The following is a 112,888-nucleotide window of genomic DNA, read 5'->3' as shown; positions in this document are numbered from 1 at the left end:
TGTAGAAAAATTTTAATTACTTCAAGGTTAAGGAGGAAACAATTATAGCATCCAGAGATGAGATGTCATCATTTAGATGTGCATATCTTCCAGCTTTCGTGTGTGTGTGTGTGTGTGTGTGTGTGTGTGTGTGTACATGGTCCCACATATGTACTCAGGGAAATTTAAAAGAAAACTGGGTTCATGTTGTGGAACCTCTTTTATTCAATTGATATATCCTGAGCATTTTCACATATATTTAGACACTATTAGAAAATAACATTTTTCAAATACTACCTAGTTTTCTTATATATTAATATAGCCCAATGAATACAACTAATCCATTAGTTTGATTCTAAAAGTTGAGTTTGTGTGTCTAGCATCAACTCAGCACGTGTGTGTGTGTGTGCAAGCGCACGCGCACGTGTGCATATAGTTCTGCACACACTTGTGTTCAGGGGTTTGAACTCATGGCCCCATGCTCCCATTCAGCCTTTTTGCTCATTACAAGGGCTTTCCTACTTCCATTACCCTTCAATTCTGGCTTTTTGCTAGTTAATTGGTGATAAGAGTCCTGAAGATTTGTCTGCCCAGGCTGGCTTTAACCACAGTTCTCAAATCTCAGCTTCCTTAGTAGTTAGGATTTTAGGCATGAGCCACCAGCACCCTGCTACCCTGTATGTATCCCTGTTTACTTCTTTAAGATAAATGCTTAACAGTAGAATGACTGCACCAAAGGCTAGACTCTGCTTTTGTTTTGTTCATGTTCACAGAATGGCTGAACCCTAATCTTTGGTTCATGACACACCCTCATAATTGGTATGTGAATGGTCTGGTTTTTGTTAATTTAGGTGGAAAATTCATTAATTTAATCATGTCATTATTACCCATGAACCAATTATCCAAAACAAAAGCTAGAACCATGACAATAACCAAACTCTAACCATAGCCCCCTCCTAGTTTTTGTAGTTCCCCAGGGAACCACCCTGAATCTTCTGCTCATTCCTTTGCCTTCTTTCCTGTTGTTTTATTTTATCTCTATTCCTAAAGAGTAATTAAAAAATTATGTCTGCTGTTACAGGTAATCTTTCAGCATGGCACCATACTTCACTGTAGTTAATTCATTTTGACTGCTACAGAATAATCTTAAGAGTTTATCATCCAAAATAATAATACACAGGCTTACCATCTACTCTTTCACTGAATGGGCAACTGCATTGTTTCCAAAATTTTTGTTCTTATGCACATTGCTATTCTGATATTATTACAGATGTCTCCTGTTGCACACACACAGGTATTTCTCTAGATAATTTATACTTCTAGAGTCAAAAAGAGAGCTCTTCTGGATCCTCATCTTTTGGTCCATGTTTCCATAGTTTAGGCTTCATGTCCTTAGATCAGTTTACTTCCCATCCAGTTGAAGGTGTTTATTCCCTGCCCCCAAAACTCCTTCCAGCAATGAGGATCCTTTAAATCATTAGTTTTGTGTGTGTGCTGGTCCTGGGGCTTGAATTCAGGGCCTAGGTGCTGTCCCTAAGCTTTTGTGCTTGAGACTAGCTCTCTACCATTTGAGCCACAGCTCCACTTTCAGCTTTTGTGATAGTTAATTGGAGCGCTCCAAGGACTTTCTTGTCTAGGCTGGCTTTGAACTGTGATCTTCAGATCCCAGTCTTCTGAGTAGCTCGGATTACAGGTGTGAGCCACTGGCACCTGGCTAAATCTTTTTGTCATTCAAGAGGAGAAAAGTCTGACTTCCTGCCACTCAGCTCTGTAGCAAGGTACTGACTCCTCCAAAAGCTTTTGACTCAGAGAATTGTTCCTTGTCTGATAATTGACATTTCTGGAGCAGATTCCCCAGTGGCTCAGCTGCTTTCCCATGTCCTGAAAGAGGTGACAGTGTTGGAAGGAGGCAGTGATGGGAGTCAGGATGGGAAACAAGCCCAGTTCACTACAGTGAAAGCTTGTCCCCTGGTTTTACGCCTGCCAGTGTCAGATCAATCCTTCTACTGAAACAGGCATTATCTCTCTCTATTCACTACCTAAGAAATGCCAGTATAATGTCACCCTTTGTTGTTTGCATTGATAAATTTAAACCTCCTTTCCTGCTCTGCAGTAAAAACAACTTTCTATTTTGGGCTTAGTGACATAGCCAAAACCAAGCAGAGAGCATCAGGCTGCAGTGTGAGCTAATAGTTTTTCTTTAAGGAAGAGAGAGGATCCACAAGCAAACACAAAGATCTTCCAAAAGACATCTGCATAGTAACACAGAGCCCATGACGTGCCTGCCTTTCTGCTGACAGATAGATTTCAAGGCTGAAAACTGAACACTACTTAACCTTCAGAGCAAGTGAATTCATCTGGAACTATCGGGTTTCTTAAAATCAATTTGCCAAGAATTTACTGATGCCCCCGTGCACCTAGCACCAGACTTTTAGCCAACCAGGAATTTATACTGATTTTAGGAGTGCCCTAAATATTTGCTTAAGAGTACAACTTCTTCTGCTAGTCTGTTTCTATGGGAGAATTCCTGCACATTTAGGGTAGGGTCCTGGGTCTTAGGAAAGCCTCAGACATACAGAGAGGGCATGTTCGTATCTGTTTTAACCACTGGTATGTGACCACAAATCCTGGCTTGGAAGAATGGGCCAAAGGAGAGTTAAGTCCTCCCACTCCTGTTAAAAACTCTCCTGTTTTCAAATATGCACAAAAGCAGAGCTCAGAATGTAATTAACTCCTGCCACCAGCACCTGGTTTCAATGGTTATCAACATGTAGCAATTTTGTTTAATTGATATCCCAGACCTCCCTCATCTCCATTGGCTTTTGTTACTGTGAATACTTTGTATGAATTATTTGGCTGTAGATGCTGAGGGTCAAACTCAGGCTAAGGTAAATCTCTGATCATGGAGCTACACCACCCAACCACAGTAAGCTTAATATTCTGTGTGTGTGTGTGTGTGTGTGTGTGTGTGTGTGTTTCAGTCAATAATTAAATCACTTTTTTATGACCTACTCTCAGAAAGGTCACTTCTGCTGTGCTCTGCTGGGTAAAAGTCAGAAACCCACTCATGTGGCTAATAAGAAATCAGTCTCACAGACTTTCCTGCCTGGGCTGACTTTAAACCACAATCCTCATATCTCAGCCTCCTGAGTAGCTAGGATAACAGGTGTGAGACACCAGCACCTTGCCAGACTCTACCTCTAGATTGGCAAGATTCCAGAAGAGTTTGGGGGAATTAGGATGACCATAGAGATTAGGATAGGGTGAGCCTGTCTTTCCTGAACCAATCAGAACAGATGTTGTTAACAATGGAAACCTGGTGGAAGAAAGCAGGGAGTTGATTGGCAAGGCCACATCCTTCAGTCCAATGTACCTCAACTGAGGAATTGAACTGAGATGAAACCCAGAGAGACTTGCTCAACCTGTGTCTTAGAGTGGGGCTGCACCTCCAGTAAGACAAAGAACCTTTTCTAATATACCACAAACTAGCACAGGGGCAAAGGTACCTACGGCACTGTAACAGGTGACACAGTCTAACTTATACGTACTAGGCATCTAGTGAATGTCTGCTGTTTGTGGGGAGAATATAAGGTTTTATTTTGATTAAGCTGCCACCCACAAGTTGGCCAAGAAACAGAGTACTAAAGCATAACACTTGATGACTCAAATACTGTCTTTAAATGGGTTATGTTTTTTAGCACATGGTACTTAAAAAAATACATTGGTCTAGACTCCTATAGACCTATCTTTAAAGAAGCTAAGACACTGTCCCCCAATATATGTAGGCCTAGCCTGATCCATCTGTTTCTACTCTTGGCTGGATGCAAAAAGTGGCCATGGAATTTCAAAGAAAATAAGGCCAAATAGAATTGAAGATCTTCTCTCCCCACCCCCCAAACCCTCCCCTCCTCACACTCTTCCCTTCTCTTTCCCCTTTTCCTTCCTTCCTCCCTCTCTCCCTTCCTTCTCTCTATCTCCCTCTCTCCTGTCCGTCCGTCCTTCCTTCCTTTCTCTTTCTTTCTTTCTTCCCTCCCTAAGCTCTTTCTGCACAAGGATAGTATTCTACTACTGTAAGCCACAGCACCACTTCTGGTTTCCTGATGGTTCACTAGAGATAAGAGTCTCACACCTTTCCTAGCAGGCTGGCTTTGAACTACAATCCTCAGATCTCAGCCTCTTGAGTAGCTAGGATTACAGTTATAAACCACCAGAGCTGGGCCATTATTTTTTCTTCTCTTTCCTGTTCCCTGAATATTTGTTTTCCTTTAGCTCTCATTCATCACTAACATAGCTTTTATACTTGGGTAAAATCCCAGGAAAGAAAATGCTTACATTATGGGTATCAGGAAAATAATATAAAGTGTGGTGATTCCCAAGTGTTATAAAGAACAGGATAGCGTTGTATGTCCCTGACTTTGATAAAAAGTAGGCTTGTTTTGAGATGTCGCATGGAATCCAGATTCATATATCTATCACTGACATTATTCAAATGCTATAATAGTGCTGTTAAAGCCATTGTGGTCATCAGAAGCTAAGTAGAGAAAAGCCTCAAATGGCATGGCTCAGGGCACTTATTTTTTTCATCAACTATAGCTATAATTAAGGAAATCACCCTTTTCACTTCATAGTCCCCCCCCCTTTTTTTTTTGTTGGTCATGGGGCTTGAGCTTCAGGCCTGGGCGCTGTCCCTGAGCTCTTCAGCTCAAGGCTAGCACTCTACCACTTGAGCCACAGCGCCACTTCCGGCCTTTTCTGTGTATGTGGTGCTGAGGGATCAAACCCAGGGCCTCATGCATGCAAGGCAAGCACTCTACCACTGAGCCACCTTCCCAGCTCCCTCATAGCCCTTTATACTTCAATTACTGAGAGCACACAGGCCTCTTTTTGTTTTCTCTGTGTACATACACTTACCCTTCCAAGTCTTCCCACTTGTTCTCCCACTATAGATAACCATTTTAATTATATAATTATGTTTCTTGGCTTTTATTTGTTCATAGGAAGTTTTGTTTAGTTCATATATGTTTTCACTTATCATTAGTATTGTATTACATATCTCATTCTATGTCTTCCTTTTTTTGTCTCTTCTTTATAGCAGCATTGAAGTTTTGAACTCAAGAACCTCATATTTTGAGGGCAAGTACTTTCCTACCTGAGCCACACCCCCAGCCTTTTTTTTTTGCCTCGGTTAATTTTCAGATAGTCTCACTCTTTTGCCTGAGCTGATGTCAGAGCAAGATACTTTTTATTTTTTGGGGGGGGTCCGATCGTAGAGCCTGAACTCTGGGCCTGGGTGCTGTCCCTCAGCTCCTCAGCTCAGGGCTAGCACTCTACCACTTGAGCCACAGTGCCACTTCCGGCTTTTTTCTTTTTGCTTATGTGGTGCTGAGAAATCGAACCCAAGGCCTCAGGCATGCAAGGCAAGCACTCTACCACTGAGCCACCTTCCCAGCCCCAGAGCAAGATACTTCTATACCTATCTCCCAAGTAGTTAAAATCATAGGCATGTGCCATTGCACTGAGACTGTGTCCTTTTTCATTCCCCATTTTTTTAAAAGACTTATCCATATTGTTACATGGACATTGAACCCATCATTCCGACTTCTAGAAAGTTCTTATTGTGCACCTACTACATTGGGCACCTCTGGCTACCCCAAGAGCCTCTAATTTCCCTCCTCAAAGCAATGCTGCCATGGGCAGCCTCATGGGTGTGGCCACACTAGACCAGTGAGAAAATCTTTTTAGATGACCTCTCACTTATATTCCTGGAGAATGCAGCCCATAGTGCAGCACAAGGTCTGGCAAAGTGGACCTCAGGCTGGATTCCAGCATCACTCCTGTCTCTAGTGGAGTTTTGTTTTGAGGTACAATCTGCACAACTGCAAACAAACATCTCCTTCTCACTCATACCACTTATGGTTTGCAGCTTCTCTTCTGTAGGTGTAGGAAAGAAAGGGTATCATTTGACCACAGAAATCAGTATAATGGGAAGGGATGGGAAGGGGAAACAAAGGAGGAGGCAACAATGCTTGATAAGAAATGTACTCATTACCTTGTCCATGTAATTGTAGCCCCTCTGTACGGCATTTTCACCATTTTTTTTTTTTTTTTTTTTGTCGGTCATGGGGCTTGAACTCTGGGCCTGGGCGCTGTCCCTCAGCTCTTCAGCTCAAGGCGAGCGCTCTACCACTTGAGCTACAGCGCCACTTCCGGTTTTCTGGTGGTTTATTGGAGATAGGAGTCTCACGATCTCTCCTGCCCGGGCTGGCTTTGAACCGCGATCCTCAGATCTCAGCCTCCTGAGTAGCTAGGATTACAGGCGTGAGCCACCAGCGCCCGGCTATTTTCATTTTTTTAAAAAAGAAATCACAGTATATATAGACTTACAGACATAGATATAGATTAAAAAAGTTTTTTTTTGTTGGTTATGGAGTTTGACCTCAGGGCCTGGGCACGGTCCCTAAGATCTTTTGCTCCAGGCTAGCTCCTACCACTTGAGCCATAGCTCCACTTCTGAGATTTTTTAGTAGTTTATTGGAGATCAGGGTCTCATGAACTTTCCTGCGTGGTCTGGCTTTGAACTGTGATCCTCAGATCTAGGTTTCCAGAGTAGCTAGTATTATAGGTGTGAGGCATAGCACCCAGCAGGCTAGCTTTTACAAACTATGCTCATAGTAAGGAAAGAAGGAGGAACTATAGCAGATTCATCATTAGCTAAGGAGCCTGGTTAGGGGAGCTAGTTTTCCCTAGCTGTTGGTAGAGGTGAAAGAAGCAAAACTTTCTAGTCAAGGGTTTGGGTCCTGGGAAAAGGGGAGGAACCACTGGGTGCTGGAATGAACTGTTCACCTGTACAGTCAGGAGCTCTGGGAACTGCAGTGATGTCATCGTTTGGCATTGTTTAGTATCTCCAGGAAGCGTTCTTTAGTAGCTTTCTTTTGTAGTAGTTCTGAATGGATATCAGAGATTTCCAGATATCAAAGTTTTTCCAACTTGGGAACATTTGCATAGATTTTACAGGTTTGCTCTCCCAAATCTGAAAATCCAAAATCTAAAATGTTGCAATTATGATCTGGAGGCTCAACCCCAGGAGCTGTGCAGTTACATGGGTTATTTCTAGCTTTGCTATTAGCATTGCTTAGGTGGGTGATCTGATCTCCCAGCAAATTTATTTATTTATTTATTTATTTATTGGCAGTACTAGGATTTGAACTTTTGTCCTAACCCTTGTTAGGTAGAAACTCTATCATCTGAGCCATACAACCAGCCCTCGTTTGCTTTGTTTTTTTCAGGTGATATCTTGCTTACCCAGGGTTAGCCTCACATCATGTTCCTCCTACCTGTGCTTTGCAATGGCTGAGATGGCAGGCACCTACCACTATGTCTGGCTTATTGGTTGAGATGAGTTCTCAAAAACTTTGTGCCAGGCTTGGCTTTAAACTGCAATCCTCCTAATTCCACCTCTACTGTGGCTGAGATTACAGGCATAAGCCACTTCACCTGGCTTAATCTGTGTGTGTGTGTGTGTGTGTGTGTGTGTGTGTGTGTGTGTGTGTGTGTGTCCTGTCCCTGAGATTTTGTGCCCAAGGCTAGCACTCTACCACTTGAGCCACAGCTTCACTTCTGGCTTTTTGGTGGTTAATTGAAGATAAGCGTTTCACAGACTTCTGCGTAGGATGAACCATGATCCTCAGATCGCAGCCTCCTGAGTTGCTAGGATTACAGGCGTGAGCCAATGGCACCCAGCAGCTGGCTTAATCATTTTTGTTTAATTTACACTAGGGCTAGGAAATCAGGAGGATAAGTTCCCCCATGAAAGGAAAATTAGACAACATACCTCAGGAGCAATTCGGACAAGTTGGAGACTCCATTGGTGAACCAATGTTGTAGTGTCACACATCTCAAACCAATGCACACAGCTCAGAAATGTGAACAAAACCAATGGGCAAGGGAAATATTTGCAGATCTAGAGTCACGAAGCAGTAATCTAAGAGTTTTCCAATGTCTAATTGTGTTGTTGTCTCTTTAGAACTCCTTTAGGAAGTTATTTTCTCTGTAATAACATATTTAGAAGCATTTAGAAGAGTTAGAAGAAAATATGGAGACATGCAAAAACAAAGAAGATATATATATAGATAGATAGATAGATCTATATCTATTTTTTTTTTTTTTTTTGGTTTGGTCATGTGGCTTGAACTCTGGGCCTAGGCACTGTCCTTCAGATCTTCAGCTCAAGTGCTAGCTCAAGGCTAGCACTCTACCACTTGAGCCCATGCCCCTGAGTTCAAGGCCCACAACCCATTAAAACACACACACACACACACACACACACACACACACACACACACACACACACACACACACACACACACACACACACACCAAAAAACGAGGTTGGACATGGTAGTACAAGCTTGTCATCTGAGAGGTATATGTAGAAGCATCTTAGTCCAAGGCTATCCTGAAAAATTTAAATACTCTATCTGAAAAATTAAAGCACTGCAGCTGTGGCTCATAGCATGTATGAAGTCCTGAGTTCAAAACTCCAGAACTGAAAGAAAAAAAAAAAAAAGAACCTTTAGAACTTATTTTGTAAGCTTAGTAATTATCTCCTAAAAAAAAAATCTCCTAACTTAAGTTCTTTGGAGTCTAGATTTTTTTCCCCCTTTTTCCTTTTTTTGTTGGTCATGGTGCTTGAACTCAGGGACTGGGTGCTGTTCCTGAACCCTTTTACTCAAGGCTACCACTTGGAGCCACACTGACACTTCCAGTTTTCTGGTGGTTAATTGGAGATAAGAATTTCAGGGAAGGGGGCTGGAAAGGTGGCTCAGTGGTAGAGTGCTTGCCTTGCATGCCTGAGGCCCTGGGTTCAAGTCCTCAGCACCATATAAGCAAAAAGAAAAAAGCCGGAAGTGGCACTGTAGCTCAAGTGGTAGAGCGCTAGCCTTGAGCTGAAGAGCTGAGGGACAGTGCCCAGGCCCAGAGTTCATGCCCCACGACTGGACCCAAAAAAAAAAAAAATTTTCAGGGAAGGCTGGGCACCCGTGGCTCACGCCTGTAATCCTAGCTACTCAGGAGGCTGAGATCTGAGGATCGCAGTTCAAAGCCAGGCCGGGGCAGAAAAGTCAGTGAGACTCTTATCTTCAATTAACCACTAGAAAACCGCAAGTGGTGCTGTGGCTCAAGTGGTAGATCGCTCGCCTTGAGCTTAAGAGCGCAGGGATAGTGTCCACGCCCAGAGTTCAAGCCCCACGACTGACCAAAAAAAAAAAAAAGAGTTTCAGGGATTTTCCTGCTGGGGCTGGCTTTGAACCTTGATCCTTAGATCTCAGCCTCCTAAATAGCTAGGATTACAGGTATGAGCCACCAGTGCCATTCTTTATTTCCTCTTAAAAGGAAACAATGCTATATAGGTTTACAGGAGGAAGTCACATGTTTTAGAAGCTTTGCGTAAAAGTCACCTAACTGGTTTTTATGCCTCCTTTCCCACACCTTCATAATGAATTGCCTTCCTGAAACACACATCTGGTCCTGCCACTTCACTAATAGTCATTTAAAGCTCCCTTCATCATCTTAGCACAGCATTCAAAGGTCTCTGTGGTTTGTCCCTGATTAATTGGAACAATATATATATATATATATATATATATATATATATATATATATATATATTTGGTGGTGGTGGTGGTGGTGGTGGTCGTGGGGCTTGAACTCTGGGCTTGAGCACTATCCCTTAGTTCTTCAGCTGAGCGCTCTACCACTTGAGCCACAGTGCCACATCTGGTTTTCTAGTGATTTATTGGAGATAAGCCTCTCAGGGACTTCCCTGCCTGGGCTGGCTTTGAACTGTGATCCTCAGATCTCAGCTTCCTGAATAGCTAGGATTACAGGCTTGAGCCACCAGTGCCCGGCTTATTGGAACAATTTGATTTCCCACTGCCCTCCATGCTCTGCAGTCTATTCTCCCACCCAAATCATTGCTGCATGTTTGCAGAATGTAGTTTGTTTTACCAAACATTGAACCACTGAAATCACTTCTAGAATAAGGAATAATGCAGTACAATGAATAAAAGCTACCCTTCATGTTATCTTTGTGACTTTGAGAAAATCAATCTGCCACAACTTCCTTCTACTCTAAAACGAGCATGTTTTTCATTGAGTTGTCTGTCATTAGAATTACTTACAGGCACCTTTCTGCTCAACTTTACTGAATCTCTGACATGTACTATGGACTTGGGCTGAGGGTGGGGGAGATAAAACATGAAGAAAAGTTATCTGCTATTGAAAATCTATTTAGCAATCAATTATGAGTAACTCAAATATAATTCACTAATTTGTTGACTAAAGCTACAGTTCATTCTCATTATTGTGATAGTTCATTTCCCTGGTAGAGGAAATATGTATTATAATTTATTTTATGTCAGTACTGGGGCTTGAACTCAGGGTCTGGGTACTGTCCCTGAGCCTTTTGCTCAAGGCTAGATAGAACTTTACCACTTGAGCCACAGTTCTACTTCCCGCATTTGGTGCCCGGCTTACTCAACTATTTTGTGTGTGTGTGTGTGTGTGTGTGTGTGAGTCATGGGCTTGAACTCTGGGCCTTGGGTGCTGTCCCTGAGTTCTTCAGCCCTAGGAGAGCACTCTACCACTTCAGCCACAGCACCATTTCCATTCTTCTGATAGTTAATTGGAGATAAGAGTCTCACAGACTTTCCTGCTGGGGCTGGCTTTCAATTGTGATCTTCAGATCTCAGCCTCCTGAGTAGCTAGGATTACAGGCATGAGCCATTGGCACCCAGCTTCCTCAACTATTAAGCAGAATTTATCTCTTGAGAAAAAATACAGTGGGGATAAGACTGAAAATAGTTTAGCTGGAAGGGTCTCAAAGGGAAAGTAGTATAGATGATGTCAAATACAAATGATATTATCGCCAAGCGCCTGGAATCCCAGCTCCTCAGGAGGCTGAGATCTGAGGATCACTGTTCAAAGCCAGCCTGGGCAGGAAAGTCCATGAGACTCTTATCTCCAATAAACCACCAGAAAACTGGAAGTGGTGCTGTGGCTCAAGTGGTAGAGTGCTAGCCTTGAGCTGAAGAGCTGAGGGACAATGACTGAAAAAAAAAAAAGATTATCAAATTATGATTTCCTCTATTCCCAAAGCCTTCACCAAAATGAAACCACAAACTGTTGGACCTAAAATCTGGTGGAGGGCTAAAAAATATCTCTTGGAGCCTTCTTTTTCTGGTGATACAATTGGGGTATGCATTCATGATGTGTTTGTGATACAGGCAAGATATATAGTGAATGCTAGGTAATTGAGCCAAATCCTCTCATATTGGCTACACTCAAGGCTGGGAGGTAAAGGAAGGACTGCATGGGACGTCAGTTACAGAAATCTGGCGACCCTGATGAAGTCATCTGTCTTGTACTAAATGATGCCTTAAGTCACTACCAACCTCTCAATGTCACCAAGACTTCAACCGCACCCAAATACCAGAAGATGACACCTCTAATCCCTACCCTAAAAAGAAACAATGCAGCTGAACAGCATATTTGGACCATGTGAACTAGACACAGTCATCAAGGAGGCTCCCCGTGGCATGATGGCCTTGGGGTGCTAGAATAAGAGAGGGACTATTCCCCTGGGCAGAGGCTGTCTGGACAAGGGCCAAGAGTTCAGATGAGGTGACAGATGATCTGTTCTCAGCACCTCCCAGGAACTCATCTGTCCTAACAGTATCACACTTATTTGTCCCCCAAGATACTACGGTCATTACCTGAGACCAACATTAGCAAGTCTGCACCATGGGCTGGTAAAGGACACCACACTGCAGTAGCCCATCTCTGATGGAAAAGAGCCTGAATAGAAGACAAGAAAGCGCAGGAGATCTTGACACACAGTGAGTATGAAATTAAAACCATGGAGATGAGGCCCTGAGTTCAAGTCCCAGTATCTCCAAGAAATATCCTTTCTTCTTTCTTCCTTTCATCTTCCTTCCTTTCCTTTTCCTCTCTCCCCTTCTTTTTTTTTTTTTTTGTCCATCATGGGACTTGAACTCTGGGCCTGGGTGCTGTCCCTGAGCTCTTCAGCTCAAGGAGAGCACTCTACCACTTGAGCCACAGCGCCACTTCTGGTTTTCTGGTGGTTTATTGGAGGTAAGAGTCTCATGGACTTTCCTGTCCTGGCTGCCTTTGAACCGTGATCCTCAGATCTCAGCCTCCTGAGTAGCTAGGATTACAGGCATGAGCCACCGGCACCTGTCTCTTTCTCTCTCTCTTTTTTTCTCTCTGTTCCATGCTAAGGACAAAGATAGAACCCAAGGCTTCACATGTTCTAATCAGGAGCAACTGATGATACCCCCAGATCCCTCCTTTTCTTTTTCTTCTAATATTCTGGATGTATTATATAATAACATAAAATTCAAACTAAAAAGTAAAGTAAGATGTGGATAATCACTTGTACCAATGTGGTAAGAGTCCAACATTTCTTGCATTGACATTTTTTTTTTTTTTTGGGTCTGGTCATGGGGCCTGAACTCTGGGCCTGGGCGCTGTCCCTCAGCTCTCAGCTCAAGGCTAGTGCTCTACCACTTGAGCCACAGTGCCACTTCTGGCTTTTTTTTTTTCCATTTTGCTTATGTGGTGCTGAGGAATCGAACCCAGGGCCTCAAGCATGCAAGGCAAGCGCTCTACCACTGAGCCACCTTCCCAGCCCTCTTGCATTGACATTTAAGAATTATGCCCATCTCTCCTTGCTTATAAAACACACCTTTATTTATTTTTTGGGGGGTCCGGTCGTGGGATCTGAACTCTGGGCCTGGGCACTGTCCCTCAGCTCTTCAGCTCAAGGCTACCGCTCTACCACTTGAGCCATAGCACCATCTCCGGCTTTTTTTTTTCTGCTTATGTGGTGCTAAGGAATCAAACCCAGGGCCTCATGCATGCAAGGCAAGTGCTCTACCACTGAGCCACCTTCTCAGCCCCAAAACACACCTTTTCTTTTTGAGCAAGATCTCACTATGTAGCCCGGGCTAACCTCAAACTCATGATCTTGATCACCTGAGTTCTGGTATTACAGGCATATACTACCAAATTTAACTTAAAATTTGATTTCATAAAAATATTTTTATTATAAAAATATATTAACAAAAATACAATTGACTTCTGTGAAGCATAATAGTGAAACAAACTTCCTTGAGCCATCAATTTAAGAAAAAGAGCATTAGAAGAACTATTTAAGGTCCACATTTGCTTTTAACATGTTCACAGCAGACACAAGCTATGAGGATTTTGTGCTTATTATTTCTTGTATTTGTTTATAATGTAATCATTGTATGTTTTGAAATATATTCAATTCTGCATATAGTCAGATAATATATTAGCATCACCATGTGATTCTTAAGTATGAGCCACTGGCTCCTGGCTAGTCCTAATTTTATTTTATTTTATTTTATTATAATTATTTTTTTTGCCAGTCCTGGAGCTTGAAATCAGGGCCTGGATACTGTCCCTGAGCCTCTTTTGCTCACTCTTCCACTTGAGCCACAGAACTACTTCTGGCTTTTTCTGTTTATGTGGTACTGAGGAATGGAACCCAGGGTTTCATGTATGCTAGGCAAGCACTCTACCACTAAGCCACATTCCCAGCCCTTTTATTTTAAATATAATTTTGTTGTTACTATGAAGGTGTTGTATAGAGGAGATACTATATCATAAGTCAGGTAATGAGTACATTTCTTTTGCTTGGACAATGCAACCTCTTCCTTTGCTTTCCCACTCTCAGCCCTGCCCTCAAGTTACATAGATAATTTTTCATATCGTGTCTATGAAATAGCATGATTATATTTGTTTACCCTTCCTCTCTCCCTTTCTGTGCTCCTCCTTTGACTCCTCCCTCCCCCCCTGAAAAACCCGAAGCAAAAACAAATACCTCCACCACCACTACCAACAACAACAAAATATGCTTCCATTTCCTGGAATTGCTAGTCTTGATTTTTCTTTTAATAAAAAATCCCCATTTCCATTTCTTGGAGTTCATTTTGATAAACAGCTAGGCCTAATTTTTCTGTTGTTAAAATAGTTCATTTTCTTCTTTTTACCTTAAGAAATATGTACCTACTCCAAAGTTTTCAAGATAGTCTAGAACAGGATGTGTGGCTCAATGGTTTAGTGTCTGGCAAGATCAAGGCTCTAAGTTCATACTCCAATAGAGCCCCATACCAAAAAAATAAATAAAAAGATATTCTAGAGTTCCTCCTAAAATCTTTCATCTTTCTCCATTTCCATTTATGTTACATTAGGAATTTCTGTGTTTGGTTTGAGGCAAGAATTTCCTTCTTCATTTTCTGTGTGGGTTACCAATTGTCCCAGTCCCCTTTATTAATAATCTAGCTTTTCCTAATCTACTTTAAATGCCACTTCTGTCAAATGTCAAATTTCTGTGCCTGGGTGGTTTTATTTTAGACTCTTTTATTCAGTTGCATTGGTTTATGCTGCAGGATTCCTTATCTTTTTACTGATTTTTAGAGTCACTCATTAAAATATGGCTATCTAGTTAGGGCTTCTGTATAGATTCCCTCTTTCAGATTCATCAAATTCTCTTCCACTTCTCGTTAAATTGATATTTCTTTCTTTCAACTAAGAGTAGATGTCAAGAAGACTGAAGCCAGGCATGGGTGGTTCACGCTTGTAATCCTAGCTACTCAGGAGGCTGAGATCTGAGGATTGTGGTCCAAAGCCAGCCAGAGCAGTAAAGCCCATGAGACTCTTATCTCCAATAAACCACTGGAAGTGGCGCTGTGGCTCTAGTGGTAGAGCACTCATCTTGAGCTGAAGAGCTGAGGGACAGTGCCCAGGCCCAGAGTTCAAGTCCCACTACCAATTAAAAAAAAAAAAAGAGGGCTGAGAAGGTGGCTCAGTGGTAGAGCGCTTGCCTTGCATGCCTGAAGCCCTGGGTTCGATTCCTCAGCACCACATAAGCAAAAATAAAAAAGCCGGAAGTGGCACTGTGGCTCAAGTGGTAGAGTGCTAGCCTTGAGCTGAAGAGCTGAGGGACAGCGCCCAGGCCCAGAGTTCAGGCCCCACGACCGGACCAAAAAAAAAAAAAAAAAAAGACTGAAAAAAAGGAACAAACAAAAAGAATGGCTAGTGATAAGCCAGATAAGAGTAGAACATGCCTTTAATCCTAGTGCTAGGAAGGCTGTGGTACAAAGATTGAAAATTTTATGCCAGCTTGGGCTATGTAACAAGTTCAAGAACAGCCTGGGCCGCATATTAAAATCTTGTCTCAGAGAAAAAAAAAAAAGACATTACTCAGATGCAGTAGTTCAATCATGTACTTCTAACTACTTGGGAGGGAAAAGATTGGTAGATCTGAGTTTGAGGCCAGCCTGGGCAAAAATATGTCCCCATCTGAAGAAGTCTCTATCTCAACCAATGATGAGGGAAAGCACAAGTGGGAAGATCAAAGTCCAAACTGGCTTCACCCCACTTCCTAACCCTAGTGCTTTCCCGTATGCCTCCTGTGGCATAGAAGACTCCTTTTTACCAGGAGCTGGTGGCTCACACCACAATCTGAGGATCATGGTTGAGTCAGCCCAGAAGGATAGTCCTTAAGACTCTAATGAACTATACAGAAAAAGCTGGAAGTGGCACCATGGGTCAAGTGGTAGAATGCTAGCCTTGAAAAAAAGAATCTCAGGGACAGTGCCCAGGCCCTGAGTTCAAGCCACAGACCAGCACAATAAATAAATAAATAAATAAATACTCCTTCTCTTGTGATCTATATTGTATACTCTGGATTTTAGCAAATTGAGTAATTTTTTTCTCTGTTTTTATTATTCTTTTGGAAGCTTATTGCCCTGTCCTGGGTAGAAGAATTTATACTTTTCTTTACATTTGACATTTCAGCTAATTTTATTTTGTCCTTTCCTCTATCTCCTTGGTTTCTGGGAAATTACATGTATGTTAGATTAAGATTGTTCTGATTTTACTTTCATTTCCATTTTATTCCAATCTTTCTCGATCCTCTAATTTGGACTGGTTATATTGCTACGTCTTAACGTTACTGATACTTTCTACTATAGTATTTAATCTCTGAACTCAGTTCAGTGACTTTTCATGTCAAACTATGTTTTTAACTCTAGAAGAAGTTCCATTTAAATCCTTCCTTTTCCTTTTCCAAGACCAAGATTTGAACTTGCTATCTGAAGCTTGCTTCCATTCATTGGCTGGTGCTCTATCATCTGAGCTAGACCTTCAAACACCCCCCTCCCCCATTGAAACCTTTTTAGTATTCTTTTGCTCATTATGTTCACTTATGTTGTCCTTTAAGTCCTTGTTCTGAAGTCCTTGCCTGCTAATTTCATCATCATTCATTTCTATTAAGTGGTTTTAAATATTCATCATGAATAATGTTTCTGTGTTGTTCTAAAGTATAGTATTTTTTGTTGTTAGATGGTGGGCATATACTGTTAAATAACTGTTTTTTGTGTGTGAAAATACTGAACAGAGGGGTTACAATTACATGGGCAAGATAATGAGTACATTTCTTATCAAGCATTGTAGCCTCCTTTGTTTCCCCTTCCCATCCCTTCCCATCCTCTACCTGCCCCCCCCCCCCAATCCTGTTAAATAATTGTTAAGATTTTTTTTCAAATTTCCTATAAAGTTTCTTTTGGCAGGAAATTGACTTGCCTTGGCCCATAAGTGGAATTTGTAAGCTTTGTAAAAGCAGATCTTAAATGGTCTGTATTCTAAGGTAGTTTACCTCTACCATTAAAGTATGGTCCTTTTGGGATCTCTACTGAATTCCTTTGCATCTGGGTGCTGGTAGCTCACGTGTGTGTGTGTGTGTGTGTGTGTGTGTGTGTGTGTGTGTGTGTGTGTGTGTGTGTGTGTGTGTTCTGGTCGTGGGGCCTGAACTCTGGGCCTGGGTGCTGTCCCTCAGCTCTTCAGCTCAAGGCTAGCGCTCTACCATTTGAGCCACGTGCCACTTCCAGCTTTTTCTGCTTATGTGGTGCTGAGAAATCGAACCCAGGGCCTCGTGCATGCAAGGCAAGCACTCTACCACTGAGCTACCTTCCCAGCCCCTCACGCCTCTAATTCTACCTACTCAGGAGGCTGTGATCCTGAGATCACAGTTCAAAGCCAGTCAGGACAGTAAAGTCTAAGAAACTCTTATCTTCTATTAACCATCAAAAAAGCCAGAAGTGGGGCTGTGGCTCAAGTGACAAAGCACCAGCCTTGAGTTAAAAAGCTAAGGGACGGGGCTGGGGGTTTAGCCCAGTGGAAGGGCGCCCGCCTGGCACGCGCAAGGCCCTAGGTTCGGTTCTCAGCCCTGGAAAAAAAAAAAAAAAAGCTAAGGGACATGCTGGATGCAAGTGGTTCACACCTGTAATCCTAGCTACTCAGGAGGCTGAGATCTGAGGATCATGATTTCCAGCCCAGGCAGGAAAGTCCATGAGACTCTTATCTCCAATTAACCACCAGAAAACTGGAAGTGGTGCTGTGGCTCAAGTGGTAAAGCACTTGCTTTGGGTTGAAGAGCTCAGAGACAACCTCCAGGCCCTGAGTTCAAGCCCCATGACTGCTCCCGTCTCCCTGCCACCCCCCAGAAAAAGAACAAACTTGGTTTTCTCCATGCACTGTGACATCTCTAAGAAGCATTTGGCTTACAGACCCTTGGAAGACTTTCTTTGGCTGGCCTTGTAAATTTCACACTAGGTACATTTTGTCAGTTTGGATACTCCAAAAGCAAGAGCCAAGGAGGGGATCTGCTAGATTTATTAAAGTAAATGCTGTAAGGAAAAATGAAAAGGGAGCCAGAGGATGCTAGAAATTTTACGATTGCAACACAGGTCTGACCCTTATGAGAAGAAAGAAAGGCTGAACAGAAGGAAGGCAGAGGGCATGCTGTATTTCTGAAGAACAAGACTTCCTTTTTAGGCCTCGGAAACTCAAGTCTTTAGCAGAGATTAACACATGAGAAATCCGGACCTTACTCAGATGTGATAATGAATTTCAAGAGTCCAGCAGCTGAGACCAGTCAATTAGGCTCTGCATCAAGATCTAAGTAGTATACATTTTGGAAGCCACCAAATATTATTCGTCTCTTGCAGCAAAGAGATTTACTTCTCAAATTTTGAAGAGGATTCCTCCATGATTCCTATTGTCTTTTCTTCCTAGGGGAAAATTCAGAAAAGAAGATCAATCAGACAAACTTACAACCCTTATTATAGGAGTTGATCTCAGAGTTGCAACTGGTCCTCATTCTCTCTTACCTCCACCACTCATTCATTCTGGATTCCATCCCTCACAGGTATCACTTTGGTAATCATGCCATTCTCAGTCTGAGGTTGCCATAGTTTTCTATTCCCAGTTACCAAGAGTACAAGGCAATATCAGGAGACACTTGGATAATTATGTTAAACACATATGCCACTCCATCCGCCTAATAGCAGTCTTACCTGCTCCTGTTCAATAGGCAAACTACCCCTACCAGTAAGGTGACTTCTCTCTTGCCTGCTACTGTCTATGCACAAGGAATCCAAAATGTCATGGTAATTGTAATTTAGTTAAATGTTATTCTTGCTTGTGGCCTCTAGCAAGAATGTAACTCTTTTTGGACATCAAGGACTCCCCAGTTCTTCAAAATCCAGGGATACAAGGATGTGAAATTTAAAAACTCCCTAGTTGGGACTAATGGTAAATGGAACTACTCCTGCTTCCTAGAGCCATATATTTTTCCATGTGTATCTGCCATATCCCCTCAGGTTCTTGTGAGGGTTAAAACCCACAATCTGAGAAAGTGGGTCAAAGTCAATTTATTATTTATATCTAGACCTTCATTCCAGTTTCTTTGATCAAATACTCGTGCCCCCCCCCAAAAAAATGTCAAATCTGAGAGTACTGCCTTGGCTTCTGCTGCTACATAGACGGCCACCTGCAAATTCTTTTGAGGATAGAGATCCATGCCAAGGTTTCTGATTTCAACGCGCATGCTATATACCTGAAGAAAGGCATGCCATCTGTTCCATATATTTCTTCTGAGCTGCCACTTAACTTGTGACTATAAAGACTGGGGGAGTGGGGGCGGCGGGACTAGGAAGGTGGCTCAGTGGTAGAGTGCTTGCCTTGCATTCATGAGGCCCTGGGTTAGATTCCTCAGCACCACATAAACAGAAAAAGCTGGAAGTGAGTGCTGTGGCTCAAGTGGTAGAGCGCTAGCCTTGAGCTGAAGAGCTGGGGGAACAGCACCTAGGCCCAGGGTTCAGGTTCCACAAATGACAAAAAAAAAAAAAAAGATTGGTTCAGTGTTCTTTGAGGCTGGTTCTTTAGGATCTTATTAATATTACCAGTAAATTCCATGGCACAAAAGGGGTTGGATGCTATGCTGTGTTTGATTCTGTCACTGGATTTTGGTTACTGGTTCCAGGGCCTGAAAGACAATAGTTTCATCAGAGAAAAGAATTCAAGGATGGACACTGGAGATTTAAGCAGGAGCCAGTTTATTAATTCAAAGCAAAATGCAGCAAGAAAGGCAAAAGTGCATTCTCCAAGAGACTGGACAGGTTCAAAAAGAAGTGCTATATTGGTGATCCTAAAATCTCCAACTTTCTTTTTTTTTGTCATTACTGGAGTTTAAACTTGGGGTCTTATAATTGCCAGGCAAGTGCTCTACAACTTAAGCCATGCTCCCAGCCCTTTGTGCTTTATGTTTTTCTTTTAATAGGATCTCATATTTATGCCTAAGATAGCCTGGACCACAATCCTAAAGCACATACTACTATGCTCAGCTTTTATTGATTGATGAAGATCTTCTGAACATTTTTGGGGGTCAGTTGTGGGGCTTGAATCAGGGTCTGGACACTGTCCCTGAGCTCTTTTGCTCAAGGCTAGAGTTCTACCACTTTGAGCCACAGCTCCACTTCTGGTTTTTAGTAGTCAATTGGAGATGAGTCTCATTGACTTTCCTGCCTGGTCTGGCTTTGAACCATGATCCTCAGAGCTCAGCCTCCTGAGTAGCTAGGATTACAGGTGTAAGCTGCCAGGATCTGGCGTCTTCTAAACCCTTTAGTCCAGGATTGACCTGCAACCATGAACCTCCTGATCTCCAACTCATGAATAGTTAGGATTATAGGTGTGAGACACAGGAGTAGGACTGGGCAGCTTCAAGCTTTTATTGTTGTCTTTTGGTATAGGGATGGCTGGTAATGAAAAATTAATGTTCCATTAACTCCTGGGGAGTGGGCTGTATGTCATCAACTCCCCTTTTTGCATTTCAGGTGGTGGGAGTTCATGGCTTTGGATGGCCAGGTTAGGACTGTTATGTTTCAGTTGGTGAGAGCTATGGATCAGCAAAACCCTGCTGTATGTCACAAGTCCTTTCATTAACATCAGCAGGTCAGGGTATTATCAACATCCAAGCCATAGACTTCATAACTCTCTGGCTAACCCCGTATATCACTCCTCATGTAAGGAGTGTGGACCCTTACAATCTTTTTTTTTTTTTTGGCCAGTTGTGGGGCTTGAACTTAGGGGCTGAGCACTGTCCCTGAGCTCTTTCACTCAAGGCTAGTGCCTTCAATTAACCAGTGGTTAATTGAAGAGTCTCACAGACTTTCCTGCCTGGGTTGGCTTTGATTTGTGATTCTCAGATCTCAGTCTCCTGAGTAGGTAGGATTATAGGCATTGGCTACCAGCATCTGGTCATTTATGATTTAAAGAGGGCTGTATATCTTTTTCAGAAACTACTTTCTGCTGAATGGTGGCACTGGCCCTACCAATGGGTGTATATTTTCTCTTTGCTATTTGCTAGTGGTTGATAACTGAAACTAAGGTAGGGGAAGGGAATGATGTGACAACCTGTTTTAGGGGTTCTTGTTAATGTTTATCTTCTGGAATATACCATTTTCAGGGGAAATTTTTGAAGCCCAGTAGTTGGATTTGCTGGGTTGCCACTGTGGTTGCTATAATTTTGTGAGAATGATCTCCCATCTCCTACTCATTAGGTGCAGTTGAATATCCTTTAATGCTTTTTAATGTCGTGGTCCTGAGCCATCATCCCATGGCAGATGATGGAACTTTGTATGTAGGAAACCTTGGAAAAGTACTCTGTCCACCCCAGGCAGATGTGATTTGGTTCTGAGACTCAGTGGTTAAAGGAATACTAAGGCAAGCATTAGCAAAATCCAACAGGGAATGATAAGATATCATTTAATACAACAATAGTAGTGGCTTCCTGACTCTTTTAGCCATAGATTTTGTCTTGGCATACAGGACCAAATATGGCTTTCCTTCTACGGGGCAGGCCTAAGGTCCAATTAGAAGAATGTGGGCGGTTGTACCCACACTAGTAAATGTTGCACCAGTGGACACATCCTACAGTGCATGATGATGATGGAGTAACACATGGGACCTCTGGGGACAATTTTCCCTGGTAGCCAGCTTAGTGCCCTCTGGCATATGAATACTAACCAATGACGAAGCAGCTTCCAGTTTGGTCCCAGCTTGATTTCTCTTTGTCATATAACCAGAGCATGTGAAGAAGTCTCTTCAGCAATAGGAAATTGCCATCCATTTCTGGTGTACAACCAACTTTAGTGGCAATAGCCATTATGGTGTACAAAAGGCCTTAGGGCCTCCCTGACTAAGAACTTATAGGGAGGGGGCCCACCTCCAACACTGCCATTTTATTCAACAGCCTTAGGATGGCTTTGGGAAATACCATGTGGGTATCTCATTTAAACTCTTCAGTTGTTGTTCTAAATATCTGAGGTCACACTTTTGTAGCCAGGATTTTGTTAGTAGCAGTAGTTGTGATTTCCTTTTCTATCTCTGCTCGCAGGCTATACTGCTAAGTATTTATTACCCTGTGTAGGGCAGACATTTTTTTAAATTGGTCTTTATTTTGACTAGTGAGGTGTTACAGTTTTTAACCTGTTGTACCCTTAGGTGGAATTTTGCAATTATACAGTGTGGGGTATGCCCTAGAAGCACATCTACCCTCTCCTTCCTGGAGATAGATCTAAACAGTGCATTCCCAGAGAAGACAACAGTTCATTCCCAGGGGAACCTGTACTCATCTCTCCATATCCATCTGCAGCTGTCCATTGCCCTCTATGTTTAGGGGGAATGGTCAAGAAATAGGTTGCATTCTGTACCAGTTTGCATTACTATAGTATATGTGGTCTGTATATTGGTAGGGATCAAAATATTTACAGTTTAATTTGGGAGTCACCAGTTCATCTTTCTGTGGATTTTACTATGTGGACGCAGGAGCATGATGGATTTTACATTTAAAAACAATTTAGTGCTCTGATATAATGCCACAAAAAGTTGCACACACATAGGATTTTAGACCTTTTTTCTGCCAAAAACAAAACAAAAACCAAAAAAAACTACTGGGTGCTGGTGGCTAACTCCTGTAATCCTAACTACTCAGGAGGCTGAGATCTGAGGATCAAAGTTCAATTAACCACCAAAAGACTGGAAGTGGCACTGTAACTCAAGATGTAAAGCACTAGCCTTGAACAAAAGAGCTCAGGGACAGCGCCCAGACCCTGAGTTCAAGCTCCACAACTGACCAAAAAAAGTCTAATGAAATTGTATTAAATTTCAGACTCCCAGTTATAGACCAGATCTATAGATCTCTTTTTTTTTTTTGGTTGTGGGGCTTGAACTCTGGGCCTGCACAGCTCTTCAGGATCAAGGCTAGTGCTCTACCACTTGCAGCACCATTTCTGGTTTTCTGGTGGTTTATTGGAAATAAGAGTCTCATGGACTTTCCTGCCTAGGCTGGCTTTGAACTGCGATCCTCAGATCTCAGCCACCTGAATAGCTAGGATGACAGGTATGAGCCACCAGCACCCAGCTTCAGATCTCTCTATTTTTATGATTAATATAGAGGCCACACCATACTGCAGAAAAAAAATTTCTAATCAAGTTTTTCAAAATTTCATCTCTTTACTATACATCCTAAAGGAGAATCATCAGAAATGCTAATAATACTACCTTCTTGTTTAGTCTCGCTCTGGGCCTTAGAGAAAAAAGAAAAAAAACAAAAATTGGTGAGCATAACTACTCTAATTCCCTGTACCTGTGAGTTCCCAGATCCAGTTCCTAGATTATACCCAGGAAATGCCTCTTTTGTTTCAGAATGCCGTCAATCTCACTAGAGTCTCTCACAATGGCAACCATTTCCAGGACCACTGAAAACTCCTTGACAGCTTGGATCCAGCACCTACGTTCATTGTGACCAAAAGTCAGATGAAGAAGGAGCAGGACCTGTAGGCCTTGCCCGGCATCAGTGGTTTAGGCCTATAATCTTAGCTACTCAAAAGACTGAGATTTGACACTTGTGATTTAAAGCTAGCCCAAGAAGGAAAGTCTGAGACTCTTATCTCTAATTAACCATCCAATAGCTGTAAGTGGTAGAGTGTTAGCTTTGAATGAAAAAAGCTAAGGTACAGTGCCTAGGCCCTGAATTTAAGTCCAGTATTGCACAAGTGAGAGAGAGACAGAGACAGAGACAGAGACAGACAGAAACAGACAGACAGACAGAGAGACAGAGAGAGAGAAACAGTATCACAATTATGACAGGTGGCCTCTTTGAATATCAAAACAGACATCTTTAAGAATTAATCTCTTATGAAATGGTAACCCCTTTGTATATAACCTTAATAATGACAATAAGTTAATATAAGCAAAAAAAAAAGAATTAATCTCTAAGCTGGTGGTGGCTCACACCTGTAATTCTAGCTACTCAGGAGGCTGAGATCTGAAGATAGAGGTTCAAAGCCAGCCTGGGCATGAAAGTCCAATTAACCACCATGAAATTGGAAGCAGAGCTATGACTCAGTGGTAGAGTGCTAGCCTTGAGCAAAAAGAGCTCAGGGGTAGCACCCATGCCCTGAGTTTAAGCCCTACAATTAACAACAACAACAGAAGATTCATCTCTAGAGGATTTTTAAAAAAATGTTTAGAATCCTCTTTAATAACAGTTGACTTTTGTGACAGCAACTTTCATTAGATAAATCTAAGAGTTTGGCCTCTGGGGAGTAGAGTCAGTATCTCATTTCCTCTTCTAAAAAAAAGAAAGAAAGAAAGGAGACAGAGTGTGGCCACCTTACACTGATACTCTTTGTTGAGTCTTAACTATGGTGGCAATGATGAATAAATGCATTAATTTTAAGATTAATTTTAAGGTGTTTCAACAGAAATTTTAATTTTTCTAAAAGCAGAATATAAAGCGTGGTTTAAGAAATATGTCATTAGTTTCAATCCATTCCTTTAACTTATAGTGGAGGTTAGGAGAGGGGATTCTATCTCATGATATACTCTACTTCTGGGGAGGAGGGAGAGGGTCACCAAACATAGAATATGCATATCTTCATCTCCCTTGACCTTCTACAGGTTTACCAAGACAGCACTGAGTAAATTTTCCAAGTTTCCTGTAACTTCCCTCTCATAAGCCCTTCCATATTCCTTTGTTTTTGTTCCTATCTGTCTATTTCTAGTTTTGTCCTTATCTGTCTATTTCCCTTTTGGAGCAAACCTTGCTTTAAGGCAAACCTTTATCTTACCATGTAAAAACCCTTCTTACCCAGAAAATGTCCTCTAACTTCTAACTTACTTTACTCCATCAAATATATCTTAGCACAAATCGTATCATAATCCTTCTGTGACATGTGTTTAGCCCTCTGATTTGCCCCTAACCTTCCCATTTCCATTTTGGAACTTCCTGTTTTTAGACAAGCTCTCATATTCATATATTTTATTTTAAAACACTCTTTTTTTAGCTCTATTCATATCTCCTCATCTTCTACTTACTGGTTCCTTTTTACCTTGTCTTCTTTTCCCTAACCCAACTATACTCATGACAGAATGAAACCAATTAAGATCACCTGTCTACATATGGCTATAGGTCTTATGTCATTTGCTGTCATTTAAATTTCTTCTTCTTCTTCTTTTTTTTTTTTTTTTGTCAGTCATGGGGCCTGAACTCTGGGCCTGAGCACTGTCCATCAGCTCTTCAGCTCAAGGCTTGTGCTCTACCACTTGAGCCATGGCACTACTTCTGGCTTTTTCTGCTTATGTGGTGCTGAGGAATCAAACCCAGGGCCTCGTGCATACAAGGCGCTGAGCCACTTCCCAGCCCCTTTTTCCTTTTTTCCTTCTTTTCTTCCTTCCCTTCCTTCCTTCCTTCCTTCCTCCCTCCCTTCCTTCCTTTTTCTTTCTTTTTTTTGCCTGTCCTAGGGCTTGAACTCAGGACCTAGATGCTGTCCCTGAGTCTCTTTGTGCTCAAGGCTACTGTTCTACTACTTGAGCCACAGCATCACTTTCAGCTTTTTTCTCAGTAGTTTATTGGAGCTAAGAGTCTTATACACTTTCCTGCGTGGGCTAGCTTCAAACCTCAATCCTCAGATCTCAGCCTCCTGAGTAGCTAGGATTACAGGAGTGAGCCACCAGCGCCCAGCTTTAGTTTTCTTTAAAGGTACCTCTATTTATTTCCCCTTTTGGTCTTACATGAGGCTATGAATTACAGAATGTTACCCTCCAGCCTGTGTATGCCTAGGCATGTCTAGACTGGGATCTTCCTATTTTAGGCTTTCTGTTATAACTCAGATGACAGGCATCCACTACCATGCCCCACTCCTTCTGTTTAGATAGAGTATTGTCAACTTTCTGCCTAGGCTGGCATGGAACCACAATCCTTCTGGTTTGAGCTGACCCTGAAGTGAGGGTATCAGGTGTATGTCCAGCCCCCAGCTCACCAGGACTTTGGTAATGGCCTTGGTGAATAAAGGTTGTCCTCTAGATCCATTTAGACATCTGGTTTAAACAGTACATCTATTCTACCATGTCTATTTCCCTCAACCTCCTTATTCTCTCCTCTATCATCTATAAGGGCAATCCAGGCATTTACAATATTCTGAGTACTGGCCCATATCTTTTGTCAGGCTTCTTAAAACCACCTTACTAGTGAATCTGCCATACTCCCCCTAAGACCCTTGCTAGGGTGTAAATTCCATGTCCTGAGAAAGTGTGCCAAAAATCAATGAATTTTTTAATATTTATTTTATTTGACTTTTTGGTTGTATTTTTTTTTTTTTTTTGAGTCTGGTTGTGAGGCCTGAACTCTGGGCCTGGGTGCTGTCCCTTAACTCTTCAGCTCAAGGCTAGCACTCTACCACTTGAGCCACACAGCCACTTCCGGCTTTTTTCTTATGTGTTGCTGAGGAATCGAACCCAGGGTCTCGAGCATGCAAGGCAAGTACTCTACCACTGAACTACCTTCCCAGCCCTGTATTTTTGTTTTGTCATTCCCAGAGCTTGAACTCAGGGCCTAGGCATTGTCCTTGAGCTTTTTTTTGCTCAAGGCTAGCGCTCCACCACTTGAGCCACAGCACCACTTCTGGCTTTTTCTGTGTATGTGGTACTCAGGAATGGAACCCAGGGCTTCATGCATGCTGGGCAAGCACTCTACCACTAAGCTACATTCCCACCCTTTTTTTTTTCTTTTGTCAGTCATGGGGCCTGAACTCCGGGCCTGAGCACTGTCCCTCAGCTCTTCTGCTCAAGGCTAGTGCTCCACACCACTTGAGCCACAGCGCCACTTTCAGCTTTTCCTACTTATGTGGTGCTGAGGAATCAAACCCAGGGTCTCATGCATGCAAGGCAAGCACTCTACCACTGAGCCACCACCTTCCCAGCCCCAATGGATTTTTTTTAGTAGCTTTGAATAGATCAATCCAGTCTCTGATCAAACACCCTAAAAATTGAATTCTAAGGCTTTTGCTGACATACAAACTATTCTTGTGAATCTTGGTTTCCCCCCCCTTTTTTTTTTCTTACTATGCCTAGAATGTTTTCAACTTAGAGTTTAACCTAAGTTACTGGACCTGGCAGTGGGGAAAAGTCAGAACAGTTATTGAGGTGAACCTGCAGCAGCATCCAAGAAAGTGGAAATGTTAGTTCTTATAAGTGAAACTGGGACACTTCTGTTAAGCCTAGAAGATTCAAAGGTTGCAGAGACAGCATTCTTGGCAGTATCCAACTAGATGCCCCTATTCTGCACTTTAGAGTTCTTTCTCCTACAAGAGTGGTTTGTATGATAGGCCTGCTGGGTATTCAGATGCTTCTGAAGTTCTATAAAACAATTAGATCTTCACCCTACTATTCAGCTGAGTCTGCTCTTCCACTGTAGGAGATAAATGCTTCTTTGTGAGACATCAAGGCCCTGCAGGACTCAGCTTTTAACTCCTTAAGTGTCTTATTATCCCTCTACAAGACACAGATACAAATCAGCAGTAACCAGCCAACCTCCATCTCCATATGTATTCTCTCTTCTCCAAAGTCTTTCATGTACCTATATCATCATACCTGATTCTGTCTTAAAGAGACCACAGCTATGAAAAACCATGCATGTTCAGGATGCATTGAGTTCAGTGCTGTACTGTAGATGCTTATTTTTCCCATAATGCCACACAACTTCTACTAAAGACATGCTGCCTTATAACAAATTTCTTTTTTTGGGGGGGGGGGGTCCGGTTGTGGGCCTGAACTCTGGGCCTGGGTGCTGTCCCTCAGCTCTTCAGCTCAAGGCTAGTGCTCTACCACTTGAGCCACAGCGCCACTTACGGCTTTTTTTTTTCCTGCTTATGTGGTGCTGAGGAATCGAACCCAGGGCCTCATGCATGCAATGCAAGCGCTCTACCACTGAGCTACCTTCCCAGCCCCTATAACAAATATTTTTTAAAAATTTACTTTATGGCCGGGCGCCAGTGGCTCACGCCTGTAATCCTAGCTACTCAGGAGGCTGAGATCTGAGGATCGTGGTTCAAAACCAGCCAGGCAAGAAAGTCCGTGAAACTGGTTTTTTTTTTTCCCCCTTTTAGCTTATGTAGTGCTGAGGAATCGAACCCAGGGCCTCATGCATGCCTCATGCATGCAAATGCAAGCACTCTACCATTGAGCCACCTTCCCAGCCCCCTCCCCCCCCCACCCCCCGGTGAAACTCATCTCCAATAAACCACCAGAAAACTGGAAGTGGCACTGTAGCTCAAGTGGTAGAGCGCTCACCTTGAGCTGAAGAGCTGAGGGCCAGTGCTTAGGCCCAGAGTTCAAGCCCCACGACTGCCAAAACAAAAAAAAAATTACTTTATCCTTTAAGCACACTAACTTTTACATTGTTTTCTGGGTATCTTTTTCTTTTTTTGTTTTTTTTTTTTTGCTCATGTGGTGCTGAGGAATCAAACCCAGGGCCTCATGCATGCAAGGCAAGCGCTGTACCACTGAGCCACCTTCCCAGCCCAGGGTATCTTTTTCTTTTTAGGAGGAGGATTTTCAGAAAATTGAAGGAGGAAATCACTCAGCAAACACATGATGATTTAAATACAACTGACCATAGTACAGGACTAACTGCATTAACTGAGCTCTGGAGTGCACACACAGGAATTAAAATGTTTTGCTTTTAAAATCTTATTTTTTTGCTGAGTGCCAGTGGTTTATACTTGTAATTCTAGCTACTCAGGAGGCGGAGATATGAGGATCACAGCTTGAAGCCAGCCTGAGCAGGAAAAATCTGTGAAACTCTTATCTCTAATTAGCCACAAAAAGCTGGAACTAGAGCTGTGGCTTAAGTGGTAAAGTGCTAACCTTCAGCAAAAGAAGCTCAAGGGAAGTGCCCAGGCTTTGAGTTCAAGCCCCAATAATGCAACAAAAAATCTTACTGGTTTTTACTATGCCTGTTCAAAACTACATGCAATGAACATGAATAAGGCAGACTTACTGTAGGTTGAATTCTATCAGCACCTTTGACTTGTCTGAGTTTAATACAAATAACTATGTTTTTTATTTCCCTGATAATGCTAAAATCTTAGAACATATAACTGTATTCACCTGCTCCTACTTCTTTTTTTTTTTTTTTTTTTTTGGTCATGGGGCCTGAACTCTGCGCCTGGGCACTATCTCCCAGCTTTTCAACTCAACGATAGTGCCCTACCACTTGAGCCACAAGCACCACTTCAGATTTTTCTGCTTATGTGGTGCTGAGGAATCGAACCCAGGGCCTCATGCATGCAAGGCAAGCGCTCTACCACTGAGCCACCTTCCCAGCCCTGCTCCTACTTCTTCTTTTAATGTGGTCAAGCACTGTAATTCTACATATTCATATATATATATCTATATATATATAATTTTTATTTTTTTGCAGTGCTGGGGATCAAACTCAGGGACGAAGTGGCAGAAATCCTATCAGCACAGGTAAATCTGCTGAGAAATTGCTACACACCCTCTCTTACAGGTTTTATTTAAGAATGTTTTAATAATAAAAAAATAACCTGGTGTTGGGAAGATAGCTCAGTGGTAGAGTGCTCCTCCTTTGTTTCCCCTTCCCATCCTTTTCCCCCCTCCCCCTCTTTGAGACTCTTTTTTTTTTTTTTTTGGTCCAGTCGTGGGGCTTGAACTCGGCCTGGGCACTGTCCCTCAGCTCTTCAGCTCAAGGCTAGCACTCTACCACTTGAGCCACAGCACCACTTCTGGCTTTTTTCTTTTTGCTTATGTGGTGCTAAGGAATCAAACCCAGGGCCTCAGGCATGCAAGGCAAGTGCTCTACCACTGAGCCACCTTCCCAGCCCCTCTTTGAGACTCTTATCTCCAATTAATCACCAGAAAATCGGAGTGGCACTATGGCTCAAGTGGTAGAGCAACTGCCTTGAGCTGAAGAGCTCTGGGACAGTACCCAGACCTAGAGTTCAAGCCCCATGACTAACCAAAAATAAAATGGAATATTCATTCAATAAACACTTCTTGGGGCTGGGAAGGTGGCTCAGTGGTAGAGCGCTTGCCTTGCATGCCTGAGGCCCTGGGTTTGATTCCTCAGCACCACATAAGCAAAAAGAAAAAAGCCGGAAGTGGCGCTGTGGCTCAAGCTCTAGCCTTGAGCTGAAGAGCTGAGGGACAGTGCTCAGGCCCAGAGTTCAGGCCCTATGACTGGGCCCCCCCCCCAAAAAAAAAACACTTATTAAAATAATCTCTAGGAATTTATATAGTTTCAAAAAATATTCTGATGCCACCAAATGGTCTTTGGAAAACAGAGAAAAACTAAAGGAAAATTTCAAACTAAATTACTAGCCAAAGAAGACTGCTAAGGGGAGGATTATTCTATAATAAATCTTGTTTTTCATGAGGCATCAGATGCTTTTAATATTTTAATAACATTGTTCAGTGTAATAATTAGTAGCCTCAAAGAAATTATTCAGAGGAGACAACCAAGAGTAAATGCTGCCTGGAACATGTATAAATATTCTAGGGCTTGGTTTGAAATATCCTAAGACTTTAGAGTCATGTGTCTGGAAGTCCAATTCCTACCTTGTATTTTTATTGCATCTCTCATCTAGAGGATTTGGAGAGGAAAGTGTGATATATTAGTATCCCATCCCCATAAACAAGTTTGGTCCAACAGAAAATGGCTTGTTATCTGTTAAACCAGGCAGGGGCTAGCTCCAGCTGGAACTCGGGCTCCCTCTAGAGGACACCTGGGCTATCTGACTTCAAAGAGAACTTCAGAAAGCAACTTTATACTCTTGTTCAAAAGGGGCCTATAGACCACATACTAGCTACTGTGTACGTATAACAAACGTGCTGTGATCCACAGTGGTACATGCCTGTAACTCAAGCTACTCAGGAGTTTGAAGCAGGAAGACTTTTTCAGGCCAGGAGTTCAGTGTCAGCCTGGGCTATAGCAAGACTTAAGTCTCAAAGAACAAAACAAAAACCCTAGCATGCTACAGAGACCATTCTAACCCACCAGTAAAATTATAACCATATGTTATTCTTTTCAGATTTTTTCAAGGAAGATGTTACTGTCAATATATGCTAGGCATTATTCTAAGCATGGAGAATACAACGGTGAGAAAACACTTAAATCCATGCCTTTATGGAATCATGTTAGTGAAAGAACACAATAAGCAAGATAAATGCAAGAAAATCCCATGTGAAAAAAATAAGGCAGGAAAGAGGAATAAGAATGAGGAGTTCTAATCTTTTTTTTTTTTTTTCGATTGTGGGACTTGAACTCTGGGCTTGGGTGCTGTCCTGTGCTCTTCAGCTCAAGGTGAGCACTCTACCACTTGAGCCACAGTGCCACTTCTGGTTTTTTAGTGTTTTTTTGAAGATAAGAGTCTCACAGACTTTCCTGCCCAGGCTGGCTTCCAACCGTGATCCTCAGATTTCAGCCTCCCAAATAGCTAAAAGTACAGGTGTGAGCCACCAGTGCCCAGCACTAGAGCTTTTTTTAAATAGTTGTTTTTCCTTTTATTAATTCTATCTATCTATCTATCTATCTATCTATCTATCTATCTATCTATCTATCTATCTATCTATCTATCTTATGTGTTACAGAGGAATTGAACCCAGGTCTCATGCATGCTAGGCAAACACTCTACCACTATGTCTGGGGCTTTTACTCTAGATAAAGTGGGAAATCACTAAGGGGACTGGAGGGCTGGGGCAGAGCAGTTTGGAACTACCCAGGCCATGTATTCTTAGGAAACTTGAAGGCGGGTGAAAGCAGAGAGATTAGTCTAGAGATTTCTGCAAAATCCATTGTTAGTGTGACTACCAATGGAGAGTTTAAAGTGGTTAGATACTGGAGATACTTAAAAAAATAAAACAGAATGTAAGGGAGAGGAGAAGAGAATCACCCTAAGATTCCTCTCCTGAGCACTTGAAGAATGGAATTGCCCTCAATGAAGATGTGGAAAGCATGGAAGGAGCAGGTAGAAGTGGAGAAGAAAGAGACCTTAATTTTGAGATACCTCTTACATCTTTTTTTCTCTTGTTTTAATGAAGCTGTTGAATGGACAATTGGAAATCAGAGTTTGGAGCCTGTGGGCCAAGTCTACATAAATTTCAGTTACCATTGTATAAACTGTGAGTTTAGATCAGACAGAAGAGAGATCTAAGAACCAAGTCCATATACTGATTACTTGAATTACAGACCTCCTATCTCTTGTTTTCCTGTTGTTTCCAGAGTTCACTCAATTATTAAAAGAAACTAGCCAGATAAAATAAAAAATTCATACTGATTGTTATCTACTGTTCTTCCAGATGGCTATAAATCAATTATCTGGGAATTCTAAGTCTTCAGGTTTCAAAATTAGAATGAATAAATCTATTCTCTTTTATATTGGAATAAGATGTTTGTAAGAATGGTGCTATTTGTTGGCCCTCTGAGATGTTTCTCAAATACAAATTCAAAGCTGATTAATAAGATATTTCTTGGGAAAAATACCAAGGCTGAGTTCAAGCCTCAGGAAAGACGTGCACACACACATACACATACTCTCTCTCTCTCTCTCTCTCTCTCTCTCTCTCTCTCTCTCTCTCTCTCTCTCTCACACACACACACACACACACACAGAGCAAAACTGATAAACCTCAATATAGACTTTCCAAGGAAAATAGAAAACAGATTATAATGGCTGGGCATCAGTGGTTTATGTCTGTAATCCTAGTTACTCAGAAGACTAGCATCTGAGGATCACAGTTCAAAGCTAGCCAGGGCAGGAAAGTCCATGACACTTTTATCACGAATAAACTACTCAGAAAAATCTGGAAGTGGCCCTGTGGCTCAAGTGGTAGCGCACTAGCCTTGAGCACAGAGAGGCTCAGGGACAGAGCCCAGGCCCTGAAGGTAATAAAATCAATCCTAAATATATATTCTATCAGGAAATAGAAGAAGGATGTACTAGTCAGATTTATGTTACTGTGTGAAAATACCTGAGACAATAACCTCAAAAAGAGGAAAAGCTTATTTTGGTTCATAGTTTGGAAGCTTCAGACCATGGTCAGTTGGCCTATGGCAAGGCAGTTCACCATAATAGGAACACATGACAGAGGAAGCCTGTTTTACCTTATGGAGAACAAAAAGAAAGAAGGGGGGCTGGGAAGGTGGCTCAGTGGTAGAGTGCTTGCCTTGCATGCATGAGGCCCTGGGTTCAATTCCTCAGCACCACATAAGCAGAAAAAGCCAGGAGTAGCGCTGTGGTTCAAGTGGTAGAGCATTAGCCTTGAACTGAAGAGCTGAGGAACAGCACCCAGGCCCAGAGTTCAGGCCCCACGACTGACAGAAAAAGACAGAGAGAGAGAGAGAGAGATAGGATAGGCCCAGGTGCTTAATATTGGCTTAAAGGCCATACAACCGATGACCTATCTTCCTTTCATTAGGCTCCTTCCTAAAGGTTCCATCACCATCCTTAGTGCCACAGACTTCCAACAGAACAAATCCTTTAACATATGGACTTTTGTGTGACCTTAACAAATTTAACTATAATGAAGCTAAAATATTTTTCAAGATATTTTACGTACCTCGTTAATAAAGATTATGAAAGGGCATGCAAGGACAGCAGAAAGAAAAAAAAGAACAGAAATCCTTCATTAACCTAATGTTTGTATCCTTAATTAAATACTAATTGTAAGGTCCATTCCTGGACTGCGAACAGACCTCGCCCAGTACCTGCGTTACCTAGGCAACTGGGACACCTGGAAGAGGTCACATCCACATCCGCTGAGGTCACATCTTAACCTGATGTGGCCACACCTTTCTCCCACCTGATCCCACTTCCCTTTACCTGGACACACCCTTCCCTACCCCCTACCCTATATAAGGCCTAATCTGGGGCCAGACGCTCTCTTTCTTTTGCCAGCCGCTTGGAGTGCCAACCTTGCCTGGCCCTAGCAGGTCTACTGAATAAACCTACCCCTTACCTGAATACCACGTGCGTGGTGCAGTTCTTACTTGGCTACCTCTTTTTAAAAACCTAACACTCATCAATTGACTCCAACAATACACAAAAAGGATCAAATTGCAGTGAAACTAAAGAAGGATAGATACTCTTAGGAGAAGAACACAAAGGTGCAATACCTATGTGCATCTGATCATATAAAATAATATCTATCAAAATGAACTCTAGGAAATGGAAATGAGGATTTTTTTCTTTGTTGCTATTTTGGTTTTCTTTTCTTCTTGTCTTGTTTGTTCACTTATCTGTCTGGATTGGTAAGCGGGGGCAAAGAAATGGAGGGAGAAAGGGTGAACAATGCAGTAGTGGTATTCACTGGACACTGTGGAAAATGAACTATATAACTTGTGGGTAGAGATGGGAGGGAAAAACTAGAAGGGAAAGAAGGAAAGGGTGACATTGTCCAAGAAGAAACGTACTCTTTACCAGACTTATGTAACTGTAACCCCTTTGTACATCACTTCTTTAATAACAATAAATTTATTAAAGTTGTTGTTTTTTTTTTGGTCGGTTGTGGGGCTTTGAACTCTAGGTTTGGGCACTGTATCTGCGCTCTTCAGCTCAAGGCAAGCACTCTACTGCTTGAGCCACAGCGCCACTTCTAGTTTTCTAGTGATTTATTGGATATAAGAGTTTCATGGACTTTCCTGCCCAGTCTGGCTTTGAACCGCGATCCTCAGATCTCAGCCTCCTGAGTAGCTAGGATTACAGATGTGAGCCACCAGTGCCCGGCTTATTAAAGATTTTTTACAAAATGGATCAAATGGAATTTAATTCTAGAAATGCAGGGTTGTTTTGACACTCAAATATCGATTGATGGAAAGGAAACAAATGTAAATATCATCCGATTTGGAAAAAAATAGTTGTACTGTCAAAGTTTGTAGAGTTCATAAGCTTTAGAGATCATGATCATGACAATTCACCTTGTGCAGGTTAAAATGTGTTTGACTTTAGCTAAGTATCACTATCCCACAATACTATGAAATTTATAGGATCACTTAATCACAATAAAGAAATTTTTTAAAAAAGAACTTGGGAGAGAAGGAATGATATTGTCCAAAAAGATATGTACACTTTACCTGAATTATGTAACTGTAACCCCTCTGTACATCACCTTTATAGTAACAATTAAGTTTTTTTAATTTAAAAAATAAATTTAGGGGCTGGGAAGGTGGCTCAGTGGTAGAGCACTTGCCTTGCATGCATGAGGCCCTGGGTTTGATTCCTCAGCACCACATAAGCAGAAAAAATAAAAAAGCCGGAAGTGGTGCTGTGGTTCAAATGGTAGAGTGCTAGCCTTGAGCTGAAGAGCTGAGGGACAGCGCCCAAGCCCAGAGTTCAGGCCCCACGACTGGACCCCCCCCAAAAAATATAAATAAATAAATAAATTTACAAAAAAAGGAAAAAAGTCAATTGATGAAATTCATATTACAGAACAAAGGAGGAATATTCTAAGAATTCAGTGGATATAGAAAAAAGTATTAGACAAAATTCAACACTCATTCAATGATAGGCTCCCACAAAATAGGAATAAAAAGAACATATCTCCATCTGATAAAAGTCTTTTACCTAAAAGCTACAATTAATAGCATGCTTCCTGAAAAAGTAATGAATAGTTGTCCTCTCATATTGAAAAAATAAAAAAAGGATTCTCCCTACTTTTACTCAACATGTCCTAGTTAGTACAATAAGAAAAGAAAAAGTGGGCTGAGGAGGTGGCTCAGTGGTAGAGTGTTGTTTGCCTTACACACATGAGGCCCTGGGTTCGATTCCTCAACACCACATAAACAGAAAAAGCTGGAAGTGGCACTGTGGCTTGAGCTGAAGAGGTGAAGGGTAGTGCCCAGGCCCAGAGTTCAGCCCCCATGACTGAAGGGGAAAAAAAAAAAAGAAAACAAGAAGTAACAAAAGGCACAAACACTAGGAAGGAAGAAGTAAAACTATTTGTGCAGATGTTATGGTGGCCTAAACAGGTTCTCATCCCTTATCCAAAAGGCTTGGAATTACAAGTGTTTTATATATGAGAGATTTACAGATTTTGTTTGCTCTATTTGCATACACGATGCTAGCTGAACATCCTTAGTCACAAACCCTGACATGTTTTAAATTCTAAAAGTTTTAGTATAGTGTAAGTGCTTGGGGAGTTTTGGAATATTTTGAATTTTGGATTAGGGATGCTCAACTTGTAGAGTAAATCAATATCAATATGTAATACACATAAGAAGCAGGGGAGGAAGAAAAGTAAGGTGAAGAAGAGGATGAAAGAAGGGAGGAAGGGGACAGAGTGGAAAGGAAGAATGCATGTAAAGAAGGAAGGAAGGAGGGAAAGAAACCCTACTACAACCTATAAATGAATTTAGCAAAGTCTCACGATACAAGACCAATATAGAAAACAAATTTTACTTTTGCACACTTGCAACAAACAATTGGAAGGTGTGATCAAAAAAGCAATGCCATCTGAGGACTGAGGTTTGAAACCTGCTCAGGCAGGAAAGTCCATGAGATTCATCTCCAATTAAGCACCAAAAAAGCTAGAAGTGGAGCTTGGCTCAAGTGGTGGAGTGCTAGCCTTCAGCACAAATCTCAGGGAAGCCGGGAGTTGGTGGCTCACGCCTGTAATCCTAGCTACTCAGGAGGCTGAGATCTGAGGATTGCAGTTCAAAGCCAGCCGGGGCAGGAGAGACCGTGAGACTCCTATCTCCAATAAACCACCAGAAAACCGGAAGTGGCGCTGTAGCTCAAGTGGTAGAGCGCTCGCCTTGAGCTGAAGAGCTGAGGGACAGCGCCCAGGCCCAGAGAGAGTTCAAGCCCCATGACCAACAACAACAACAAAAAATCTCAGGGAAAACACCCAGGCTTTGAGTTCAAGCTCTAGGACTGGCACCAACAAAAGCCATTTTCAATAGAATAGAAAATACATAGGAATTAATTTAGCAAACTGTGTATAAGATTGCTATATTGCACACAATAAAATATGAGAATTTTAAGATCTAAGAGAAATTTAAGATCTAAATAGGGTTTATATCAGGCTTTTAGATTGGAAGACTCAATATTGTTAGGATATCCATTCTCTTCTAATTGATATAAAGATTTAAAACAATTCCTATCAAATTCTAAAAGGCATTTTGGCAGATACTGGTGTAAGAATGGACAAATACAGAAATACAACAGGTATGGACAGACTTATAGCTATGGAACCACTCAATTTCTTTGAAAGAGAGTAGTTACTACAGCTAACAGTGAGTCTGTTAGAAAGGTATAATTTGTGTACTCAGCTATTAATTCTAATCAAACTTTTTTTGAGACTAAAAGGTACTACAATATTGTGATAGATTATGTTTTGCTTTTGGTTTTGTATTTAGTACATACAAAACCAGCTATAAGAACCAGTTTTAGTACACACCAAGACCAGCTTACTTGGTCTGGTAAGACACTACATAGACAAATTTTATTAATTTTGAGAGAGAGGAAAAACCAAGAAGTTAATTTAAATACAGTCCTTAGACGTTCATATGTCAGCTGAGGATAGAGGCAAGTGCAACAGCAACTGACTAGCCATTAGGTGTGACATGCTAGGTTCATTCACCAGCATCCAGGTATTTGGGAATGGAGACTTTGGAAGGTAGTTAGGATTAAAGGAAGTAATGAGGGTAGAACATTCGTGACGGCATTAATGGTTTTATTAGCCATGGAAGTGAGACTTAAACTAGCATATGAAGTACTTCACCATGGGTTTTTTTTTTTTATTTATTTCATTTATTTATCTATTTGCCAATCCTGGGCCTTGAACTCAGGGCCTGGGCACTGTCCCTGAGATTCTTTTGCTCAAGGCTAGCACTCTACCACTTGAGCCACAGTGGCTCTTCCGGCTTTTTCTGTTTATGTGGAACTGAGGAATTGAACCCAGGCTTCATGCATACCAGGCAAGCACTCTACCACTAAACTTATATTCTTATCCCCTTTGCCTTGTTTATATGCAGCAGGAGGCCTCCCCAGAACTAAGCAGATGCTTGGGCTTAAGTCTAGCTTCTAGAACTGTGAGCTGAATAAACATTTCTTCTTTATAAACTATCTAGTTTGTGTTATTCAGTTAGCAACAGAAAAATGGACAAGACAGATAGTAAAATCCTTTTTTGGAGCCAGGTGAAAGTGGCTCATGCTTGTAATCCTATCTACTCAGGAGGCTGAGATCTAAGGACTGTGGTTCAAAGCTAGCAAGGCCAGGAGAGTCCTGGAAACTCTTACCTCCAATCAACCACCAGAAAACCAGAAGTGGCCCTATGGCTCAAGCAGTAGAATGCTAGCCTTGAGCAAAAGAGCTCTGGGAACAGCGCCCAGGTCCTGAATTCAAGCCCCATGAAAAACAACAAATAATAAACAAACAAAAAAGAATTTACGTCAGGCTGGCATAGTGGCTTACACATGTTTATATATGATGAGGTGAAGATCAAGATTGCAGTTCAAGGCCAGCTCAGGAAAAATCTTTGTGACAACATCTCCGTAGAAAAGCTAGGCAGAGTGGTATGTGCCTATCGTTCCAGCTATCTATATGGGAGGGATAAGCAAAAGGATCAAAATCTAGGCTGAACAAAAAAAGGAAGACCTTTACCTAAAAAATAACTAAAGCAAAAAGGAGTGAGTATTGCCAGAAGTGGTGGAGTATTTCCTTAGCAAGCATGAAGCTCTGAGTTCAAACTCCAATATCAAAACATAACAAAACAAAACTCACACTGGAAAGCTTGAGCATTCTAGGAGAGAGCTAACTGTGACTCTCAGAGGTCAGTATAAGTACAGTGTATATCATGTGGCAGGATATGTTACCCACTCAGTAATTATGGCAAGTAAAGAAGCAGGCAGAGAGGAGATGACTTTATAATTCCAAATCAAAGAATCAGAACAACAGAGTTCTTAGGCAAGAGAAGAAAACAGACACTATTTTGTTGATGAAACAAAAAAGCTGTATGATATTAATTCAGATTGGATGGATAAATGGCTATCACAACAGCTATAGTTACATTTTTGTTGTGCATAAAATAAAAAGGGGAGAGTTATCAGTTTGTATTTTCAAGATTTAAAAGAAAAAAGAAGAAAAGATTTAAAACACTACCAGAAAAAAAATCAGTTCCTCTTCAAATTCCTCTCCTCACAATGGTCATCTCCACCCTAAAATTAGAAACCAAGCTAGTAAGAACCAGGGAGAAGAACGTAAACAAACACTTCTAAAACCATGGAGTTTATTAATGTTAAATTACATGTAATCTACTAAATGATAAACATGCTGGTCAAGCCAAAAGTTATGCTTCAACACTTCATTCAATTTGTACCTTTCAAACAATCATCATTCTGCTGCTCCAGAATGTTCAGTGTGGAACCAAACCAATAGTTCATGCTTATCAACTTTTTTTTTTAATGCCAGTCCTGGGTCTTGAACTCAGGGCCTGAGTCCTGTCCCTGAGCTCTTTTACTCAAACCTCATACTCTACCACTTGAGCCACAGCTCCACTTCCAGCTTTTTTTGGTTGTTAACTGGAGATAAGAGTCTCATAGACCTTATTTCCCTGGGCTGGCTTTGAACCATGATCCTCAGATCTCAGCCGCCTGAGTAGCTAGGATTATAGGCTTGAGCCACCAGCACCTGGCTTATTCTTGTTTGCCAGGAATGTTTAGTGCTCCCAGACATTGGGATCTTCCTTTATTATATCTTTAGAAAACCTTTCCTCCTGTAAATTGTAAAGTTCTGAACAAACCTAAGAATAAACATTAAGCATGACTGAAACAACAGAGGATCAAATAAAATTATATGACTTAATGTAAACTGCACTTTTATTAGGATGTATCAGTCAGGCAGTTTTTATAAATTAGTGCTCAAATTAAGAAAACATGAATAATTAAAGATTATAAGTTCTAAAACAAATTTAGGTGATTATACACATAACTATATAGGATTTGCAATACATCTGATTCTCTAAGTCAGCATTTCTGTGTACGTAACATTAATAAAGAGGATCTTTTTAAGGCCATACAGTGATTCTGGGATTCCCTGAATTTTCAGCTGCTGCATTTTCTACTCTACATCTTGCAGGTTCCTCTTCCTTTCAGTTTGTGCATTTCCTGTATTCTAAAAAGTAAATAGAAACAGGACCTTAATTGAGGAAATATTGAGTCTTTGGCTAAGGAAATACAGGCAGAGATAAAATACCTGTACTTTGCACCTGGGGATTATTTTGTAAGGTAGAAGGAAACTACTTAGCAAAAACAAACTAAAAGTGGACTTTGTTATATACTCTCTTCTTTCTTGCCTGTTATACATTCACAGTAATTTAGGATTTCTCCTAGTCATGAAAGTTGTCTGCACAATTTCTATGTACATACTTAAGATATATAAAGAGTTGAGTGTTCATCTAGAAAATACTTGGATCTACTTAAGTAATTGTAAAAACAAGCCAATGGCCGAGCTAACAACAGAAGAATAAGTTGTTATTCCCTATCATGTTTGATGTTTTGGCTAGTTCCAAACATCAATTCTTAGTTTTTAACCTCCTAAGTAGCTGGGATTTTAGCTATGAGCCACTAGTGCCTGGCATTTTGTTTTGTTGTTGTTGTTTTCTGTCTTGGTCCTGGAGCTTGAACTTAGGGACTGAGTGCTGTCCGTGAGCTTTTTTGCTCAAGCTTAGTGCTCTATAATTTAAACCATACCTACACTTCTGGTTTTCTGGTGTTTAATTGGAGTTAAGAGTCTTCAGAGTTTCCTGCCCAAGCTGGCTTTGAGCTGCAATACTCAGATCTCAGCCTCCTTGAGTAGCTAGGATTACAGGTGAGAACTACCAGCGCTCAGCTTCTGGTTATTTTGGAGATAATGGTTTTGGTTTTTGCCTAGGCAAGCCTGGACTATGCTTTCTTATTTATGGTTCCTGAGATAGCAAGCATATACCATCACATCCAGCGTTCTCTGCTGAAAAGGGGTCTAGTAAACTTTCTGTCTGTGCTCTGGGCTGATCTAGAAACTTGATCCTCCCAAAGTAACTCAGATTATGGATCACCTTTTGCATGCATGTGTGTGCATGCATGCTTGGGGCTGGTTGTTGTCTCTGAGCTGTGTGTGTGTGTGTGTGTGTGTGTGTGTGTGTGTGTGTGTGTGTGTGTGTGTGTGTGTGTGTTGATTGTAGGGCTTAAATTCTAGACCTTTGTGCTGTCCCTCAGCTATTTAACTCAAGGCTAGTGCTCTATCACTTGAGCCACTTCCAGTTTTCCAGTGGTTTATTGGAGATAAGAGTCTCACTAACTTTCCTGCATTGAATGGCTTTGAACTGTGATCCTCAGATCTCAGCCTCCTAGGTAGCGAGGATTACAGGCATTAGCCACCGGTGCCTGGCCTGGCACTGTTTCTCAGCTCTTCGGCTCAAGGCTCAGCTCTTCGGCTCAAGGCTAGCACTTGAGCTTTTTTGCTCAAGCCTAGTGCTCTATAACTTAAACCATACCTACACGTCTAGTTTTCTGGTGTTTAATTGGAGTTAAGAGTCTTCAGAGTTTCCTGCCCAAGCTGGCTTTGAGTTGCAATACTCAGATCTCAGCCTCCTTGAGTAGCTAGGATTACAGGTGAGAACTACCAGCGCTCAGTTTCTGGCTTGAGCCACAGCGCCATTTCTGGCTTTTTTTTTTTTTTTTCTGCTTATGTGGTGCTGAGGAATCGAACCCAGGGCCTCATGCATGCAAGGCAAGCGCTCTACCACCAAGCCACCTTCCCAGCCCCTACTTCTGGCTTTTTGATGGTTAAGCGGAGATATGAATTTCTTGGACTTTCCCACCCAGACTCACTTTGTACTATGATCCTCAAATCTCAGCCTTCTTAGTAACTAGGATTATTGGTGTGAGTCACCAAAGCCCACCTTTTTTTTTTTTTTTGGTTGTGGGGCCTGAACTCTGGGCCTGGGCACTGTCCCTTGAGCCACAGCACCACTTCTGGCTTTTTTTTTTCTGCTTATATAGTAATGAGGAATCGAACGCCAGGGCTTCATGCATGGGAGGCAAGCACTCTACCACTGAGCCACCTTCCCAGCCCAGTCCAACACTTTTTTTTTTTTTTTGGTCGTGGGGCTTGAACTCTGGGCCAGGGTGCTGTCCCTCAATTCTTCAGCTCAAAGCTAGCACACTACCACTTGAGCCACAGCACCACTTCCAGCTTTTCCTGCTTATGTGGTGCTGAGGAATTGAACCCAGGGTCTCATGCATGTAAGGCAAGCGCTCTACCACTGAGCCACCTTCCCAACCCAGTCCAACCCCTTTTTAAAGTCTTTTCAGGACAGGGCAAAGGAGTTTTTCTCTTCCTATTTACTTATCCTAAAAATGATAGATTTTAAGAATTCTTTTTTTTTTTTCAGTGTGCTGGATAACTTAGGTCTATAAACATTTGTTTTTCTTTTGGTGCTAGATGTGGGTCTTAAACTCCGAGTCTGGGTGCTATCTCTTTTGTGCTAGCTCTCTACTACTTGAGCCACGGCTGCACTTTTGACCTTTTGGTGATTAACTAGAGATAGAAGTCTCACAGATTTTCCTGCCAATGCTGGCTTTGAGTCACAATCTTCAGATCTCAGCCTCCTGAGTATCTATAGGAATACTGGATTAAGCCACTGTCACCTGGCCCAAAAATAACTTAGAAATTTTTAGCAGCTAATTGATTATTTTATGAAAAGTGACACAGTTCTAGAGTTCAGAGATTACAAAGTTTGAAATTTTATATAGCTTTTCAATAGTAACAACTAAATTTATAGAGTCAATGACCTTAAGTAACATTTAGTAAAAGTTATAAACAAAAAATTTTACCTTTTACTTTTCTTGACTTTGATCCATATTAAGTAAGGTTGGTATTTTAGGTGAATCTGTTTTCTTTGACTCCCTCTTGAGCATTTTTATCTGTTTAACTTTTGCAAAAAATATACAAACGATGAAAATTTGTTATCCTTGTCTTGAAAATTTATTTTCAAGAATTCAAATGGAAATTCTGATGTCCACAAAAGTCAGTTTCTTAGTTTTTTCCAAAGAATTAAATAAATTATGAATTGCAATAGTAAAATATGGTAAATATTTATTTTATAATTTAGAAAGTCAATCAAGTGTTAAAAGACATTTATTTCATTTTTGTTCTGAGTAAAACTGTTAAAGTGGACCAAATAAATTCTCTTCAGTTGTCCAAGTAGTAAATTCTTGCTATGATATCACATTTTCACAAGGTGTCACTATTCTTCAAAGAAAGATAAGAACATTTACTTAGCACAAAAATAAATGGGTCAGCAGGGTGCCAGTGGCTCATGCCTATAATCCTAGCTACTAAGCAGGCTGAGATCTGAGGATCATGGTTCAAAGCCAGCCTGGTCAGGAAAGTCCCTGAGACTCTTATTTCCAATAAATTACCGGAAAACCAGAAGTGGAGCTGTGGCTCAAGTGGTAGAGTGATTGCCTTGAGCTGAAGAACTGAGGGCCAGCACCCAGGCCCAAAGTTCAAGCCCCATGACTGACAAAAAAAAGGGGGGGGGGGCTGGGAAGGTGGCTCAGTGGTAGAGTGCTTGCCTTGCATGCATGAGGCCCTGAGTTCAATTCCTCAACACCACATACACAGAAAAAGCCAGAAGTGGCGCTGTGGCTCTAGTGGTAGAGTGCTAGCCTTGAGCAAAAAGATGCTCAGGGACAGAGGCTAGGCCTTGAGTTCAAGCCCCAGGACTGGCAAAAAAAAAAAAAATCAAAAAAAGGGGGAGTCTCATTCTAATTTAATATTAAGATAAATCTCAAATTTATAAATCCTTTTTGTTTTTGCTTTTTTTTTTGCCGGTTATGGGGCCTGAACTCTGGGTCTGGGCACTGTCCCTCAGCTCTTCAGCTCAAGGCTAGTGCTCTACCACTGGAGCCACAGCGCCACTTCTGGCTTTTCCTGTTTATGTAGTGCTGAGGAATCAAACCCAGGGCCTCATGCTTGCAAGGCATGCACTCTATTGCTGAGCTACCTTCCTAGCCCCTCAAATTTATAACTCTTAACCTACCAAATCCTGGAATGTCTAAAACACATGTAACACCCTTAGTTCAATATAGTGACAAATAATCACAGAGCAACAGAGGAAGTAACGTATTCCAGGTCACATTACTGAGTTAAAACCACTGTCCTCCAAATACTGTCCCAAAATTTCACCATTAAACTAATGAAACTCTATCCTTTTAGGCAGATGTGTATGTAAAACTATCTCCATTAAGATGTATGAGGATGCATTTTAGTGAAAACAGTTTGTTTGCATGTATGAAAATGGAAAAATGAAATTTGCTGAAATTGGGGAAGGGAGAGTGGGATAAGGAGGAAGTAATAGATGGGATTTGGTTGAAGCTGGGTGACGGTGGCTCACCTGTAATCCTAGCCAGCCCAGGCAGGAAAGTCCATGAGACTCTTATCTCTAATAAAAACCACTAGAAAACCAGAAGTGGCGCTGTGGTTCAAGCAGTAGAGCACTCACCTTGAGCTGAAGAGTGCAGGGTTAGCGCCCAAGCCCAGAGTTTAAGCCCCACAACCAAACAAACAAACAAAAAAAAAGAAGATGGGATTTGGTTGATTTGGTTAATTGTATGCATGAATGGAAATATCACAAAGGAACCCATCTTGTACAACTAATGTATGCTAGTGAAAAATATAATAAAGCTGGACACCAATGGCTCACATCTAGCTACTCAGATGGCTAAGATCTAATAACTGTGGTTTGAAGTTAGCCCAGGGAAATAAACCTTTGAGATTCTTATTTACAATTAACTAGCTAAAAGGTGGACTGAGCAGGCACTAGTGACTCATGCCTGTAATCCTAGCGACTCAGAAGGCTGAGGTTCAAGTTTGATGACAGCTGGGACCAACAAATCCAAGAGACTTAAGTTAACCAGTAAAAGCAGGAAGTGGAGGTGTGTCTCAAGTGACAGAGCAGCGTGAGGTCCTAAGTTCAAGCCTCTGTATTGGCACAAAAATGGACTGGAGTTGTGGCGCAAGTGGTAGAGTTGAAATGTTGATGGAGACACAAGGCTCTGAGTTTAGGCTCCAGTAATGGCACCACACTCATACACTCTCTTTCTCACACACACACATACACACTTAAGAAATAAAATGAGGGCTGGGAAGGTGGCTCAGTGGTAGAGCACTTGCCTTGCATGCCTGAGGCCCTGGGTTCCATTCCTCAGCACCATGTAAGCAAAAAGAAAAAAGCCGGAAGTGGCGCTGTGGCTCAAGTGGTAGAACGCTAGCCTTGAGCTGAAAAGGCCCAGAGTTCAGGCCCCACAGCCAGACCCCCAAAAAAAAAAATCAGAAAAAAAGAAATAAAATGATGGGGGCTGGGAAGGTGGCTCAGTGGTAGAGCGTTTACCTTGCATGCCTGAGGCCCTGGGTTCGATTCCTCAGCACCACATAAGCAAAAAAGAAAAGAGACGGAAGTGGCACTGTGGCTCAAGTGGTAGAGCGCTAGCCTTGAGCTGAAGAGCTGAGGGACAGCACCCAGGCCCAGAGTTCAGGCTCCACAACCGGACCCAAAAAAAAAAAAAAAGAAATAAAATGATCTACATTAAGTAACACATAGAAATTTACTATTTTCTCAGCAATTTACTATTTTTCTACCTGAATCACACCATAAAATTAAAACTATGCCATAAAAAGTTCTGTAAATGATATTATTTATAAAGAAATTTGTAAAGTCATACAATAAATATGTACCTTTCATGTCCTTTGGCTGTATTAATGGCAATTCAGGGAAATGGAATTCCTTCCTGTCACATCTGGAAAAATTTAGCTTCCTTTTGTTCCCATTTGCTATTTGGTCATTTTGACTTGTTCGCTCATTAAAAACACCCTTCTCCATTTGGTTCTAAAGAAATAGATTTAAAGAAATTGTGTAACTATTTTGCGTAACTATGACTAACTTACAATTGCTAGTCATTTGGATGTAAAATCGAACAATTATTCTCATAATTAAGAAGTGGATTAAAGCCTGGCACTGATGGTTCACATCTGTAATCCTAGCTACTCAGGAGGCAGAGATCTGAGGATTTCAGCTTGAAGCCAGCCCAGGCAGGATAGTCTGTGAGCTCTTACCTCCAATTAACCATCAGAAAACCAAAGTAGAGTTGTAGCTCAAAGTGGTAGAGGACTAGCCTTGAGCAGAAAAGTTTAGGGTCAGCACCCAAGCCCTGAGTTCAAGAGTTCAAGCCCAAGACTGACAAAATGGAGGAGGAGGAGGAAGAGGAAGTAGATTTAAGTCCAGGCTGTAATCCCAGAACTCGGGAGGCAGAATCAGGAGGATTGTGAATTCTAGGCCAGCCTAAACCACATAGCAGGATTGTCTCTCTCTAAATACATTAATATACACATACATACAAATAAAAAATAGAATACTATTAAATATATAAGTAACTTTTTCATTATATGTAATATTCTGAGAATAATAGTTTCAACCTTCAGAACCACAATCTTACTTTTATAATACTATTCATTGTACTTGACGTTGGATTATTTACTTCAGTTCAGTTTTGTCAAAAATTTACTTTTTTTTGTCGGTCGTGGGGCTTGAACTCTGGGCCTGGGCGCTGTCCCTCAGCTCTTCAGCTCAAGGAGAGCACTCTACCACTTGAGCTACAGCGCCACTTCCGGTTTTCTGGTGGTTTCTTGGAGATAGGAGTCTCACGGTCTCTCCTGCCCGGGCTGGCTTTGAACCGCGATTCTCAGATCTCAGCCTCCTGAGTAGCTAGGATTACAGGCGTGAGCCACCAGCGCCCGGCAAAAATTTACTTTTTGATATATAAAATGATACGGTTTTTGGACCCCAGGATTGATTGATTGATTGATTTTTGGGTCCAGTCATGGGGCCTGAACTCTGGGCCTGGGTGCTGTCCTTCAGCTCTTCAGCTCAAGGCTAGCACTCTACCACTTGAGCCACAGCGCCACTTCCGGCTTTTTTCTTTTTGGTTATGTGGTGCTGAGGAATTGAACCCAGGGCCTCAGGCATGCAAGGCAAGCCCTCTACCACTGAGCCATCTTCCCATCCCATGGACTCCAGGATTTAGACCCAGGAAAGTTAAAAGTAAGCAGTCATTATGTGGAAACATTTTTTTTTTTTTTTTTTTTTTGAATTCAGGGCCTCAGCACTGTCCCTGAGCTTCTTTTGCTCAAGGTTAGTACTACTTTTGGCTTTTTCTGTTTCTTGGGTACTGAGGAATTGAACCCAGGGCTTCATGTATGCACTCTACCATTAAGCTACATTCCCAGCCCTCTGGAAACTTTTTGTGTTGATTTTTTTTCTTTTCTTTTTTTCTTGCTGGTCCTGGGATTGAATTTAGGGCTTGGGCACTGCTTTGAGTTTGTTTTGCACAAGGCAAGCTCTCTCCCACTTGAGCCCAGCACTAATGTCCTTTTCTGAGTAGTTCACTGGCGATGAGTCTCATCGACTTTACTGCTGGGGCTGGCTTTGAAAGGTGATCTTCAGATTTGACTCCTGAGTAGCTAGGACTACAGGCCACCAGTCCCTGGCTAATTTTCTTTCTTTTTAATGGTATTGGGCTTTGAACTTAGGCACCTGTATTTGCTAGGCAGGTCACATGCTATATATCAAATTACAATATAGTAAATTAACTAAAACTGAGCCAAATGGAAGAAGGATGCTTTAAAATGTGACCTATTTTCATATCTGAAAGAAAAAAAGAGAGCTGGCAATGCAGCTGTGTGGTTGAGCATGTGTTTAGCATATGTAAAGCCCTGGCTTTGGTCAACAGTGCCACAGAGAGAAAGAAACAGAGACAAACATGACAGAAATAAGCAGAGCACTGAAGGCTCACACCTACAATCCTAGCTACTCAGGAAGCTGAGATCTGAAGATCACCATTCAGAGCCAGCCCAAGCAGGAAAGTCTGTGAGATGCTTATCTCAAATTAACCATTGGAAAACTGGAAGTAGAGCTGTGGCTCAAAGAGGTAGAGTGCTTGAATGAACAAGCTCAAAGACAGTACCTAGGCCCTTAAACCCTATGAACAACAACAACAACAAAAAGATACAGAGAGAAAAATTAAAAGCATATATTCATATTTTTAAATGTTATAGCCCAGAGACAGAGAAAAGGAAAAGGGATCAATGTTAAAAAAAAGGCCATTTTTCAATGACTAGCTTCTTGCCTTACTTGAGTTGGAACTGTGTCCTCTTGTCTGGTATTAGATATAACTTGTCCAGTAGTTTGTTTCTTTTTTGCTCTTTCACCTAACCTATTATTTAAAAATAAATAAGAAGTTAATAGAACTCCCAGAAGTATCTATGTTTTAGCTTAAGGATGAACAGGGCTAGGGATATAGTTCAGAGGTAAAGTATTTGTTTAGCATGTACAAAGCCATGGGTTTAATCCTCAGCACTGTGAAAATAAATAAATAAGTCTAATAATATTTTTCTGGATATGGAGGTTGAGGCAAGAGGAACACAAGTTCAAGGCTAGCCTAGGCTACATAGTAAGACTAGTCTCCAAAAAAAAATAAGTGAATAAGTTACACTATAGAAGTCTACTATGAGAACACTGAGTACCAAAAACAACAATCATTTGGAAGTACCAAGAGCTCCAGAGGAGCCTAGTGCATGCCACCTCTTTTCTTTGTAAAAAGTACATGGTCTCACCTCTGATACTTTGTCATAGCAAATAACAGAAAACTAAGACACCAAGATACATGGATACTAGAATTTAGGACATAACACTGCTTCAAAATGGGAGATATTTTTCTAAGGATTTTTTTCCAATGAAAAACTTGCAAAACAAAGACATCAGAGAAAAATTAAACATATTTATAGCCAAGAAAAATTAATTCATTCCATAGCATTCATAAGAACTATTCAGTAATGACCTGTTATATAATTATAATTTCAAATAGATGCCTGTAACTTAATTTACATACAGACACTAAGAAAACAATTCTTTAAAATACCATATGCAGGAACACAGTATTACTCAAGTCTCTTTGCTGTTACAGCTCACCTTGGATTAGAGTGAGGGAGATTTGGATTTGGATTTGCAGCCATGAAATTATTGTTTGTAAGGTTGATGGGTGGCATTATCATACAACCTCCAGCATATGGATCTTCTTTCATACCATTAGTGTTAGTGCTGGGATTGACAGAGTTTGGTGATTCAATGATTACAGGTTTTGTATCTAAAGATGTAGCATGAGCATTGTCAACTGCATCCTGTTGATGATGAACACCTTCATATTCTAACTTTTTCAGTTCTGAGGTATCTCCTTTTCCTCCTTTGATTTTAAAAACCCTCACTCTAATGTCCTTACTCTTTTTCTCTTTTTCTGTTTCCTGGAACAAATTGAAAATCTGAGTGAGTCATCAGAACAGCTATTTTTATCTCTCCAGTGCTAACTAGAATATAGTTGAAATGAAAATTAACGTACCTTTCCAATGTGGGAATTATTTATTACTGTATTGTTAAGGTTTGTTTTTCTTTCCTCTCTCATATATTCATTTTCTTTAGGAATATCCTTTGTCTTCACAACTGAATTGAGTTTTGCTTCTTGTAGTAATTTAGCTCTCAGCTCTGGTAAGAATCTGAGAAAAACCAAACAATTTCAAACAGTAAACTTTTCATTTATGTAAGTACTTTTATCTCTACTGAACAATTTAATCAATTAATGTACATTTTAGGTACAGCATAAATAATGCTGTATAGTTATAACCCATGACAAGAGATGGCATAATTTGGTGATTTTTTTTGTGTTTTTTTTGGTGCTAGTCCTAGGCACTGTCCTTGAACTTTTGTGCTGAAGGCTAGTGCTCTACCACTTGAGCCACAGCACCATTTCCCAGCTTTTTTTTTTTGTTTATGTGGTGCTGTAGAATTGAACCCAGGGCCTCATGCATGCAAGACAAGCACTCTACCACTGAGCCATCTTCCCAACCCCCATTTTCTGAAGGTTTAATAGTTTGAACTCAAGGCACTTTTACCCGTAATAGTAAAATCTTTCTTTTTCTTTTTCTTTTTGTTGGTCTTGGGGCTTGAACTCTGGCCCTGGGCGCTGTCCCTGAGCTCTTCAGTTCAAGGCAAGAGCTCTACCACTTGAGCCACAGCTCCACTTCCAGCTTTCTGGTGGTCAACTGGAGATAAGAGTCTCATGGACATTCCTTCCCGGGGCTAGTTTTTGAACCGTAATCCTTAGATCTCAGCTTCCTGAGTAGCTAGGATTATAGGTATGAGCCACAGGCTCCAGGCCATAATAATAAAATCTTAATATCTAAATACCAAAGGAATCATTTTAGCTTAATAGAGTTGATAGGACACAAATTTCTTATTTAGTTACTGATACTTATCAATGGCACTTTCATCAATAGAGTACTACCTCATTTTTTGGTTTTACAGCAAAATTCCTATCATTCTTGAAGTTCTAGTTACTTTCAAAGATCCACTTTCGGGGCTGGGAAGGTGGCTCAGTGGTAGAGTGCTTGCCTTACATACATGAGGCCATGGGTTCAATTCCTCAGCGCCACAGAAAAAGCCAGAAATGGCACTGTGGCTCAAGTGGTAGAGCACTAGCCTTTGTCTGAAGAGCTGAGGGACAGTGCCCAGGCCCAGAGTTCAAGCCCCACAACTGACCAAAAAAAAAAAAAATACACTTTACCCTATTCTACCTCTAATGGCAGTTCCCAGACTTTTCTATACCTAACTTTAATTCTATATCTATTTTATAACTAACCTTAAGTTGGTATATGTTTTTCCAACTTCATGTCCATAGGTCAACTGAATGACTTTGCAATAAATGAGAAACTTTTCATTCTATATTTTTTAGCACTACAGAGGTTGGAACTTGGGGACTCATGCTAGTTAGACAGGTGTGTTCTACTGTTATGCTTTCAGCCCTTCCTGTTTCTTTTTTTTTTTGGTCGGTCGTGGGGCTTGAACTCTGGGCCTGGGCGCTGTCCCTCAGCTCTTCAGCTCAAGGCGAGCGCTCTACCACTTGAGCTACAGTGCCACTTCCGGTTTTCTGGTGGTTTATTGGAGATAGGAGTTTCACGGTCTCTCCTGCCCTGGCTGGCTTTGAACCGTGATCCTCAGATCTCAGCCTCCTGAATAGCTAGGATTACAGGCGTGAGCCACCAGCGTCCGGCTCCTTCCTGTTTCTTTCAAAACCTGAATATAAACATTTTTTAAAGAAGTATGACTAATTTCAATCAACACTGAGCATATAATAGACAGTGTGGCACCGAAAAAAGGGTTTTTCTGTGCTATCCTGGGGCTTGAACTCAGGGCCAAGATGCTATCCCTGAGCATCAGTGTTCAAGGCTACCACTCTACCACCTAGGCTACAGCTCCACTTCTGGCTTTTTTTGTGGTTGACTAGAGAAAAGATTCTCATGGACTTTCCTGTCCAGGCTGGCTTTGAACTGTGATCCTAGGATCTCAGCCTTGTAGGCCTGAGCAAACAAATGAGTAAATAAATGTTTACTAATTCGTATATTTTTGTTGTTACATTAATTTATTTAGCAATTCTTAGGCTAGCAATATTTCTTACTAAAAATACCACATTCATAATATGCTTACTTTTCAACAAATCCATCTCTAGTAAAATATTCATGATGCAAAAGATCATTAGATGATATCCTTTCAGCAGGATCAATTTGTAAACAAGCCTAGAAAAGAAAAAAACATTTTAATAAATGAGTTGTTTTTATTTGCATATATTAGTTGTATAGAGGTGTTTTATTGTGACTTTCCACACACATAAAAATATATCCAAGTCAACCTTACCTATTAAAATAAGTGGGTTCTTAACAGAGTATAAACTTTGATAAAGGATTAATTCCCCAGAGCTAAAAGACTTTCTGGAAAGATAGAATTAGATCTGATTATTTACTTCTCTAAGAAATTTGTACTTGTAAAGCTTTATTACTGGTTAAATGTTCTATGACTCTTGCCAAAACAAAGGTCAGTCTTTTTTTCTACTATAAATGACAGAAATTGGGGGTTTAGAAGTGTAGCTCAAAGGTGGAGGGTAGAGTTATTTGCTTAGTACATGCAAGGCCCTGGGCTCTATCCCTAGCACTTTAAAAAAGAATAATGATACATGGAATTAACAGAAATTATTTAGTTATTTGATCCTTATATCAGCCCAATATGAGAATTTGAGTTGCTTGCTCACTGTGCTGGCCTATTATTTGAGCTACTCTACCAGCACAGCTTTTTGTTGATTATTTTTAAAAAGGAGTTCTTGGACTTTTCTGCCCAAGATTGCTTGGAACCATGATCCTCCATTATCTCAGCCTCCTGAGTAGTATTACAGGAGTGAGCCACCAACACCTGACAACCTTTCTGTAATTGACAGAATGACTGATTGTTGGTCCTGGAGTTTGAACTCAGGGCACTGTCCCTAAGTCTCTTTGTGCTTAAGGCTAATGCTCTACCTCCTAAGCTACAGTGCACCACTTCTGGGTTTTTTTTTTTTTTTGAGTAGTTTACTGGAGATAAAAGTTTCACAGGGACTTCTGCCAAGATTGGTTTCAAACCGAAATCTTCAGCTCTCAGCTTCCTGAGTAGCTAGGATTACAGGTGTGAGCCACCAATACCCAGCTGTTTTATTTTTGTTCTGGTTCTGGCACTTGAACTCAAAAACTGAAGGCTGTCCCTTAGTTTTTTTTTTTTTTCCCTCTTAAAGCTATTACTGTACCACTTGAGCCACAGCTTCATTCCCAGCTTTTTGGTAAATTGGAGATAAGAGTCTCAAGGACTTTACCTCCCAGGCTGGCTTCAAAACCATGATAGTCAGATCTCAGCTTCCTGAGTAGCTAAGCTTACAGGCAGGAATCACTGCGCTTTTCTGTAATTTTTCAACAAATGGAATTTCATTTAAGTAATATTTTAAAATTGTATTATGATTTATACAGATTTCTCAGATACAAATGCTTAATCTGTTAACATACATGAACCATATCTGCCAACAATCCATTAAGCTTTGGGTATTTTTTCCTTGCATTTTGAGGGTGTTGAACTTGAGGAAGTATCACCCCATCAAAAATGGGACTCTTGGCAAAGATACTCTGCAAGTGAGGTGTCAAATTGCCTGAAAAGAGACAAATATGGATATAAGAAAAAAAGAAAAATATACAATCAAAACAATGAAATTGGTATGTGATCTACATTAGATTACTGAAAACAAAGAGAAGGAAGAGTAACATTTTTTTTTTCTTTTGTGCCTTATCTGGGGCTTGAACGCAGGGTCTGGGAGCTGTCTCTGAGCTTTTATGCTCAAAGCCAGTGCTCTACCATTTGAGCCACAGCTCCACTTCTGGCTTTTTTTGGTAGTTAATAAGAGTCAAATGGATCTTCTTGCCTAGGCTGGCTTTGAACTATGATCTTCAGATCTCAGTAGTAGCTAGGAGTAGCTAGGATTACAGGTGTGAGCTACCAGCACCCCGGCATTTTTAGCTTTTTCTTTTTTGGGGAGAGGAGTGTTTAATACTGACCAAGAAAGTACCTGAATGTATTTATTTGTCTTGGTGCTTAAACTCAAGGCCAGAGTACTGTCCCTGATGTTTTTGCTCAAGGTTAGAATTATACTACTTGAGCCACAGTTTCACATCAAGATTTTTAGAGGTTAATTGGAGATAAAGACTCTCATGGACTTTCCTACCTGAGTTGACTTCAAACCATATCCTCAGATTTCAGCCTCCTGAGTAGCCATCAGCACCTGGCTTTTTCAGTTTTTTTTTTTTACATTGAACAAGAAGTACCTGACCATTCATTCATTTAATTAATTAATTAATTGATCCTGGGGCTTGAACTGAGGGCCAGAGCACTATCCCTTGTGTCTTTTGCTCAAGGCTAGCACTCTACCACTTGGGCCACAGTTTTACATCAGGAGTTTTGGAGGTTAATTGGAGATAAAGAATCTGATGGACTTTCCTACCTGGGGTGACTTCAAACTATGATCCTCAGATCTCAGCCTCCTGAGTAGGATTACAGGAATAACCCACTAGCACCTAGCCTAAACAAAAACTTAAATAGTTGGGTTGGATGAGATTTTTTTTAAATTTTTTATTTATTTTTGTCAGTTGTAGGGCTTGAACTCTGGGCCTGGGCACTATCCCTGAGCTCTTAAGCTTAAGGCAAGCACTCTACCACTTGAGCCACAGTAACACTTCAGGTTTTCTGGTGGTTTATTGGAGATAAGAGTCTCATGGACGGGGCTGGGAAGGTGGCTCAGTGGTAGAGTGCTTGCCTTGCATGCATGAGGCCCTGGGTTTGATTCCTCAGAGCCACATAAGGAGGAAAAAAAAGCCAGAAGTGGTGCTATGGCTCAAGTGGTAGCACACTAGCCTTGAACTGAAAGAGCTGAGGGACAGTGCCCAGGCCCAGAGCTCAGGCCCCACAACTGGACCCAAAAAATAAAAATTAAAAAAAAAAAAAAGAGTCTCCTGGACTTTCTTGCCCTGGCTGGCTTTGAACCGTGATCCTTAGATCTCAGCTTCCTGAGTAGCTAGGATTATAGGTGTGAGCCACCAGCACCCGGTGAGATAGTTTTTTTTTTAGTAGTTAGCTATATAAAACTTACAAGTAGTTGGAGATAAATAGTCTGTTATTTGCTAGGTGCTAGTGGCTCATGCCTATAATCCTAGCTATTCAGGAGGCTGAGATCTGAGGATCTAGGTGTAATGCCAGTCTGGTTAACCACCATTAAACTGTGGCTCAAAGTGGTAGAGTGCTAGCCTTGAAGCATAAAAGCTCAGGGATTGCTTCCAGGCCCTGAGTTCAAGCCTCATGAAACACCAAAAAAAAAAAAAAAAAAAAACAAAGAAAAGGAAAAAGAAAATCTGTTAGTTGCTCAGAAACCATCCTCATTAACAAAACAAAATACAGAGTAGATAGCCAGGTAAATAATTTATTCAAAATATATTTAAATCAGACACCTTGTATTCATATACTGTTTTGTGGAATGGGAACTTCTTTGTACAACTACTTAAATATAATAATAAAAACTTAAAAAATCTAGATTCTTCATGCAAAATAAAAAGAATATATTTAATGACAAACTGAATATTGAAAATACAGTTGGTGAGAGTTCATTTGATAATATATTTTAACTATTCAAACATTTTTTTTTTTGGGTCCAGTCGTGGGGCCTGAACTCTGGGCCTGAGCACTGTCCCCAAGCTCTTCAGTTCAAGGCTAGCGCTCTACCACTTGAGCCAACTTCCCAGCCCCTATTCAAACATTTTTGTGGTTAGCCTTGCCCCTAGTGTAATTAAAAAAAAAAAATAGTTCTGAGATGGACATAGGAATGAAGGGAAGAAGGATGAGCAAATGCAGTCATTATAGCAAATGTACATTATGTAAAAAATGAACTATGTAACTTGAGGGTAGGGACAATAGGGGGAAAATGAGGGGAATAAAAGAAGGAGTAACATTGACCAAGAAGCATTTTACTCATAAACTGACTTATAACCTCTTTGTACAACAACAATAATAATAATGTTAATAATAATAATACATTTAAAAAATAGTTCTGAATGAAGATCTTGAAGACCTCTTTGTCTGGTGGAAAGGCTATTCATAAACATGTAGTTTCAGGATTAGGCAGAAGTCCTTTGAACAATCTAAGTGAAATCTGGGTAAATACTGATTTTACAATATGTCAGAGTTTTGAGGCATCACATTTTTTTGTGTCTTGTTTAAAGTTCTGCTATGTTATTGTTAGAAATGATTCTAGTTCTGTCATTTTACAGCTGAAGAAACTGTATCTCTAATTAACCATAAAAAGCCAGAAGTGGATCTGACTCAAGTGGTAAAGTGCTAGCCTTGAACAAAAGAGGTCATGGACAACACCCACGCCCCGAGTTCAAGCCCCAATACTGGCATACACACAAATAAAGTTCTTGTTTAGAAGTTCAAATAAGGGTTGGAGGCGTGGTTAAGTTGGTAGAGTACCAGCCAGTGAGCAAAAGCTCTGAGTACCGAGTCCCAGTCTCAAACCTAAAAAGAAAAGTAGTGCAAATATTTGTAGAAGCTAGCTTGATTTTTTGCTTTTTCTGCAGTACTGAGGACTGCACTCAGGGTATTGTGGGCCTTGCACTTGTCAAACAAGTGTTATCCAACCCCAAAGCTAGTATTTAAAACTGAAGTATATTGTTATTGTACTATTTTTCTTAGCATCAACATCTGCCTTCAATATTTGCATTTGCATCCTGGTAAATTAGATAGATAGGTAGGTAGACAGAAAAAAGTTTTGTGTTGTGGGGGCTGGGAAGGTGGCTCAGTGGTAGAGTGCTTGCGTTGCATGCCTGGGGCCCTGGGTTTGATTCCTCAGCACCACATAAGCAAAAAGGAAAAAAGCCGGAAGTGGCGCTGTGGCTCAAGTGGTAGAGTGCTAGCCTTGAGCTGAAGAGCTGAGGGACAGCGCCCAGGCCCAGAGTTCAGGCCCCCACAACTGAACCCCCCCCCCCAAAAAAAAAAAGGAAAAGAAAAAGTTTTGTGTGTGTGTGTGTGTGTTTCAGTCCTGTGGTTTGAACTCCTGTGGTAGATAGAAAAAGGGTGTGTGTGTGTGTGTGTGTGTGTGTGTGTTTCAGTCCTGTGGTTTAAACTCCTGTGCTGTACCTGAATTTTTTTGCTCAAGGCTAGTGCTCTACCATTTGAGCCACTTTTGCCTTTTTGTAGTTAACTGGAAATCAGAATCTCATGGACTTTCATGTCCAGGCTGGATTCAAACACTGATCCTCAGATTAGCCTCTTGAGTAGTTAGGATTGCAGATGTGAGCCACTGGCAACCGAATCAGAAAATATTTTTTTGTAAAAGCAGAATCTTCTGGCTTCTTTATCAGCCTAAAGTGTCATCACCTATCAAAACAATAGGTTTCCTTTATTCATATACAGAAAAGCTAAACTTGAAAATCAAGCAGTATTGATCTGGCAATGTTTGCTTTAGACACATAACAGATATTTCAGTATTACCTACCTACTTTTAAAACAATTCTATGAAGTAAATCCAAATCAGAACTGCTGGGAAGATAGGGATTTCCAGTGGCCATCTCAATGATCATACAGCCCAAAGCCCAAATATCCACAGGTCTGAAACAAACCAGAATGACTGTCATGCAGAAATATAATCCATTGTAGGGTTGAGGATGTGGCTTAGTGATAGAGTGCTTGCCTTGAATGCTTGAGGCCCTGGCTTCGATCCTCAGCACCACATAAGCAGAAAAAGCTGGAAGTGGTGCTGTGGCAGAGTGCTAGCCTTGAGCTGAAGAGCTGAGGGACAGTGCCCAGGCCCAGAGTTCAGGCCCACAACTGACAAATAAATAAATAACTAAAAAATATCCTTAAAAAAAAAAGAAATAGCTGGACGCCAGTGGCTAGCTACTGTAATCCTACTGTAATCCATGTTACTCAGGAGGCTGAGATTTGAGGATTGTAATTCAAAGCCAGCCATGGCAGGAAAAGTCCATGAGACTCTTATCTCCAATAAACCACTCAGAAAACCGGAAGTGGTACTGTGGCTCAAGTGGTAGAGTGCTAGCCTTGAGCTGAAGAGCTAAGGGACAGAGCCCAGGCCCATATTTGAGCCCTGTGACTGACAAAGGAAAGAAAGAAAGAAAAAAAGAGAGAGAGAGAGAGAGAGAGGGAGAGAGAGAGAGAGAGAGAAGGAAGGAAGGAAGGAAGGAAAGAGGGGAGGCGGGGGGAGGCTGGGAAGGGATGTGAAGGGTAAACAAAGGAGGAGGCTGCAATGCTTGATAAGAAATGTACTCATTATCTTGCCCATGTAATTGTAACCCCTCTGTACAGTATGTTCACAATAAAAAAAAAAGAAAGAAAGAAAGAAGGAAGGAAGGAAGGAAGGAAGGAAGGAAGGAAAAGAAAGAAATAATCTATTCTAAAAATATTGCTAGCCAGGTGTGATGATACCTCCTGCCAGTAATCTTTTTTTTTTTTTTTTGGGTCCGGTTGTGGGGCCTGAACTCTGGGCCTGGGCACTGTCCCTCAGCTCTTCATCTCAAGGCTAGCGCTCTACCACTGGAGCCACAGTGCACTTCCGGCTTTTTTCTTTTTGCTTATGTGGTGCTGAGGAATCGAACCCAGGGCCTCGAGCATGCAAGGCAAGTGCTCTACCACTGAGCCACCTTCCCAGCCCCTCCTGCCAGTAATCTTAGCACTTTGTTGTCCGAGACAGGAGAATTTTAAGTTCAAGGTCAACCTGGGCTACATAGCAAGTTCAAGGCCAAGGCCAGCCTGGGTTACATAGTGAGACTTTTCTCTCAAAAATTTTTTTTGTAGTCCTGGGGCTTAAACTCAGAGCCTGGGCTTCTTTTGCTAAAGGCTGGCACTGTACCACTTGAGCCACAGTGCCACTTCTGGTTTTTTCTGTCTGTGTGGTATGGAGGAATTGAACCCACGGCTTCATGCATGCTAGGCAAGCTCTCTACCACTAAACCACATTCCCAGCTGGTTATTTGTATTTATTTGTTTGTTTATTTAATCAGTTGTGCTTGAACTCTGGGCCTGGGCGCTGTCCCTCAGCTCTTTAGTCAAGGCTGGTGCTCTACCACTTTGAACCACAGCGCCACTTCCAGTCTTCTGGTGGTTAATTGGAGACAAGAGTCTCACAGACTTTACTGCCTGGGCTGGCTTTGAACTTCGATCCTCAGATCTCAGCCTCTTGAGTAGCTAGGATTACAGGCGTGAGCCACTGGTGCCTAGTCAGTTATTTGTATTTTAGATGACTGTTTTACATGAAGCCAAAATCATGATCCTTTTAAAGACATGAGCACAATTTAAAAGAGAATACCATTTTTTCAGGAAAGCAAATGAATTTAAAATCTTTATAGGCTATAGAGGCTATAAGTAAACTGAAGAGGCAGCTCTGTCAAGGGTGTGGCACAGCTTAAAGCAAGCATGGACACGTGTGAGGATGTTTACATAGGTCTCTTGTAGATGCAGCTACCTGAATCTGAGTAAATCGTAGTAACACGGTCTACAAGGTTTTGCAGTTACAGATAGCCTGTTCTAAGTCCCAACCCAGATACAGAGAGAAAAAGAAAGGTGTAGGAAAAAGAGAGATTCCAGGGAAAAGGCCAAGTAGGTTACCCAAAACAAACATACTTTCCATAAGTCGTATCTTTTAACACTAGTTCTGGAGCTCTATACCAGCGTGTAGCCACATAGTCTGTATAAATGTCCCCAGGACCTGCTAGTGTTCGTGCAAAGCCAAAGTCACAGAGTTTAGTAATTCCTGACTGGGATACTAAAATATTTTCAGGTTTTATGTCTCGATGAATAATCTAAAAAAGAAACAGAAAATGAAATTTTATTAAAAATGAGTTTTGTTTCTAGAAAAATCTCTCAGAAATTATACAGAGAAAAAAATCTAGCTAATTAAGATAGAGAAGCTATATTCATGTCATATGTAAATGTAATTACATACTTTCAATTTTTGTCCTAGCTATCCCTTCAAAATGAAATGAAGCTGAGTGCTGGTGGCTGGCACCTGTAATCCTAGCTAACTCAGTAGGCTGAGATCTGAGGATTTTGGTTTGAGAATCCTGCCTGGGTACCAAAAAAGCTGGAAGTAGAGCTATGGCTCAAGTGGTAGAGCATTAGCTTTGACAAAAAAGCTCAGAGACCACTCCCTGGCCCTGAGTTCAAGCCCCATGGTCAGCACACATACACACACTGTCATTGGCAGATGCTCGATACATATGTTGAGTAAATGAATACAAAAAGAAATAAATATTTCTTCCCCATAAAGTGGCCAAAACTTGCACTTATATAATGGCTGTTTTTAGCTAGGAATTGAACCCAAGGTTTTATACAAGCTAGATGAGCATTCTACCACTGTGCTAAGTTCCCAGCCCCCCAAATATCTATATTATTTGCCAGTCCTGGGGCTTGAACTCAAGGCCTAGGCACTGTCCCTGAGCTTCTTTTGCTCAAGGCTAGCACTCTACCACTTGAGCCACAGAGCCACTTCTGCTTTTCTGGTGGTTAATTAGAGATAAGAGTCTCATGGATTAGTCTGGGCTGGCTTTGAACCGTGATCCTCAGATCCCAGCCTACTGAGTAGCTAGGATTATAGGCGTGAGCCATCAGTGCCCGGCAATACATGATTGTAATTATCACATAATACAGCCTTGGTTCTAGCTGGCAAGAAAATTCCAATCTGAAATTTCAGTGGCTTTCACAACCATATTTTTCTCTCCCCTCACTTTTTTTTCTATTTTATTTATTTAATTTTGTCAGTTGTGGGGCTTGAATTCTGGGCTTGGGTGCTGTCCCTGTGCTCTTCAGCTCAAGGTGAGCGCTCTACCACTTGAGCCACAGAGCCACTTTCCCCTCACTTTGTTTTATTACCATCAATTAATCCTTTAAGGGAGCTTTATTCTGACATGTCCATAAACACATACAATGTACCTTACTAGACATCCCGCTTCCTCATAATCATCTCTTTGATAATACATTTTAGTATCCTATACTTGCCTTACAGTTAATTATGTTCTCAAAAAATGTTTCTTGGTTCTGTAACTACCATATCCATGTTCAAGATGCTATTAATATTTACAGAAAAAGAATCTTAACAACCTTCATAAAAGTAACATGATATTTAAACAGCACTAGAATTTATATTTATCCTATTTGGCTTACTATGAGGCACTTACATTATTATTGTGAAGATAATCAACTGCTCGAAGGATCTGAAAGAGGTATTTTCTAAGTCGTTTACTCTCTAGTCCATGACAATAATGTTGTAACTCATCTAATACTGTGTGGTCAATAAATTCAAACACCAAATGAATTTTCCTTTTCTGTTTAAAAACTTCAATAAGATTGACCAGGTTTTCATGACGAAATTGCTATTAATGACAAAAAACAGATTTTTAATAAATCATATCAAATATAACTTGTATACATAACATCTACATAATTTTTTAAGGAAACAAATATTCTCAGCTCCTTTCTTCCATGCATATCAACAGAAAATTTTCAATTGATACACATTCCTTTTTTTTTGTCAGTTGTGGGTCTTGAACTCTGGGCCTGGGTGCTGTCCCTGAGCTCTTCAGCTCAAGGCTAGCACTCTACCACTTGAGCCACAGTGCCACTTCCAGTTTTCTAGTGGTTAATTGGAGATAAGAGTCTCATGGATGCTCTTGCCCAGGCTGGCTTTGAACCGTGATCCTCAGATCTCAGCCTCTTGAGTAGCTGGATTACAGGTGTGAGCCACCGGCACAAGGCCATTCCTATTTTTTAAATTATAAGTAAAGTGACATTTGATTTCTTATTAAAATTAACTTAAAGCTAGTATCTTGTAATTTGGTATGCTGCTGAGAAATATCTTGATATCTTTTAACTTGGCTTGTGGTTAAATTTAATATCTGAAATTTTTAAAGTCCTTATATTTTTCTTGTTACTTTTACAGTTGGTGTTGTCATTTGGTGTTTTGACACAGAGTCTTGCTATGTAGACCAGGCTAGACAGAAACTCACAATCCTCCTGCCTTCACCTCTCCAGCATTGGGACTGCCCATTTATTTTGTCTTCTGCTAGGGTTTGAATCCAGAGGCTTCTTTCTACATGCTAAGCTGGGTTATACCTCCAGACTCTAGCAAGCTATTTGAGGTATTTGAAAACAGGTCTGTGTTTTTAAATGAGCATGAATTCCAACATTACTAATTGTATGGTTTAAACTTACACAAATTAATTCTCTAATTTTGGTCCTAAACTCTAGTGAACAAACCATTAGTTCTAGGGGGCATTATAAATTCATTAGATTATAACAAGAGAATATAAAAATATGTAGAAAAATTTCAGAAATGTGAAATATCAAAACATGCAAAAAAGTAAGAACTTATCTTTGATAATTTTCATTTATTGTCTGTACTATTCTCCCTAATAACAAAACAACTTTTATCCCAGCCACTAAGAAGGCTGAGGATAGGAGAACAGGATCTTGAGGCCAGCCTGAGAGGGATCTTTAAAAACAAAAACAAAGATGACAATAACCAAAAAAACCCCGCAGGTACTGGCAATTCCTTGTTAAAAATAATTGTGAAATGTCAAAAATATGCATGACTATCAGCTTAGGAAAAAAATGTGCTTACCATTTTATGTTGTGTGTTCAATTTTTTCCAACACTTTGACCTTACTAGAATCAATTCCGAGATAATCATCCATTTTTCCAAATTACAAGAAAAAAAGTATTTGGCTACAAATAATGGATATATTTTCAGTATTGAATTCATTCGAAAATTATATTTTCATTAACATTTTTCTTGCCTTTATTCTAATGGCACAGTATCAATTTTTCTTCTTTTCTATGACTAATGGAGAGTAAAATCCTTGTAATATGACTAATAGAAAAACATGCCAAAATATAATGCCAGATTCTTTTCCTATTTTTGCTCCCAATTTCCCTGTTCAGCAAGATGCCACAGGGCTGCAGTAGTAAAATACTAGCAGCAGTAAAAAGAACTGACTGCTTTGAAACACCATGGTATTAATCCTCTACCTAAGGAAAAGTCCCCGCTTCCTGTTTAGTATTTGTTTTAAAGGCAAAAGCATTGAAAGTAATGAGTATGTATTAGTGAAGATTCACAAAGGGCTTATAAGGAATTAGGCATTTTTCTCAGATAAACCATGAAACTCTTGGAAATGCTTCATTATCTCTTTTCAAGTTGTTTTTATTTTTGCTTTTCTCCATCACTAGACAAGCTCTACAGCTATTCATACTACTTATGCTGTTTGTAATTTAATAAACTACTAACAAAAATTTAACTCAAATGAACCATTTTGGCAATCTTTTTAGATTAAAAATAATCTGATTATGAAGAAAGTACTTTTCTATCTGATAAAGATGCACGAAAAAGCACCTGTTTTCTTCACTGTACAGACTACATTGTCAAGACCATAAAACTTAAAGCATTTAGATCAATTCTAGTAAATAGAATATATACACACTGAAGTATTTTTCAGTCACTGGTTTTGTACCCAATCTCCACAGAATGTTAATGCATCTTTGTCAATCTTTTCCCTAAGCTGATCTCACATGCTTACACTGCCCTGACCTTCCAGGTATTGTTACCTATCTGTAAAAGCCTACTAGATTCTCTCTAGTTAAACAGTTCTGATATCTTAAATTCATCATTCCCAAAAGTGAACTAATTCACAAATATCCCTTCAAATTCCCATCAATTGCAGCAGTAATTGATCTTCAAACATTCCTTTGACTTGCCTATGTTTCTACACTCTCCCATGTTTTTTTTTGTATCATGTTTTAAGTGTATTTACATTAATATTGCTGCATTTTGGAAAGGGCTTTCAAGATATTTGCCATAATTTGTGGATTAAAACAGACTGCACTATTTCACAGCATTTGAATATATTTTAGACAAGGATGCTAAACAAATAATTTTCATTTCTTTACATTGATTTCAAACTTAATTTTCTATTTCTTATAAAATCAAGTTCTGCCTTATTATCCTAAAATGACTTAAAAATCAGCCAGGTAGCCGGGCGCTGGTGGCTCACGCCTGTAATCCTAGCTACTCAGGAGGCTGAGATCTGAGGATTGCGGTTCAAAGCCAGCCCGGGCAGGAGAGACCGTGAGACTCCTATCTCCAATAAACCACCAGAAAACCGGAAGTGGCGCTGTAGCTCAAGTGGTAGAGCGCTCGCCTTGAGCTGAAGAGCTGAGGGACAGTGCCCAGGCCCAGAGTTCAAGCCCCACGACCGAAAAAAAAAAAAAAAAATCAGCCAGGTGCTGGTGGCTCATGCCTGTAATCCTAGCTACTGAGGAGGCTGAGATCAGAGGACTGTGGTTTGAAGCCAGCCCAGACAGGAAAGTCCATGAGACTGTTATCTTTAATTAACTATTAGAAACAGTCAGAAGTAGAATGATGGTTCAGTGGTAGAGGACTAACCTTGTGCAAAAAGCAGCTCAGAGACAGAGCCCAGTCCCTGGGTTCAAGCTCCAGAACTCTCTCACACCAGAAGGAACACATACACACACACCTTTAAAATCTATCTCCAATTTACTGAAACTTCATAAGAAACTTTGTAAGACTCTACAAATGTCTTTTTTTTTCTGCTTTAGTCATTTTGCTACCCTAACCTAAAACTCAAGTTTCTCCCTCTTACCCTAATCCTACAAATCCTTTAAAGCCAAATCCATGTCCCACTTGACTTCCAAGAAACTTTCCAGCCAACAGGACTTTGTCAGTCAACTTGAGACTTAGGAGTTTCATTTATCTTTTTTCTTTTTTTTTGGTCAGTCGTGGGGGTCTGAACTCTGAGCCTGGATGCTGTCCCTCAGCTCTTCAGCTCAAGGCAAGCGCTCTACCACTTGAGCCACAGCGCCACTTCCAGCTTTTTCTGCTTATGTGGTGCTGAGGAATCGAACCCAGGGCCTCATGCATGCAAGACAAGCACTCTACCACTGAGCCACCTTTCCAGCCCCATGAGTCTCATTTTCTATCTACCTTTCTGTCTTTCTGATGAAATCATAAACGTCCTTAAGCCTTTTTACCTCTCAGTTTATAACACATTACCGTGTACAAAGCAGACTTTAAATAAAAAACAAAAACAAAAACCAGTCCTGGGGCTTGAACTCAGGGCCTAGGCACTGCCCCTGAGCTTCTTTTGCTTAAGGCTAGCATTCTACCACTTGAGCCACAGTGCCACTTCCAGCTCTTTCTGTGTATGTGGTATGGAAGAGTTGAACCCAGTGCATACTAGGCAAGCACTCTACCACTAAGCCACATTCACAGTCCTATGTGGAGCTTTTTGGTGGTTAATTGGAGATAAAAGTCTCATGAAAGTTCATGAGTCACTGGCAACAGGCCATTTTAATTAATATTATACTTGAATATTCCTGAATGACTTCACAAGTTGGCCAAAATATTACATTCTACATTCCCATGCACCTCTTTTAACACTATAAAAATACAAAAATGTAAAGATTTTTAAGGGTGAACATCTTAGTCCATTAACTGAAATATTTATATATGTTTATTTAAATTTATAGATTTTGAGGATGGAGAATACGAGGTCAGCCTGGGCTACGTGGAGACCCTGTCTTAGAAAACAGATTAAAGCAAAAGAAGCAAACCTTTAGAAACTTTATTTCTCTCGTGGCAATCTTGTTGACAGATTTTTCTGGTTTCTCATAGAATATCTTAATGGCCACTATCTGCCCCGTATCTTTGTGTTTACATTTCATGACTGTTCCGTAACTTCCCTCTCCCACTTTTCCAAGGGTTTCATACATCTCCATTTTCAAGCCTTGCTTCTACTTCAGAAAAATAAAAAATAAAAAAAAATTTTTTAAAATTAAAAAAAAAAAAAAAAAGGAAAACGTTAAACCTTGACACTTTTATTGATTGAAGCTGGACAGGGTATAGACTCATCTCCTACTTTTAAATCTAAACATAGAAAACAGGAAATTTTGTCCATGGAGTAAGGTATAGACTCAATAAATTCTTACTTTGAAATACAGGAACATGGGGGGGGGGGGGAATAATGTTCTTGTCCACAGAACCCGGGGGTCGGTGGGAGCTCTGCCACCTCGGCGCTAGGGTGCATGTGGAGGCCCCAGTCCTCACCATTAACACGGGGTCCTTCTCCGTCACTTCACCGGGCCCCCCCCTCCACCCCCCTCACTAGCGATCAGCACCACCGAGCACCCCACATTTCCTGTCAGGTCGGGTCCAGTCAGGGCTCCCCACCACAGCAGCCGCCCAAGACACAGGCCCCGAGAGCTCCCGAGGCCTGGTCCCGCCCTCTCCTCAAACCCCACGTCTAAGAAGCCCGGACCCGACCCGTGGCGCTCCCCTCGCCCCACAGTCGACTTCCGTCCAGGCAGGCGCCGCCGCCTCAACCCATTCCGTAGCCCCGCTGGCCTGGCTCGGCGAAGTCCCAAGCGGGACACCGGACACCGACACTACTACACGGGCCAACTCCGCGGGCTCCCCGGCTGCCGGCTCCCATAGCAACGGTTGTGGGGGGGGGGGGGGGGGAGGTGAAGGCTGCGCAAGGCGCCAGTACGCAAGACCGGAAGAACGGCGGGTCCTGACCCGGAAGTGAAAGGAGAAGGAAGTAGAAAGTGGCTCCAGGTAGGCGCTCCGTGGAAACGTGCTCAGGGTGGGGTGGGGGAGGGGGTTGGCTGTCGCAGTTTGAGCGTCCTGAAAGGTTGGTTTTGGAACCCCCCCCTCCCCCCACCACCACCACGGGATGCCTGCATTGCTTGGGGAGAAAGGGAACCGAGGTAGAAGCATGCCCGACCCCTGTGGCAGAAGGCACGGCGACACCTTGTGCTCCCCTCGTCATCAAACAAGACAAGTTGAAAGACTAGACTTGAAGACAAGCCTTGGTGTTGGGCTGGGATGTAGCTTAATAGCCAAAAGGCTTGTCTCCCAAGTGCAAGGTCCTGGGTTCGATCCCCAGTACCCAAAAGGAAAAGACAAAAGATACAGAATCAATTCTTGTGCCTACAGTTTCCCGGGTAGTCCTCAATTCAACCCCAACAGGCACAAACCCTACTTGAACATCCACAGTTTGCCTTTTTAGATATTTCCAGCTCCCAAACTCTATGGGCTCTAGAAAATAATTCAGAAGGTCTTACAACATATGTAGTGATTTCTAAGGGCGCAAGATGTGTGTGTGGGGGGGGGGGGGGAGTTGTTGAAGGTGATGAGAATTAGCTGTAGTGTCAGCCTCCAGTGAAATAACGATATCACTAGAGCTAGTGCTCCAGGAGTGCTGTCTCTATTTAGAGATTTTACCTTTTTTCTATAAAGTGTTAAATGTAAAATGCGAAATCTTGGCAAGTCTTGTTCAAACTATGAAGAAGAATGATATATATATTTTTTAATCCAATGAGTCTCATCCCAGTACAGATATTAAAGTTACACCTGGAAGGCTTTAAAACTGCCCTGCTCAACTGGGCACTGGTAGCTCACAACTGTAATCCTGAGATGTCAGGATCAAGATCTGAAGCCAACCTTGGCTGGAAAGTCAATGACTCTTATCTCCAAGTTAGCCACTAAAAAAAAGCCTGGAGCTGTGGCTTAAGCGCTATGCTTAAGCACTACAGCTTTGGGACGGGGCCCAGGCCCTGACTAACAAAAATAAAACAAAACAAAATGATAATGAGAGGGAACCTGAGAACAAGTAACTTGTCTTTTTGTTGCTGTTGTGTATCTGCAAGTAATGCCAGCATAAATAATGTGCACTGGGACTGGCTGTAAGTTTAATATATTCTTAGTATTTTAAATATTTGAAAGGGGGGAAAAGCATAAACCAGACTGAGTCCCTACTCTGACTGAACTCAGCATAGAGTACTAAATTGCTACAACATAAAATTATAGGTTTAAGACTGCTCTTTCCACAAATAGGTTTATATAGTAAGCTTCAAGGCCAGGGCATTGCTATACTTAATACAGCTGTGGAGTCACCTCTCATTGAGTTTGTCAAAAGTGTTTTATCCATGCTAGGTATCAGGGTTGCAATCCTAGCTACTTGGAAGCTGAGATCAGAGGATGCTGTCAAATCCTGGAGGACAGTGCCTTGGCCCTGAGTTCAAGCCCCAGGACAGGCACAGAAAAAAAAAGTGTTCATTTATTTTGGAAAATAAAACGGAACATTTCTAAAAGTTATAAATTGTTAAACATTATAGAAATATAGATATCTAGGTCTATGTATATGTGTCTATAGCTATATATCTTAAAGTCTTCCTCTTCAGCTATAGGATGGATAAGGATTGTTATGACTGGTAGGCAAAAATTAAAGGTAAGGGGCTGTACATGGTGGCACATGACTACTCCTGGCCCTCAGCCTGAGCAAGTTAGCCAGACTGTCTAAAACTAAATTTTACAAAAAGGCTGAGGAGGGTTGGGAAGGTGGCTCAGTGGTAGAGTGTTTGTCTTGCATACATGAGGCCCTGGGTTTGATTCCTCAGCACCACATAAGCAGAAAAAGCCAGAAGTGGCACTGTGGCTCAAGGGGTAGAGCACTAGCCCTGAGCTGAAGAGCTGAGGGACAGTGCCCAGGCCCGAGTTCAGGCCCCATGACTGGCAAAAAGAAAACAAAAAAAAGGTTGAGGAATGTAACTCAGCAGTAGTGTGTGCCTCACATGTCTGAGTTGCTAAGTTCAATCTCTATTACCTCATAAAAAGTAAAAAGAAAATAATAAAGATAGGAATTATTAGCTTTGATTTAGAGAATCACACAGTGAATATGCAATCATCCTGGGGGCAAGAGTTGGGCAATGTTAAGGTCCTCCTTCCATTTTCCCTTCTAGGGCTGAAGAATTCCCTGTATGTCCTATGAAAGAAAGTGCTGCAGCCAGGCATTGGTGGATCATGGTTAGATCTGGGGATCGTGGTTCAAAGCCAAGTTAGGCAGGAAAGTCCAACTGTCCACCACAAAGTCAGAAGTGGAGCTGTATCTCAAGTGGTAGCGTGCTAGTATTGAGCAAAAAAGCTTAAGGACAACAGCCAGGCCTTGAGTGCAAGCCCCAGAACTGGTACAAAAAAAAAGCTCCAGCCTACCCTCCCTCCTGCCAACAGAACTTATAGGAAAGTTTCAAAGTCAACACTTATGAAAACCCTAGTGGAAACACTTCAGGTCCACTTGCACTTTGCTGGTATAAAAAGCCTGAAGTAAGCTACCTGTCTAGATACATAACTCCACCCACGTCTGGGCTCTCTCACCCCCCACATCTGAATCACTTTTGTGTTTTGATAACTTCCCATCGATTATGCACTGAGATCACACCCTCGCCTTTCTTGACACTAGGTACTTTATTTACCCTAGATAGGTTCACAGATTCACCTTTAGCCTGGAACAAAATAAGACCCTACACTGTTCAAAATGTACTTATTACCTGATTTATATTACTGTAACCCCTCCGTACATCACCTTTTCAATAAGTTTTTTTTTTTTTACAAAGGGGGGAAGGCCCTAAAGGAAAACAAAAAAGAACCTCTAGTTCTTTGGGCTATTTGTCATCTCTGCCCGATCCTGGAAACTCCACTCAAATGGGAGGCACAGACTCTATTGTGATAGGATTTTAACTTCGGGCCTGGGCAGTCAGTGCTACTTTCATTCCCCTCTCCCCTCCCGATCCTCCCCACCAGGTACCAAAAACGGATAAACCACCGGGACATATATTAAGTCCAATTTTTTTTTTTTTTATTGTTTTGGTTCCCTCTTATACAAAAGAGGAAAAAACCAAATGGTTTGCTTCCACCACGACTCCTTCGGGGCCAGCGTCCCCCCCCCTGCACCCGGGACAAACCAGGAGGACAACTTCACAAAGGCGGGGCTCCCAACCCGGGCCCGGTAAACTCTGAGATCCGGGCGACGCTCTCACGTGACGCGTTCTACGCGCGTCACAGGGACACGTGGTTCTGGACATTTCGTTCCCCTCCCTCCCCACCCCCACCCCCCCCCCCAGAGGAGGGGAGGGTGGATTGTTGACAAGGCCGCGAGCGGTCACGTGACCCCGCGTCATTTTTCTCTCCCCCACCCCCCCCACCCCCTTTCCCTGAAATCTCGGGTCCGGATGCGTCCTTTCTTCCTCTCTCCCCATCCCGCCGAACCTAAGACAGTTGACGGGGTGGGGAGAGACCAAGGAAGCGTCCCGGTTTTGGCGTCTCCCGGCTCCCAGCCTCTAAGAACCGGTCACCAGGGCACACGAACCTCCGCCGTTTAACTCCAGCAGCCCAAACATGGAAGCCACCCCCGCCTAAGAAGTACCCGGAGCGGGCGGGCGTCCAGACGCCCCGCCTACCTCCCACCTCCCTGGCTCGGTGGTAGCGGCGGAGGGCGGAGGGATCTGGAGGCGGCGGAGGGAGACGTCATTGCAGGGTTGTTTGTGCAGTCTCGGCGGCGGCGGCGGCGGCGGTGACCCACAGTGATTCGGCCGCGGCGCCGGGGGGTGGGGGGGGCTGCGCGGGACTCTTTTTCTTTCAGACTGACCGCGGGGGAGCTGGGGAAGCATGTCGACCCCGGCTCGGAGAAGGCTCATGCGAGATTTCAAGCGGTAAGGGCCTTCACCTTTCGTCAAGATGACGGCTTTCTCCCCCCCCCCCCCCTGCGCGGGGCTGCAAGCCGGGCGGGCGGGCGGGCGGGGGGTTCCGGACACCTTCCCTTCAGGACCCCCTCAAGCGGAGGAGGGCGGCTGGCGGGAGGCGATGGGCCTTTGGGGTCTGGGGACGGGGTGAGGGGGGGTCGACGGAAGCCCGGCTCACTCTGGCAGCGGGCAGCTCTCGGCGCTGTTCCTTCTCTTAAGTAAAAAAAGGTGGCGTTCGGCTGCCTTTCGGGGTGCCCGCGGGCCCTTGAGGGCCGGATGCTCGACGTCTCGCCTCAGCACTCAAACCTCACCTCCCCCCCTCCCACACCCCCCTGTACTCCGCGGCCACCCCCCTCCTTGATCCCCTAAAATGGAGCTCTTTGGATGGGTTTAGGCCTCGCCTGCAGCACCGATCAGCTTTGTTAAAAAGCCCCGCGGAGCTCCTCGGTGGAACCAGATTGAGGCGAGGTCCCCCCCCCTCCCCTTCCACCCCCATTCCTGCCCTTTCTGCAGCGAGGGTGGGGTCCACCGCCGAGGTCCGAAGGTGGTTAACCCATCCCCACGAAACCCGACTCTGCCCCCGTCTGCCGGGAGGACCTTGAGAACTGGCTCAGAGACCTGGGCCTCGGGTTTGGCCTTCCCGGTTGCCAGTGCCTTCTGGAACAGCGTTGGCTAGTGAATAAAGGCCTATCTATAGCCTTTCCAGTCTGGGGGGGGGGGGGGGGGAGCGTTCCTCCGACTAGAGCTAATCCGATACTCTCGAGGGCCTCCTTTTGTAAAAACAGGGTTTTGTTAGGAGGTGTGGGACTTGGAGGAAGTGACCCCCCCCCACCCCCCAGTTGTTTATCTTTCATCCAATACTAAAGGTAGGGAAACAGAGTGACCAGTTGAGCATTACGATTTTCTGTGTACCTGGTCTGATTGACGCGAATAGTTAATATATGAAACTTAACCATTTCCCAAAATACTCAGGAAGTAATTAACCTCACGCCAGTACAAAGCCCTATTAGCAGAGGCATTTAATTTATCATTTAGGTAGTTTTTAGCCTCTTAAAGATGGGTATTGAACCGTAAGTACTGGAGGCCTTATTTGCTTGAGGTTAACCAAACGGCACAGTTTTCATGTGGACTAATTGCAAAGTATTATGACACATGAAAATGACCACATATGTATTTTTTTATACTGTAGAAATGGTTATTTTTGTTGAGGTGATATTATTTAAAAGATACTCTTAGTGCAAAGGTCTTTTAGTCTTGAATTTGCTCCCATTACTGAAATTCAAATAAAACTTCATTTTCTGTCCATCACTTCCTCTTGTTGGTTATTGGAGTTCTCTGCTTAATTCTAGTTGAACACATGGCACCTTTGGTAGTTTTCCAAGGGTCTTCATGTTACGAGAATTTGATGATCACAACTGTTGAAGGTTTTGTATTGACTCTCCTGTAGAGTTGATTTTAGTGCAGATACTGCTGAAAAACTTGATTACAAAGCCATTTCTGTCAGAAGCAAGAGGATCTTTGCTACATCTTGCTTCCTGATTAAATTGAAGTAGTTCTTACTGATTTAGTGTGTACACTGAGATTTGCTTGCTTTTCTTTTTTTAAATTTTAGTAGCAATGTACAAGTCGCTATAGCAATAGTTAAAATTCATTGTTCTTAAGTCTTTAGAGGAGGAAAGTTGGTATTTTTGTAAAACTATTTTTTGCCACTGTAGTTTGAAATTTTTATGGCACTATACTTAGTTCTTGAAAAGGTTTGTCTTAATTTTGATATTTGAAGAGATGATTCTTAACCATTTGGATTCACAGATAATTAGCTGTATATAGTAATGTACCCCTGGTTGATCTATTTAAATCAAAATATGGCTCATTCCAGTGCAACACAACAACAAGGAAGTTGATTTAGTTACTCTCAAGTAGGTGGCCCCTTCATTGCCCTAATGTTCAACTTTGAAAATTATTACTCTGGATTTCTAGATTGCAAGAGGACCCACCCGTGGGGGTCAGTGGTGCACCATCTGAAAACAACATCATGCAGTGGAATGCAGTTATATTTGGGTGAGTGAAAAGATTTGCTAAATAATAGGTATGGTGATTCTTTTTTTTTTTTTGGTCGGTCGTGGGGCTTGAACTCTGGGCCTGGGCGCTGTCCCTCAGCTCTTCAGCTCAAGGCAAACACTCTACCACTTGAGCTACAGCGCCACTTCCGGTTTTCTGGTGGTTTATTGGAGATAGGAGTCTCACGGTCTCTCCTGCCCGGGCTGGCTTTGAACTGCGATCCTCAGATCTCAGCCTCCTGAGTAGCTAGGATTACAGGCGTGAGCCACCAGCCCGGCTAGGTATGGTGATTTTTAAGAAAAGTATGTATAACAGGTGTCTAGGGAAAGAGACTAAGATAAAATCTGGTTTTGGAAAGATTTGGGGGGGGGGGGGGAGAAGTGTTAGGGATTTTAGGCAGGAACACTGAGCAAGTACTCTTGCCACTGAGCAGTGTGTTCCTAGCCCCAGAAAACACATAAAGGTTTGGCATTTGTATAAGATTTCTTTGCTTCTTGCTGTTAACAACAAATGGTTTTGTTTTGAGACAAGGTGGTATTTGCTATTTTGCCTATGCTAGCCTTGAACAATTTGGGCTCAAATGCTCCTGCCTTAATAGGGTATGTAGCTGGACGTGCAGCTGCTATAGATGAACCACAATATTGGGCCCAGCTACATGACGTTTTTGTACTAAGTAAAGTTGTTCTATTTAAAAAAACAAAACACTTGTTGGTGCCAGGCACTGGTGGCTCATGCTTGTAATCCTAGCTACTTGGGAGGCTGAGATCGGAGACTGGTTCACAGCCAGTCTGAAAAGTCCCTGAAATTTATTTCCAATTAACCAGCAAAAAGACAAACGTAGAGATGTGGCTCAGGTCTTAGAGGGCTAGCTTTAAATGGAAAAAGCTAAATGAGAGGTTCTCTTGAGTTCATGTTCCAACACCCATGCGAAAAAAACAAAAATTGGAGGTATAACTTGGTGATGATGTTTGTTTAGCATATGTAGGGTATTGGGTTTGATCCCCAACATGCGCATACCTATTTGAAACTAAATTGTTCTGGGTTTAGTGATTCACACCTATAATACCAGTTATTTCAGGAGAATTGAGGTTTGAGGCCAGCCTGCTGAAAAAGTTATTGAGACTCCCGTTTCAGCAAACAAGACAGCCTAGTACCATAACTCTTCCTGTTTTCATAGTGTAAGAGGATCTGGTCTGAAAAATAACCTAAAGCAAAAAGGGATGTGGGTGTGGCTAAAGTAATAGAGTACCTGCCTAGTGAGCATAACACTGAGTTCAAACTCTAGTACCACCAAAAAAACAAGAAAAAAGGATGAGAAAACTAAATGGAACCAGGTGCAAATGGCTTATGCCTGTCATCCTGGCTACTAGGGAGGCTGAGATCTGAGGATCATGGTTCAAAGCCAGCCTGGGCAGGAAAGTCTGTGAGACAGTGCCCAGGCCCTGAGTTCAAGTCCCCCGACCGACAGAACAACAACAAAATCCTAAATGGAATGAAATAATAAAGGAGAAAAGATAAATTATGTGTATGTAGAGCAAATGTTTATGCATGTTCTGTGGGCACCTTGAAAAGGGGTGGAATAAAACACTGAGAATTCTCACTAGCAAGAATTTTAGCTGAAAATGTTGTATAGCCCAAATACTGGCATGTCTTTCCATACCTGGCAGATATATGCTTTCTTATGCCTTTAGCTTTCTTGGGTTTGATCTGTTCTGTTTTGTTTTGTTTTGTTTTGTTTCTTTTTGCTTATGTGGTGCTGGGGAATCGAACCCAGGGCCTCATGCATGTAAGGCAAGCGCTCTACCACTGAGTCACCTTCCCAGCCCTTGTTTTGGTTTTTAATTCTTTTAATACTAGAGTTTTGTGGTGAGATACGTAGAACCAATACTTTAAAAATAATTTGAGGGGCTGGGAAGGTGGCTCGGTGGTAGAGTGCTTGCCTCACATGCATGAGGCTCTGGATTCGATTCCTCAGCACCACATAAACGGAAAAAGCTGGAAGTGATGCTGTGGCTCAAGTGGTAGAGCGCTTGCGTTGAGCTAAAGAGCTGAAGGACAGCACCCAGGCCCAGAGTTCAAGCCCCACGGCCAACCAAAAAAAAAAAATAATTGAACTTCTACAAAGTAACTTATAAGAGTACATTCTGAAAAATAAAACAAGTGGTTTGTCCATGTAGGGTAAAGAAATTCTATTACATTTAGGCTATTAACTTGCTTCTTGAGACACGTCTGATTATGTAGCTCAGGTTGGCCTGGAACTCTTAATCTTCCTGTGTCCGTTTCCCAAATGTTGGAGTTACAGGTGAGCACCATCACCTGCGCCTGGCTTCTTTGAGATCTTTTTTTTTTGAGTCCGGTTGTGGGGACTGAACTCTGGGCCTGGGCGCTGTCCCTCAGCTCTTCAGCTCAAGGGTAGTGCTCTACCACTTGAGCCACAGCGCCACTTCCGGCTTTTTTTTTCTTTTTTCTTTTGTGGTGCTGGGGAATCGAACCCAGGGCCTCATGCATGCAAGGCAAGCACTCTACCACTGAGCCACCTTCCCAGCCCCCCCCCTTTTATTTATTTATTTTTTTTCAGTTGGTTGTGGGGTTTGAGCTCTGGACCTGGGCACTGTCCCTCAGCTTTTCAGCTCAAGGCTAACGCTGTACCGCTTGAGCCACTTCTGGTTTTCTAGTGGACTTTCCTGCCTGGTCTGACTGGTCTGGCTTTGAACCGTGATCCTCAGATCTCAGTCTGCTGAGTAGCTGGAATTACAGGCGTGAGCCAGCAGCTCCCAGCTTTCTTTGAGATCTTGAATATACTTTGCCAGCAATAAATTATATGCTGCTACTTAAGAAAATTAAACTGGAATTTGGAAGCAAAGGTCTGAACCTAATATTGGCTTTCTTGGTGAGACAGCTATGCTTAGCTGAAAGAAATCTATTACTCTGTTGGAAAGCAGGACTTTTGAATTTGGTGTCATAATTACCTTAAACTGACTGGTATTAATTTCCTTTACATTACTGTAAATGAAAGAATGCTTTTTTAATACATATTAATGACTGAGCTTGGTGGCAACTGCCTGAAAATCTAGCACATAAGAGACTGAGGCAGAATGATCACTTCATTGTGGGCAAATAATAAGGCCTTGTCTTTAAAAAAAGAAAATTACAAAATTTTCAGTCTTGTGAGCAGAATTCTTGTTATGTTTAAAATCATGGGGGGGAGGGTGGGAATCTGGCTTAGTGGTAGAGTGCTTGCTTAGCATGCACAAAGCCCTGGTTTCTATTCCTTAGTACCATGTAAACAGAAAAACCTGGAATTGGTGCTGTGGCTTAAGTGGTAGAGCACTACCCTTGAGCACAGAGAGACTCAGACAGTGCACAGGGCCTGTTTTCAAGCCCCAGGACCCGTCCCCCCCCAAAAAAAAATCATGGGCAGATTTGTTTATTTAAGTAAAATCACCCTAAAAGAAAAAAGAGTTCTTCTTTATGCTTCTACCTATTAAATGCCAAGGCTAAAATGATGTTCAGCTACTTCCTCAAAGCTTTGTACATCATTGCATGGTCCCCTTTTAGTGTTGGAGTTTATCCTGTCTGTTGAAGAAAAGGGAAAAGCACAATAAAAAATGTTAATTAGAATTCTTCTTGTTTTTAGGCCAGAAGGGACACCCTTTGAGGATGGTAAGTTATTCTTAATTATTTTCTATATAGCATAAAAAAGATGTTTTTAAATTAGAAATTATAACACCGGGGTATCTACTTTTCAGCCATATTCTACTGTTAATAAGTTCAGCTAAAACTCAAGACTTGCTGGGGCTGGGTACTGGTGGTGCACACCTGTAATCCTAGCTATTTAGAAGGCTGAGATCTGAGGATCATGGTTTGAAGCCAACCTGGGCAGGAAAATCCATGAGACAATGCTTAGACCTAGAGTTCTATCCCCAACATTGAAACCAAAAAAACCCTCAAAACACTATATACATCAGCTTGGTTGCTTGCATTGCTAGTTCTGTTACTTTTTATATCATTTTTGGATAGCTTGTAGGCCTAGATGACAGGGTTTGAGGTTTGACAATGGTTTGTATTTCGGTGGCCTTATAGCAGCATGTGATGTTGAGGGTAGGTATCGGTATAATCCTGCTTGTTTACTTTATCTGTATTCATTAGCTATTGTGTTAACATGCTTCTTTTTGTGTGTAGTGCTGGAGATCAAACCCAGAGCTTTGTGCATTGGTAGGAAAGTACTTTACCACAGAGTTAGACCTATCTTAGACGTTTTTCTTAAATGTATACAGCTGCCAGAAGCATTCTGCATAATTTTTTGTATCCTGGGTATATTCACCAGGAGCCAGAAAAATGGGAAACTAGTTTTTGTGTTTGTTTTTTTTTTGCTGGTGCTGTACACTGTCCTTGCATTCTTTTTTTGCTCAAGGCTAACACTCCTATACTGTTAGAGTCACAGTGCCGCTTTGAGCTTTTTCTGTTACTTATTGGAGATAAGAGTCTTATGGACTGGGCTGGGAACGTGGCTCAGGGGTAGAGTGCTTGCCTTGCATGCATGAGGCCCTGGGTTCGATTCCTCAGCACCACATACACAGAAAAAGCTGGAAGTAGGTGCTATGGCTCAAGTGGTAGAGTGCTAACCTTGAGCTGAAGAGCTCAGGACAGTGCCCAGGCTCAGAGTTCAAGCTCCACGACCAGCAAAAAAAAAAAGAGTCCCATGGACTTTCCTGCCCAGGTTGGCTTTGAACCACGATCCTCAGATCTCAGCCTCCAGCCTCAGAACGAAGGATTTCAGGCATGAGTCACTAGCACCTGGCTAGAAACTAGTTTTATTTATTGTCCGGTCGTGGGGCCAGAACTCTGGGCCTGGGTGCTGTCCCTCAGCTCTTTAGCTCAAGGCTAGTCCTCTACTACTTGAGCAACAGCGCCACTTCCAGCTTTTTTCTTTTTGCTTATGTGGTGCTGAGGAATCGAACCCAGGGCTTCATGCATGCAAGGCAAGCGCTCTACCACTGAGCCACCTTCCCAGCCCTAGAAACTAGTTTTAATATGTGTTTAAAATTGAAGTTATCAGAATTATTTTAACAAGCTACTTAGGTTTTTTTTCCCCTATTATAGCAATAGTTTTTGTTTTGCTAGCCCTGTGTCTTGAACTCTGGGCCTTTGTGCTGTCCCTGAGCTTTTTGCTCAAGGCTAGTGCTCTACCACTTGAGCCACAGCTTCACTTCTCACTTTTTCTGTGATTACTTGGAGGTAAGAGTGATGGACTTTTCTGCCTAGGCTGGCTTCAAACCATAATGCTCAGATCTCAGTCTCCTGAGTAGCTAGGATTACAGGGAAGAGCTTCCTCTCCCAGCCTAACTGACCTTTTGTTGTAATTTTCCTTAATACTACTCTGTGTGATGAAATGGGAAGTCTGAGTAATACACTTTTTTTTTTTTTCCTTTTTTTTTGTGCTCAAGGCCAGGATACTATCCCTGAGCTTTTTTCACTCCAGGCTTTTCTACTTTACCAATTCTTGCTTTTTATGGTAGTTTATTGGAGATAAGAGTCTCAGACTTACCTGCCTAGGCTGTCTTTGAACACAGGTCCTCAGATCTCAGCCTCTTGAGTAGCTAGGATTAAAAGCCTGGGTCACTAGTGCCAGACTTTAAGCACTTTTTTCTGCATGCCACAGAGTGATGGTTACTGGGAAGAGAAAGTCTTTTTGTCATGGAACAGTTTTTATTGAAAGAATAATTGACAGAACTGGAATGCAGCTTAGCAGCAGAGCACAAGCTTGCTTGGCCTTGGTATTCAGGAGGACATGGGTACAATCAGCATAGGGTTGGGAAGTCGGGGGACCAAAAAAAAAAAGGATACAGAGTACCACAGATTGCAATGAAACTAAGTACAAAAAATTGTTGATAAGTCAGGCACTGGTGACTCACCCCTGTAATCCTAGCTACTCAGGAGGCTGAGATCTGAGGATCACGGTTCAAAGCCAGCAGTGGCAGGAAAGTCTGTGAGACTCCAATAAACCACTCAGAAAACTGGAAGTGGTGCCTTGTCTCAAGTGGTAGAGTGCTTGCCTTGAGCTGAAGAGCTGAGGGACAGCGCCCAGGCCGTGTTCAAGCCCCATGACTTGACAAAAATAAAAATGGTTTTTAACTTCTGATTCTACATTGCAACAAATATTTAAGAAATGACCATTTCTTTTCTGCAGTAACAACAAAAAAGAATACAATTACCTGCTAAAAAGGCTGTGGAAATGTCCTTTTTTCAATTACACATTTGTGCTAAACCAGATTTTCTTCATGTACTGTACTTGAACCAAAACAACATATTGTAACAGATTGAGCGCAGAAACAGATAAGAGGAGCCAGCTGTCTTCTGTTAAAGCCAGTCAATTAAAAAAAAAGTGTGTGTACGTGTGTACATGTGGGCATGCTGGTCCTGGAGCTTGAACTCAAGGTCTGGGCGTTGTCCCTGGGCTTTTACACATGAGACTACTAGCACTCTACCACTTGAGCCATAGCTCCATTTCCAGCTTTTTGGTGGTTAACTGGAGTTGAGTGTCTCATGGACTTTACTTCCCCAGGTAGCTTCAAATCATGATCCTCAGATCTCACTTAGTCTTCTGAGTCAATGGGATTACAGGCATGAGCTAAATAGTGCCTGGCTAATTTTTCCCCCCAATACTGAAGAATGAACCCAGGGTATTATGATTCCTAGGCTAGTGCTATACTAATGAGCTAATGTTCCAAGCTAATGTCTTTTGAAGTTGCTCATTTGAAGTTGCTCAATGTAGCCTGGATCTTGAGATTGTTTTTTTATTGGTGGTACTGGGATTTAAACTGAGTACCTTGGGCTTGTTTGGCAATTACTGTACACTTGAGCCATACTCCCAGCATTTTTTTTTTTGGGGGGGGGGGGGGTCCGGTCGTGGGGCCTGAACTTGGTCTGCGTGCTGTCCCTCAGCTCTTCAGCTCAAGGCTAGCGCTCTATCACAGCACCACTTCCAGCTTTTTTCTTTTTTGCTTATGTGATGCTGAGGAATGGAACCCAGGGCCTCATGCATGCAAGGCAAGCGCTCTACCACTGAGCCACCTTCCCAGCCCATTCCCAGCATTTTTACTTGAGAAGTTTTGTGGTGTTCTGGTGTTTGGTTGGTTGGTTGGTTTTGTGCCTGTCATGAGGCTTCAACTCAGGGTCTGGGCACTATCCCTTTTTTGCTCAAGGCTAGTTCTCTGCTGTTTGAGCCAGAGCTCTACGTCTGGCTTTTTGGTGGTTAATTAGAGATGAGTCTCATTGGGGGCTGGGAAGGTGGCTCAGTGGTAGAGCGCTTGCCTTGCATGCCTGAGGCCCTGGATTTGATTCCTCAGCACCACATAAGCAAAAAGAAAAAAGCCGGAAGTGGCGCTGTGACTCAAGTGGTAGAGCGCTAGCCTTGAGCTGAAGAGCTGAGGGACAGCACCCAGGCCCAGAGTTCAGGCCCCACGACCGGACCCAAAAAAAAAAAGAGTCTCATTGATTTTACAGCCTCATCTGGCTTTAAACCTTATCCTCAGATCTCAGCCTTCTTAGTAGCTAGGATTACAGATGTGAATACCCAGTCTTTTCTATTTGAGTTTTACTTTTCAGCTCTCAAAATTTTACCATAATCTTCCTAGCTCCACCTACTATGTACTTCAGTTTATAACTATGTGTCACTATGCCCAGCAAGCATCTATTTTTTTGTGGGGGGAAGGAGGGATGTTTTGGTACTGAAGCTTGAACTCAGATCCTCCCTCCCACCTTTTACTTGGCTTTTTTCCCCTCAAGGCTGGTGTTCTACCACTTGAGGCAGCTTTTTGCTAGTTAATTGGAGATGAGTCTCACAGACTTACCTGCCCCAGCTGGCTTTGAACATTAATCTCAAATCTTAGCCTCCTGAGTAGCTAGGATTATAAGCATGAGCTACCAGTGCTCAGCAAGCTTCTATTTGAAAGATTGAGATTGGTGCATCTTTTCCTTACTATGAACATAATCTACTTTTCAGCCATTTATTCAATTGTGCATTATGGGCCTCAGTTTCCTAAGTAACTGGGATTACAGGAATGTACTTGGACATCCTGCTGAATTAAGATTTTCAAATATCAACAAATAGAACTAGTGGTTTGCTGGAGACACTGACTGATTCTAACTATTTGACATTATTATGGTGCTGCCTTCCCACGTCTGATGGTGAGGTGCCATAAAGTGGTATGCTGTTAGAGATACTGTTTCTAGTTTCATGTCCCATGAATTCATGATGGACTAAGTATAAAGTGACTACAAAGCCTAAGGATGGGTGTTTTATATTTGTGTTCATCTGAAGTGTTATAAAGCCGTTACTTTCCTTTCTTCCACATAAGGAATAGGGATACAGCTCAGTGGAAGAGTTTGTGCTTAGCATGCACGGGATCCTTGATTTGGTCCCCAGCACAGCGAGGGAAATTAAGCATAAGGAAAACTTCATTAATTGTGTTTTGAGTCCACACACACATATGAGCAAATGTGAAATGGGAGTCACCTATGGTTTGCTTGTATCTTTGGTCATCCTAATGTCATATTTCCAAACAACAGCAAAAATATATAAATCAGTGGAAGTTGGTTGTGTTCGACCTATATGACTGGTGGAGATATAAAAATTCTCTTTGAAGTATGAGAGAGACTAATCTTGATAGATTGAAGCTAGGACTTTAGAACTTAGACCAACAGAAACCTTGTTTTCACTTGTATTGATGAAATAAGGCAAGAACCTTGTGGAAATCTGGATTGGTTTTAGTTTTATTAGAAGCTAACCAAACGAAATTGGTTTACTTCATTAGAAGTAAGTTATAATTTTACAATCCAAGGGATTGTAGTTGAAGAACCTCTCCACCCTTTAAGTGGATTTCCTCTAAATGAAAAGGTTCTAGATAGTTATGTCAGCCCAAACACAAAGCCATTAATAATGGCTAATGCTTACTTCTTAGAAGTAGAATTGAAACTACAATTGGACATCCTTAATTTCTTTGTACTCTTTTTTTTTTTGGTCAGTCATGGGGCTTGAATTCTGGGCTCTTTCAGCTTAAGGCGAGCATTCTACCACTTGAGCCACAGCACCACTTCATGTTATTATCTTAGAGATAAGTCTCATGGACTTTCCTGCCCAGGCTGGCTTTGAACCATGATCCTCAGATCTCAGCCTCCTGAGTAGCTAGAATTCCAGGCGAGAGCCACCGGTACCCGGCTTTCTTTCTACTCTTTACAGGTTGCCTTTGTTAGAAATTCATGATTTTTTGAAATTCTTCTGTCTGTTGATGTTAAATACTGACCAGAATATGTGCTGTGTTGGCCTGTAACCAATAGTAGGAAATTACAGAAAAGCCTATTGATTGTTGGCATATTCAAATGAAGAGTTTGGTGTGGGACAGAACTTCCACATCAGCACCCATGTCTAATTGGGTTCCTTGCCATGTGGTAGTCTGCCCCTCGCAAAAATCCTTTGGCAGCCACTTTGCAAGCTATAATAAACTGTTGGATGTTCTCTGAGCGTGTAGCTTAAAATCTTGGTAGCTAGGGCTCAGTTGCCATACAGTCTGACAGTAACACTCACACTAGAAAGGCTGTTCCGCCTGTGCTTGCCAATGCTGTGTGATACCAGCCTTAACATAAATAGAAGTATAATATGTTTTATGTGCTAAAGCGCAGTTCACTCCTTAATTTTTGTGTGCTTGTGCAAAAGCCAACATGAGGTTGAGAATCAATTGAAGAAATTTAGTTGATGGCTTCACCATATAATTATTACTATTTTTTTCCCCCTTTAGGTACTTTCAAACTAGTAATAGAATTTTCTGAAGAATATCCAAATAAACCACCAACTGTTAGGTTTTTATCCAAAATGTTTCATCCAAATGGTAAGTAGCAATTTATATAAGACTTTTAAGATGATAGTGGGGCGGGGGTGAGGAGGGCAGAGGTCTCCTTCCTTTAGGTCTAGTTGGTCATTTCTCAGTCAGGACCAGCCATGTCCATGCCATCCGTATTTTTGTAGCTGAAATATTAACAAGCTTCCAAACTTGATATAAAGTTTTGTTGTAATATCTTCTGAACATAGTGTGTATTTTTTTTTTACAGAACTATGAACAATAACCAACAGGTTTTCACCTGAAATCTAGCTTTTTAAATATACAAATATATGGGCTGAAGGCATGTCTCAAGTGGTAGATTGACTGCTTAGCAAGTGCAAGCTCACACTTGTCTGTAATCCTAGCTATTGAGGAAGCTGAGATCTGAGGATCTTGGTTCAAGGCACACACTGGTACTGAGGCTTGAACTCGGCCTGGGCGCTGTCCTTGAGGGTTTTTGCTCAAGGATAGCTGTCTTCCCACTTGAGCTCCATTTCTGGCTTTTTGATAGAGATAAAAGTCTCATGACTCACTGTCCAGGCTGGCTTCGAACTATGATCCTCAGATCTAGGCCTTCTGAGTAGCTGGGATCACAGACTTGAGCCACCAGTTCCTGGCTTGCATTTATTTATTTTATTATTTTATTTGATTTAATCATGAGAGGAATGTCCCTATAGGGAAAGCAAACCATAAGATGAAGAAAGGTTAAAGGAACTAAAATTATTCATAATCCCACTATTTAGATAGTTACATCTTGATATTTAAGAGTGTTTTGGTGATTAAAAGTTTTTAATATATTGGTCTGAGAAGGTGGCTCAGTGGTAGAGCGCTGCCTTGCATGCATGAGGCCCTGGGTTCGATTCCTCAGCACCACATAAGCAAAAAGAAAAAAAGCCAAAATTGGTGCTGTGGCTCAAGTGGTAGAGCGCTATCCTTGAGCTGAAGAGCTGAGGGACAGCAACCAGGCCCAGAGTTCAGGCCCCACAACTGGACCAAAAAAAACAAACAAAAAAAAAAGTTTTTAATATATTTTTACCAACATAAGGATTGCTAGATCTAAATAGTTCATAAGCTTATTTTTTAAGGTAATATACTTTATCTTTCTATATATAAACATTAAGTAGGTACTATTCTTATGGCTCATTGTTATTCAGATGTACCATTATTTATCTCTTTATTTTTGTGGTGCTGTACTGGACATTAAACCCCAGATCTTGTGTACCCTAGCCAGACCCTTCCCATATGGATCACAGGCAGTTTCTAGTTTTTTACTCACAGATGCTATTAGAGTAAACATTCTGAATGTTTTAATTTCCTTACTCTGGTGGTATAATTGCTGTGCTAGTTAATAAACAGTTTTTCAAGAGCGTTATTTATTTATTGGCAGTAGTAGGATTTGAACTTGGCCTGGGACTTAGAGAGGTACTCTACCACTTGAGCCACATTCCTAGCCTCTTTTTAGTAGCACCTTATTTGAAGTAGGGTCTTAGTTTCTACCTTGCATCCACTTTATTCACCACACCTACCTTCTTCTCTTGAAATAAAGTCTGGTCAAACTTTCTGGTCAGGTTGGTCTGGAATCCTGTCCTCCCATTCTTGTCTATTACTCCACACAACCAGGATTTACAGACATTGATTAGTGCTGGCCCAAGAACTTTATTTAAAGGTATATAGAAAAACGAACTGATTGCTCACATCTTGTAATCCTAGCTACTCAAGAGGTTGAGGATCCTGGTTTGAAGCTAACCAGTGCAGAAAAGTGTGAAACTCTTATCTCCAGTTAGCTAGCAAAATGCCAGGCAGGGACATGTGGCTCCTCTGGTAGAATGTCTGCCTTAAGTGGAAAAGCTAACTTTTAAGCTTCTAATGATAAGATAGCTAGCCTTGAGCAGAAGAGCTCAGGGACAGCATTGCCCAGGTCCTGAGTTCAAGCCCCCTGACCACCACCACCACCAACAACAACAAAAAGAATTCTTTTAACGGTTAAAATGACAGTTAACATGTAATCAACTTGAGTGTTGTCTTTGCAGTGTACGCTGATGGTAGCATATGTTTAGATATCCTTCAGAATCGATGGAGTCCAACATATGATGTATCTTCTATCTTAACATCAATTCAGGTAAGCACATGTTAGGATACATCATACTTTGTCAGTGGTCAATGGGATCTAGTGAGCTCCTTCAGAAACACTCCAAAGACAGGTAAGCAGTATAACACAGCACCCAGGTAACTAATGCACAACAGACAGGAACTCAGCTGCCAGCTGGCTGGTCTGCTCTTTTGTTAGTTGACCACATGAGATCCATTCTATAATTCCTTTCTTGATCGTGTATAACACACATGTTCTTACAAGTCAAACTAACTCGTGCCTATGCCAGAGCAAGTTGTAGAAAAGAAAACCTTTGGGGAAATAGAAATGATTGCTTGAAAAACCATAGAGACCTCAAGAAAATGCCAATTTCAGAGAAGCATTCATATGTTGATCCATCCAAGAAATTAGTGTGTCCGTATGCATGCGTGCATACATGTGTGTGTGTGCACGTGCGAGCATGCACATGCACGCGCCAGTCCTGGATCTTGAACTCCTCAAGGCCAGGGTGCTATCCGTTAGGTTTTTTGCCCAAGGCTAGCATTCTGCTACTTGAGCCACATTGATATGGTTTAGAACTGGGGGATGTGGCTCTGTAGAAGTGCTTGCCAGGTGTTTCTAAGGCCCTGGTTCAGTCCCAAGCACCACAAATAATAATGATGAGGGCTGGGAAGGTGGCTCAGTGGTAGAGTGCTTGCCTTGCATGCATGAGGCCCTGGGTTCAATTCCTCAGCACCACATAAGCAGAAAAGGCTGGAAGTGGTGCTGTGGCTCAAGTGGTAGAGTGCTAGTCTTGACCTGAAGAGCTGAGGGACAGTGCCCAGGCCCAGACTTCAGGACCCACCACTGGCAAAAAAAAAAAAAAAAAAAGATAGATTTTAACTTTGGAAAATACTGGCTGGCTACTAAGCTGTTTACACATCTTATTACATCTTAACCAAATTAAGATCTTAGTAAGAAAGTCTTGAGTACACTGAAAAGTACTGTTTTGATTTTTCTTGAAATGAAATGTCTTAAGGCAATTGAGAGTTGTTTTGGGAACTTAACACTGCTTAGAAGTAGGAAACCTTTTTAAAGCCATTTCTGAAAGTATTTAAACCTAAAAATAGATGTCATTCTAACTTGTAAAATTGTTTGCTATTTTGTATAATTTTTCTATATTCCTTATCTGTGCTGTTAGTATAAAAAGAATAACTCTGCAAATCTTTTTTTTTTTTTTCTTCTGTCTTTCCTCCCCCCCAGTCTTTGTTGGATGAACCGAATCCAAACAGTCCAGCCAATAGCCAGGCAGCACAGCTTTATCAGGAAAACAAACGAGAATATGAGAAAAGAGTTTCGGCCATTGTTGAGCAGAGCTGGAATGATTCATAATAGACAACTGGTCTGTTCATCTTTTTCATCATTGTTGTGTATAATTTACCTCCCAGTAGAAAGGCTAACAAATTTTAAGTGCCACAGGTTTTAAGGATTCTGCAAAAAAAGAAAAAAGAAAAAAAGTCCTTCAGTTTAGAACCTACAAAAAGCTTGTGTATCTTGATTAATGTACTTTTTATTGCATGGTGTGAACTAAGTTATTGCTGCATAAATTTGTAATATATCCTGTTTGTATTTTTTTCCAAGTGTATAATGTTGGTGTGGAGTTTTCATGACAGAATATACACATTTTGTAAATCTGTACTTTTTTCAAATATTGAATGCCTTATTTTTGAATTCTTTAGATTTTTAAATTGGAGAAAAGCACTTAAAGTTTTTTATATATGAATATTACATGTAAACCTGTTAAAATACATAACTTCAGTGCAAGAGACTTTGTCACTTATTTCCTGATGTGGGTAGGAGGGGCTAACAAGTCTCTTGGCCCTCTATCAGGTGAGAGCTTCATTTTGATTTCAAAAGAGCATTTCTGTTTTATCAAGAGAGTCTTCAAATTTGATTCAAAATACCAATTCTAATCTCCATTTTTATTTTGACTATACCTTTAAAATATTAGTTTGGGTTGAGTAATTATAGATATAACTGGTTTGATTTTGTCCAGTTCTGTGTTTAGGCCACTTGTTATTATGGTTTATTCGTCCATTACTCACTGTTCAGCTGTACCTTGCCATCTCACAGCTGGTACCCTACCAGAGCAGAGAGAATGGACGCAACTTAATCCTGCTGGTTGGTAGTGCTTTCAATGTAACGAGGAAAAGTAAAACCCATCCACACTTAGTAAAATTCATGCCCCACTAGTAGCAATGAATTAGTTGCCTTGATTTCAGCAAGGCAAATAGTTGGAAGGAATTGGTGTGATTTCATTATTTCTAAACTACCTTTTCATGCAATTGCTTATCTGTTTATTCTGGGAAAATGTTTTAACACCGAGGCCTGATGAGTTGCTTTCTCTTGTGGAGATTTTTTTTTTTTTAATCTCCTAAGTTGTATAAAAGTTGTGCTGCTTCTTAGTTTACTGGATGAATTTAAAACACAGTATTGTAGAAAGCTAATACAAAGTTATCCTATGCCTTCAAATAGTATAGAAAATGGAAAATATACAAGTAAATTCTGTTGAACCACTTGTGTAGTCTCTCTAGTAGTTAAAACTTTTCAGTAACCTGGAGTTTCTTGTCATACCCATGCCAGCCTCCTAGAAATACGGTAAGAAGATTGGGTTAAAGGGTGCCTTTATCTACAATTCCTATTCACTAAGCCAACTTTAACACTAGATTGGATAAGAATTGGTGTTTCCCTTTAAAATTGGTTAAACTGGGTATGGTGTCACACACCTTTTTTAACCCCAGCACTTGGGAGGCTGAAGCGAAAGGATGGCAAGTTCAAGGCTAGCCTTAGACTGCATAACAAGGCCTGTTTCTCCCCAAGAATTTATTGCTTGACAAATGTATGGGTAAATATTTCATCTTAGGGAACTTGGTACAAATGGGAATACATCTCTTGAAATCATGGCTAAAGACAAGAGATGCCTTATTTAAAGGTACTTGATTGTCATATTTTGATACTTTACTAGTTTAGCTTTAAAATTACAGCCACTTTACTTCAGTGACACCTATATTAAGCAGTGGCTATGAGGGTCTCTCGTTAAGTTGTATTAAATGCTATTTAGTACTGCTTCAGCACCCACTTTTATCCTTTAATCTGTTTTTCCTTGCCCAGGTTAAAACTAGCACATTTTAAGTGTTGATAGATTATTATAGGAAGCTATGTTGACCTTAGTTCAACAGTTACATGAATCTCATACCCGGTCTGCATAGCTTTTGAAGAAAATTCTTAGCAAAGTCCACTGATTGGTAACACCTATTTTTTATTCTTTGGCCTTGGAACAGCTTTCTATTTCTTTTATTGGGTATCAAATGTGAACCTTCAGTCGATAATAGGACATGTGAAAATCTTGTTTTTAAACTCTAGGTAAGTTTTCTACAACTATGGAAAGAAGCTAGAAGTAAGATACTTAGGTATAACATTTGCATTGTTGGAATTGTGGTAAAAGTTTAAATGCCTTTGTTTTGTGCTTCCTTGGTAACAATACTTCTAGTATAGAACAGTTTGTACGAGGCACAAATCTAAGCCCTTTAGCATTATTTCATTTTAAACTCAGAGTAACTTTCTTTTTTTTTTTTTTGTCTAGTTGTGGGGCCTGAACTCTGGGCCTGGGCGCTGTCCCTCAGCTCTTTAGCTCAAGACTAGCGCTCTACCACTTGAGCCACAGCGTCACTTCTGGCTTTTTTCTTTTTGCTTATGTGGTGCTGAGGAATCGAACCCAGGGCCTCATGCATGCAAGGCAAGCGCTCTACCACTGAGCCACCTTCCCAGCCCTCAGAGTAACTCTTAAGGTAGATATTACAGTGTTATCGAAGAGGAGACAAATGAAATACTGGCTCCAGTCAGTGATGGAGTTAAGATTTAAAACCTAGTCTGACTTTTTAACTACTAACTAACAATACTACCCACTCAGAGATATTAAAGGGATTGAGACATTCTAGTTTGTAATATTTTAGAATTATACACAGGGTTTTATCCAATGAAAAGGTCTTTGACCGTCTTTTCCCACCTTTTCCCCCCCCCCCTATTGTAAAGTCTAGATATAGGAACCCTTTTCTGGTCTCTTGTGTAAAGGACTCTGTGACTTATTAATAAACCACATTCTCCCGTTCCTGCAACTATTCTTGAGACTGTAGGACGTTCCTTAAGTGCCTTCTCTACCCTGAACAACAGAAGTGTTACATTAATATCAGTACCTCAGACCTGAGCTCTTTTTTTTCTTCCTTTTTTATTCTCCCCGATCCTAGGGCTTGAACTCAGGGCACTGACCCTGAGCCTCTTTTGCTCAAGGCTAGCACTCAACCACTTAAATCACAGCACCACTTCTACCTTTTTCTGGATAGTTTACTGGAGATGAGTCTCAGACTTTCCTGCCAGGACTGGCTTTAACGCGTTATTCTCAGATCTCAGCCTTCTGAGTAGCTAGGATTTCAGGCATGAGCCACCAGTGGCTGGCTCTGATCTAAACTCTTACATAGCTGAAAGATAGTCAGAAAGCATGCAAGCTATGTATTGGTACTGTATTTAACTAGTAAGTCTGTTTCATGGTCAGTAAACAAAAGTACCTGTGTATTATTTTGGTTTTGATGCTGCAGTGATGGGACCTGGGACTTGGTGCCTGCTAGGAAAGTACTCTACCAATGAGCTATATCCCCAGCCCTAAGGTTTTTAAACAGACCACAATTTCCCCAAATTTGGGGGTTTAAATAGCTGTTTACTACCATTCCTTTTGTATTTGGCAATACAAAGCACCAATGGGATATCGCAGTTACATGAGGATTATGCGTGTAAAACAGAGAAGCCAGTCGTTAGCAGGCTATGGAAGGTAAATGAAATTGTCCATAGAAGAGGAGGATCCCCCATGGAGGTGGAAACTCCCTCTGTTTGCATCCTATCTAGTTAGGGAGAAAGTAAGCTGATCTCTGATAGGGCAGTCTTCTATTATTTTAGACTATAGCAGGCTAAATACAATAGGAAAAAAAAAATCTTGATATTGAAAGGATTGACTTTTTCTCTGTCCTTTGGACAAAGAAGATGAAATGAGTTTTACAAACTTTGTTGGTTTGTTCTACCATGATTGAACCACTCGAGGTTCAACATTAGCTCCTTTATGATTGAAATCCACAGCCCTGGAAGTGGTTGAGCTCCAGGCCTGTTCGGCATATGGAAGGCTCAGAATTAGTTGAACATAGAATTCTGTCATTTCCTAAGAGCTCTAAAGGTTGCCTGTGTGGTGCTTTTCTTTGTCAGCAATTTCTGGGTTAATAAGCTGGTGAAAACTCTTGGTTCAACCTCTAGCTCTACACATACCAAACAAGATGCTCCTGTAGCCTTAGGAGAAGTTGGCTGTTAGTGAAGGCTTATCTGAAAGACTGATCCATAATGTGTTGCTGGATGGGGCACCTGCAGAAAAAGAAGTTTTTCCTGGAATGCAGGAGGGCTTCTCTCCTGCTTTGAAAGCTGCCAGGCTGAAAATTTAAAGACTATTTACTGCAGACCTCTTAAGGTAGAGGAACAAAGCGTTGGTTACAATTGCTTCCTCTCTGAAGCCCAAAGTTGTCTGCTTCCCTTCCCCCTTTACATGACAAGATCTTTTGCTAAGGATACCACAGGCTGGACTGGCAGCACTCCCCAGGTAGCTTTGGCTGGGCTCCTTTATAAAGTCATAGAAGACAGTTGGGAATGTTAGGACAAAGAACAGTGAGAAGGTGCTCACCACCTCATTTGCCATCTTTCTGCTTTCCCTGATAACTATACAGTTCTGGGGTAAGTGGAAAGGCAATACGATGAACAAGGGCAGCACTGGGTTCTGATTAATGGGTGTGTCAAACAGTACTCTTCCCTGACTTGTTAGCATTACACGGTAGTTTGGTGGGGGAGGGAGGGAGGTGAGGGGTGGTGAAGTGATGGTAGTGATTTTTGCTTTTCTTGGTAAGACACTAGTGTAGCCCAGGTACTAGGATGACATGTGTACCATTGTGGCTAATGAGAGTCGTTTGTTGGTTCATTTTAATGGGCTGGATCTTCATTTGCTGGACAGAAGGCACAGTCAGCATCAGGGATCAAGTTAGAAGAGGAACAACATAAGTATCAAAGAAAAACTAGGCAATGCTTCCCAGACAGCCTTGGTTCACAGGGAGAGGTCTGGAGATCAGTAGAGAATCTTTAAGGCCCAAGTTCTAAGTCCTCCTGGGAAAGCCTTTATAAATAGCAGTCCTGTTTGTTTATTTCTTTGTTATAAAAGTAGTCATAAAAGGTAATTTGGTAATTACAAAAAAAAGCAAAAGGAGGGAGTATGAGTCATATATTATCTGAGATGTCGAAAACTGCTGGTTTAAGGAGAAGTGGCTGTGGTCAGTCAGTCATAGTCTAAACTGTACAACCAGATGAGCAATCTAGTGGGTGTAATAAAACAAAATGGGACCAGGCCTCTTGCCACGCAGCATCGGAGCAGACAAGGCCAGGAGCATATTTCACGCTAGCCTAAGACCCCAGATCCTAGGGGGTTCTAGAATACCTAGTGTTGGGGATGTGACAACATAGGCTTTGGCCAAGTTCTGCTTCCAGGTGACCATTTTCCCCTTGCCTCTGTCCCTTCTCCAGAATATCTGGTATTTGGTTGGTGTCTGCTTCACAGATGCCAAGTTGCATGTTGGGACCAGCTTCACACTCTTGCAGCCCTGGGGATAGAACTTGGTAGAGTGGAATGGTAGAGTGTGAACCCCCTGTGTTTCTTTGGTATAAATCTAACTGGGTTGAAAAGTTTTCCTATCTTCCCAGCCTGAAGAGGCCAGAAATGAAGCAGTGAGAGCCCACTAAGTGCCAGGTATATCTGCAGGCATTCACTTTTCCACTGACTCCTCCAGTAAAGCATGGAAACTTGGGAAGTGGCGCTGTGACTCTAGTGGCAGACTACTAGCCTTGAGTGGAAGGAGTTCAGGGACAACCCCCCAGGCCCAGAGTTCAAGCCCCAGGCCCAGCCAAAAAAAAAAAGATTGGAAACTTGCCCACTTTGTGATGCCTGTGTTAGGCTAACATTGTCAATAGGAAGCAAGCATCAGCCAGCTCATGCAGGGGACAGAAAGGGGCCAAAGGGAAAGAAAAAAAACCTGAAGGGGGAAGAGACAGGTAAAGCAAGGGAACACACACACTGTTGGCCCCTTTCTGCTGTAACTGTCCCTCCAATGAACCAGGGAAAGACCAAAACTGGTCTCAGCTTAACTGGTACTCCTCTAGGCAAATAAGGTTGAGAGGTCAAATTCAAGGATAGGCTTTGTTGACTTGCCTGCTAGTCTGGGAAAACTCAATGGGGCTATTTTTTAAGGAAAAACACAAAGAACCTGTCAAAGTTCTTTTCTGAACCACTCCCTCTTCTAACCCCACGCCTTATATCCACTTCATGCTTGGGTATGTAACAAAACCAAGCAAAGTAAAGACCCAGTCTGCCTGGTAAACAGGAGGTTGGCACACAGACACATCTGTTCTCAGACTTCACCAGATCATAAGTGAAAGGGAAACCTGCCAGCTTTTTGGTACCTGTGTAATAAGAACAATCTGGTACCCTGGACAACCCTGGCTTGGTACAAGGGATATTTCTTACCACATGGAATTTAGGCTCCCAAACTGTCTTTGACCCAAATCTTAGCACCAGTTTTTCTCATTTCATTTTTTTTGGGGGGGGTGGGTGGGAGGAGCATGTAGGTACAGGGTCTTGAACTCAGGGCCTGGGTACAGTCCTTGAACTATTGTGCTCAAAGTTGGTGCCCTGCCACTTGAGCTACAGCTTCACTTCTGGCTTTTTGGTGGTTGACTGGAGATAGTCCCACAGACTTTTCTGCACAGGCTAGCTTCGAACTGCGATCCTCGGATCTCAGCCTCCTGAGTAGCTAGGATTACAGGCGTGAGCCACCTAGTAACTAGCTCACTGTCTTTACTGAAACAAAAGAACCAGTGTCCAGAGGCAATGAAGTATGCCTTAAACTTACTGCCATCCTTAGTTTCTTCATGAATGTTGCTTAAAATACTAAAATTCCCATTCCTCTTTTTAAATAGATTCCGGCCCTCAGCCCTAATGGTCACTGGCAAAGACTTTTATTTCCCAATGGATGAGAGAGACTCCATCTTCTTGGTCATAGTTGGGAATGAGTTGCATGTGGTCATCCATACACGGTCACACAGGTCCAGCCGCCGCTTCACCCGAGGCTCCTTAGTCCTTGCATCCATCGAATCTTTGGCTTTGTTATAATCTTTGGATTTGTTATAATGCATGCTGCACTGGGCCAGGCGGTCCTTGAACTTTTCCAGCTCACTGGTCACCAAGGCCTGAGCTTGAGACAGAGGTGCATGACCGCTCAATGCACTGTTGTCTTCATAGCAGTGGGCCTGCACCAGAACACAAGGCCCTGCGTCTTCCAGATGCTCTCTCTCCACATGCTTCACCATGGAATCCACCAGCTCTGATACCAGGAACTGCTACAGCTCCACCATGGAGACCCCGTGCTGCATTGTTGCTTGGCTGTATTGTAAAGATGCATCCCTGTCAACGCTGGCAAGGAAAAAGCTCTGGCGCACATACCCAGATCTAGGTAAAAGGGAAAAAAACAAACAAAAAAAAACAGCTCAAATTTAATGATAGCTCAAGTCTCATTCTTGTTTTCTATTCTTTGATTTCCAAGGGACTCTGTGTTAGGTGATGATAGTCTTTTTTCATGCATGTTGTATCCTGGTTCTGAGGCTTGAACTTGGTCTGGGCTCTGTCCCTGAGCTTTTTCCGTTCAAGGCTGGTGCTCTACCACTTGAGCCACAGCTCTGCTTTCAGGTCTTTGGTGTTTAATTGGAGCTAAATGTCAGACTTCCACCAGGGCCAGCTTCAAACCATGATCCTCAGATCTCCGCCTTCTAAGTAGTTAGGATTACAGGCATGAGGTACCAGCGCCCAGCAGGTGAGTTTTTGGTTCAGCTCTTCAGTTGGTTCTCAGTGTGCGGATAACTGTGAGCAAGCCTTCAAGCCTGCCTATCACTGACAGACCTCACGCCAAGCACTCTGCCCTATGGTAGCTTTGGGTAAAAAAAAAAACCCAAACCACAGGGAGAAGAGTACCAATACTGCTACCATTTAGCCCAGGAGTGTCCAACTCATACAAAGGACAGAAAGAGGAAGAAACAATGTTCCCCGAACTTCAGTCACAGAACCACTAGAAGATTTAATATACACTCAATATTTGTTGAATGAGCCAATTTTCATGACTTAAAGTCTATTTCATAGGTTCTAAACCTCTTGTTCCTATAGGACAGGTGTCACTAAACTATACCAGAATTAGAGCCACAACCAGGTACTGGCAGCTCATGCCTGCAATCCAAGCTCCCAGGAGACTGAGACCTGAAGGATCAGCCCAGTCAGAAAAATCTGAGATTCCCATCTCCAACTACCCAGCAAAATGCAGGACTAGAGCATTGTTCAAGTGGTAGAATGCCAGCTGAGAGCCAGAAAGCAGGATGAAAGCAGGAGGCTGAGTTCAGGCCCCTATACTAGCTCCAAAAAACAATCTACATTGCACAACACAAGTTCTCATACACTAAATGTTGACCATCTTCTTCCAGACACTGGGGACCAGCAGAAAACAGAGACTTTTGGGGGGGTGGGGGTGGTGGTGCTTGGTTTGAACTCAGGACCTTATGCTTGTTAGCAGAGATACTTTAAAGATAAAGAGTAAGTGACACAAGTTACTTGACATGTGAGATTTTCAGTTTAGATGGGACAGAATACATCTTACTATAGACCACAAAGCAGAGGGAGATAGGCAGGGGTTTTTCCAGTGTCCACAAATATAAGCCACAAGTCCACATGGAATTCTTCTGATAAGGCAGAAGGTTGATGGTGTGGACCACACTCTAAGGAATTATTTTACAAAGAAATTTTCCGAAGGTAGTCACCAAAATAAAAAGAAGAATAGAAGTGGAAATGTGGCTCAGTAGTAAAGCACTTATCAAGTCCTGGGTTTGATTCCTAGCCCTGCAAATTAAGCTGAAAGATTGGGAATCATGCCACAATTTAAACTTCATACAATGGAAAGGATACTTTATTGGGGTTTTGATCATACAGGAAATCCATGAGACAAAGGTGAATTGGACATTGATGGGGTTTTTTTTTTCCATTTTGTAATGAAATTTTAAGCCTCATGAATTTGCAAACATAGTGGAAAAAAACTAGGCTGCATTTGAGGAAAAGATGTGGCTAACACTCAAAGAACTGCTTGGCCCTCAACATTTGCTGTCTTAACCCTTGCCATAGCTCTCTATGGTAGTCTAATAGGAAACAGGTCTGAGGTTACAGATCGGAGATCCTGACGTCACTGGATCCCTCCTATTGGTCACTAGGGAGAACAGAACTAGAGGCTGCACAGAGTAGCCCCTATGAGGCATGCTGCCTGGCCTTCATTTCCCTCCGTGAGTGAGTGCGAGCCCATCTCTGCCTCAGACACCATGTTCCCCACCAGCCCTGCTCCTCACTTCCAGTGGCTAGCTTACCTGTATTCACCAGTAGATTAAACTAAGGCATCAGTTACCAGTTTCCTGTACTAAGCTCTGTACATACAGTGAGGGGTCCTGTTGTAGTAGTTATACTACCTCCGGTAATGAAGCCCCTCTTGTTGCCTATACCTAAACGTATAGACTTAATGGTGAGACTAAACAAAAGGACACTAAGGCAGCACAGAACACATACATTAACAGAGGAATATTAAAATACCAAATTCTCAGTATTTCTTGAGAGAATACATGCAAGACATTTTCTCAAATCTGGAAGATCCAGAGACAAGGACAACATGGGGTTTACTGAGCTGCCTGGAAGACCAGCCGAATGAATTTCCCATCAATGAACTTCATTTACAGTCCTGGGAACAGAACCCAGGGCCCTGAGCATCCCTGGCAAGTGATCTGCCACTAAGCTTACATCCCCATTCCCCGATGAATTTTAAAATAAGGCAAATTCTTTTCTGTAGGCTGCATCTTCCGATGAGCTAGCTCATGGCCTCTCTGGCCTATGACTGACTCTATAATTTCTTACAAGAAGATAAGTATGTATAGCCATACAGTAGGGGCACGGTACAACGGATCTGGTTTGTCTCAGTAGGGAACAAAACGGTCCAAAAAACAATCACATAAGGTACATTGTTGAAAAATCCAAACTATTACATCAACTTCAAAAAAGGGGGCATTTTAAACGAAGTCTGCTTGTACAATGATGAAATAGACAATTTATAAATACATAAATATCCATGCATACTTTTGCAGCAATAGCTACGGGAGGAATGCAGACTTTTAAAGGCCCATGTAGACTGATTCCTTGTCATTCCAACTTCTACGTTGGCAATGGCAGGAATCTTGAGAGCTGCCATGCTGTCACCCAGCGTCCTCTTTCTGCCTGCCGCCGGTGAGGGGAAGGTGATAAATCTTCTGCCTTAGCTTTGATGCTGGGAGAAAAAAAAGGAAAGGTTATGTAGTCATGAAGCCCACGGAATCAAATTCATCTTTATAAATTAAAATGGAGCACTGATATAATATTTATGTACTATCCAGATGGTAAGTCTACTCAGATATTATTAATATTTTACTACACATAGAAAATTCAGCAGAGCCTTGACCACACCATCCATTTGGAAGCCAGAACCTCAATTTTCCTGCCTTGTCACTTCAGTCTCTTTAAGTGTTCACAACTCACTGTGGTAACGGAAATACTTCAAATGCAACTTTTCCTGTCCTGCTCCACAATGAAGGGTTCTAAAAGAAGCATCATGGAAACACTGTTCTAAATTAAACACAGAATCAGGTAGTCATTCACAATATTTCATGTTGAGTCAGGTATAGGTTATCTATTTCTGGAGTTCACACTATTAGAAAACTGTAAAAGCATGTCTTCAAACATCGATGAGCTAGAGCACATATATTCTTTCTGGGTACTCTAGCACCTCTGGTAAATTTAAACTTGGCTCTGGACAACTTTTGAGGAGGGTGTGAAGAAATCGCTTTGGCTCTCACCTTGTATTTGAATGGATTTCCTTAACATTGAGCAGTGTGAGTGAATCAATCCTGAGAGTCTTTTCAGTAATCAGAGATGTCAAGGTATGACCTATTTCCTAGAGAAGCCAAAAGCCCTTAACAAAAGCATAATAAAAAAAGCCCTTTCTCCTTTCAGTACTATGAACATCTAAACATCCAAACAAACCACCTTTAGTCCCAAAGGAAAAGGTCCCATAAGCCCCTTCTCAAGTTTCCAACAGGATAAACCCACACAACTGTAACATACAGCTTCTTCTGGTCTGTGCTGTTATAAGTAGACACAGCCAGCGTGGGCATGAGACATGACTGGCTCATGGAGTGGGACCCAGCTTTTCTGACTTCTAATGGAAGTACAGTAAAAATACAAGTAGCTCCACTGAACCTTGACCTTGGGATGCAAAACCACCCCTGATTTACTAAGTCTGAAAGTGTGAATTTTTTTTTTTTTAAGTTCTCACCAATACTACTACACGTGGCTGCTTTAATCAGAGCTTGTCAAAACTGAGCTTTCGTGCATAGCTTTCCTGAAAGGTGGGTGCATGTGACTTTCCTATTTTACCTCTTGTCCCTATGATTGCATGTTGCCATGTTTCATTTTGGGATTAAGAATGTTATCAGGAAGAAAAAAAAAATGAATGAGGCAACCTCCTTAAGCTGAGAATGACAGTTTCCCTGTCATTCTTGTCTCTTCAAGACATGACCTTGGAAATTATCCCCTTCTGGAGTCAGCTGCTGCCGTTTTCTATGGCTCATTAGTGGGGTAAGCTTGGCGGCACAGAAAACAACAGACTGCAAGCAGATGCCTCGGGATGGCGGTTAGGTAATCAAGATCGTTTGCTCAGTGCATCCCCCCCACCTTTTTGGAACAAAATCATACACTGTAACTGTTCAGCAAATCCACCTGTCAAAGGCCAATGCTCAGTTCTCAGACAAATAATAATAATAATAATAATGTTGGACTGATCTCGAAGATGTACTTGACCCAGAGCTGCAGAGTAGCCAGAAAATATTTTTGATATCTTATTTCAGAGAGCTCATGTCTCTTAACTCATCTTTACCGTCTGGTCTTAAGATGTCAACAATGCCAGGCAATTCATTTCTACTTGCTAGCTAGCTTGAAAGCCCCACTTAACTCTAATTTTAGAGCCAAGGATCAATTCTGAAAGCACAGCAACACACATTTTCAGGTGCATGGCTTGACATCAAGGTTTTTCATTGGTGGGCTGGCAATGTAGCCTGATGTTTGCTAGCTTCCTTCCATGACACGAAAAAGCTGAAGACAAAGGAAAACATGCTGTGAGGACGCCAAGGTTCTCTCTCCAATGGGTCCTTGGGATAGCACAATGGAAAAGAGAGCCTTCCTTCCATACCACAGATGCATCATGACGCACAGGTAGAGGACCTGCTCTCGGGGTGATAGAATGTTGGTGGTGGTGCTGGGGACTGAACTCAGGGCCTTATGAATGCTAGCAAGTGATCCACCACTGAGCCACAGTTTCTAAGAAGGGTCTTCACTGGCAAGACTCAATGCACTCACTTTTCACTGTCATAAATGGCTGAAAATTACTAAGAAAAGTTTTACATGAAGCAAATGACAACACATAATCCCGAAAAACAACTATAGGATTATGACCTCCATGCAGGCTTCTTCCAGGTACAGATGCAAACTGAAAGTGTCAAAGAAAGAATCTTAATGGTGGGCTCCGTACATTTTTTAAGGTGTGAGACCCCTGTGACATTCAACAGTGCACATAACTCTTCCTAACATACACACAAACATACTCAACCAACAACTATAATGGAGAACTAATAGAAAAACAGGCACGAGGATGGCCAGAAAACCTCTTAGAAACAAAAAGCAATGGGCTGGGAAGGTGGCTCAGTGGTAGAGCGCTTGCCTTGCATGCATGAGGCCCTGGGTTCGATTCCTCAGTACCACATAAGCAAAAAGAAAAAAGCTGGGGGCTGGGAAGGTGGCTCTGTGGTAGAGCGCTTGCCTTGCATGCCTGAGGCCCTGGGTTCCATTCCCCAGCACCACATAAGCAAAAAGAAAAAAAGCCGGAAGTGGCGCTGTGGCTCAAGTGGTAGAGCACTAGCCTTGAGCTGAAGAGCTGAGGGACAGTGCCCAGGCCCAGAGTTTAGGCCCCACGACTGGACCCAAAAAAAAAAAAAAAAACAAAACAAAAAGCAAGAAAAAGCTACCACAGCAATTAGAAAATGAAGGCTTCTCCCATTCCCTGCCTGCCCCAACCCCAAGAAATCTTGCAGCCAGAAATTCTACTTCCTTTCTGGCTGGGCCCTCAAAACTTTACCACTCTGGGACACCCAGAAAGGAATGCCCAGGGATTTCCTTAAAAGTACTATATGAAGGGAGAGGGAAAGAGGGAACAGCTTACACTAAGCAAAAGGAAAGAAATGTACATATCACCCAATTTGGAAGTAATAGTTGTATGGTCAAAGCTTATAGAATTCACAATCTTTAGAGTCCACGATAATGACAATTTGCCTTGTGAAGGTTAAAATCTGTTTGTGACTTTAGTATCACTATCCCACAATACTGTGAAATTTATATCATCACTTAATCTCAATAAAAAAATTATTTTTTTTAAAAAAAGTACTATATCAGGGCTGTAGTATTTTGGTTCAAATGACTGCCTGGTAATCATGAGGTTCTGAGTTCAAACTTCAAAAAAAAACGTAGTACATGAGAGGCTCCATAAAGCCATAACTCCGAATACATAGCTCACTGGCTAAAAACAGCTCCTGTTCGCAGTGGACTTTAAAACAACCAAACACCAACCTGAAGCTTCTGGCTCTAGGTTTGATTAAATACGAAACCTTTCTTTTCCTCCCTCTATCCTTCCTTCCCTTCCACAAACCATGTGAATCTTGGGACTGAAATACTTTGTGGGCAGCTAAGGATTTCTTTAGGTCTTGAAGTAACCAAAAGAGAGCCTCTTTATGTGCCCTGCCTCCCCACACAAGCTCAACTGAAGCGCAACAAGGAACTTCCTATCCTTCTGAGAGTAAAGCTAAAAAGGAACCAGAAGCTCTTTATTGCTTCGATCAATTTTCAAATTTCTGAGTACTTTCTTGCAATTAGTTATTAAGACTAAAACATCAGGCACCATTAAGGTCACAGTCAGCCAGAAAAGAGGCCTAAGCAAATGCCAAAGGAGACGAGAGAGCTATTAATCCTGCTGTCTGAGGAGACTAGGGGAAATATGAAAAATGCATGTCTGGGAAGGGAGGAGTAGAGTGGTTCATTCTGACAAGGCTGCGATGCCCAGCCTCACCCTCTAGGGTTCCTTCTGCTACAATATCCATGGTAAGTTCTCCATGGTCCAGATACAAGACTCCAGGCAAGAATTCGCTGTCCACAGCCCAAGATCAGACTAAACCCTGCTGGTTAGGGAACAACCATGATATCAGGACATTCCCCAGCCATGTCCTTATCAAGCCAGAGCCAAAATCAAGCCAAAAACTTAAAGTGGAATAACTCAGGGCTGGGGATTCAATCCTTAGCACCACAGGAAAAAGGAAAAAGAGTATTCCTAGACAAAATGAAGAGGTTTATTCTGGCAATGCTGCATAATTTATTATTCTCAGTTGTTATCCAATTATGGAAGGGTTTGCACCATTGTGGGGAAATACAAATAAAGGGATTTAGATCTGTGTTAGGACACAAGCATTCAGAAAGCAACATCATAACATGGTCATCAAAGCAGGCCATTAACTGAACACCACCAGCTTGTCACTTTCTACACTTGAAAACCCTGTTTACCTTTTTCATTAATTCACTTCTGGTTGTAAATTGTGGCAGATCTTCCACTTCAATCCCATCAGCCATCTCCATCACCTTGTCTAGAAGATCTTTATTGTAACTGCACAATAAAAAGTTGTCAAGTAAGAACCTGAGAAGAATTGGTCACCGGAGGTAAATAAGAAATTATCAGTTACTGGATTATACAGTCATTCAGAGGAATGTGTTGATTTTGTTTTTTTGGGTCCAGTCATGGGGCCTGAACTCTGGGCCTGGGCGCTGTCCCTCAGCTCTTCAGCTCAAGGCTAGCGCTCTACCACTTGAGCTACAGCGCCACTTCCGGCTTTTTTCTTTTTGCTTATGTGGTGCTGAGGAATCGAACCCAGGGCCTCATGCATGCAAGGCAAGCGCTCTACCACTGAGCCACCTTCCCAGCCCCTTGATTTTGTTTTTTAAAGGCGAGGTCTAGCTATATTGTCCAGGCTGAACCTGAATTCCTGGACTTGTGATTCTTCTTTGGCCTCTCCAGTAACTGGGACTACAGGCACATGCTATTGCATAGGGTTCTTCAAAGGGCTAATCTGATACTATAGAAGAAACCTATGTTTGTTCAGCACAAGGTTAGGAAACAGTTCTTCCTGCTTGTGAGTAGACAAATAGGCTTTAATAATGATGGCAGAACAGATGCTTTAAGATTTACAAAAGCAGAGGCACCATACATCTGGCAGTATATATTTATGAACATGGTACGAGAGCCAAAAATATCTTTTGACAACTTTAAAAACATGCAGAATGTTGGTTTGATGAAAACAACATCATGTGACCATTTGTTCACTTCTTTGCCCATCTGCCTACCCTTAGATCCTGTTAATAAAGATTTCCCAGGAGTATACAAAAGGCAGAAGAGATAGGTGTGTCTGAGATGTGTACACCTGGCTTGGCTTCCTCACATCCTGTTCTAATAAATGTCCCAATATGGGGAACAAAAACCAAATGGCTTTCTGGCAGGGGGTTGCTATGAATGTGGCTCAGTTGGTAGAGTGCTTGCCCAGCATGCATGAAGCCCTGGGTTTGATTCCTCAGTACCACATACACAGAAAAAGCTGGAAGTGGCGCTGTGGCTCAAGTAGTAGAGTGCTAGTAAAAAGCAGCTCAGGGACAGTGTCCAGTATCAAGTGGTAGAGCACTAATCTTGAATGAAAAAAGCTCCAGAACATAACCAAGCCTTCAAGTTCCAGTACCTCCACACAAGTACACTCAAAAAAGTATAAAGCAGCTCAAAGTCTGTGACCTGCTACATGATGGGATAAAGGAAATGTCAGTGACTTCAAAAGCGAGCCCTCTCTCAAATGGTAGAGCATTAATTCTGAGTGGAAAAAGGTAAAGAACAGTGCCAAGGACCTGAGTTCAAGCCCCAGTACTGGCACCAAAAAAAAAAAAAGGAGGGAGGGCTGGAAATGTGGCTCAGTGATAAGAGTCCATGCATGAAGCCCTGGGTTCAATTCCTCAGTCCTACATAAAACAGAGAAAGCAGGAAATGGCATTGTGGCTCAAGTGGTAAGAGTGCTAACCTTGAGCAAAAGAAGCCCAGGGACAGTGCCCAGGACGAGTTCAAGACCAAAACTGCCCTCCCCCCCAAAAAAAAGAAAAAGCAGGCCTGTGGGAGCAGTAGTCAGCATGAAATACACTTCAGGATCTTGACAACAGGGGACCTTGACAACAGGGTATGTTCTTCTCATAAAAGGGAAAGCTAGGTAAGCTTGGGAGAAAGGGGGCGAAATAAAAGTCAAGAGTCACAGATTACATTCTTCCAGAAGTTGCCTGGGTCTACCACCATTTCCTTTGCCTCAACAACGGCGTCAGATGGGGAGAGGAATGCCCTTCGGTTTCTGCCTTGTTGCCATGGTGGGGGTGAAAGGAGGTAACGGACGGATTGCCAATGCACCCGGCAAAGATGACAGTGTGGCCAAGAACAGCACAAGAGTGCAAAGAAACCCCAACGGGACAGAGGGCTTAGCTCTTGGAACCCTCCGCAGTTAAAACTATGGCAGTCGATCACACTCACCCCCCCTTTTTTTTTTTTTTCCAAATGGGGACACTGAGGCTGAGAAGGTAATAAGCATCTTTGCTGGGGTAGGGGTGGGGGGTGGGCCTCAAGAAGGGATCGACCAGAGGCCCGGCCAATGGGATCGCAGATCGGAGGCGGGGTCACTGGGGTGGGGGGGCAGGGTTCCCGCCAGGGGCGAGCCCGGGGAGAGGGGCCCAGGGGCGGGGGGCGGGGGGGTCCGCACCTGCAGCCCAGGAAGAGGTGGTTGGCCCAGACCATGGACAGGGACAGCAACTGGTCCAGGCGGCCGCCGCCGTCGGGCGGGTCGCGGTAGTCGGGCAGATGGCGCAGGATGAATTCCATGCGGGCCTTCCATTGCTTCTCGCTCTCTGAGTAGGAGCGGAACTGCTCGGCGAAGTCGGCCGCCTGCCGCACCCCAGAAACCAGCTCCTCCACGGCAGCGGCCGCCTCGCCGCCAACCATGACGCCCGCCGCTGCCCGCCCGAGGCCCGACCCGCCCGCCGCCTTCCCGACAAGCACTGCGCCACGGCCCGGCGGCTAGAACGTCTTCCTTCACCTCCCAGCGGCGCGCGACTGCTCGGGAAGACCCGCCTGGAGCGCCCTCTACCTGCCTGGAGGATCTGTGAGGCCCCGCCCCTCAAGCCTGCGCAGCCCGCCGCCAGCCCCTGGCGTGAGTCTGTTCAAGGCTACCTGTGAGGGCGCTTCTGGGGCCGTCGACCTTGCTGTGAACAGCTGGGGAAACTGAGGCCTGTAAGCTCTATTAGGACACCCCTCCCTCCCATCAACACACACACTCATTCGCCTGCTCGATTCTAGGTGGTAGATCCATTATGCCGGGTGCTTTTCACCCTGGGGATTCCCCAGGCACCACCTTATCTGGATTCGACATCATGGGCTGGGCTGCAGTCCCCAAGATCTGGGGACTTGTATGTCCCTACACACGTTCAGGTTGGAGCCTGCCTATGATGCATCCAACCATTGGGTACCTGCCAGGCATTTTTAACTGTTGCAGATGCATGAATATAAACTCAAAACCCCGTCCTAATGAACTTTACCATCTTGGAAGGGAGGTACACATCAATGAAATGATTGCTCCAGTAAATGGAAAAGTTCAATGTTGACAAGTAATAAGGAGAAGCCCAGAGTGCTACAAGCATGTATAAGCGAAGGCCGTACTCCAGTCTTGAGGTCATAGAATAGATTGCTGAAAAGCTGAAGAATGAACAGGAGTTAAGTTAGTAAAGAGTTAGGCCATGACCACAGAGCTGCACCTCAAAAGATAATTGAAGAGAATGCCTACATTACTAGACAGGATGAGAGAAGGTGGAACAAAAGAATGGAGTAGGTTGGGTACTGATGGCTTACAGCTGTAATCCTAGCTATTCAGGAGGCTGAGATCTGAGGATCAGAGTTCAAAGCCAACCCAAGTGGTAAAGTTCCAGAGACTCTCTATCCAATTGACAATCAAAAAGCTGAAAGTGGAATGCTGGCACAAGTGGTAGAGTGTAGCCTTGAGCAAAAAAAGCTCAGGGACAGCACCCAGGCCCTGAGTTCGAGCCCCAAGAGCAGCATATATACACACAACTGCATCTATACTGAACAGGCACAGACTTTTTTCTTATAATCCCAGAAGCAATACAGTATATCACCAGCATTTACATTGTATTAGGGATTATAAATAATCAAGATATGGTTTAAAATGTGTGGATGTGCATAGATTTAGGTGTATAAATGCATATGTTATGCTATTTTTTTTTAAATGCTGTTACTAGGGCTTGAACCCAGGAACTGTCTATTAACATACTTGCTCAAGGCTGGAGCTCTGCCACTTAAGCCACACCTCCACTTCTGGCTCTTTGGCATTTAACTGGAGATAAGACTTTCCTACTCTGGATGGCTTTGAACCTTGATCCTCAGATCTCAGCCTCTTGATTAGCTAGAATTACGAGCATAGAGCCACTGGCACCCCTCCAGGTATTTTTAATGCACCTTTATTTTCAGCATTTTAAAAATAGGATCTTTTTTCCCACCAAGGCTTCCCTCCCCTCTCCACCCCCCCCCCCTCCACCCCCACCTCACACCCTCTCCCTTTGACATATCCAAGACCACTATGCATATAAATCCCTTGCTGAGCTTTTCTGGGGTCCATGATTCATACTCCCACTACCCACTAGGAGGCCTCCAGGAGTTATTTCCAGGAGTCTCACCAGTTGGTCTCATGGATTTACCTGCTCAGGGCTAACTTCGAGCCACAACCTTCTTAGCTTCCAGAGTAGTTAGGATTACAGGCATGAGCCACTGGCACCAGCTTTTTACAGATGCAGTTCTTTTATCTGCATATTTCCACCTGCAGTTGATGTACACATAAAAGAATTGGAACTTGCAGATGTGGAAGGTGAAATGACATCTCTCCAGGTTTCTCCTGTGGCTGATGCTCCAACATCACAGGACAAATAATCTGCAAAACTTTCTTGAGTGTATTTACAATAATTGCCTGAAATGAATATCACAAAAGCAATGGAACTTCTATTCCACCATAGCCTTCCCACAGCAGGCAGGAAGTAATGCTGCTCCTAGCAGCACAGAGAGTAAGGCTGAAAAGTCAGGTTACTTTTTAATTTTTATTTTTATTGGTGTCAGTCCTGGGGCTTGAACTTGGGGTTGACACACACACTGTCTCTTACCTGTTTCGCTTGAGACTGGTACTGTACCACTTGAGCCACAACTCTACTTTGGTTTTTTTTGTTGGTTACTTAGAGGTTTGTCTGGGTTTGTCTGCCTGGGCTGCCTTTGAACCTAGATTCTGATGTCTCGGCTAAGATTAAAGGCATGAGGTACTGGCACCCTGCTGAAAATCAGGTTACTTCTGTCTTGGCACAAGTTTGTCTGTTAAGGCATTATTTCTCTTTCATATAGGGTGGTATTTTCTGGATGGATGGATCAGCTTGTTGGGAAATGTGTGCTTAACTGTTTTGTGATAAATTAGACAAGTCTTTTCTCTGCCAGAAACCTTAAAATTGGTGTTCTTAGAATAGCAGTGTAGTGGCTACTCTTGCTTTCTTGAATAGGTGTTCAGCAAGGAGATCACAAAGTTAAGCTCTTTAAGGTTCTGCATGCCTGGGGCCATACTAGGAGAACTTCAAACCGAGTGCCTTATTTTAAGCTCAGCATTGATGAACTCAAATGCTCAGAGGAAGGAGATGGAGGCGGAGAAGTGGAGAATAGCCGGGTAGAAGATGCAGTTGGAGAGGCTTTGAAGAGCTATTTTGTAGATGATAGCTCATTCTTCCTGGTTTTTCAAGGCAAGCTTAGGGTCAAATCCTGAGAGCTCTATAATGTGAGATCTCATCTCTCTTCTTTCCTCCCTCCCTCTCTCCCTTCCTATCTCCTTTCTACCCTCCCTCTAACCCTCCCTCCCTCCCTCCCTCCTTCCCTTCCTTCCTTCCTTCCTTCCTTCCTTCCTTCCTTCCTTCCTTCCTTCCTTCCTTCCTTCCTTCTTTCCTTTTCTTTTTTTCTCTCTTTCTTTTTTCTTTCCTTCCTTTTTCCTTCCTTCCTTCTTTGGCAGTATTGAGGTTTAAACTCAGGGCCTCATTCTTGCTAGGCAGATGATATAACACTGGAACCATACACCCCCCCAGCTCATTTTTTTTACTTTAGTTATTTTTCAGAAAGGGTCTTGTGTTTGTATCTGGGTTGGCTCAAACTCATCCTCCTCCTGAGTAACTCCAATTACAGATATGCACCACTATACCCTCCTTGTTTGTTGAGATGGGATCTTACTGACTCTTTGTCGGGGCTGAGCTGAACTGTGAACTTCCTGATTATAGGAATGCACTACCCTGCCAAATCTCATTTGTGGGGGGAGGCAGGGGGATAAAATCCAGGGCCTGTGTATCCCAACCAAGCACTCTACCACTCATCTACGCAACAATCAAAACTGAAAAAATATGAAATACCTTCTTGTACTGACTTCTCTGTCATTGGGAAAATTCAAATAAATGGTCATTCACAGTTCTACAATAAATATGTGATTGAACTAGATACAGGTATTTCAGTTAAAAAAAAACATATATGACCACAGCCAGGTGCAGTTCTCATATCTATTTTTTTTTTTTGGTCCTGGGACCTGAACTCTGGGCCTGGGCGCTGTCCCTCAGCTCTTCAGCTCAAGGCCAGCACCCTACCACTTGAGCCGCAGCACCACTTCCAGCTTTTTCTGCTTATGTGGTGCTAAGGAATCCAACCCAGGGCCTCATGCATGCAAGGTAAGCACTTTACCACTGAGCCACCTTCCCACCCCCAGGTTCTCATGTCTAATTGCACTACCCAGAAGGCTAAGATCTAGGGATCATGGCTCAAAGCCTGTCTGTGCAGAAAAGTTCACAAGTGTCCTGAGATCTCAACCAGCAAAACAGCTGGCCTGGGGACATGGCTTAAGAAGTATTTTATTAGCAAACCTGTCACATCTCTCAATCAAGATTTAAGTCACTTAAAGAAAATAAATAGAAAGAGACATAAAGTTCAACAGGACAGAAACAAATGAAAGATATGATTAATTATTGACACTTTTTATCTTTTTCTCAATTTAAAATACTTTTTTTTTTTTGCTAGTTCTGGGGCTTGAACTCAGGGCCTGGACACACTGTTCCTGAGCTTCTTTTGTTTTGGCTAGCACTCTATCACTTGAGCCACAGCGCCACTTCTGGTTTTTCTGTAGTACTGAGGAATGAACCCAGGGCTTCATGAGTGCTAGGCAAGTACTCTAACACTAAGCCGCATTCCCAACCCAATATTTTCTCTGTGTGTGTGTGTGTGTGTGTGTGTGTGTGTGTGTGTGTGTGTGTGTGTGTGTGTGTGTGTGTGTGTGTGTGTGTGTGTGTGTGTGTGTGTGTGTGTGTGTGTGTGTGTACCCCAGTACTGGGCTTACATGCAGAGCCTGGACACTATTCATGAGGTTTGTTTTGTTTTGTTTTGTTTTTTGGTTCAAGGATGGTCTTTTATTACCTGAGTCTCCACTTCTGGCATTTTGCTGGCTAACTGGAGATAAGAGTCTCGGACTTTCCTGCTGGGCTAACTTTGAACCCTGATTCTCAGATCTCAGCCTCCTGAGTAGCTAGGATTTACAGGCATAAGCCACTAACACCTGGCTTTATTTTTGTTTCACAGTATATTTTATATTTGTAAAAATAATGAATACTCACATAAAAATTAACAAGTTGAATTAAATTTTAAATCTAACAGCTCCCTATCCAGCCCAGTGCCACCACATCCCATTCCCCAATGATACCCACTTCCACACTTTCACTTTCTCCAAGTTTTAATTCCCTCCCCATTCCTAAAAAAATGCTTACATTGCTATTTTGTTGATTTGCCCATTTTAAGAGACATTAATGTTTTCTTATAATTATAGACATGAGAGCCAGGCACTGGTGACTAATGCCTGTCATCTTAGCTACTCAGGAGGCTGAGATCTGAGGATCACAGTTCAAGGCCAGCCTGGGCAGGAAAGTCTGTGAGACTCTTATCTCTAACTAAACCAAAAAGCTGGAGTTGAGCTGTGGCTCCAGTGGTAGAGCACTATCCTTGAACAAGAAAGACTCAGTAATGAACACTTGAGTCAGGCACTTGAGACCCAGGACTGGCACACATAAAAAAGCAATTATAGGGGAGGAAGGATTTTTTTTTAATACTTTGGATTGAACCTAGAACTTCATCCATGCTAAACATGATCTCTGCCAGTGAGCTATACTCTCCTCTCCAAGAAATGAGGGTTGCATTATTTTCCCCACAGCTACCCACATACTCTTCCTTATACCACCTTCCCAGTTCATAGCCTGTTATCATGCTAGCATGGCTATATAAAATGTTTTTACACTGCATTTTCTTTCTCTCCTTCTTCCCCTTCCCCTTCTTTTCTTCCTTCCCCTTTTCTCCCCCTTCCCTTTCCTTCCCTTTTTTTCAACCCCCTTCTCCTTTCCTCTCTCCTTCCCTTCCTCCCTCCCTTCCTCCCTTTCCCTCCCTTCCTCCCTTTTCCTCCCTTTCTCCCTTTCCTTCCCTCCCTCCCTCCCTCTCTCTCTTTCTCTCTTTCTTTCTTTCTTTCTTTCTTTCTTTCTTTCTTTCTTTCTTTCTTTCTTTCTTTCTTTCTTTCTTTCTCTTTCTTTCTTTCTCTCTTTCTTTCTCTCTTTCTTTCTTTCTCTCTTTCTCTCTTTCTTTCATTCTTTCTCTTTGCATTGGCTACTTTCCAAGCAGGGTTTTGCGTTATGTCCAAGCCAGATCTCAGCTTCCATTCTCCTATTTGTGCTTCCTTGTGTCTCTCCTGATGAACATCACTGCACCCCACCGTTGGGGATGCCCAGCTCTTGGTTGAGATGGTCTCACAAACTTGTATGCCCAGACTGACCTTGACATTTGATCTCTAGTCCCTACATTCCAAGTAGCTAGAATCCTAGCTAGGCTTGAACGACTGTGCCCGGTTTATGTTGCATCTATTTTCTTTTCTTGTTTAGGTGTTCTGTGTGTTTGGTAGAGGTAGTTGTGTTGTATCTTTTATTTACTCAGTTTTCTGTAAACTTATTACTAATTCTTACAACCCCCCCCTCCCCTTCCCTCCCCCCCTCCCCCACCCCTGGCCAACAACCTCTTACCACTTACTCAAACCTGATGGGAAAACCATCCAGTTCATTTTTTTCCCACTGAAGTCTTCAGAGGCCTATTGCCCAGCTGTCAGCCATGTCTTCTCTTTGTGGTCCTTGGATCCTTGGCCTCTCCTGGCTACATCTTCCTCATTCTTGGATCATTCTCTTGTTTGGAGGGGAGACTTCCTGAGAAAGGAAGCATGGAAGGCCAATTATTTGACATCTCCGTTGTCTGAAGATAACTTTTATTCAAGTATTGCCTTGATAAATGTAAATCATTATTCTCACTCCTAATTCTGAAAGCCTTGGGCCATCTTGGGTCCATTCCCAGGGTCATTGTTGGGAAGTTCAGTGCCTTTGGACGAGGGTGGGTTTTGTTTAAAGTCATTTCTCTGGGGGAGGGGATGATCTGACATTAGATCAGGGACAGTGTCTAGGCCCTAAGTTCAAGCTCCATGATGGTTATAAAAAAGGGAGGAAGGAACTGGGCATCAGTGGCTCACACTGTAATCTTAGCTACTCAGGAGGCTAGGTTGGAAGCTAGCCTGGGCAGAAAAGTTTGTGCCTCTTATCTCCAATAAACCACTCAGAAAAAGGTAGAAGTGGCACTGTGGCTGAAGTAATAGAGAACTAGCCTTGAACACAAAGAGGCTCAGGGACAGTACCCAAGCCCCGAGTTCAAGTTCCAGGACCAGAAAAAAGAAGAAGGAAGGAGGGAAAAACAATAAATTGTTTTTCCCTCAATACACCATTTTTTCCCTGCTAGATTTCTACCTTCTTCCTCTTCTCCTACTCACTCATCCCCTGTACCTTCCTCTACATGGTCCCGTCTCCTACATTCCTTAAATGTCTGGGAATCCTGGCTTTCTGATCACATTGAAGGGTTCGGGAATAGGTAGTCCAGATGCCAGGGCAGAGCGTGTCTATTGAAGAACTTCTCTGTTCTGGTTCTGGCAAGTCCTTAGCTGGATCTCCTCCGAGGGGCCTAGAATACCAGTATCTAGTGATCTTCCCTTCAGGTTTTCATGATTTCTATAGAAAAAAGCTCTTTGGTCTCTAGTCTGATGGAATATATTGGGTATGGTTAGGGATCAGGGTAGGGTATTTTGGGGTTTTTTTTTTGTCTTGGGGGCTGAACTCTGGGCCTGAGTGCTGTCCCTCAGCTCTTCAGCTCAAGGCTAGCGCTCTACCACTTGAGCCACAGCGCTACTTCCGGCTTTTTTCTGCTTATGTGGTGCTGAGGAATAGAACCCTGGGCCTCATGCATGCAAGGCAAGCACTCTATCTACCACTAAGCCACATTCCAAGCCCCTAATTTTATCTTTTTAATGGTCATTTTTAGTGGCATTTGGAGAGGGAGTAGACAGATTCACGGGAGAATCTTCTGCTGGTGTTGAACCAGTAGTCCTTCAGTGTTGGTTTTCATTTGGAAGTACTTTCCGGTGACAATTTCCAGGCTGCCTGCATTGTGAAATAACTCTTCCTTTCAGTCCACTTTTTTATGTTCTTTGGGGTAGATGTTTCTTTATGGCAGATGGAGCAAAGTCCAAACACTCACGTCATTTAACACTCATATTAGTAAGACACTCTTGACCTTTTGGAAAAAAAAAAAAAAACAGCTCATAGGCCTCACTGCAGCGCTGGGTTTGGCTTTTTCTAGGACAGCTGGAAGAGCATGAGAGGCATTTTGGAGCAGAGCCCTGGTCCCAGTACTTGCCAGGTCCTCTCTACCTCGTGTGGCCCCAACCAAAGCAAAATGAAGGCCACAGGTCATGGCCCCATCTCTCCTGTTCTGCTGTGTTCCTGCTACTGTGCTGTGTCTGCATGGAACCCCTTTCAATTCCCTCTTAAAAATAGGGGGGACCTGGTAGCAACAGTTTCCCCATGTTTATTACAGCAGAGTTCCAAGTTTCTCTTTTCTTTTCTTTTGTTTTTGTTTTTGTGTGTGCCAGTCCTGGAACATAAACTCAGGATTTGGATACTATCCCTTAGCTTTTCTGCTCAAGGCTGATGCTCTATCACTTGAGCCATCCTTCCTCTCTGACTTACAGACTTTTCTGCCAGGCCTGGCTTCAAATTGTCACCCTCAGATCTCAGCTTCCTGACTAGCTAGGATTACAGGTTTGAGCCACTGGCGTTGAGCTCAAGAGGCTCAAAGTCTTAGGGAAGATTGTGCTACTTTCTTGTGCCCCATTGTTTCCAGATGCCATCTAGAATTCAGACAAGCTGACATGGAAAGGACCTGTGAATGCCACACCAAAAGCTTTGGGCTTTCTCCCTGCTGTGGAGAGCTAGCTTAGGATTTTGAGCAGGTAACTAAGATAAGCTATGTTTTTAAATCAGGCTGATGGTGCATGCCTACAATCCTAGGTATTCAGGACGCTGAGATCTAAGGATCACGGTTCAAAGCCAGCCAGCCTGAGCAAGAAAACCCATGAAACTCTGATTTCCAATTAACCAGTAAAAAAAAAAAGAAAAACAAAGAAGCTGGATGGGAGGCATGGCTTAAATGGTAGAGTGCTAGCTGTGTCATGGAAAAAGCTGAGAGAATGAGTCCCTGAGTTCACCAAAACAAACAAACAAACAAACAAAAACAACAACAAAAGTGAAAAGATCAAGCCAGGTGCTCCTGCCTGTAATCTTAGCTACTTAGGAGGCTGAGAGCTGCGGATTTAGGTTCAAAGCCAACCCAGTCAGCAAAGTCCATGAGACTCTTACCTCCAATTAACTACCAGAATACCAGAAGTAGTGCTGTGGCTCAAAGTGGTAGGGCACTAGCCTTGAGCAAAAAGAGCTCATGGGACAGTTCCCAGGCCCTGAGTTCAAGCACTATGACTGAAAAGAAAAAGAAAAATCAAGCTGGGTAAGAGAGTTCAGAAAGGAGTGGGTAGATCTCAGCACCATGGGTGATCACAGGGTCATACACAGGCCTCTTCAGCAGGAGGCTGAGAGGATAGAGATTCGGAGATTGAGGTCTGCAACCCAGGCAGTCCCAAACAGTAGTCTGTCTTTGTGACTACAGTGAGTCTCCAGTGTCATGTCTCCTCCCTATAGAAAGCACAGGCTACTAGCAGCTAGCTCATCTGGCTAGGAAGACTGGATTACACGCTGGTGCCCAGCAAAGCTGGGCTTGATGCCTGAGGCCCAGGGAGTGCCCTGTAGGAGGGATCTAGGGAGTAATTCTGAAAAACGCCATGTTACAGCTGAAGCCAGAGAGCCATACATATTTCATTCAGTGTGAGGAGGCGAGTTCACAGGAAGGCATGAACTGTTCATTTGTTGCTACCCGTTCTGGGCTGGTGCTCTCTCTCTCTCTCTCCCTCTCTCTCTCTCTCTCTCTTTCTCTCTCTCTCTCCCCCTCTCTCTCCCTCTCTCCCTCTCCCTCTCCCTCTCTTTCTCTGTGGTGACTCCTTTGCCTTTGATTTCTAAGACTTGCCGAGAAATGACAGTCCCTTGCTACTGCATTTAATTGGAGAGGAGCACAGAGACTCAAGATTGTAATTATGACGTCTTTAAATGTCAAGCTCTTCAAAAAGTCTGCCATTGCCCTCCCTGTCACCCTGAACAGATCTGGGAAGCAAAACCATGCAGTCCCCTTCCTCCTCCCTCCCTCCCTCCCTCCCTCCCCCCTCTCCCCACCCGGCCGCCCCACTTAGAGTATACCCTAGGTCTCAGCCAGGCTTCACCTGGGAAATCGGTGTGACAGTGACGTACAGGCAGCTGGAAGACGCACAGTAAACCCAGAAGCCTGTGATGAGCTAGGGAAGAGGTGAGTTGATGATCTGCTATTTATAGCCTCACTAAGAGGCTCCGGCCGCCAGCTTTTTTTCGTGAGGCTGGGTAGAAACGATGCCTTCGCAGAGCTGAGAGCACAAAATGAAATTGGTGATTCATGGGCAGCCGCCCCTTGAAATACAAACGCGCCTGCATCCCTTAGCCCCCCCCACCACACTTCTTTCACGCCGGTTTGGAGGCATGCTAAACAAAGGTGCCAGCCTGCTGTATCCTCCCAGGCTGCCTGGATATATAAAGACCAGCAGATTTGCCCTTGGGAAGGTATCACCCTGGGGAAGGCTCTGGCAACTTTGCCCGCTCTTCCAGAAGCTGAGATTGGAGCCAGGATGCAGGCAATAGAGGCAAGCTGGGGTAGGGGGTCTGTCTGTCTCCACAGGTGACATTGCCACCGAGCAGCTTTCTGATGCTGCTGCTTCTTGCTGCACATGCAGAAATATACAATGAAGTGGGGCGCCAGTGGCTTACACCTGTTATTCTAGCTGCTCAGGAGGCTGAGATCTGAGGATCTTGGTTCAAAGTCAGCCCAGGCAGGAAAGTTTGTTGAGACTCTTATCTAACTACCAAAAAGCCAACAGTGGAACTGTGGCTGAAGTGGTAGAATGCCAGCCTTAAGACAAAAAAAAAAAAAAAGCTCAGGGATA

At 42.3% G+C, this 112,888-nt stretch overlaps 3 protein-coding genes and 1 pseudogene across 12 annotated transcripts; 1 reads left to right on the top strand and 3 right to left on the bottom strand.

Annotated features, from left to right (window-relative positions):
- Positions 1-17,759: 17,759 nt before the first annotated feature.
- Positions 17,760-65,775, bottom strand: Cdkl3 (cyclin dependent kinase like 3). 9 transcript variants are annotated; one of them, XR_006148765.1, is made up of 14 exons: positions 65,608-65,775; positions 64,904-65,086; positions 60,457-60,651; positions 58,904-59,082; positions 56,763-56,875; positions 52,735-52,874; positions 51,359-51,447; positions 49,218-49,371; positions 48,794-49,122; positions 47,957-48,038; positions 45,505-45,655; positions 42,600-42,697; positions 38,887-38,942; positions 17,760-18,155 (listed from the first exon to the last, which is right to left on the bottom strand). XR_006148765.1 is itself a non-coding variant. In XM_042688849.1 (12 exons), the coding sequence occupies exons 1-11, from the start codon at positions 65,066-65,068 to the stop codon at positions 38,932-38,934; spliced, it is 1,608 nt and encodes a 535-aa protein (XP_042544783.1). In that variant the 5' UTR covers positions 65,069-65,448; the 3' UTR covers positions 17,760-18,155; positions 38,887-38,931. The 9 variants fall into 9 exon arrangements, 3 of the variants coding, with proteins under 3 accessions (XP_042544783.1, XP_042544784.1, XP_042544785.1); XR_006148764.1 differs by having other exon boundaries at positions 65,613-65,775; XR_006148763.1 differs by lacking the exon at positions 65,608-65,775 and having other exon boundaries at positions 17,760-17,970; positions 18,017-18,155; positions 64,904-65,448.
- A 3,585-nt stretch (positions 65,776-69,360) lies between these two features.
- Positions 69,361-92,563, top strand: Ube2b (ubiquitin conjugating enzyme E2 B). Of its 2 annotated transcripts, XM_042689002.1 has the most exons (7): positions 69,361-69,838; positions 71,846-71,926; positions 75,564-75,589; positions 81,724-81,813; positions 83,835-83,923; positions 85,136-85,274; positions 91,982-92,563. In XM_042689002.1, the coding sequence occupies exons 1-6, from the start codon at positions 69,795-69,797 to the stop codon at positions 85,262-85,264; spliced, it is 459 nt and encodes a 152-aa protein (XP_042544936.1). In that variant the 5' UTR covers positions 69,361-69,794; the 3' UTR covers positions 85,265-85,274; positions 91,982-92,563. The 2 variants fall into 2 exon arrangements, with proteins under 2 accessions (XP_042544936.1, XP_042544935.1); XM_042689001.1 differs by lacking the exon at positions 91,982-92,563 and having other exon boundaries at positions 69,362-69,838; positions 85,136-85,694.
- Positions 92,004-92,434, bottom strand: LOC122115503 (annotated as a pseudogene).
- Positions 92,564-93,990: 1,427 nt separating the features above from the next.
- On the bottom strand, positions 93,991-102,351 carry Cdkn2aipnl (CDKN2A interacting protein N-terminal like). The gene is made up of 3 exons (XM_042689003.1): positions 102,041-102,351; positions 99,771-99,870; positions 93,991-95,400 (listed from the first exon to the last, which is right to left on the bottom strand). Exons 1-3 carry the CDS (start codon positions 102,277-102,279, stop codon positions 95,389-95,391), a joined length of 351 nt encoding a protein of 116 aa, XP_042544937.1. The 5' UTR covers positions 102,280-102,351; the 3' UTR covers positions 93,991-95,388.
- Between the last annotated feature and the right edge of the window lie 10,537 nt (positions 102,352-112,888).

This window comes from Dipodomys spectabilis, unplaced genomic scaffold, assembly GCF_019054845.1.
Source record: "Dipodomys spectabilis isolate Male_0828 unplaced genomic scaffold, ASM1905484v1 ptg000119l, whole genome shotgun sequence".
In the NCBI taxonomy this organism is placed as follows: domain Eukaryota; kingdom Metazoa; phylum Chordata; class Mammalia; order Rodentia; family Heteromyidae; genus Dipodomys; species Dipodomys spectabilis.
This window is presented reverse-complemented; position numbering and strand designations above follow the sequence as displayed.

What these genes read in the sequence shown, in the direction of transcription:
- Ube2b (XM_042689002.1), top strand. Translation starts at nt 69,795, where the DNA reads ATGTCGACCCCGGCTCGGAGAAGGCTCATGCGAGATTTCAAGCG. An exon ending in CAAAATGTTTCATCCAAATG is followed by an intron (nt 81,814 to 83,834) that starts GTAAGTAGCAAT and finishes TTGTCTTTGCAG; the next exon opens with TGTACGCTGATGGTAGCATA. An exon ending in CTATCTTAACATCAATTCAG is followed by an intron (nt 83,924 to 85,135) that starts GTAAGCACATGT and finishes CCTCCCCCCCAG; the next exon opens with TCTTTGTTGGATGAACCGAA.
- Cdkl3 (XM_042688849.1), bottom strand. Translation starts at nt 65,068, where the DNA reads ATGGAGATGTATGAAACCCTTGGAAAAGTGGGAGAGGGAAGTTACGGA. An exon ending in ATTATCTTCACAATAATAAT is followed by an intron (nt 59,083 to 60,456) that starts GTAAGTGCCTCA and finishes TTTCTTTTTTAG; the next exon opens with ATTATTCATCGAGACATAAA. An exon ending in TAGAATTGTTTTAAAAGTAG is followed by an intron (nt 52,875 to 56,762) that starts GTAGGTAATACT and finishes GTCTCTTTTCAG; the next exon opens with GCAATTTGACACCTCACTTG.
- Cdkn2aipnl (XM_042689003.1), bottom strand. Translation starts at nt 102,279, where the DNA reads ATGGTTGGCGGCGAGGCGGCCGCTGCCGTGGAGGAGCTGGTTTCTGGG. An exon ending in CACCTCTTCCTGGGCTGCAG is followed by an intron (nt 99,871 to 102,040) that starts GTGCGGACCCCC and finishes TTTATTGTGCAG; the next exon opens with TTACAATAAAGATCTTCTAG.